This window comes from Thalassophryne amazonica, chromosome 6 (genome assembly GCF_902500255.1).
Source record: "Thalassophryne amazonica chromosome 6, fThaAma1.1, whole genome shotgun sequence".
In the NCBI taxonomy this organism is placed as follows: domain Eukaryota; kingdom Metazoa; phylum Chordata; class Actinopteri; order Batrachoidiformes; family Batrachoididae; genus Thalassophryne; species Thalassophryne amazonica.
Window position 1 is genome coordinate 103,250,250 of NC_047108.1, and position 117,133 is coordinate 103,367,382.

Here is a 117,133-nt window from a genome sequence, read left to right on the forward strand (position 1 = left end):
AGCTGTGACTTATACGGCACGTCAGTCAGTCAGTCAGTCGGTCAGTCAGTCAGTCAGCCAGCCTAAAGTCTGTCTGCTGACTCCACATTGACATGAAGTATATCCACCCTGTCCTGCTGACTTGTCCAGCATGTGTCTTCAGTTTAGTTATTAACCTGGAACTTCCCACTAGCTGGCCAGCAGTACAGCTAGGCGGGACCATCTTTGACTGCCAATTTTTTTTCTTTCTTTCTTTCTTTTTTTTTGTGGATCTTGCAGGTCATTTCCACAGAAATACAAGTCATGATCAGGAAATTCCAGATTGTGATGGGAAACAGTTTTTTCCAAGTGTGACGCTGCATTCTACCAAGTCTGAGTCACCACACACACACACACACACACACACACACACACACACACACACACACACACACACACACACACACACACACACACACACCACACACACACACACACACACACACACACAAACACAATACAATGGAGGTTTGACAGGCGGAAGAGTAACTACACATTCAGAAGTGCCCAGTGCTGTCTTGGCCTGAATGTGCAATACTAAGGGTCCTATCTTCAACTCAAAGTAGCACACAGTGACTTTATAAATAGACAAACCCTTCATGACATCCCCTGTGAGTTTTCACGCAGGATCGTGGCTCAGCAGTTAGCACTCTTGCCTCACAGCAAGAAAGCCTGAGGTTCAATTCCACCCATGCCCAGTTACTTTCTGTGTGGAGTTTGCATGTTCTCCCTGTATTTGTATGAGCTGAGCATCAAAAACATGCAATTCAAAAATGACAATCATGGTTGAGTCCACAAAAGCTAAAGTTTTCTCCTACTGGGGATCTTGAACTAGGCTTGTAGGCAGCCCATCCTTAAAACAGCTTCAACTGATGAGTTACCAAAAAATCCCTCCATACAGCTATCATGACGGTGAAGATGGAGAAACTAGCTATGGAGACAAAAAAAAAAAAGGTTGGTTTGTTTGTTTTCTTTGGAACCAGGGTGTTATTTGTACTTTCTGCCCAGTAGAATTGCGGTTTTTATGTCAAGTGCCCAATGCCATGTCATATACATTGCAAGTAGGAATGTGCTCACCTGGGTGCCCATGGGTGTATTGGGCTAAAAATCAGGTGTAGGTTGGCACAGTTGAGATATATTGGTATAGGCTGGCAGCAGAATGACCCTAGCCTAGCAAAAACCTAGCCTCAAGTGTGCATTTATGATACTGAAAGGGCTCAGTACTCAGACGGGCCTTACACATGCTTATCTACGTGAGACGAAATTGAAGAAAACCATTAAACAAAATAAATGTAAAGACTCATAGAAAAATAGAAAACTTCACCTTTCTACTTCGCTGCTACACCTCAGGCAGCTTTGGTGGCCTCTGCCTGCTGGTTAACTCACAGGAAAACTTCTCGCAAAGACCTTTGTGCCTGGTGCATACAGTAAAGGGAATGACAGATAGCACACTGTTTTTTTTTTTCCGTCCAATGAGCATGTGCCATGTCTGTCCCTTGGGTCTTGGATATCAACCACCCAGGCAGGGAACTGGTTCATCCCCTCTTCTCAAATGTAGCCATCTATCTACTGATCTGCTGCAACTAGAAGAAACATGGTCCTTCCCTTTTTTGGTTTCTAGTTGTTGAGATCCTCAGAATTGAAATGAGAAATGGTCACTACAGTTTTTTTTTCCTTACTGTACATGACATGCAGATCTATGAGGAGTTTGGAAACTCTTATCAATACCCAACATACAAAAGCATTTCCTTTTGATATTACCTCACCATAAGTTCATACACAGGTTTTCTTGAGATTATCTCTTGACAGAAACATGTTTTCTGTTCGATTACTGAAATATAGCAAAGGGGTCATTTCAACAGGTCAAAGGTCAAACAAAGTTTTTTTTTTTTAAATCATTTTCTAAACAATGTTCAGTTAAAGCAAACATAAACTTGGGGCTGCTGAGTAATTTAAGACCAGAATCTGTTCTGTCGATCTATTATGGATCTGATGACCCCCAAGTGAAAAAGGGGAGAAGATGAAAGAAATGACTAATCTGCTCTCTAAACACATTGAGAATTGAGTAGTGGATGAAATTTTATGTTTTTGATTGCTCCGTGGCAGCGTTTCAGTTTCTGACAAAGTGTTCCATTAGAGCCAATAGATAATTGCAAATTTCAAAATTAAGACAACTAGTGGTTACTGACATATTACATAACACCTACGTAGATGTTGTGTGTTGGGGGGGGGGGGGGGGGGGTGTGGCTGGACATTTTGGTGTTCTTTTCTTTTCTTTGCTCTCCAGGTGGTATGCAAACTGATTTATTGTCTGTGGAGAAGGTGCTGGCAGAAGAGTCCTTCACCCTCATCAACATGATGTGCAGCACCTGTGGATGGTGCTCACATGCAACCTTAAAGACTTTCAGCTGAAGCAGATAATGAGATGGCGTTCTGCATTTAAGTCATGTGTGATTCAAGCAGAATTGCCGGGAACTCGACCTTGTGATGTTCGTTTGTGAGACGCTGAGGACCGCGCCTGGGTTTGACACATCGTGCCTGTGAAGGAGGAAGGGTGAGGGACACATGCTGTCAGCACACATCAGAGGTGATTGATTATCTGAATAATTGTTAACAGTAACTTGGTATTTTGTTACGCAGTATATTTGAACTTTGATGAGAGTTATGCAGCTCGCTTCTCACTGCCGTGGCATGCGGACTGATGATCCTCCACCTGTTGTGGGAAGCTGCTCATTTACATAAAGCTTGAATTCGGACCTGAATGTGTTACTGATAGTGTGTGCCTTTTGAAGGATATTAGTTGTAGCTGCTGACTTACCTCACCTTTTCTATCCTTCGCAGAGTCGGTTTGTCGTGTCCACCTGGGGGGTGTTTGGCGGTGAACGTGGGTCCAGAAGCAACGGGCTTCGATCCTTTTGGGCGCTGGAGAGCGTGCCGTCCTTCACTCCGCCAGACCGACGCAGTTTTTGTTTGTACACTTTGTTATGCACCAAAGGGGGAAAAATAAATTGTTTTGTTATTGGAACCGCTTTCTGGTTGTTTTAGTGCTGGGTTCCGTCAGACGCAGGTCCGCTCCTCAACCCGCGTCGACACATAACACGTAGACATTCAGGCCATCGCAGATTATCTACAAATTTTACTCTGGCTGGTTTTAAAATTTTTAAATTGGTATAAAATTGGCCTATAAAATTGTTCATGGACTTGCACCTCCCTATCTGGCTGACCTGGTAAAGCCCTACGTACTGACTTGGGCCCTGCATTCACAGGGTGCAGGACTTTGTTCCCAGGGTGAATAAGAAGTTTGCCAGTCACAGAGTTTTCTCCTACCGTGCCCCAGCTCTGTGGAATGATCTCCCAGCACATATACAGCAGTTGGATACTGTGGAGAGTTTTAAATCAAGTTTAAAGACCCATTTGTTTTCCTTGTTTTATGATTAGTTATATTGTGTTATGATGTGTTTTTAATTCTTGTGCTCTTTTATGGTTTTGTCTTTTTATTGGCGCTATAGAAATTAATAAATTTGATTTGTTTTTAGCACATTAACAAATTAGCTGTGCCATTTTTTCTCTCTTGCTTGCTGGTTGTCCATCATATACAGTCACTGAAATAGGAGCTGAACTACCAATATGTAGATCTTGGTTTGATTGCTGGTCACACCACCTGTGTGTATGTGTGTGTTTGGGTGAGATATTTCATCTTAACTGTCCCAGTCCACCCAGCTGTAAATGGGTACTAGTCTTGGGTGGGATTCTAACTTTTGATGGACTGATGTCCAGTTCAGGGATGGTTGTAGAATCTTATCCACTTCACACTGCGATATCTGGGGGGATGCACACATACTAATGTGCCGCAGGGCCTAAATAGAACTTACTAATTAATAATTATTACTGACTATATTATTATGCAGCCAGTCTGCTCTGTGCAAGCCTGAACCTGTCAGATCTTAAAAGCTAAGCTGAGTTGGTCCTGTTAGTACTTGAATGGGTGACATCTTAGGAAGACTAGGGTCTGTGTCTGTTCCTCCAGGTAAAACTGGAGTTGCTTCAGGAAAGGCATCCAGCATAAAACTGATGCCAAATCCCGTTGCAGGTCTGTACTGGATCTGATGTAGCAACCCCGAATGGACAACAACAACTGAGTATAATATTACGTAGGCGGTGGGTGGCATTTTAAAAAAAAATTGACAGTGGACCAACTGACATAGTTGCCTGTTCATAACATTGGTTCCATGTTCCATACATAGCTCTCTACCAGGCTTTGTGCAAAGTGTCACAAGACAAGTAAACCTTTGTGACAGATTGTGGCAGGAATATGAGGAGAGAGGATGACGCACTCTACCTGATGGTAAATTTCATAGTTTAATGAAAATGCAGTTGTGCTGTTCTCTAATCTTTAAGTTCAAGGGAGAAGTACTCAAACAACATTCATGGCCTGTGTCTTGTTCATATATACATGCAGGGAAGGATCTTTGATGTCAGCTGTGAAATATGGCCTTTCTACCAGCAATGTTAAAGCATTTATAGGTGATTTATGGGACATTATCATAATTTAAATTTCACAAATAGATTTTATTAACATGTGGATGACATTTTTTTGTTCAATGTCTGCACATGTGGAAAAGGGAAAAGAAGACATAGAGAGAAGCTGCAGATCTGCTGGTGTCAAATACACGTCATTTACATAAATGAATGTGAATAATCTTGATGATCAGATTTCAGCAGAGAATGAAATTTTGCACGAAGGGCTGCAGTGTGGATGCAGTTTGATTTCATTAAAAAGGGGATATGTTCTATATTTTCAACAGATTATCAAAGGCCACGAGACGTTTGAAAAACAGATAATAAAATTTGTAGCAAAAAAAAAAAAATCGCTACAGACACTGCTCTGGTGGATTGTGACGTACGTATGTCACGTAAGTATAGCTTTTGTGTGAAGCAGCAGAATGTCGACATGCCTCACAGAACTGTTTGACTTCAGACTGTTCAGCAAGAAACCCCAAATGTATGTTGATCTAAAAGGTAGATTAAAAAATAATTTTCACAATACAATCCATCTAATTTGAATATTGGCCTGTACTGCTCATGAATATAATTGCAGCCAGGCTTGTTTTCTTTTGTGGTTCAAATGGAAAAGCACAGTGTTGTTGCTCTCGTTAAATTGGCGTCACTCTTTCTTTTGGTTACGGCTGTAGAGGCATTTGCTTGTGAGTAGTTCCTCTTCCTTTTCCTGCCCTCCCTCCGGCTGTTGTTGTGGACAAACTGTCGTACACAGTCGTCGGTGATATATAGTGCTTTGACTGTCATAAGTTCATGCATGTAGGTCATAGCGTAAATACTGAGAGATTGGAGCTGGTCCTTCCCCTGTTAGTGTGCTTCAAAGCTCCCGCATCCTTCCTCTAGCTGCACACTTATGACGTTGACGCAGACATGTCCACATGTAAACAAAGCTGGTTGTCTCACCACAGATGTCACCATTGAGGTGTTTTGGTTATTTATATTTGGTTGTTTTCCTCATAGCAACTGTGGAAAATAAAACACGTGTGTGTGCGTGTGTGTGTGTATGTATGTATGTATGTATATATGTGTGTATATATATATATATATATATATATATGTGTATATATATATATATATATATATATATATATATATATATATATATATATATATACACACACACACACACGTGTGTGTGTGTGTGTGTGTGTGTGTGTTACCTTTTGGGAATTAGGTGAAAGGTTCTTACCTTTCACCTTTATGGTGAACGTGAGGATGGTCACATAGCTAAGCTGGTGTGGGTGTTGAATGTTTTCACGGCTGCCACTACCACAACACTCCCTAGAGATTGTTTCCTGTTGAGTAATCTGCACAGGTCACAGCCTACACGTCACATCATCACTGTACAGAGATTGTATTCACAATTTCGTCAGAGTACAGGAGAGATTAAGATTTCAATTTTCAATTTATTTTCATTTATACAGTAGTGTTCAGAATAATAGTAGTGCTATGTGACTAAAAAGATTAATCCAGGTTTTGAGTATATTTCTTATTATTACATGGGAAACAAGGTACCAGTAGATTCAGTAGATTCTCACAAATCCAACAAGACCAAGCATTCATGATATGCACACTCTTAAGGCTATGAAATTGGGCTATTAGTAAAAAAAAAGTAGAAAAGGGGGCGTTCACAATAATAGTAGTGTGGCATTCAGTCAGTGAGTTCGTCAATTTTGTGGAACAAACAGGTGTGAATCAGGTGTCCCCTATTTAAGGATGAAGCCAGCACCTGTTGAACATGCTTTTCTCTTTGAAAGCCTGAGGAAAATGGGATGTTCAAGACATTGTTTAGAAGAACAGTGTAGTTTGATTAAAAAGTTGATTGGAGAGGGAAAAACTTATGAAAGGCTCACCCACTGATCAGCTCCAGGATGACCAAAGACAGTCTGGAGTTACCTGTAAGTGCTGTGACAGTCAGGAGTCGCCTGTGTGAAGCTAATTTATTTGCAAGAATCCCCTGCAAAGTCCCTCTGTTAAATAAAAGACATGCAGAAGAGGTGACAATTTGCCAAAGAACACATCAACTGGCCTAAAGAGAAATGGAGGAATATTTTGTGGACTGATGAGAGTAAAATTGTTCTTTTTTGGTCCAAGGGCCACAGACAGTTTGTAAGATGACCCCCAAACTCTGAATTCAAGCCACAGTTCACAGTGAAAACAGTGAAGCATGGTGGTGCAAGCATCATGATATGGGCATGTTTCTCCTACTATGGTGTTGGGCCTATATATTGCATACCAGGTATCATGGATCAGTTTGGATATGTCAAAATACTTGAAGAGGTCATGTTGTCTTATGCTGAAGAGGACATGCCCTTGAAATGGGTGTTTCAACAAGACAATGACCCCAAGCACACTAGTAAATGAGCAAAATCTTGGTTCCAAACCAACAAAATTAATGCCTCGCAGATGTGAAGAAATCATGAAAAACTGTGGTTATACAACTAAATACTAGTTTAGTGATTCACAGGATTGCTAAAAAAGCAGTTTGAACATAATAGTTTTGAGTTTGTAGCATCAACAGCAGATGCTACTATTATTGTGAACACCCCCTTTTCTATTTTTTTTTTACTAATAGCCCAATTTCATAGCCTTAAGAGTGTGCATATCATGAATGCTTGGTCTTGTTGGATTTGTGAGAATCTACTGAATCTACTGGTACCTTGTTTCCCATGTAACAATAAGAAATATACTCAAAATGTTGGGAAAGTGTAGGAACACGGACCCACAACAGGGGGCGCAAATGAACGGACAATGGAGTAAGTCAAAATAACAAGCTTTACTGTTGTGAATGTGCACAACGAATACAACCAATCACAGCAATGGACAACAGTCAATTCACAAAAGTGTCGTGTGGGCAGGCTCGAAGATAGGAGACGCCTCTCCAAGGTAAGACCGGAACCACACGGCTTCCTCCGCCACAGGACCCCGGGAATACTGGAGCCGCCAAGTCCCGAACTCCCAGGTGGCCACTGCCTCCGCGTGTCGGACCTGGTACTGCTGGCGCGGAACAAAGGACAGTTAGATGGGGGCGCGTTTGCACCCAGGACTCCGCACAGCAGGGAAGGTTACCCTCCACCTCTCGTTGGAACAGTAATCCACAAACTAAGCACAAATCCAAAAAGATACACTCCGTAGCTTCGATACGTTACCTCTCTGGTAGAAACGATATCTCGGCAATGAGGTGGAGGTGCCGTCCTGCTGATATACCCCACAGATGATTGCCGTCAGCTGTCTCAGGTGATGGGTGACAGCTGTCACCGTAGCTGCTCACGTGAGGCGGCGGCGCCCTCTGGTGCCTGGAGCCCGCACTCCAGGCAGGGCGCCCTCTGGTGGTGGTGGGCCAGCAGTACCTCCTCTTCAGTGGCCCACACAACAGGACCCCCCCCTCAACGGGCGCCTCCTGGCGCCCGACCGGGCTTGCCCGGGTGGCAACGGTAGAAGTCGGCCAGGAGGGCCGGGTCCAGGATGAAGCTCTTCTTCACCCAGGAGCGTTCTTCGGGACCGTACCCCTCCCAGTCCACCAGATATTGAAAGCCCCGGCCCATCCGTCGGACGTCCAACAACCGGCGCACTGTCCAAGCCGGCTCGCCATCGATGATCCGGGCAGGAGGTGGTGCCGGACCGGGTGTACAGAGGGGCGAGGTGTGATGGGGCTTGAGCTTTGACACATGAAATACTGGATGGATCCGCAGTGAGGCTGGAAGCCGAAGCCTCACTGCGGCGGGATTGATGACCTTGAGAATTTTAAACGGTCCTATGTATCTGTCCTGCAGTTTAGGGGAGGCCACTTGTAGCGGGATGTCCTTTGTGGACAACCACACTTCCTGCCCGGGGCGATACGTAGGGGCCGGGGTCCGCCGCCGGTCTGCATGGGTCTTCGCCCTCATCCGGGCCTTCAACAAAGCAGAACGGGCGGCACGCCACACCCGACGGCACTTCCGCAGGTGGACCTGGACCGAGGGCACACCGACCTCTCCCTCAACCACCGGGAACAATGGGGGCTGATACCCCAAACACACTTCAAAGGGGGAGAGGCCGGTGGCTGATGACACTTGACTGTTGTGGGCGTACTCGATCCAGGCCAGATGAGTACTCCAGGCCGCGGGTGCGCGGCTGTCACACAACGCAGTGTTTGCTCCATTTCTTGATTGGCCCGCTCTGCTTGCCCGTTGGTCTGGGGGTGATACCCGGACGAGAGACTGACCGTGGCCCCCAGTTCCCGGCAAAAGCTCCTCCAGACATGCGAGGAGAATGGGGACCGCGATCGGAGGACGATGTCTGATGGTATCCCATGCAGGCGGACGACATGGTGGACCAGGAGGTCCGCTGTCTCCTGGGCCGTTGGGAGCTTCGGGAGGGCCACGAAGTGGGCCGCCTTGGAGAATCGGTCCACTATCGTGAGGATCACGGTGTTTCCCTGGGACGGCGGGAGGCCCGTGACAAAATCCAGGCCGATGTGGGACCAGGGGCGATGAGGCACGGGCAGCGGCTGTAGCAGTCCCGGAGCCTTGCGATGGTCGGCCTTGCCCCTGGCGCAGGTGGTACAGGGCTGGATATAGTCCCGGACGTCGGCCTCCAGGGACGCCCACCAGAAGCGCTGCCGGACAACTGCCACGGTTCTTCGCACCCCTGGATGACAGGAGAGCTTAGAGCCGTGACAGAAGTCCAGAACTGCAGCCCTTGCCTCTGGTGGGACGTAAAGTCTGTTCTTTGGCCCAGTCCCGGGGTCCGGGCTTCGTGCCAGGGCCTCCCGGACGGTTCTCTCTACGTCCCAGGTGAGGGTGGCCACGATAGTGGACTCCGGGATGATGGGTTCCGGTGGATCCGACAACTCCGCTTTGACCTTGTCTTCGTGTACCTGGGACAAGGCATCCGATTTCTGGTTCTTGGTCCCGGGCCGGTAGGTGATGCGGAAGTCAAAACGGCCGAAGAACAGTGACCAGCGGGCTTGCCTGGGATTCAGCCGCTTGGCGGTCCTGATATACTCCAGGTTCCGGTGGTCAGTGAAAACCGTGAATGGCACGGACGTTCCCTCCAACAGGTGTCTCCGCTCTTCAAGAGCCTCTTTCACCGCAAGGAGTTCTCGGTTGCCGACGTCATAGTTCCGTTCAGCCGGGGTCAACCTGCGGGAAAAATAGGCACACGGACGAAGGACCTTATCGGTCCTTCCCACTCTGGGACAGCACAGCTCCTATCCCTGAGTCCGAGGCGTCCACTTCAACCACTAACTGGCGACTAGGATCGGGCTGCACCAGAACGGGTGCAGACGAGAAGCGCCGTTTCAACTCCTTGAACGCGGCCTCGCAACGATCCGACCAGGTGAAGGGGACTTTTGGTCAGGTCAGGGCTGTCAGGGGGCTAACAACCTGACTGTAGCCCTTAATGAACCTCCTGTAGAAATTCGCAAAGCCGAGGAACTGTTGCAGCTTCCTACGGCTTGTGGGTTGGGGCCAGTCTCTCACCGCTGCAACCTTGGCCGGATCAGGTGCGACGGAGTTGGGGGAGATGATGAACCCCAGGAAGGACAAAGAGGTGCGGTGAAACTCACACTTCTCGCCCTTAACAAACAGCCGGTTCTCCAATAACCGCTGCAGGACCTGACATACATGCGGACATGAGTCTCAGGATCCGGAGGAAAAGATGAGTATATCGTCTAGATATACGAAGACGAACCGGTGCAGGAAGTCCCGCAATACGTCGTTAACCAAGGCTTGGAATGTCGCGGGGGCGTTTGTGAGGCCGAACGGCATGACCAGGTACTCAAAGTGACCTAAGGGGGTGTTGAATGCCGTCTTCCACTCGTCTCCCTTCCGGATCCGAACCAGATGATACGCGTTTCTAAGATCAAGCTTGGTTAAAAATCTTGGCTCCATGCAGGGGCGTGAACAACCGAATCCAACAGGGGTAACGGGTATCGGTTGCGAAACCGTGATTTCGTTCAGCCCCCTATAATCGATGCATGGACGAAATCCGCCATCTTTTTACCCACAAAAAAGAAACCTGCGCCCATCGGGGAGGTGGAATTTCGGATCAACCCGGCAGCTAACGAGTCCCGGATGTAGGTCTCCATTGATTCGCGCTCAGGCCGTGAGAGGTTGTACAGTCTACTGGACGGGAACCCACTGCCTGGAACCAAATCGATGGCACAATCGTACGGACGGTGGGGGGGGAGTGTGAGCGCCAGATCCTTGCTGAACACGTCGACAAGGTCGTGGTACTCCACCGGCACCGTCCCCAGATTGGGCGGGACTCTGACCTCCTCCTTAGCTTGGGAGCCGGGAGGAACCGAGGAACCTAGACACACCCGATGGCAGGTCTCGCTCCACTGAACCACTACCCCGGACGGCCAATCAATCCGGGGATTGTGCTTCAACATCCAGGGAAAGCCTAAAACCACACGGGAAGTGGCCTGAGTCACAAAAAACTCGATCACCTCCCGGTGGTTTCCTGACACCACCAGCGTTACAGGTGGTGTCTTATGTGTGATCGGAGGGAGCAGGGAGCCATCTAGCGCTCGAACCTGCACAGGCGAGGTAAGCGCCACCAGAGGGAGCCCTATCTCCCTGGCCCATCTGCAGTCCAACAGATTCCCCTCAGAGCCCGTGTCCACCAGTGCTGGGGCCTTCAGGGTTAAATCCTCATACAGGATCGTGACTGGGAGTCGTGTAGCAATGTGGGTGTGTCCCACGTGAATGTCTCGACCCACCCCTAGCCCAGTCTCTAGGGGCGGGCGTTGGTGTTGTAACCGCTCGGGGCAGTCTCTCACATGGTGCTCTAGTGCACCACAAACAAAACAAGCTCCATGGGCCCGTCTCCTCTGTGCAGCTGGTGCCCTAAATGTTGCCCTACTCGTGTCCATAGCTTCGTCAGTAGGGGGAGCTGTGGCCTCACGGAGCGCAGGGGCCGTGGAGCGTGGGGAAGGCGGAGCGCGGTCGGAACCGGAAGGGAGAGGGACGGCGCGTGCCCGGCCACGCCCTTCGTCTCGTTCCCGCCGACGTTCTTCTAACCGGTTGTCCAACCGTATGACAAGATCGATAAGCCCGTCTAAATCCCGCGGTTCGTCCTTAGCCACCAGGTGCTCCTTGAGAACCAAAGACAGTCCGTTTACAAAGGCGGCGCGGAGGGCAGCGTTATTCCAGCCGGATCTCGCAGCCGCGATGCGGAAGTCGACTGCATAAACAGCTGCGCTCCGGCGCCCCTGTCTCATTGACAGTAGCACGGTTGAAGCGGGTCTCGCCCCTATTAGGGTGATCGAACACGGTTCTGAGCCCCCTCACAAACCCATCGTATGTCAGAAGGAGCCGTGAATTCTGCTCCCAGAGCGCTGTAGCCCAAGCGCGTGCCTCACTGCGAAGCAGGTTTATGACATAAGCTACTTTACTAGCATCGGTCGCGTACATAACGGGACGCTGTGCGAAGACGAGCGAACACTGCATCAGAAAATCCGCGCACGTCTCCACACAGCCTCCGTACGGCTCTGGAGGGCTTATGTATGCTTCCGGGGAAGGAGGGAGAGGTCGTTGAACAACCAGTGGAACGTCAACGTTACGCACAGGATCTACGGGAGTGAGAGCCGCAGCGGCGCCCGGAGGGCGCGCTTCCACCTGCGCGGCGAGAGCCTCCACCCTGCGGTTCAGGAGGACGTTCTGCTCGGTCATGAAATCCAACCGAGTCGTGAAAGCGGTGAGGATCCGCTGCAACTCACCGATAACCCCTCCCGCGGACGCCTGCGCGTCCTGTTCTTCCATTGGCCGTTCAACAGCCGGTTGACGCCCCTCGGGATCCATGACGCTGGCCGAGATATCCTGTTGGGAAAGTGTAGGAACACGGACCCACAACAGGGGGCGCAAATGAACGGACAATGGAGTAAGTCAAAATAACAAGCTTTACTGTTGTGAATGTGCACAACGAATACAACCAATCACAGCAATGGACAACAGTCAATTCACAAAAGTGTCGTGTGGGCAGGCTCGAAGATAGGAGACGCCTCTCCAAGGTAAGACCGGAACCACACGGCTTCCTCCGCCACAGGACCCCGGGAATACTGGAGCCGCCAAGTCCCGAACTCCCAGGTGGCCACTGCCTCCGCGTGTCGGACCTGGTACTGCTGGCGAGGAACAAAGGACAGTTAGATGGGGGCGCGTTTGCACCCAGGACTCCGAACAGCAGGGAAGTTACCTCCACCTCTCGTTGGAACAGTAATCCACAAACTAAGCACAAATCCAAAAACATACACTCCGTAGCTTCGATACGTTACCTCTCTGGTAGAAACGATATCTCGGCAATGAGGTGGAGGTGCCGTCCTGCTGATATACCCCACAGATGATTGCCGTCAGCTGTCTCAGGTGATGGGTGACAGCTGTCACCGTAGCTGCTCACGTGAGGCGGCGGCGCCCTCTGGTGCCTGGAGCCCGCACTCCAGGCAGGGCGCCCTCTGGTGGTGGTGGGCCAGCAGTACCTCCTCTTCAGCAGCCCACACAACACAAAACCTGGATTAATCTTTTTACTCACATAGCACTACTATTATTCACACTACTGTATAGCGCCAAATCACAACAGAGTTGCCTCAAGGCGCTTCACACAAGTAAGGTCTAACCTTACTAATCCCCAGAGCAGCAGTGGTAAGGAAAAACTCCCTCTGAGGAAGAAACCTCAAGCAGACCAGACTCAAAGGGGTGACCCTCTGCTTGGGCCATGCTACAGACATAGATTACAGAACAATTCACAAAACAAATATACAGGAAATGCTGTTCGTGCACAGGACAGGAGGGTTCGCCAGCACAAATACTCCCATCTCTGGATCGAGCTGCACCTTAAACAGAGAGAAAAACAGAATCAGGCATCAGAAAGACAAGAAATACTGTATAATTTTTCAGCATTAAACAACAAGAAAAACAGAAGAAATACTAAGGTGATCGCCAGCCACTAGTCTTAAGCTTAACTAAAAGACCCAGAATTTGGGTCAAGACATCTCAGTGATTTAACTGCAACGGCTCGTGTTGATTCTCTCGCCCAGTGACCTCATCACGCCGTTGGTTTTAAACACATAACAGTCATCAGTGACAGTACTCAATGCCATCTGCACTGTGAAGATTGTTGTTGCCCTTCACCCCTTTGTAAAAAGGGGTGAAGGGCAACACATGTTTGTGTGGGTTCCCTTCAGGTGCTGCGCCTTCCTCCCACTTCCAAAGATGTGCAGGTTGAACTTTCTGCTTCCTGGCTGCAGCATTTTGAACCAATTGGAGACCTCTAATGCTGGACTGCGGTAAACCAGAAAATAGAACTTTGCAGTAGTCCAGTCTAGAAGAAACAAATGCATGAATCAGAATCTCTGCATCAGCCATAAACAGGATGGGACGACTCTTCACTTTGTTTCACAGGTGGAAGAAAGCAGTCCTCATAATATCTCTAATGTGTAGGTCTGTCAGGGTGGGTCCTCTACCCTATTGTCATCTGCCTCCCCGGATTTGATCCTTTTGGTTGCCTTTTTGATCATTTTGTATTATGTTTTCTCTGGTTGCGTTTATTATGTATCGTTGGCGTTTTATCAACTTGTATTCTTTTTGTTTTTGGTATTGTTTTCTGTGATCATTTGTTCACGTCATTCCATTGTTTTGCTGTAGGTTCTGGTTTTGTTTCTGTTCTTTCTTTATTTTCTGTGATGTTATTAGTTATACTTCAGCCACGTTCTGTTCTACTTCTAATCGGTTCTATCTTCTTTCATGTGTCTGTGATGTCAGATTCGGATTTGGTTCTAGTGGTGTTTATAGTCTTATTATTCTTGTACTCTTTTTAGGTCTGTCACTCCTAGTGTTGCCCTTTATCTTGCTTACGTTTCCTTTTGTTGGTCTGTGGGCACGTTATACTTTCACCACTGGTTTTCATTCACTGACCCATCTTGCTTTTGATCTGTTTTGTTTTCACTCACTCTCTCTCTCTTGCTTCTCATCCTGTCTCTTTGCTTCACCAGACCACACCTCCTTCCAGAACCCTCGTGCACCTTGATACTTCAATCAATCAATCAATTTTTTTATATAGCGCCAAATCACAACAAACAGTTGCCCCAAGGCGCTTTATATTGTAAGGCAAGGCCATACAATAATTATGTAAAACCCCAACGGTCAAAACGACCCCCTGTGAGCAAGCACTTGGCTACAGTGGGAAGGAAAAACTCCCTTTTAACAGGAAGAAACCTCCAACAGAACCAGGCTCAGGGAGGGGCAGTCTTCTGCTGGGACTGGTTGGGGCTGAGGGAGAGAACCAGGAAAAAGACATGCTGTGGAGGGGAGCAGAGATCGATCACTAATGATTAAATGCAGAGTGGTGCATACAGAGCAAAAAGAGAAAGAAACAGTGCATCATGGGAACCCCCCAGCAGTCTACGTCTATAGCAGCATAACTAAGGGATGGTTCAGGGTCACCTGATCCAGCCCTAACTATAAGCTTTAGCAAAAAGGAAAGTTTTAAGCCTAATCTTAAAAGTAGAGAGGGTGTCTGTCTCCCTGATCTGAATTGGGAGCTGGTTCCACAGGAGAGGAGCCTGAAAGCTGAAGGCTCTGCCTCCCATTCTACTCTTACAAACCCTAGGAACTACAAGTAAGCCTGCAGTCTGAGAGCGAAGCGCTCTATTGGGGTGATATGGTACTACGAGGTCCCTAAGATAAGATGGGACCTGATTATTCAAAACCTTATAAGTAAGAAGAAGAATTTTAAATTCTATTCTAGAATTAACAGGAAGCCAATGAAGAGAGGCCAATATGGGTGAGATATGCTCTCTCCTTCTAGTCCCCGTCAGTACTCTAGCTGCAGCATTTTGAATTAACTGAAGGCTTTTTAGGGAACTTTTAGGACAACCTGATAATAATGAATTACAATAGTCCAGCCTAGAGGAAATAAATGCATGAATTAGTTTTTCAGCATCACTCTGAGACAAGACCTTTCTGATTTTAGAGATATTGCGTAAATGCAAAAAAGCAGTCCTACATATTTGTTTAATATGCGCTTTGAATGACATATCCTGATCAAAAATGACTCCAAGATTTCTCACAGTATTACTAGAGGTCAGGGTAATGCCATCCAGAGTAAGGATCTGGTTAGACACCATGTTTCTAAGATTTGTGGGGCCAAGTACAATAACTTCAGTTTTATCTGAGTTTAAAAGCAGGAAATTAGAGGTCATCCATGTCTTTATGTCTGTAAGACAATCCTGCAGTTTAGCTAATTGGTGTGTGTCCTCTGGCTTCATGGATAGATAAAGCTGGGTATCATCTGCGTAACAATGAAAATTTAAGCAATACCGTCTAATAATACTGCCTAAGGGAAGCATGTATAAAGTGAATAAAATTGGTCCTAGCACAGAACCTTGTGGAACTCCATAATTAACTTTAGTCTGTGAAGAAGATTCCCCATTTACATGAACAAATTGTAATCTATTAGACAAATATGATTCAAACCACCGCAGCGCAGTGCCTTTAATACCTATGGCATGCTCTAATCTCTGTAATAAAATTTTATGGTCAACAGTATCAAAAGCAGCACTGAGGTCTAACAGAACAAGCACAGAGATGAGTCCACTGTCCGAGGCCATAAGAAGATCATTTGTAACCTTCACTAATGCTGTTTCTGTACTATGATGAATTCTAAAACCTGACTGAAACGCTTCAAATAGACCATTCCTCTGCAGATGATCAGTTAGCTGTTTTACAACTACCCTTTCAAGAATTTTTGAGAGAAAAGGAAGGTTGGAGATTGGCCTATAATTAGCTAAGATAGCTGGGTCAAGTGATGGCTTTTTAAGTAATGGTTTAATTACTGCCACCTTAAAAGCCTGTGGTACATAGCCAACTAACAAAGATAGATTGATCATATTTAAGATCGAAGCATTAAATAATGGTAGGGCTTCCTTGAGCAGCCTGGTAGGAATGGGGTCTAATAAACATGTTGATGGTTTGGATGAAGTAACTAATGAAAATAACTCAGACAGAACAATCGGAGAGAAAGAGTCTAACCAAATACCGGCATCACTGAAAGCAGCCAAAGATAACGATACGTCTTTGGGATGGTTATGAGTAATTTTTTCTCTAATAGTTAAAATTTTGTTAGCAAAGAAAGTCATGAAGTCATTACTAGTTAAAGTTAATGGAATACTCAGCTCAATAGAGCTCTGACTCTTTGTCAGCCTGGCTACAGTGCTGAAAAGAAACCTGGGGTTGTTCTTATTTTCTTCAATTAGTGATGAGTAGTAAGATGTCCTAGCTTTACGGAGGGCTTTTTTTATAGAGCAACAGACTCTTTTTCCAGGCTAAGTGAAGATCTTCTAAATTAATGAGACGCCATTTCCTCTCCAACTTACGGGTTATCTGCTTTAAGCTACGAGTTTGTGAGTTATACCACGGAGTCAGGCACTTCTGATTTAAAGCTCTCTTTTTTAGAGGAGCTACAGCATCCAAAGTTGTCTTCAATGAGGATGTAAAACTATTGACGAGATACTCTATCTCACTTACAGAGTTTAGGTAGCTACTCTGCACTGTGTTGGTATATGGCATTAGAGAACATAAAGAAGGAATCATATCCTTAAACCTAGTTACAGCGCTTTCTGAAAGACTTCTAGTGTAATGAAACTTATTCCCCACTGCTGGGTAGTCCATCAGAGTAAATGTAAATGTTATTAAGAAATGATCAGACAGAAGGGAGTTTTCAGGGAATACTGTTAAGTCTTCTATTTCCATACCATAAGTCAGAACAAGATCTAAGATATGATTAAAGTGGTGGGTGGACTCATTTACTTTTTGAGCAAAGCCAATAGAGTCTAATAATAGATTAAATGCAGTGTTGAGGCTGTCATTCTCAGCATTTGTGTGGATGTTAAAATCGCCCACTATAATTATCTTATCTGAGCTAAGCACTAAGTCAGACAAAAGGGCTGAAAATTCACAGAGAAACTCACAGTAACGACCAGGTGGACGATAGATAATAACAAATAAAACTAGTTTTTGGGACTTCCAATTTGGATGGACAAGACTAAGAGTCAAGCTTTCAAATGAATTAAAGCTCTGTCTGGGTTTTTGATTAATTAATAAGCTGGAATGGAAGATTGCTGCTAATCCTCCGCCCCGGCCCGTGCTACGAGCATTCTGACAGTTAGTGTGACTTGGGGGTGTTGACTCATTTAAACTAACATATTCATCCTGCTGTAACCAGGTTTCTGTAAGGCAGAATAAATCAATATGTTGATCAATTATTATATCATTTACCAACAGGGACTTAGAAGAGAGAGACCTAATGTTTAATAGACCACATTTAACTGTTTTAGTCTGTGGTGCAGTTGAAGGTGCTATATTATTTTTTCTTTTTGAATTTTTATGCTTAAATAGATTTTTGCTGGTTATTGGTAGTCTGGGAGCAGGCACCGTCTCTACGGGGATGGGGTAATGAGGGGATGGCAGGGGGAGAGAAGCTGCAGAGAGGTGTGTAAGACTACAACTCTGCTTCCTGGTCCCAATAGTTAGGGCTGGATCAGGTGACCCTGAACCATCCCTTAGTTATGCTGCTATAGACGTAGACTGCTGGGGGGTTCCCATGATGCACTGTTTCTTTTTCTTTTTGCTCTGTATGCACCACTCTGCATTTAATCATTAGTGATCGATCTCTGCTCCCCTCCACAGCATGTCTTTTTCCTGGTTCTCTCCCTCAGCCCCAACCAGTCCCAGCAGAAGACTGCCCCTCCCTGAGCCTGGTTCTGCTGGAGGTTTCTTCCTGTTAAAAGGGAGTTTTTCCTTCCCACTGTAGCCAAGTGCTTGCTCACAGGGGGTCGTTTTGACCGTTGGGGTTTTACATAATTATTGTATGGCCTTGCCTTACAATATAAAGCGCCTTGGGGCAACTGTTTGTTGTGATTTGGCGCTATATAAAAAAATTGATTGATTGATTGAACCCTGGATAGTCACGGTTTGGAGGATTTAAGAAAATTGGCCAGATTTCTAGAAATGAGAGCTGCTCCATCCAAAGTGGGATGGATGCCGTCTCTCCTAACAAGACCAGGTTTTCCCCAGAAGCTTTGCCAATTATCTATGAAGCCCACCTCATTTTTTGGACACCACTCAGACAGCCAGCAATTCAAGGAGAACATGCGGCTAAACATGTCACTCCCGGTCTGATTGGGGAGGGGCCCAGAGAAAACTACAGAGTCCGACATTGTTTTTGCAAAGTTACACACCGATTTAATGTTAATTTTAGTGACCTCCGATTGGCGTAACCGGGTGTCATTACTGCCGACGTGAATTACAATCTTACCAAATTTACGCTTAGCCTTAGCCAGCAGTTTCAAATTTCCTTCAATGTCGCCTGCTCTGGCCCCCGGAAGACAATTGACTATGGTTGCTGGTGTCGCTAACTTCACATTTCGCAAAACAGAGTCGCCAATAACCAGAGTTTGATCCTGAGTGGGGAAAAACGGTTAGAGATGTGAACGGGTTGGCGGTGTACACGGGGCTTCTGTTTAGGGCTACGCTTCCTCCTCACAGTCACCCAGTCAGCCTGCTTTCCCGGCTGCTCGGGATATGCCAGGGGGTAACTAACGGCGGCTAAGCTACCTTGGTCCGCACCGACTACAGGGGCCTGGCTAGCTGTAGAATTTTCCACGGTGCGGAGCCGAGTCTCCAATTCGCCCAGCCTGGCCTCCAAAGCTACGAATAAGCTACACTTATTACAAGTACCATTACTGCTAAAGGAGGCCGAGGAATAACTAAACATTTCACACCCAGAGCAGAAAAGTGCGGGAGAGACAGGAGAAGCCGCCATGCTAAATCGGCTAAGAGCTAGTAGCTACGCTAAGCTAGCGCATTCCTAAAAACACGCAAAGTGAATAATGTGTAAATAATTTAGAGGTGATTCAGCAGAAGGAGTGCTTTAGTTAAGGCACGTAAAGATTACACTGGGAAACAAATCGTAATCTAGATAACTAGATCAATCTAACTGCGCAGATTAAACAGCTAACAGATACAGAAAAACACCGCTGTGCTCCGGAACAGGAAGTGATACAATACAGCAGTGAGAGCCAACCACCAGTAGAGGCAAACAAGAGGGGATGTAACATGACTTCACCTGTTATTTAAGCTCTCACTTCCCTCACTGCGGTGCCAGCTCGTTGATCTTTGTATCTTCGTTCCAGCCCCGATCTTGTCTTGTTTATCTCAGTGTTTTTTGACCTCGTTCTGTTTCTCCAGATTTTGCCTTCTGTCTCTGACTCTGAAATTGTGTCTCACTGTGCCTTTGACCTCAGCCTGTTCCTGACCACGTATTTTTGCCTTGCCCTCATCTGTATCTTTGCTATGCGGCCTGCCTTTCTGTGTACTGGACCCTGGACTGTCTGTGAGATAAAGATTATTATTACATCTTACGCATCATCTGAGAGTTTGCATTTGTGTCCACCCACTTTCTGTGCCATGCGACCACGTATCTTGACAAGGTCAAAGGACAGCATGGGATCAAAAATCACCCCAAGGTTCCTCACTTTGTCCGTGTGATGTATGACACACAAGCCTAGGCTAAGCATTAGCTGGTCAAACTGATGCAGATGTTTTGCTGGACCAAGAACCATCATTTCGGCTTGTCCGAGTTTAAAAGAAAGAAATTGCTGGACATCCAGATTTTCATTGATGAAGGCAATCCTCTAAGGAGTTTATGTGTATGAGATTACCATCAGTTATCTGCATGTACAACTGAATGTCATCAGCATAGCAATGAAAAGTAATCCCATAAAGCCACAGTATGTGCCCAAGGGGTACTATATAAAGGGAGAAAAGCAGGGGGCCCAAGATGAACCCCTGTGGAACCCCATATTTCATGTCACCAATGTTAGAGGTAGTGTTATTGTACAGGACACAATGAGAGCGACAAATTAGGTAAAATGTCAATCATGCAAGGACATTCCCAGTTTCTCTGTTTTTCTTGTTGTTTAATGCTGGCAAATTATACAGTATTTTTTTGTCTTTCTGATGCCTGATTCTGTTTTTTCTCTCTGTTTAAGGTGTAGTTCCATCCAGAGATGGGAGTTGTATTCGTGTTGGCGATCCTCCTGTCCTGTGCGCCAATAGCATTTCTTGTATATTCGTCCGTGAATTGTTCTGTAATTTATGTTTGTAGCATGGCCCAAGCAGAGGGTCACCCCTTTGAGTCTGGTCTGCTTGAGGTTTCTTCCTTACCACTGTTGCTCTGGGGGTTGGTAAGGTTAGACCTTACCTGTGTGAAGCGCTTTGAGGCAACTCTGTTGTGATTTGGCAGTATATAAATGAAAATAAATTGAAATTGAAAATCCCAAAATAATTTTCCAGGCTATCATGTAAAATACAGTGATGCACCATATCAAACCATATCAAAAAAGATCTAATAGCACCTAAACCGTAGTGGTGTCTAAATCCATTGCAAGCAGAATATCCTTTACCACTTTAGTGAGAGTTGTCTCTGTAGGAGGATATGTATGTTCTAAATGCAGACTGCAGTGGCTCAAAGAGATTATTCTTATATATAAGGTAGTCCATGAGCTGCTGTGAAACTACTTTTTGCAGAATTTTGGATCAAAATGATAGGTTTGATATCGGCCTATAATTTTTCAATAGACTGGAGTCAAGATTAGATTTCTTAAGTAATGATTTAATCGCTGCAGATTTGAAACATTGAGGAACAGATCCTGAGGTTACTGACAGATTAATAATTTCCAACACAGTAGGCCCAAGAGTGGGCCACAGGTCCTTAAACAATTGTGTTGGTATAGGGTCAAACAGACAGATTGTGCTTTTAGCAGAAATTACAAGCTTTGTCAGCATACCCAGTGATAAAATACCAAATTTGGTAATTCTAGATGATGTATGATAGCATCCACCACAATAACAGGGTGTAGTGGCCGGACTAAGTCATGCTGAGATATATTTAACCTAATGTCATCTGTTTTCTTCTCGACGTAATCTAAGAAATCTTGGCGATTTGTCCGTGAATAAGTGTTGCCACTGTGTAGAACAGGAATTTTGAATTATTTTTTGGTTTTGTTTTAATGAAATCAGAGTAGTAAGCCCGCTTTGTAGCTAGCAGTGAATTCTTATAAGACAACATTGCGCCATGTGAGGTGGAATACTTCTAATTTTGAACTACGCCATTTCCGTTTTAGACCTCTAGACTTATGCTTGAGGCATGTAAGTAATGCGAGTGTGTTTTAGGGGTGCGTAGTTTTAATGTAGGTGGAGCAGTCATGTCGAACATGGTTGTGAGCGCTGAGTTTAAACTGTCGACAAAATTATCTACTGAGTGGCCATGTACTGTAATTACTCACGGTTCTTTAAGTAAGTTACTGCCCCTTACAAAGAACCAAATCGATATATTCCTCATTTTGAATTTATTGAAGGTCACGTTGAAAACCAGGCCTGGGTCTTCACAGACGGCATCCATCTTGTGAAAGACCACAAAAATGGCTCGCACACCACTTTTGTACAATGTGGGCGTTACAGTGGGTGCGGTTTAGTCTATATGTTACTGGCTCTCACAGATAGGGGGAGCCCTCCCTGTATCTGAAACTTGCAGATGCATGATGGAAGTGAAACTTAACTCATGTTTAAACTTTAAACCAGATCTCAGATAACAAAAGCAAATACTTGAACACTAACATAAAATAAGGAATCAGCACAGATATTATCTAACTGTCATTTTCCAAAAGTGACACTAAGCTATCAGGCAGTCTGGCTGCAAGTTCAGTTGTAGTTGAGTAGTTGATATGTCTCCATGAAGATAAATAAGTTTCTCATTCCAGTGAACAAGGCAACAAGACTGTAAATTTAATAAGTGAGTGATCTGAGACCACTGATGTAAAAGGCACAATGTCAATATTTGTGACAGCAATACCGCGCACGAGGACCAAATCCAGGGTATTTCCACTAATGTGTGTCGAACCCTGAATGCATTGCTGGAATCCTAATGCATCCATAATGTCCATAAATGATTTACAGAGGGGGTCAGAAAGCTTGTTTACATGAATGTTGAAGTCACCAACAATGACATCAGTGTGTGAGTGTGATTGTGTGAATGGATGAATGTGAGGCAGAATTGTAAAGCACTTTGAGCTTCTGATGCAGATGGAAAAGTGCTATAAATATGCAGTCCATTTACCATTTACTATCAGAACGTTACCAGCACAGGTTGCCAAATTAGAGATAAACTCAACAAATTCATCTAAGAATCCAGAGTATGGGCCCGGGGGCCTATATACAGTGACAAAATAACATGGTTGATTTTTATTCTTCTGATCTTGGCTATACATAGTATTCTGGGCAGAGCAGAGAGTGAAATGTTCATACGAATTATATTTTAGACCCCCAAGAGCCACTAAGCTAAACACAGATTTATGAATTGGAGCAACACCTCCGCCTTGCCTTGTATCACGACGGATGTGACAAAATGTGCACGCAGGTGGGCAGGCTTCATTTAATGGGAATAGAATAGAATAGAGCCTTTATTGTCATTGCACATATATATACTCAACAGAAATATAAACGCAACACTTTTGGTTTTGCTCCCATTTTGTATGAGATGAACTCAAAGATCTAAAACTTTTTCCACGTACACAATATCACCATTTCCCTCAAATATTGTTCACAAACCAGTCGAAATCTGTGATAGTGAGCACTTCTCCTTTGCTGAGATAATCCATCCCACCTCACAAGTGTGCCATATCAAGATGCTGATTAGACACCATGATTAGTGCACAGGTGTGCCTTAGACTGCCCACAATTAAAGGCCACTCTGAAAGGTGCAGTTTTGTTTTACTCGGGGGGAATACCAGTCAGTATCTGGTGTGACCACCATATGCCTCATGCAGTGCAACACATCTCCTTCGCATCATCTGTGAAGAGAACACCTCTCCAACGTGCCAAACGCCAGCGAATGTGAGCATTTGCCCACTCAAGTCGGTTACGACGAGGAACTGGAGTCAGGTCGAGACCCCGATGAGGACGACGAGCATGCAGATGAGCTTCCCTGAGACGGTTTCTGACAGTTTGTGCAGAAATTCTTTGGTTATGCAAACCGATTGTTTCAGCAGCTGTCCGAGTGGCTGGTCTCAGACGATCTTGGAGGTGAACATGCTGGATGTGGAGGTCCTGGGCTGGTGTGGTTACACGTGGTCTGCGGTTGTGAAGCTGGTTGGATGTACTGCCAAATTCTCTGAAACGCCTTTGGAGATGGCTTATGGTAGAGAAATGAACATTCAATACACGAGCAACAGCTCTGGTTGACATTCCTGCTGTCAGCATGCCAATTGCACGCTCCCTCAAATCTTGCGACATCTGTGGCATTGTGCTGTGTGATAAAACTGCTCCTTTCAGAGTGGCCTTTTATTGTGGACAGTCTAAGGCACACCTGTGCACTAATCATGGTGTCTAATCAGCATCTTGATATGGCACACCTGTGAGGTGGGATGGATTATCTCAGCAAAGGAGAAGTGCTCACTATCACAGATTTAGACTGGTTTGTGAACAATATTTGAGGGAAATGGTGATATTGTGTATGTGGAAAAAGTTTTAGATCTTTGAGTTCATCTCATACAAAATGGGAGCAAAACCAAAAGTGTTGCGTTTATATTTCTGTTGAGTATATATATGTGCAATGACAAGTTGAGTATACATACAACAAAATTTGTCCTCTGCATTTAACCCATCCTAATTACAGTTAGACACAATCCAACCACTAGGAGCAGTAGGCAGCCACAATCTGGCACCCGGGGACCAACTCCAGATGTAGATGCTGCCTTGATCAGGGGCAGAGAAGGAGCAAACCCTAAATAAGTATGTTTTTCATTTTTCATTAATTTCAGGGGAGGACAGCAGTAGGTTTAATCCAGGTTTCACATAAGCCAATCGTATCTAGGTGGTGTTCCAATTAGATCATTTATCAACAGTGATTTTGAGGACAGTGACCTTATGTTAACGAGACCCAAACTAAGGACCTCAGTGGAGGTTACATTTGGACTATTGGGATTTTGGGGGTGGTTCCAGATTAATATATGTAAAATGCCTAAAATTAGATTTGGGTCTATGAAGTTCCACGAAGGCAGCAGACACAGAATATCTGATGTCGCAGGCACAGCCAGTGCGGCATCCTAAATTTACTCTTTTCCAATGTAGTAATGAGAAGTAAGTTTGCAAAAAGTGTACTTTTTCTGATGCCATCACAAAATGGCATGAAACAGGGTTGGGATATGTTACAGTGAAAAATGCTTACATTTTTGTGTAATACTATAAACAAGGGAAAATGACTTGGTCCTTCTCTAAAATTAACATACAGGTGGGTTTAGGTTTACGTTGTGGATTTTTTTTCTTCCCATGTGTGCTGGATGGGGCTACCAACACTGTCTGATCCAAATGCAGCTGGGATTGGAATAAATACGGGAGGAAATTGGATGGTCGCAGACTATGAGGAGGAGGTGTTGCTGAAGAAGGTGCTCAGATGGTTCATCTCAGGAAGCTGTGGTGGATGATTGATGCTCCCATGCTTGTTGACACAGAAAGCGTCTGACTTCTGAGTCCGCCATCTGAATAGCAATGCATCAGAGGTTTCTGTAACTCTTATGTTAAAGGGAATAACGGGACATGAAATGAAGCAATCAGGTTTATTTTCCATTACACCTAAAATATGCTCATGACCAAGTGACTAAATTCACTCCCCTTGCACCCAGCGCCTTATTTTACCCTCAGATTATGTGCCACGTAAATGTTGACATGGAGGGCAGGGTGGTGCAAAACGCTTGTAACCTTGCTTTCAAAACAGAAGGTTCTTGGTTCAAGATCACCACTGCCGAGTTTCCATGTATATCTGGAGTTGCACCAGAAAGGTTATCTGGTGTAAAAAAACCCCAAAAAACAAACAAAATAAACTTGGCCCAAATCAACAACAACACTTATCCAAAAAAAAAGAGAAGCCAAAAGAAATGATATAAATAACAATGTGGACATACACTTGTGCTATGAGGGGTGATTGAAAAGTTTTGAGCCTAACCAAGAATAAACTACAGCTGAATTAATGTAATGGTTTATTTTTCAACACAATCCCCATATAAGTCCACACAATTTTTCCAGCATTGCTGCAGTGCCTTAATACTGTTCTCAAAGAAGGTCTTATCCAGGAGCTCAAGGAAGTCATCCACTGCAGATATGACATCATCAGTATTATAGTGAGTTCCAGCAAGATGCCTTTTCATGTTTGGAAACTGATGGAATTCTGAAAGAGCCAAATCAGAGGAATAAGGTGGTTGCAGAACAAGTTTGGAGAACATTCATGAAAGGCAGCTATCGCAATGTATGGACGGAAGTATTGTCCTGGTCAAACAGAACACCTCGTCAGAGCATTCCAGGATGCCTCTGCTTCATTTTCTCTCGCAGTTGTCACAAAAAGGAGGCATAATAGGCCTCAATGATGGTCTTTCCCTTCTGGAGATAGTCCACCAATATGATGCCCTCAGCATCCCTGAAGACATAGGCCAAGACCTTTCTAGAAGATGAGATGGCTATGGTTTTCTTCAGTGGGGGAGAACCCATGTTTCCATTGCTTTGCCTTTTGTTTGGACTCTGGTTTGAAGTGATGGTCCCAGGTCTTGTTCATGGTCATGAATGATCACATGAAGTTATCTGGATATGCCTTAAAAAGCCAAAGATTCTGTTACGGTTCAGACGAGCGTGGAGGACGAACCCAAAAGCAGGGAGCAGAAAATGGACGTTAGAAAATGGATTTATTTACAATGGATTATATACAGAGGAAAAATGATATGCAGGGGCATAGTCTAACTGGGTGGAGACGGGCCCGCACGGCGGTGGAACCAGGGGATCTACAGTTCTGGCAACTTCGGTTCAGGTGTGGAGGATTCGGAGCCAGGTGGACGCCACAAGCTGTCGACGAGGCTGGGGAAGAGACACAGATGGGTGAGTGCTGAGCCAGTCACTTCCAGAAGTGGTTCACACAGTCAATCAGTGATAACTTATCACAGCTGGTCCAGATAAGCAGGCAGTTAGAATGATTCAGTTCAGCTTCTTCTAGTAGTTCTTTATCAGGAAAGGTTCACAGTTCAGTTTGTATGATTATTCCAGGCAGAGTTCAGTGTGCAGCAGCTCAGATGAGCAAAAGGAGAGCAAACACTTAACTTGGCTGATGTGGAGCATGGGAGCTCCGTAACAGGTGGCAGATGAGTCTTGGTAGCAACAGGTTGCGTCAGAGATAAGCTGCGGCTCTTTCAGGCTGGTGTGTGGAAACACAGACAGAGAAAAATATTCAAGCATGAGCAAAATGACCAGTCTTACCATGGAAGGTTTGCAGAGTTTCTGGCGAAGATGAAATGAGGAGCCAGGGTTCATATGCTGATGCTGATTATATGGGAATCAGGTGTGTCGATCAGCCTGCGGCGCACCACCTGTGCAGGAGAGGGAGAGAGGAGCAGCAGCAGGACAGAACAGGCAGCCCACAACAGATTCTCCCTGGACATCTGAAACCTCGCGTGTTTCTAATCAGCTGTGAGAAGCCTTGAGGCCTATTGTGCTGAAGGTTCTGTCATCCCCAGTTCTTCTGTCGAATCGAATGAACTCTCTCCTGGGAAATGCCTGCAGAACTGGCTATATGATGGACACATACACTTCTGTCAGCGAGGACCATATCATGGATCTTCTGGATCATATCGGTTGAGATGGCAGTTCTGAATCTTCCTGATCTTGCTCAGCAAGATCAGGAAGATTCAAAGATGGAGCAAGTCTTGCTCCATCTTTGATGATGATTCTGCCCCTCTTGAATTTGGCTGACCAGTGTTCAACTGTAGCACAAGACGGTACGTCCTCCCTAATATCATTACCATGTCCTCAGGGATCTCCTTCGGAGACATTCCCTTTTTTTGTAACATAATGAATCACAGCATGCCCACCAGCTTTGTCCATTTTACCAGCAACGCCATGATGAAGCCTCACAGGACATGTTCTGGCATGTCCAGGCGCATCCACAATTTCTTGGATAATCACTCGATGGAAAAACCACCGACAGCTGTCTGAACGCCATCTCAAAGCCGTCCTGTGAGACCAAAAAGGAGGTGGTTTTGTCTCGCTCCAGTAGCGAATCCATCGTGACGTGCGAAGCCTCCGCTCGGCTTTCCATGACAAAATCCCTTCTTAAAAGTGAAATCTGCCGGAAAATGGTTGATGTCCAGCTCTTGTGATAACCAGAGAAATTGCACACGATGGTCACGGATCCATACAGCCATCCGTTTAGAAATGAAATGGTCACTCAGCCTGACGATGGCGACTTCGGAGCGCGGCGCACCACCAGTCGCTCTGGGCCGTCCTTAAAGCGACAGTAACACTCCGTAATCTCTTTGAAGCCCATAAAATTTTCACCAAAAACCATCTGAATTTCTCGAATGGTGTCCACTTTGATGTCCCTCACAGTTTATTAAAAAATTTTGATCGACTGATTCGTGCAGCCATCACAGAATGAACTGGAATGAATTTGTGCTGCCGTGACGAAAATGAGGCGCTTTTCGTCACAATATCACGAACCAATAGATTAATGTATATTTCGTGTTGCTGAATGACGACTTGCCGTGAGACCAGGTTGCAAATAATTATGAAGACGGGGGGAGACTAACATGCTGATGTCAACCAAACTGGGTGAAAGGATGTGGAACTGATGATTCACATGGTCTTGTTCCACATTTTGGTTACTGATCAGGGGTGACAATCTTGAATCTACTTGTATGTGTGTGTATAACCTACAATACAAAAACTGAACGATAATATTAATAACATTTAAAAATTGATTAGCAATCGCTAACTCTGGAATGGTTGTAACTATAATTTCAGTTCTTTGCAGATTTTATTTCATTAAAATATGTTGTTTATCCTTCATCATATGAATGAATGAACAGTTTATATTTAACAGAGTATAGAGAGTCAATTCACAGTTTATGATGGTTGCACATTTCAAAGTTGTGTTTCTTAGAGGTGTTCAGTAGATTGCAGGGAAAAATGTCACTTCCATAATTTATCCAGTTTTAAGACCTGATTGTGTAAATCAAACTCGTCTTAACCGCACATTGTGTCAGTGAGCCTGGTAATCTAGGAAAGTTTCAGATGAGAGGATGAGGAACAGTGGAATGAGCTAAACTTTCAGTATTGACACAAATTTTAAACGCTGGCACCGTGATGGATTCATTTGGTTATCTTCATTTTCACCAAGAACACAATACAAGAAAAGACTGAGGTTTTTTTTTTTTGAGAAGCCTCAAATGAGAAATGATCTGATGACTTTATGTTTACAATTATTGTTTGTCCAAACAAAGTGATACGTCTGTATTCATATGTGTGTTGATTCTTACATTTACTTTGACTTATATTTTATTGCAGTGTGTCAGAATCAGAATTGAATTTATTGCCAAGTAAGTTCTCACATACAAAGAATTTGATCTGGTGTTATTGGTGCATAAACAACAATAATAAAAAGAAAAGAAAAAATGTCCTGACCTGTCCCCAATAGAGAATGTGTGGGGAAATTTGAAAGGGAAAATGCATCAACAACAGCCCTGCATATTACACACTGTAAAAGGCATGTTTGCAAAAAGAATATGACAAATTAACATCTGACACACTTCATCAATTGGTATCCTCAGTGTCATAACATCTTTTCAGTTTTGTGAGAAGGAATTACATTTCAAAGTGGTAAAGTGGTACTTTACTGTCTCAGCTTTTTTGAATAGAATAGACTAGAATGCCTTTTATTGTCATTATACAATGTACAATGAGATTAAAAGCCAACTCCAAAATTAGTGCAGGCAAGTAAGAAGAAAAGCAGCAATATCAAATAATAAGTATCAAAAATATACGATGTAAACATTAAGGTAAGGTGCATGGTCCTGGATGGTATGTACATTGCAGAATAAGTATGTTATTATATACATTGTTAAAAATTATAAATATTGCACATTATGGAATGGAATGTTGCACATTATCGTTGGTGCATGCGGGAATTCATGATGGTTACCGCTTTGGGAAAGAAACTGTTTTTGTGTCTGTTTGTTCTGGTCTTAATACACCTGTAGCGCTTCCCTGAGGGCATCAGGTCAAACAGTTCAAAGCCAGGGTGGTAGCTGTCTTTAGTGATGTTTAGGGCTCTGCTAAGGCAGCGGGAGCTGTAAATGTCCATCAGGGAGGGGAGAGGGCAGCCAATGATCTTTTGGGCTGTCTTTACGACTCTCTGGAGCCTCTCCCTGTCTGCAGCAGTAAAGCTGCCGTACCATACTGTGATGCAGTATGTCAGCAGGCTCTGGATGGATGCTCGACAGAAGGTCAGCAGCAGGCTGGAGTCTAGCTTGTGCTTCCTGAGGACTCTCAGGAAGTGTAGCCGCTGCTGAGCCTTCTTGGTGACTGCTGTGATGTTCACAGACCAGGAGATATCATCGGAGATTAGGACGCCGAGAAACTTGAAGGTGTGAACCCTCTCCACACGCTCGCCATTGATGAAAAGGGGGGGTGGAGGTGGGTCGATGCTGTGCTTCCTGTAGTCAATGATGATTTCCTTGGTTTTCTTAGTGTTCAGTGAGAGGTTATTCTCTGAACACCAGGCTGCCAGCTTCAGGACCTCCTCTATAAGCTGTCTCATCACCCTTAGAGATGAGTCCGACCACGGTGGTGTCATCAGCAATCTTGACGACCAGGTTGGTTTGGTGGGCTGAACTGCAGTCGTAGGTGTAGAGGCAGTATAGGAGGGGGCTCAGCACACAGCCCTGTGGGGAGCCGATGCTCAGCGTGCGGGTGCAGGAGAGGTGGGGGCCAAGTCTCACAGTCTGGGGCCGGTTGGTCAGAAAGTCCTTGATCCAGGCACATGTGGGAGGGGGGAGGCCGAGAATGGCCAGTTTTGTAGTGAGAATGTCCGGGATTATTGTATTGAAGGCTGAACTGTAATCCACAAAGAGCATCCGAATATAGCTCTGCTGCTGCTCCAGGTGGCTCAGCAGAGTGGAGAGGTACGGCGATGGCATCCTCCGTGGATCTGTTCACACGGTATGCGAACTGGTGAGGGTCAAAGTCTGGAGGAAGATAGACCTTGATGTGCTGGAGAACTAGTCTGTCTTTGGAATGTGTTTGATACCTTAAACACGGAAATGGATTAACAAATGAAAAGTATTTGACCAGAAAAAAAAACATGAAATATCTTGGCTTCATACTGTATGGAGTGAAATAAAAGTCAAAATAAATGTAAATATAACAGAGATTTTTTTTATTTTTATTTTTTTATTGTATTATCCATACCGTTCCATCTTTTTCTGATTTGGGATGATAAATATTGGTTGTCTAACTCTATATTTTCAACGTTAGTGTTATGTGTCGGACGCAGCCCGGAGAACCGACCAGTGTTTGAAGGACCCAGTATGAAATAAGCAGAGCACGGTACAAAGGATAACAGAGTTTAATAAACATAACAGTGATGTGATAAATATAAAAGTGCGCGGTCTGGCGTGGTGGATTGCGGTGCGCTCCCAGCAGCGCTAACGGTCCGGAGCCAGAACCAGTTCGGACCCAAGGACCCCGCCGACACCCCCCAGGTGGCCGCGACAAACCGAGTCTGTGAATGAAGAAATCATCTTGTGAGTCCACACTCAACACACAGAGAGAACGCTCAAAGGTGTACAAACAGCAAACACTTCCTGGCTTAATTACTAATCAGCTTCCCACCCTGCAGGCATGGAACATCCTGTTCACAAACTCACTGCAGTGGAAGCTAATTAAAACGACTAACATAACAGCTCAATATAACAAGGTGTGAGGGACACCACATTTACTGACTGTATAAATGTTAGTCACAAAATCTAACGTACCTCAGGAAGTGTGCTGACGAGCGTGAGACCTCACCCCCTCCTCTTTCACAGACCATGCACCAAACCTGGACGTTCTCTGCATCCACTGATGATGAGATGGCTCTAGAGACGACGATCTCACCCGTCTGGTCACAAGGTCGAGTCTCTGGCAAACACACACTGTGTACTCCAGACTTAAATGCCACCATGTTCCAATCCATGTAGATGCACCACAGCTGTGAGTCCTGACGAGCCGCAGGTGATCAGGGTGAGGTCCTGATAACTCAGCCACACAGCCACTCAGTCCCAAATGCGCACCACCTGGAAGGAAAACCAAAAGACAGAAACAGAAGACCAACAAAAGCCAGCCAGGCACGCCAGCCACAACAGTTAGAGGTGATATAATAAACTATCATATTCCTGTATCATGCCATCTAACACAATAACAATTTTTTGTAGAAATATTCTGTTATGTTCTGCAAGGTTTAATTTACATATTAATCAACAGATTAACTGAAAGAACACTTGTATTGTAACACTTGTGTACTTAAACTTACACCTGCTGGTCATGAGTCTTCACAGACTGAATGAATGAATGAATTTATTTTTTTGACACACAGAATAACAACACAGTCTGTGAAGACTCATGACCAGCAGGTCCAAACAAAGTGTTTCGACCCTTTTATGAGTTTTGTTTTGACCAGTCAAAACAAAACTCATAAAAAGAACAACGTACAATGAACCTGTGTGGCTGAAAGGGTGAAGGCAGAAGCAAAGCTTGTAAATACCCTCCGCTTATACCATAAAAATAAAGAATGTATACATATAAAAATATATATACTCATAACAACAATACAACATAAATGTGCATAAACAATACAACTCAGTTGGTGCACCAGAATTTCAAAACAGAACCAAACAAGCAACAGTGGACAAACCCAAGCAAAACAACAAAATGGTAAACCTAATTCTTCAAATAATAACAGGTAATTATATTATTTTTGTAAAGCCTTTTAAAGCCAACTAAGGTACCAAGTAATTTAATATTATCAGGACAATTATTCCAAATATTAACACCTTTAATGGAAACACAATGACTTTTTACAGTAGTTTGGATCTTTAGTTTCTCAAATAATAATGTTGTAAAACAAACGTGTCACACATCTGTCTGTTTGGATAATTAAACCACTATTCATTTTGCAAGATGCAGGATGACCTGGTGTTGCACAAGAACTGGGCAGTGCTGCTTTTGCTGCATACTGGCCAAAAGTCACTTCTGCATGTCAGTTTGCGTTTTCACAGTCATCTACAGTAAAATAGCAGAAGTGAACAAAGATGTTGAAATCTTGGTTCACCTCAAGACAGATCATTTTCTGCTTAGTTTACCGTAGCTCAGGCAGTACGCATTCCCGTTACCACCCATGTTCCGGATATCCGGTGTCCCTTTCGCTTTGATGAGGAACTCTAATAATTGGATTAAGCAAACAAAATCACACTTAAAATGGCAATACTTAAGAGCAGAACTGTGTTTGATCTTACATTACATTATCAACATGTGTGGCAATGATGCATTAATATAATAATACTAATATCTTATGTTTGACTTCAAACTGTAGTTATTTGTGACTGAATTTTTTAAAGAATTAAAATTGAATCCTAATTACCTTCTAGGTAACAATGGACAACAATTTGTTATTTCAAAAGGTTTGTTGATTTCAAGCTGAAAACAAAAATAATTTTACATTTGTTGCACTCTGTTGGAATTTGGAGAAACAAAACAAATTTATTGACTTTACTCACATTTAGTATTTATATTAGTTCAGATTAATCATTGTTTTAGGCAGACATTTAATACTGTTGCCTGAAATAACATGCATCCAAACAGAATCGATAAATGTGTGCAACTTCTATAGTCTGTCTGTTAGCATCTAACCTGATGAAACCAGATGCATTCCATGATAGCTGCACAACAGTTTGATCTTCTTTTTGGCACACATGATAACAGGTTATAGCTTGCACACTGCCTGCATGACGCGTGTGTCTCACGTGCAGTGCTAGTAGCATCATGACTGTGGCAGGTCATGTAAAGTATCACAGTGGTGCCTACTTTTCACTCATGAGGTAAACGTTGACATCATAATGGCAACATTAAACACCATTTGCTGTTGTAACATTGTCCAGATGAAAAAATGTGGAATAATAAATAAGATGGGAATGTTTATTGCTTAGTGTCTTAATTCTATTTGAATGTAATTTAATTTATTTTACTTTTCATTAACTAGTGATATTGTTGGGGTTTTGTGTGTTTTTGGTTTGTGAAGCACTTTGTTGTTAAAATGCTATATAATAAAATAATAGTAGTTATTTATTACTGTTAATTATTTTTTTAAAACAGAGAGAGGCATGGGAGGAAGTCGCCTCAGCTGATTCAGATGACAAGTCTGTATATTTATAACATGTTCCAATTAACATGTAGTTTCAGGGACTGTCAGCAGACCATAAGTAAGCTGTGCCCAGTTAAGAAGAAGAAGAAAAAAAGATTAGTGCACTGTAAAATCCCTTCCAAAAATGGTTCCTAAAGATAATGTGGGGGGAAGACATTACAAAAGATAAACGGGCTGACTGTAGCAGGGCCACAACAGAAATGTTTCTGAGACACACACACACACAGGAGCCGCAATAGTTCAGCAACGCATCTGCGACACATATGCACGCAATGACACAGGCAGGTAGTAGTCTAGGACCTAGCTTATAGACATGTACGCACATCATAGGAGTGGATGACTCAACTGTTCTAGACTAATATGACGCCAGTGAACAACTTGGGATATGTGCCAAAATGTCTATCCGGGATGAACAGCCTGAAAATGACCACGCCCTTTTCATCCCCAGTGTTACTTCAAATACAGCTTTATTTTCTAAACCTCAGCAGCTATAGATTTTCCAAGGTATTCAAAATGTTGAATGCAAGAAACAAGTTTTGTTTTGTATTGTTCACTTTAAATCAATATTCCATTGACAACAGTATGACTGAAAATAAAATTTCATTGTATTTGGCAAATGTTTGTTTTCCTTCGATGTACGGTAATAAGTTGACCCACTTATTTTAGCCATTTTCTCTTAAAATATCAAAACTGAAATTTTACACTTTTCTATGACTCTTCCAAACATGTGCTGGTCATTCTTAACATTGAAACGGCGTGGTCATTTTCAGGCTGTTTGAGATTTTGGCACATACCCCAAGATGTTCATTGGGGTCATATTAGTCTAGAACAGTTGAGTTGTCCTGTCCTAAACAATGTGCATTCATGTTTCAGGTAGGTCCTCTATTATAGTCTGGAGCACACACCTTGATCTGAACCTTCAGATTTGCTGGCAGTCCAACTCTTTACCATTGGGATACTTTGTCTGCAGAGTGGACAGCTTAGTGGAATAGGTGTTGGGTTACAAATATGTAGATCTGGGTTTGATTCCCAGATTTTAATGTGTATCGGCCTTACTTTAATCATATTAAGAGTTCATTGCAATATGAAGGGAATAACAAAAGGAGTTATTTATAAAACAGTGATAGGACAATTTTAAGGTTATGTTCATGATCAACAGCACAAAATCCATGAAGTAAACTCAAAAGTGTTACAGCAGGAGAAGGTAAAGAAAGAAAGAAAGAAAAAAAAAAACTTCCAGTATAATCAAGTAGTTTAATGAGTGATTTGTGTTCTATTTTGGTTTGAGCTCCATTTTGCTTCAAATCATCTCAGACACAGTTTCAGTTGGCACAAAAATTATAAAATATAGTGTTATCAGAAAGTTGAAATGGAAGCTAAGAGCTGCGTCTGTGACATAGATTATGAATTGTTTGTCTGTGCAAAAATTTTCAACTACAAGGTTTTATTAACACAAACTAAAACATTTATTTATCCTATCGTTGTTTTGTGCTTTTTTCTAGTTTGTTAACAACAGTCATGGCAACATTGTATTTGTTGTGACTGAAATATGTAAAATGCAGTGAAACCAAAAGTAAAGTCTTGGTTCTTTTGTTTTTATAAGTGAAACACAACTGTATTAATAGACTGTGATACTCATGATGGAAAGTTGCAGCAAACATGTTGGATATCTAATGCCACGATACCAAACTAAACAACCCAGAGAACATGCAGAAACAAGCACTGTTGAAAATGTTGTTTAAAGTTAATTTAAGAAATATTTGGTGGGGGGAAAAAAAAGCGTAAGTCAACAATTGCCAAAAAACCCAGATACATGATTCACAGGTCAGAAATATTCTTCTGTGTCTGAGCGGCTACAGGGTGGACACTGGAGCTGCCCATGTGTGTGTGTGTGCGTGTGTTTGCACTGCTTTATCAGAGGAGTTTTTAAGAGGCCATCTGACCTGCAAAGGGCCTGTGATGCAACACGGACTTTACGGACAGACTCTGCCCACTGATGGTAATATCTGGAAAGGAGGCGGTGCTAAATGTTCACAAAAAGAGACCATCCTTTGTGGGAATTTCCCTCTTCCCTCTCAGCATTAACAAACCAAGGCAGGGCAAGACTTTGTGGGGCTCCTTTAGGAAACAAGTGGTCATCCAAGAAAAAATGCTTAGAATGTTTGAAATGCTGACACTGACAGCTCCTAGAGAGGCAAGAACTCTGCTGTAAGCTGCTCTGTCGCAACAATGGACTTCTCTGGGTTAAAATGTTAAAAAAACAGCAGGGATTATTTAATTTAATGATTTTTAATACAATATTATAAGCGGTTCCACACAGGTGGCAGCGGTGGTCAGTGACAGCATTGAAATTTGATTTGAGATTCCATACACATGTGATATAATGTTATATTTTAGCCTGATGTTGTGTTGTCTGAGAGCTACACAGTCAAGTCAGTGTGTGTGTGTCCGTGTGCACAATGTGACGCACAGGTTACAGAGTATTAAGCTGCATTCACATGTTGACGTCACATTTGTTGAATGAATGAATGAATTTATTCAGCACACACAGTCCAAAACAACAAAAAACTTACAATGAAGAAAGAAAATGGATTAACAATGCATCCGTGTGCCTGAAAGGGTATAGGCAGAAGCAAAGCTTATTAACGCCCACCACTTTAACCAAACATAAAATTATCTAGTCCAAAAGGAGTGGGGGGAAGTAAAAACCCATCTATTCCCACTCCCATTTTCAACCAATCAATCAATCAATCAATCAATTTTTTTATATAGCGCCAAATCACAACAAACAGTTGCCCCAAGGCGCTTTATATTGTAAGGCAAGGCCATACAATAATTATGTAAAACCCCAACAGTCAAAACGACCCCCTGTGAGCAAGCACTTGGCTACAGTGGGAAGGAAAAACTCCCTTTTAACAGGAAGAAACCTCCAGCAGAACCAGGCTCAGGGAGGGGCAGTCTTCTGCTGGGACTGGTTGGGGCTGAGGGAGAGAACCAGGAAAAAGACATGCTGTGGAGGGGGCAGAGATCGATCACTAATGATTAAATGCAGAGTGGTGCATACAGAGCAAAAAGAGAAAGAAACAGTGCATCATGGGAACCCCCCCAGCAGTCTACGTCTATAGCAGCATAACTAAGGGATGGTTCAGGGTCACCTGATCCAGCCCTAACTATAAGCTTTAGCAAAAAGGAAAGTTTTAAGCCTAATCTTAAAAGTAGAGAGGGTGTCTGTCTCCCTGATCTGAATTGGGAGCTGGTTCCACAGGAGAGGAGCCTGAAAGCTGAAGGCTCTGTCTCCCATTCTACTCTTACAAACCCTAGGAACTACAAGTAAGCCTGCAGTCTGAGAGCGAAGCGCTCTATTGGGGTGATATGGTACTACGAGGTCCCTAAGATAAGATGGGACCTGATTATTCAAACCTTATAAGTAAGAAGAAGAATTTTAAATTCTATTCTAGAATTAACAGGAAGCCAATGAAGAGAGGCCAATATGGGTGAGATATGCTCTCTCCTTCTAGTCCCCGTCAGTACTCTAGCTGCAGCATTTTGAATTAACTGAAGGCTTTTTAGGGAACTTTTAGGACAACCTGATAATAATGAATTACAATAGTCCAGCCTAGAGGAAATAAATGCATGAATTAGTTTTTCAGCATCACTCTGAGACAAGACCTTTCTGATTTTAGAGATATTGCGTAAATGCAAAAAAGCAGTCCTACATATTTGTTTAATATGCGCTTTGAATGACATATCCTGATCAAAAATGACTCCAAGATTTCTCACAGTATTACTAGAGGTCAGGGTAATGCCATCCACAGTAAGGATCTGGTTAGACACCATGTTTCTAAGATTTGTGGGGCCAAGTACAATAACTTCAGTTTTATCTGAGTTTAAAAGCAGGAAATTAGAGGTCATCCATGTCTTTATGTCTGTAAGACAATCCTGCAGTTTAGCTAATTGGTGTGTGTCCTCTGGCTTCATGGATAGATAAAGCTGGGTATCATCTGCGTAACAATGAAAATTTAAGCAATACCGTCTAATAATACTGCCTAAGGGAAGCATGTATAAAGTGAATAAAATTGGTCCTAGCACAGAACCTTGTGGAACTCCATAATTAACTTTAGTCTGTGAAGAAGATTCCCCATTTACATGAACAAATTGTAATCTATTAGACAAATATGATTCAAACCACCGCAGCGCAGTGCCTTTAATACCTATGGCATGCTGTAATCTCTGTAATAAAATTTTATGGTCAACAGTATCAAAAGCAGCACTGAGGTCTAACAGAACAAGCACAGAGATGAGTCCACTGTCCGAGGCCATAAGAAGATCATTTGTAACCTTCACTAATGCTGTTTCTGTACTATGATGAATTCTAAAACCTGACTGAAACTCTTCAAATAGACCATTCCTCTGCAGATGATCAGTTAGCTGTTTTACAACTACCCTTTCAAGAATTTTTGAGAGAAAAGGAAGGTTGGAGATTGGCTTATAATTAGCTAAGATAGCTGGGTCAAGTGATGGCTTTTTAAGTAATGGTTTAATTACTGCCACCTTAAAAGCCTGTGGTACATAGCCAACTAACAAAGATAGACTGATCATATTTAAGATCGAAGCATTAAATAATGGTAGGGCTTCCTTGAGCAGCCTGGTAGGAATGGGGTCTAATAAACATGTTGATGGTTTGGATGAAGTAACTAATGAAAATAACTCAGACAGAACAATCGGAGAGAAAGAGTCTAACCAAATACCGGCATCACTGAAAGCAGCCAAAGATAACGATACGTCTTTGGGATGGTTATGAGTAATTTTTTCTCTAATAGTTAAAATTTTGTTAGCAAAGAAAGTCATGAAGTCATTACTAGTTAAAGTTAATGGAATACTCAGCTCAGTAGAGCTCTGACTCTTTGTCAGCCTGGCTACAGTGCTGAAAAGAAACCTGGGGTTGTTCTTATTTTCTTCAATTAGTGATGAGTAGAAAGATGTCCTAGCTTTACGGAGGGCTTTTTTATAGAGCAACAGACTCTTTTTCCAGGCTAAGTGAAGATCTTCTAAATTAGTGAGACGCCATTTCCTCTCCAACTTACGGGTTATCTGCTTTAAGCTACAAGTTTGTGAGTTATACCACGGAGTCAGGCACTTCTGATTTAAAGCTCTCTTTTTTAGAGGAGCTACAGCATCCAAAGTTGTCTTCAATGAGGATGTAAAACTATTGACGAGATACTCTATCTCACTTACAGAGTTTAGTTAGCTACTCTGCACTGTGTTGGTATATGGCATTAGAGAACATAAAGAAGGAATCATATCCTTAAACCTAGTTACAGTGCTTTCTGAAAGACTTCTAGTGTAATGAAACTTATTCCCCACTGCTGGGTAGTCCATCAGAGTAAATGTAAATGTTATTAAGAAATGATCAGACAGAAGGGAGTTTTCAGGGAAAACTGTTAAGTCTTCTATTTCCATACCATAAGTCAGAACAAGATCTAAGATATGATTAAAGTGGTGGGTGGACTCATTTACTTTTTGAGCAAAGCCAATAGAGTCTAATAATAGATTAAATGCAGTGTTGAGGCTGTCATTCTCAGCATCTGTGTGGATGTTAAAATCGCCCACTATAATTATCTTATCTGAGCTAAGCACTAAGTCAGACAAAAGGTCTGAAAATTCACAGAGAAACTCACAGTAACGACCAGGTGGACGATAGATAATAACAAATAAAACTGGTTTTTGGGACTTCCAATTTGGATGGACAAGACTAAGAGTCAAGCTTTCAAATGAATTAAAGCTCTGTCTGGGTTTTTGATTAATTAATAAGCTGGAATGGAAGATTGCTGCTAATCCTCCGCCCCGGCCCGTGCTACGAGCATTCTGACAGTTAGTGTGACTCGGGGGTGTTGACTCATTTAAACTAACATATTCATCCTGCTGTAACCAGGTTTCTGTAAGGCAGAATAAATCAATATGTTGATCAATTATTATATCATTTACCAACAGGGACTTAGAAGAGAGAGACCTAATGTTTAATAGACCACATTTAACTGTTTAGTCTGTGGTGCAGTTGAAGGTGCTATATTATTTTTTCTTTTTGAATTTTTATGCTTAATAGATTTTTACTGGTTATTGGTGGTCTGGGAGCAGGCACCGTCTCTACGGGATGGGTAATGAGGGGATGGCAGGGGGAGAGAAGCTGCAGAGAGGTGTGTAAGACTACAACTCTGCTTCCTGGTCCCAACCCTGGATAGTCACGGTTTGGAGGATTTAAGAAAATTGGCCAGATTTCTAGAAATGAGAGCTGCTCCATCCAAAGTGGGATGGATGCCGTCTCTCCTAACAAGACCAGGTTTTCCCCAGAAGCTTTGCCAATTATCTATGAAGCCCACCTCATTTTTTGGACACCACTCAGACAGCCAGCAATTCAAGGAGAACATGTGGCTAAACATGTCACTCCCGGTCTGATTGGGGAGGGGCCCAGAGAAAACTACAGAGTCCGACATTGTTTTTGCAAAGTTACACACCGATTTAATGTTAATTTTAGTGACCTCCGATTGGCGTAACCGGGTGTCATTACTGCCGACGTGAATTACAATCTTACCAAATTTACGCTTAGCCTTAGCCAGCAGTTTCAAATTTCGTTCAATGTCGCCTGCTCTGGCCCCCGGAAGACAATTGACTATGGTTGCTGGTGTCGCTAACTTCACATTTCTCAAAACAGAGTCGCCAATAACCAGAGTTTGATCCTCGGCGGGTGTGTCGTCGAGTGGGGAAAAACGGTTAGAGATGTGAACGGGTTGGCGGTGTACACAGGGCTTCTGTTTAGGGCTACGCTTCCTCCTCACAGTCACCCAGTCAGCCTGCTTTCCTGGCTGCTCGGGATCTGCCAGGGGGTAACTAACGGCGGCTAAGCTACCTTGGTAGCTACCACTTCAAACTCTTTAGCTTAAAGGACACAATCCAAATGCTACCAAACAAATTTACATGTACAATTGGCACCACACAAAACTCACCTTTCAGCAGATACATATCTTGAAAACATCATGTCTTTATATTGATCGCCTTGGGGCAACTGTTTGTTGTGATTTGGCGCTATATAAAAAATTGAAATTGAATTGAATTGAATCTTTAAACTGATTGATATTTGGACATCGTTTGAGTTCCTCCGTCAGATTATTCCATATTCTAGGGCCACACATGGAGACAGAAACCTTTCCTGGTCGTCCGAGTGCCAGCAATTTTAAAATGATAAAAGCCCTGTAAATTATATTTTCCCTCTCTCATTCAGTAAAAAAATCTTGAATTCTAAAGAGCACTTGTTTATTTTTCACTTTGTACATTAATTGAACAGTCTTGAACAAAATCATATTGTGAAGTTTTAATATTTGAGATTTAATGAACAACGGGTTGGTGTGGTCATGATAACCTGTATTATGTATTGTTCTTAATGCTCTTTTTTGTAGAATGAAGTTGCACTGTAGTTTTATAATTGTTGCCCCAAACTTCAGCACAGTAAGTCAGGTAGGGTGCAACCAATGAACAATACAAAGTATGTAGTGCTCTGCAATCAAGAACGTGCTTTGCTTTATTTAATACTGCAATACTCTTTGATACCTTCTTTTGAACATGTTGAATATGAGCTTTCCAATTAATTTTTTTCATCAATAATGACACCTAAAAACTTATTTTCTTTGACACGTTCTATGCTTACCCCTTGTATATTTAACTGTATTTGTATGTATTTTTATAATTTCCCAATAACATTAATTTAGTTTTTGACAAATTTAATGATAATTTGTTAATATCAAACCATTTCTTAACTTCATCATTTCAGTTCCTAAATCAGATAACAACTGTTGCAGATTTTCTCCTGAGCAAAACAGGTTTGTGTCATCAGCAAAGAGAACTGCTTTAAACAGATTTGAAACTTTACATAAGTCGTTGATGTATAAAATAAATCATTTTGGTCCCAGCACAGAACCCTGTGGAAGCCCACAAATTATGTCCAGACATGAAGAACAGTAGTCCCCGAGTTTAACAAACTGCTTCCAGTTTTGTAAGTAACTATTAATCCAACTCAGAGCCACCCCTCTGATCCCATACAGTTCCATCTTATGAAATAATATATTGTGATCAATTGTGTCAAAAGCCTTTCTTAGGTCAATAAATAAACCTAATACTATTTCCCTTTGGTCCACATGTTTATTGATCTCTTCTACTGAATCGAGCAATGCCAGTGCAGTGGACCTTCTCGCTCTACAACTGTTATAGCAGGATTACTGCTGTCTGCAGCAGGAGATGATGATGCAAATTGTGTTTTTTGTGTGTTCAAGAGACAGAAAATAATTTACCGTATTTCCTCGATTAAACGCCTGACCTTGAAAAGGGGCCTGCCTCATATAACGGCTGGGTCAAAACTTTGTCTAAAAAAATAAATGCCTGCCTTAAATAAGTGCCAGGCCTGATTTATACTTCTGCAGCTTCACAACTCTGTGGCCAGGCAATGATGTCAACATGGGCATGACCCTTTCAACGTTCTCTGGTGCATTGGTGTAATTTACCATGGGAAAAGTAGGGGCGCAACATGGAGAACAAGGAAGGACTTTCTTTCCACCTGCACCGCAACTGTTCCTGGTATATATTCAGCCTACGGTTCCTGGTAGGTCCCCCCCCCCCTTTTTTTTTTTATCTATCAATTTGTCCCTCCATGAGCTCCCCTTCTTTTCTGCAAAATGTTCCTCTGTTTGATCCATGATTGAAATGTAATGGGCGTGTGCACTGCAAAAACTTTTAAAATATGACAGGAGGAGAGGAAGGAGTGAAAACGTAAAAGTGACAAATCACAGCCCTTGCGGTCTCTGTCGTTTCGATGTTTGGGAGCTGCACATCAGGCTACGGTGAGGGTTTGCAGGGACACAGAGGACTCTTATCTAAAGCTGTTGTCTTTGGTCCACTGCACCCAGGGATATGTGTGGAACTTAAGGAAGCAAGCAGCACTTTGTTAATAATCACCAGCCTTGAGTAAAGGCCTGCCTCATTTAGGTGCCGGTCTGAGCACGGTTTGAAAAGAATACACACCCGGGCATTTAATCAAGGAAATACAGTAGTTAATAGAAAGATTAAGACAACATTTCCAAATTGACAAATCACAAATACAAACACTTGCATCAATTCTAGAACAGTTACATAAAAAAAAAACAAAAAAAACAAAAGACCACAATTATAACCTGCACACATGCAACTTTTTAATTTGATAACACGTCTGCTGCAAATTCACGCAACACACACAACAAGACAGACGCACCGCAAACAGCCAGAACATGACAAAAACAACAAAAAGATGTTCTGCCCGGCAGAGTTTTATGATGGATCCGTTATTGCATTGCAAATATAATCAGAAAATAATAAAATGTGTAAATATAGCTTTCTTAAACATAAAATTAGCAATAAAGTAAATAAACTTACTCAGCTCTGCTGACCAAGTAGAGATAAAGATAACAAAGTAACGAGATGTACTGAATGAATCGTCGGGCAGTAATGCATGTGTATGTGTGTTCGTGCGTGTCCTTTGTAGAGGACAACTATTCATCCTGCTCCCCTTCATCCATCTCCTCTTTTCTTGCCTGTTTTAAACTCCCAACTGCTGATGAAATATTTTATTTCTTTGTAAAACCCAACACTTTACCTGACAGGGGGACCTTCTGGTAAAAGCCTGCCTACCTCCCCTTTCCACTTTCATAATTGATTTTATACATTCCTTTCTTACATCTATCCTGGTTCCTTTGTCCCTCAGAACAGCTGCAGTAGCTCCAGTGTATATATGAAACCTGGTTCAATATTCCAGGTCATTTTTGACCAATCTCAAATATAACATTTCTTTTAAGAATTCCAATCAATTCTAAATTCAGTTTGTTTATAACAGCACCAAATTACAACATAAATTAACTGAAGTAAGTAAGTGCATTTGGTTTAGGTGCAGAAGGTTCCCGGTTCAAACCTCACACCCGCCACATTTCTCCATGTAATGTGGAGTTGCATCAGAAAGGGCATCCAGCGTAAAAATGAACATGCAGATCCACCTTGGATTTGCTCGTGACCCTGAGTAAAAACAAGGGAGCAGCAGAAGGGATTTACTAGTAAGGTCTAGAACTTACTCACCCCATGAGCAAACACATTACTGGCAGTGGTAAGGAAAACTCCCTTGGTGTTTTTGATTATATGAAGAAGAAGAAGGAAAAAAAGCCTTCAAAATACCATACAGTTGTATGGTATTTTTGTTGTTGCTCAGGTTTATGTTCACCTTTCTGACAGTAATAATTTGTTCATGTTTATCCGTCCCTCCCACAGTTTTGGTCAACATGACCAATGATCTGTAGAATCCAGCTGATTATGTGCTCTTAACCCAGTCTCTTTGATACCATCCTTATTGACAGAGAACACACTGGAACCTCTTTTTCCGAGTTCAGTTAATATGTCTCAGGCTACAACTTTGTCCAACACAAAAACTTCAGATCACAGCACTCCTCAGTTACTACCGGTGAGTGACCCTCAAGGTTCTGTACTGGGCCTTCTCTTATTTATTATTTACCAATTCCCCTTAGCTATATTATAAGGATATATTTGCATATCATACCCAGGTCTAATTATCTACCAAGCCAAATTCCACTCTGCCACAATCTTCCTGTTTTGATTGTTTGCTTGAAATTAAATGCGGTGAGAAATGGGGGAAGTCCTGATTTGATGACTGCTCTGGCATTGATGGGATCACTGATCTGCTCATAGTTTGTTTAATTGGGACTTTGGTTGGCATGTAGTAGATGTCCTTTCAGCATCTGTCTGTGCAAACACTGGGCTATTCAGGTTGCACAGCTTTGTTTGGTCTGGTTGGTTTGGAAATTTGTTTGTTTGGTCTGCTTGAGGTTTCTTCCTATAATCAAAAAACAACTCACAGAGTTTACCATTAGCACTATTACCACTGTTGTTGCTTATGGCATGGGTAAGGTTTAGGCTTACTCTTGGGGTGACTTATGATGTATTTTGGTGCTGTGTGAATAAAGTCAATTGAAATCTTATTTTCTTAAAACTTTCTAAAACTCAATAGTGATACAAACTGAAGTTCTCCTCTTAGGTACTAAATACCCTCTTGCCAAATCTGAAAGTATCTCTGTGACTATTGACAATTTCACATCCTTCTCCCACTCAGGTTAAGAGTCTGTTATCCCTGATGGCACATTATGGCACACATCAAAACTATCACTCAGTCTGCAAACTGTCCACCAGCATAACATCATTCCTCTCCACCTAAATGTCCTGATTACATCTGATAATAATGAGCATAATTCTGTACTCTGTAGTCTTTCTCTCACACTATTGAGTAAAGTTTCTGTGTAGGCTCTCAGTTGTCCAGGTGGTTTCCATAGTAGAGAAGCTTGAATCTTCGACTGGACTGGGTTGCTTGATGCGAGGACGTTTCGCTTCAAATCGCAGAAGCTTCCTCAGCTAAAATTCTTGCTCTGGTAGTCGGACTTCTGTCTGACTCTTGTCGAGAAGAACAAACAGAAGCCACAAAAGCTGGAGTTTTAAACGTAACCAAACAATGAACAAAGAGAACAAAGAGACCAGATAGACAGGAGACGGAGACAAGAAGAAGAGGAGTGTCTCTCCTTTATTTAGCAGGAATAGGGGAAAAACTACAGAGGATCTTCAGACAGCACAAAAACCCACTTTACCTGTTAACACCTTGAGACAGAAATTAGTTCACCCTAAGGACAGGATCCCTAGTTACAAACAGAGCAATGTAGTCTATTCTATCAGATGTCAGGAAAACTGAAACAAACACTACATAGGTGAGACTAAGCAACCTTTACACAAAAGGCTATACCAGCACTGCAGAGAGGGCGCCAGTAGACCTCAGTCTGCATTTCATCTCCACCTTAAAGACACTAACCACACGTTTGAGGACAAGGAAGTTAAAATCTTAGCCAGAGAGAAGAAATGGTTTGAGAGAGGGGTGAAAGAGGCATTCTATGTGAAACAGTTGAAACCCAGCCTTAACTGGGGAGGGGGTCGGAGACACGCTTTGTCCCCTGTTTACAATGGGGTACTCAGATCAAAGCCGTTTCAGTCTTTTGTTCATGGTAATGAGTCATTCACGCCATCAGGAGAGGTGTCAGTCCCATCGTTAGGAGGGACAGCTACCCTGTCATTAGGAGGGTGCTAACTAGAGCACAATAGGTGCTAATTAAAGCAATTGTTTAGTCACTAACCAATAGCAGTCTGCCTCTCGGTAGGAAGCGTCTAGTTAGGTTTAAAACTCCAGCTTTTGTGGCTTCTGTTTGTTCTTCTTGACAAGAGTCAGACAGAAATCCAACTACCAGAGCAAGAATTTTAGCTGAGGAAGCTTCTGCGATTTGAAGCGAAATGTGCTCGTGTCAAGCAACCCAGTCCAGTCAAAGATTCAAGCTTCTCTAGATCATCTCCAGAACCCTTTTCATTGAGTTTTCAACAACCACATTGGCAGTGGAACATGTAAAGCATTCTACAGATAAATAAAGTTCTACAGCTTAAAATCATAGCAATAAGTGTGCAGTGTGTAGACTGTCATCTGTCTATAAAGCAAGAAACATCTGTGTGTGGGTATGCAGCGCGCATGTCTCTCTCACTGTTTGTCAGAGTGTCCTCAGCTTTCGGATATGGCTTGTGTTTGGCACATGAAAATTTTGGGGATTAATTTTCAAAACCTTTATTCTGACATTAAATTGTTCTTTTAACATCGTAACATTAGTACTTCCAAGATGGCGCCCTCTGTGGCGTCTCATAACTATAAGCTAACTCTGACCAAGAACTGCAACCTCAGTGTCAGGGTAACGTGAGAAAACAGACTGCAGGACAATGACTTTTGAGAATAGCAGTCAGTTAAACATGTTCTTTTCACGTTTGTTTGCAAATAATATCAAGTGTTGGCTCGCTGATGTTACTGGTACCAAAGTTAAACAACATCAGATAGTTCATGTTGCTCACACCATTTCACAATAAAATGTTCAATGCCAGCATCCCATCAAATGCGTTTACTGTGAAAGGCATGCTGTAAGTGTTCCTTGCGATTGAGTTTAACTTGTCAACACTGAGGAGACAGCTAAAATGTGTTTTTTGCTAAAAATGACGAATTTCCCACAATTTCTACAAAGTTTCAGTCAGTACATAAGCTGAATAAAATCTATTTGCTGTGAGTTCAAGTTTAAATAAACTGTGTTCGGGACATTGCGGGTACTGAGGATTTGCTGTTTTACATATTATAAATGTTCGCATAATTTTGTCTGAATCTCTTCCAATAACCTGTTTAACAGGAATCCTTTTATTTTCATATAATTGATAATAAAACAGATTTTTGAAAACGATATGAAATACTACATTCAAATAATATAATGTAACATATCAATCAAAACATAGACCCAACTTACATAAAAAGTGTTTATTATCAATTTTACATGTCGATCAAATATCTTTAATTTGTGCCAAGTGGCTTTTGAATGTTTGTATTGGATCAAAATTTATATTATTTATACCTCAAATCTTAGAACGTAAGTCACTGGCTCACATGTGGCTCAAATATCCACACATTTCACAACAAACCTAAGTGTCCCTGACTGACATTATCAATAAGTATTGTATTCACATCATGTTTGTACTTCATGTACAGTGACAGTGTTTATTCCTTCCTATATCTCTCTGTGTATGACTATGGTGGATGAATGTCAATCTTTTTCTTAAAATAATTGTATTTGGAAGTCTTGTTGTATCTCAATGGCAGCTGGTCTTAACAAATGTACACTTTGTCTGTTAAAACTATGTAACAGTAAGTACACCACTTTGTACATCCCACCTTCAAACACAGCCTCATACGACCGTCCATGAAAACTCTACTTAAGCTCCCAATTTGTATGGGATTCCTCCCATTACAAGCCCAGAAGAGTTGTAAGAAGTGAAAAGATTTAAAATGAACAGTGACGGGAAGAAAGTCAACATGTGCTTCTGTTTGAAGATGATTGTATTGTCCAGCAATCAGCAAAGTCTTCATTGGGTATTTGAGCTATAGTGTGACTTTATAACCAGCCCCCACTTCAGTGTTATAATGTCAGACGTTCAACCATATTTACCTGGTGACAGTAATGCACCTAGACGTCTACCATCTGCCAATAAACCCAACAGAAGAAATTGTGGTTGTGGTAGTAGAAGTTGTAATGGGATACTGGATGAGTTGGACTATCAATATAGACGGAATTCCAGGTTTGTACACCAGGCTCCATGTCAGTGTTCTTGCACACTTCACCTGCATTGTCCCAGAAGTCCATCCAGCTGTAAATAAGTACCAGCCTATGAGGGGCTTGGAGTATTGGTATAGGATAATCTATAGGCATCATTAGGGCCTACAGTATATAGGACTTAGAGTGCTTTTATACTTGTTAGCTCAGAGGCATAGGAGTTGAACTGACAACCTAAAGACCAGGGCTCAGTTAAAGGTATGATGACTTCAGACGACCTGCCTGTGCCTTTGAGACAGACACTGACATGTTGTCATTTGCTTCTGCTGTAGATGATGTTGGTAAGATGATGACCTGTGATGGACTAGCTTCCCGTCCAAGAGAAGTCTTAAACTCTCATCCACTTCATGGTACAGGAACCCAGAGTTATGCATGGGTCTGCAGGGGGTCTCATGAGGCATAGTCAGGATTAGTCTCTACTATGCCACTATTTCTGTACTGTTAATTCATTAAAGAGTTTTTGTTTGTTCTAGTAAACCTTAAAAGGTTTGTTCATTTGAAATTGGTGTCTTGGTGGTTCCAATTTAAAGACTTAATTCTGTTCAAGTTGTTCTCATGGTCAATCCAACTGAGCCAAATGCTTTTCTTTACTTTAATATTTTAATGTGTCAGGTTTACTTGAAATAAAGTAATAGTAAGTGAAGTAATCTTTAATTTAAATGATATTATTTGGAGTTAAAGTTTGCCCATTGATGTCAAGGCACACTGACATAGCTGTGACATTAGAATTTACAAAGACAATGTGTACGCCAAATTAGCTGTCAGAAATAATGGAAATATTCTGAATATCAATTTATGATAGAGTATGAAGAAATAAACACTCAACAAAATAAATAGCTTGTGTGTTACTGTTAAAACCGAACTCCATTTAACTAATCTGAGCATTAAGTTAATTCTTTATTGATGTATCGTTATCCTCTATTGTCTCTGTGGAGTAATTCATTTTGCTGTAAACTTATAATTGCATTTTTGTTCATCTGAAATGGATTCTTACTTTAAAAAAAATCCTGCTTTTGTGAATAAAAAAAAAATGTTTTTTTTTTTTGGTAAATACTTTACAAATTTGTAACTTAGTTTTTTAGAAAAACACTAAACACACACACACACACACACACACACACACACACACACACACATACGTATACAGAACCTCTAGGGGATTAAATAATTTATACAGTACTGTATGAATAGTGATTTGACCCACGGTGACTCCATAATAATAATAATAATAATAATAATAATAATAATAAGTCACTATGTCACAAGGTTAAGCCCTGCCCATTTTACTTGTGTGACAACTCATTAAGACACCTATGATAATTCCTATTACTGGGCATGTGCATGTTTTCAAGGTTCAAGGTATACAACATTTCCTTTCTACAATGTTATATCAAATATTGAAACTTCTACTGCTGTGTCACCATCTGCCCCCCTCCCCCACACATTTTACAAAAAAAAAAAAAAAAAAAAAGTCTATTTTGAGAAATCCTAGCAGCCGGTCTGCTCTGTGTTAGCCTGATCCCGTCAGATCTCAGAAGCTAAGCAGTGCGGCATCTGGTTAGTACTTGGATGGGAGACCTCTTTGGAACACCAGCTGTTGTGTGTGTTTCTCCAGGTGACACTGGAGTTGCGTCAGGAAGGGCATCCGGCGTAAAGTTGTGCCAAGTGCCAATGCGGATCTATCCACTGTGGCGACCTCGAACAAAAACGGGAGCAGCCGAATAGACAACACCTTTTGAGAAATCCTGCTAACAAACCAAAACTCCAACAGATGAGGGTGACACCATGATCTCTCTCATGAAAATAGTATCTGTTTGCTCTGATTCAAAATCGCCCAACACCATCATACACCCAGCACGGGCTCACTTTTTTTTTCGTGACACGGTTTTTATATTTTGCTATTTATAATCTTCCCCTTCTCCTAACTCTAACCATAACAATAGCGTAAGTGTGTACCCTCCTGAAACGCTAACCACGACACCTCCAGATCCCCCAGTTCACCCCACATTTTGTGCCCCCGTCACAAAATGAATTCATACCCATTACGAAAAACAGCCCATTTTTGTTTCCCCATCATGAACCCATAGATTAATGTACTTTTCATAACCCAGTTGGGTTGCATACAACACTCAGGCCACCCCATGTGTAAAAACTAGAGCCACCCCTGCACTTAATGCTGAGCCGCAGTTAAAATTGTTGTGATGCACAAAGAACAATGTCTCATTGACTTGTGGGTGTAGCATTCTTCAAGTGATGATGCGTTGGAGAGGGAGGATATTGCACAACAGCTTAAAGCTAAACTGTTCATCACTGGAAATGTTGAGAAATCCAGTGTATTTAAAATGTCAGCTCTCACAAAGCAGCATAACACTACTTTATGTAGAGAATGTAGCAGGACCATTCTGTGACCATCCAGTACATGTGGCCGTACTGGAAAAACGAGGCGTTTTTTTTTCTTTTTACCTCTGAAGTTGTTAAACCGACCCCACCCTGAACTGTCATGGATCACCTACAGATCAATGTGTCTCATGCTCCTGTCTTTATCTCCTCTGAGCTTTGCTTGCTCATGTGACAGATAACGTCTCCTGCAGTGCACACACAAACACACACACAGTGAAATGTGGACTGAGGCCTTGTGAATTCAACTGCAGCCGATTGTCGACTTATCTATCAACATCTGCATCGTCACTCCCATCTTCTACTTCTCCATTTTTCTGAAGATTGTCTCCCCTACCCCACACTTTTTTTTTTTTAAAGATGGGATTATCTGGTCTGCTTCCACGTCCTTGCTGTTTGGAGTGTGACCTGAAGTGGTGTGAGGCTGGTTGCTGATTAATTCTCAGTGCGACCTTGAACCCCTGTGTGGGCCAGTGGACCCTGCACACTATTGACAAAGCTGTGTGCTAAAGATAAAACATTTTGTGCTGCATGCACTTTGTTTTCTGCTGCTGTCAGCTGTATCATTTTCAGTATTTATTTATTTTAGCTCTTATAAATCACATTTTTGGTCCAAATCAATTGAGACACAGATTTGCTCAAAATACAAAAGTATTAAAGAGTTCACCGATAACATGTGTGCACATTTCTTGCTTCTTTTCCTCCCATATGAACAAAGTGATTTTGATTAACCAAATTATTAATCCACCATAAAAAAAAGGATTGGATTTAAATTTTTTCCTTTCTAATTGAGAAACTACAATAAAATTGTTATTTGGGCACATTCTGATATTGAAGCCATGTTTCTTTATTCATTGCACTGTTTTTAACTGAAATGCAAAAATGCCCCCTTTTGTGGATGTTATTCAAACATTCTTAATTTATATCACTGTAAAAAAGATAATATGTAGTCTGTTGTGCTGCCAGAATAAATTGCAAAGATATTGATCTTTTAATAGGAGTATTGATTTAAAAAAAGGAAAATTCCACAGCATGTCGCTGCATCTGTGTGTTTTGTTGGATGCATAAACTGCATTTTGTTGGCACATTATTCCACCAATTTTATATCTGCAAATATAAAGTTGAATGTTCAGACTGTTGAAGATCTGAAGAAAGCAAATCAGTCCTGCAAGTCTGTGCCTCTAAACCATCTGAGAAATGACAGAAAAGAAGAAATAACGAATAAAAAATGTTTAAACAAAGTATAAATCTTTTTAATTCAATAAAATATCAAGTACATTTAAAGCATTTCACCATTTAATATTAAATAATTAGACTTATTTCATTCGTTGCCAATACTATTACAAAGAGTTGCATCATTTCACTGCAGCACAACTCTTCCCTTGACAACCATTGCTCCAGATAGAGAAAACTCTAGAAATTCACAGAAAACCTGCACAGAAATACTGCATATGCACACACACACGCGCGCGCGCGCACGCACAAATAAATTGACATCTGAGAATAAAGCAAGGTGACATGTGGCGGATCGCGAAGGATTGCGCAATCCGTGCACCCACTTCAGTCCTATTCCGAGCATCTTTGTAAACCGGTGCGGTCACCTGTCCATTCGTACCGTTTTCAACAGCTGGAACCTCAAAAGTCCAGCAGTGATTCGGGGCCAGTTCGGGATTCTAACACTGTCCGGTGGCGGAGAGCAGGTTGCGCAGAGTGGCCAGCTCTCTGGACAGCTGCTCCACGCGCTTCTGTAAACGATCGTTCTCCGCAGTCAGTTCCAGCACTTTGTGCTGCGTCTCCAAGTTGCGCATTTTGGCTTTATCTCTGCTCTTCCTCACGGCCAGGTTGTTCCTCTCCCGCCTCAGTCTGTACTCCTCGCTGTCCTTGTCCAGGCGTTTCTTGGATTTGCCGCTGGACATTTTGGCGCTGTTGTACGACGGCGACCTGCTTTTACCTGAGGGCGCAGGTGTGCCGGGCGGGCTGGAGCAAGTCGAGGACGCGGTGGAGATGTTTCCGAGGCTGCCGCTGGGAGGGGACTGGTAGTGAAGGTACCTCATGTCGAAGCCGGAGGAGCCGTTGTCCATCTTTGGGTCCTCCTGGCTGTCGTCTCTGTCTGCGGATCTGTAGCGGCTCCCTGCCAGTTCGTGGCTGAGCACACTGTCCACACGCGTGTCCTGCAGCTCGCTGTAGCCCAGCGCGTACGGCTCCCTCGGGTCCCTCAAGTTGTTGCACTGACTCGACTCCAGCCCGTTGAGCAACGTGTAGTTTTTGCAGTTCTGCAAAGCTGCAACTCTCTTGATCTTGCTGTCCGCGGTTAAGTCGGAGAAGGCGTCCGCTTGGTGCTGCTGGTGCGGCGCCGCCAGTTGCGCGCAGTGCAGCGCAGAGTCCAAGTACAGGCTGAAGTCGATGGCTCTCTCCCGGTCCTCAATGCCCAGCTCCGTCATCGAGTCGCCGAGCTTCCAGTGTGCGCCGCCGCCGCTGACGGGACTGATAATGCTGTCTCGACCGTGGAAAGCAAAGCTGCCCTCGTCGTAGAATCCGGCCACTTCCATGGATCTTAACACCCGCCGGATTGCAGGATCGTGGGGGAGGGCTGAGGTCAGGCGCCCAGAATGCCTTTTTGGTTCTGCTGTCACTTTGCGAGTTTAAATCCCACTGCGTAAAAGATGGCAACACTCAAGTGAGATCAGTCTGCGGTGATCACGGACTGTGAGAGGAATTGAGAAGTCTTCCTGTCTCGTGGGGTGTTTTTATCACAAACCAGACATGGGCGGGGTAGTGTAGTGGCGCAGGTGCGTGACGCACGAACAGCCGGCGGACAACCTGTGCTTCTCATTAGGACTTGTCGCAGTTACACTTTTTTTTTTTTTGGTCGGAAATGGTTAAAAAAAAGAAAGAAACAAACTTTGGAGAGACAGTGTGTGGTACTTGTGAGATTTAAAAATGACTTTGGGAGTCAAAAACTTGCAAACTTTGGTGTTTTGTTGTGTGGGCCGCCAGAAGAGGAGGTACTGCTGGCCCACCACCAGAGGGCGCCCTGCCTGAAGTGCGGGCTTCAGGCACGGGAGGGCGCTGCCGCCACGGACACAGCCGGGGGTGACAGCTGTCACTCATTATCTCCTGACAGCTGTCACCCATCTACACTTCATCATCTCACTCCATAAAACCCGGACGTCATCTCCACCTCATTGCCGAGATATTGTCGACCTGTTAAGGTAACATTCTCAGCCTTGAGCTGTGCCGTACTGACTTTTAGTGAACTCGTTTTTGCAGCTGTTTTCCTGCGGAGTGTTTATCTGGAGATTGGCGTGACCGGCGACAGCTTCGCTTCACACCTCTACCAGATAAGTGTTAAGACAGGAGCTGCACGAGTGTGTGTTAGAGGTGGAGGTGGACTCTCCATCATTGTTGTTACTGGGTGTGCACACACCCATGTCTTATTGTCTCTGCTCCCTGCCAGCCGTACCAGATCCGACATTCGGAGACGGTGGCCTCCTGGGGACTCGGGACTTGGCGGCTCCAGTATTCTCCGGGTTCGGTGGCGGAGGAAATCGTGTGGTTCCGGTTCTTCTCAGGACAGACGTCTTCTATCCTCGAGCCTGCCCACACGTCACCCTTGTGATTGACTGTTTGCAAAATTTCACATTCCTCTGGGTTGTGCTCATTCACAACACTAAAGTGTTCATATTCGACTCTTTCATTGTCCGTTCATTTACGCCCCCTGTTGTGGGTCCGTGTCACTACACTTTCCCAACATGTTTCGCATTTATTTATGATCATTCATTTATGAAAAGAACTTCAACAGCTAAAAATTAGACCGGGGTACAATTAAATGAATAACCACACAAACCTTAAAGGAGTGCCAAAGTTGTGTGGACTGACTTTTATACACAATTTTGGAGTTTCATTTTAAAAGTCCCCACAATTCTATTTTTTTTTTAATCACCGACTATAAGCAAAGTGTGGACCAGAAACAGCTTGCTTTAGACTTCTGTGACATATGTCACAGAAGTCCATATGATGTCCTGCGTGTGAAGTGAGAATTGCCCCAAGAGCCAGATTGTGGTTTGTGTGACACACACCCACTCAATCCTGGTCAAGTGTATGATTGATGTTGCCAGATATGATTATTATAAGCAACTTAGTTTGTGGATTTTTTTTTTTTTGCTTCTTTTCTTCACTGAATGAATGAACAAACTGCCAGCTGTCAAACATCACACAGTGTAATAACACCATTAGTGGAGATGTTTTTCTATGTCATTGCAAAGCTGCACAAATATAGTGCTGACTGCTTGAAATGTATTAATTCATGAACTGCATTTATATAGCGCTATTCCATCTGCATCAGACGCTCAAAGCGCTTTACACATCAAATGCCTCACGTACACCCCAATATGAGGCTGCTGCCATGCAAGGTGTCCACTACACACCAGGAGCAACTAGGGGATTAAGGACCTTGCCCAAGGGCCCGTAGTGATTTTTCAGTCAGGCTGGGATTTGAACCGAGGATCCTCTGGTCTGAAGTTCAACGCTTAATCACTAAACCATCACCTCCCCAGATAAACAAGTTTTAATGATACTTTGTGGAGAAGTGGTCCATGGTCCAAAGATATGTGTAACGGAGGCCAGCAGGTGTCGCTGTGCAGATGTAGTTAGCAAACCTCACTCCCAACAACTCAAAAGGATTCTCTGGTCACAAGGCCAGAGCCCTGGGTTTTAGCCTTCTGGTTAGAGAGTCCGACTCCCATGCCGGAGCTCGCGGGTTCGCGTCCCAAGGGGAGCGAATGGGCGGAGTCATAACAACACAACGCAGAGCGCAGCTGCTACATATGTATGTGTGTGTATATATATATATATATATATATATAAATTCTGACTTTTTGAAGTGCACTTGTGGGGTGCCCCAGGGCTCAGTCCTTGGGCGTTTTTTATTTTGGTTCTTTTATTACCTCCGCCAAGGAGGTTATGTTTTCGGTCGCGTTTGTCTGTCTGTTTGTCAGCAGGATAACTCAAAAGGTTTTGAACGGATTTTGATGAAATTTTGTGGAGTGGTTGGAAATGACAAGAGGAACAAGTGATTAAATGTTAGTGGTGATCCGGATCATGATCCAGATCCAGGAATTTTTTAAAGGATTCTTCACCATTGCGGGATAGGGGGAATTTTGACATTCTAGTTTCTAACTCCACAAAAACAAGGCAGAAAGGCTTGAAAAAAATTAGGGTGTAACATAGTCAAATGTTCTATCAAACAACAAAGTTTGGTGATGATCGGATCCGGATTCCGGATCTGGTGATCCAGAATATGCAAAAATATAGGGAAAATGGAAAATGTGTCAGTGTGAGGTGACAAATGAAGCTAGAGATGCACAACTAACACCAAATTGTAGCTGAATCTGTACTGATTCAGTAAGGTGTCATCAGATTTGATGTAGCTTCAAATGTTATGGAGCTAGATCCAGAAGAAAACCGTTTTTATACAATAACTTTTGAACTAATAAAGTAAATAAACATAAGTGATTCCAAGTTCTAGTGGTATGTTTTCATGGTCAAGGATGTCAAATATAAAGGAAAGAAAAGTGTATGTATCATAGTTTTGGTTGTAACACTGAATTGTTGAATAGATCACTGTGACAAGGAGGGAATCTCTTTAGGGTCAGTGACCCTATGGCCTTGTTTAGAGAAGTGTTTCATAAATGTTAAATTCATATATTTGCAGTTTAATTGAATAATAAATTGAATTTTGTATCTTATTTGTTTTTGTCTATAAGCACATGCAATATCAATATCAGTGCTCAGATGACAGTAGCTTCTGGGAAAGGTGCAAGTTGCAATAAACTGTGATGCCAAGCGCTAAGGATACATGCTATCCAGTCACAGCAGATGAAACTTTTTTTTACTACTGAGCAAACATCATTGTTAGACTTTTTTAGGTTCAATGAGTCCACGGCGTGTAATGTTATGGCGTCAGTGACCCCATGGCCTTGGCGGAGGTTTGCACTCTCTGAGTGCTTATAGTGTATTAATGACATATGTTTGGTTTCTAAGTTTGAGAGTTGCATTTTATTTGCTGATGACACGACTGTGTTTTGTAGTGGGGATCATTTGGGAAAGGTTCTGGACATGATGGAAAGGGACCTACAGAAGTTCAATGAATGGTTTGATTTAAATAAATTATTGCTTCATTTTGGTAAAACAAAGTGCATCATATCTGGAAATAAACCCAGGAATTTAAGTAGAAATTTACTAGTACACGATATTGAAATTGAACTTGTAAATTAAACTAAATTTCTTGGGGTTTTCACTGACGATAAATTGAGTTGGAAAACATAAATTATGTTAAATCAAAATGTCAAAAGCCATTGCCATTTTGTTTAAAGCACGACTTCCTCCCCAACACTCATTACTTACCTTATATCATTCATTACTTGTTCCGTACATGATGTATTGTATTGAAGTTTGGGGAACCACCTACAAAACTAATACAAATCCTGTATTTTTACTACAAAAGAAAGTCATAAGAATTATAAATAATAAACCATATTGTGGGCCAACAAATCCATTGTTTATCTGTTTACACATTTTACAATTTTGGGACCTGATTGATTATAGCATAATACAAATTATGTTTCAAGTAAAAAATAAACTTTTACCACAACATGTCCGGGACCTGTTCAAAATGAGGGACTCCAGTTATAATTTGCGAGGAACATTATTATTTCAACAATCAAAGATTTGAGCTACTGTAAAAAGTTATTGTTTCGGTTAAAGGTGTTAATATTTGGAATTTGTGCCCAGATAACGTAAAATCACTTGGTTGGCTTTAAAAGGCTCTACAAAATCATCTAATTACTTATGGTGTGACGAATTAGGTTTATTGATTTTGTTTTGTTTTTTTATGCACAGTGCACTGCTGTTTGCATGTTTGTTTTGAAATTTTAGTTCAGTGATTAATTTATATTTTGTATTAGTTATCATATGTTTATATTTATATACTTATGTATACATTTGTACTTTTTTGGTTAAGGTGTGTGTGTGTGTGTGGGGGGGGGGGGGGGGGTATAATCTTTTGCTTCTGCCTACACCCTTTCGGGCACGAGTGCATTGTTGGATTGTTTTCTTTGTGAGTTTATTTTGTTATTTTTTGGTCTGTGTGTGCTGAATAAATTCATTCATAAAGATAAGTGGTTTGAACCAAAATTTAGTGCTAATGATCAAAGATCTGTCATTAGACATCAAATATCAGGATTAGGGGTCAAAGTTCAATAATCTGGATCAAAGAGTAGTGATCAGGAACAATGATCAGTTAACAGATTCAAATATCAGAGAAACGAGAGATCCGAGTTAACAGCCAGGGCCATGATCAAAGAAAAACAGCAGTGGCCTTTGTGACCACCAAAGCTCAGCTTTGAAAATGAAAGAAAGTGATGAACAAGCTCATTTCATCATAGCTACTTGTAGCTACAGCTGTTCCGAATTTCCATCATGGATGTGATGCAAAGGTTATTCTGTGCAACAATCCCAGATATGTCCAGCAGGTGGCAGACTGGTATATGGCTTATTACATTAGTAGTAAAAGTAAGAAAGACCCTTCGGCTGCTCCCTTGTTTGTACTCGGGGTCGCCACAGCAAATCTGAGGTAGATCTGCATGTTGAATTGGCACAGGTTTTACGCCGGATGCCCTTCCTGACGCAACTCCACTTAACATGGAGAAATGTGGCCGGGGTGGGATTTGAACCGGGAACCTGCCGCACCGAAACCAAGTGCACTAACCACTTCACCACCACCCCTGCCGCTTATTACATTAGTAAAACCAACGTTTTTATAATTGATCAGGAACATCAATGTTCAGCAAATTTTAATCAGTTTATTTTCATTATATGCCCTTTAAATTTGGAGACATACAAGTTTCTAGCCTTTACGATTTTTGACTTATTGTGTTCAGAACCTGGGGATGAACATGCGTATTTATCTGAGTTCCTCCTCACTGCATTTTACAAGGTATATGTTGTAACTTTTCTAAAGTTGAGAGAGGTGTGAAGACACAAACCTCAGTAAGGACAACCTTCCATTTTTAGGAAACCTTGTGTCAAATATTAGCTATAATAATCTTTTAATAAAAGATGTCATATAAACGTGTAATAAAACGCAGTGAGATGTCTTTTTACTGATAGTGCATTTGACGACGCCCCCTAAAGGCAAATCTCGGCAGCTTGACTAATGGAAAAAATCCACACAGGGGTCATATTTTGCTATTTTATGATCTGAAGGTTCTCCAATTTGTGCAAAAACTGTTTTAAATCTTATGACTACTGACTGCCCCCTTGTGGTGATCCGAAAAATGTGCATTGATTAAAGATGGCCTGAAATGACCTTTGATGCCTTCGCAGCAGAAAAGTAGGCCAGGGTGGGCCAGAGAAAGCAGCTGTTTAAAAAAACAAACAAACAAACAAAAAAAAAACAGGACAAACGATAAGAAATGCTGGCTACAGACTTCAACACGCCTTCTGATAAACTCAAACCCGAGTTCCATAAGACGTCTTTTTATCTCTTGCTGATGTATACGCACGCAATCTCTCCAAATCCCATCCATGGACACACACACACACACACACACACACACACACACACACACACACACACACACACACACACACACACACACACACACACACACACACACACACACACACACACATAATGCACAATTAATCAAAAGTTACTGAGTGAAATTATTCATTCATTATATCAAGTTTTAGTCCCTGTGTATAAACTGACATTCTCTCTTTCTCTCTCTTTAATTTTCCAACCACCAGAATCATAAATTGTCTACATAATCACATTTTATCTGTGAATGATGGGAATTAATAAATGTGCTTAAGAATACTTAGTTTGATTCATTCAATGAATGTGCTAGATTTTTTTAAAATCATTTCTGTCATCTTAGAAAAAATCCATATTTTAAATAAAATAAGTCTAAAATTTTTAAATTATCAGTCAGTTCATTTGCAATTCTTCACAGACACACACTGTTTACGTAAGTCAACATTGTATAAGAGGGTAGGCATGTTTTAATTTTTTTTTTTTAACAGACCAGTAGCTTCACATAATTTGACAGATAAGGTCACCTTTGCTAGATCGCCATCTACTGGACATCCAGGAAATGGTCGAGAGCGGATGGGTGAGGTCAGGAAATACGTGTTGCCTTTTCCCGTCCGTCGATTGGTTGTTGAGTACATGAACTCGCACATCATTGGCTGAAAAATGTTACGCTATTTGTGGTCTGAGAAAGTGACAATGTCATTGGCTCCCTGAGAGAGAGGAGGCTTTATTGAAGCGTCAGACTTTTTTTTGTGTGTGCCAAATGTGTTAAAAATAGGGTTCATGGTCAAAGTTTCAAGTCTTCGTTCGGGCCATCTACTGGTCGAAATACTGTACTGCAGAAAACTTTGAGTTCGTTTCTGATGAGAATCATTTATATTTATTTATATTAATATTCAACTTTTGTGGAAAAAAAAACATGTTTATCTTTTAAAGCTTGTTTCACTTTTTAAAAAATATTCTTCTGTGTCTGCACAACATGGTCAAAAGCCAATTTGCTAATAAAATGTGATTCCAGCAAAGGACCAATGTTTGAACAGAACTGGCCCACTTCCAGAAGTTCATGTAAGCCCCACATTGAAATTCCCAGCATATGTATGACTTCCAGAAGTGCAAAGCTCTTCCAGCAGGTCTGAGTGGTCTAATGGAGAAAGGTGACAATAACACACGACTGGTGCCATGCACTCAGAGCCAGTTTGTTTTTTTTAGTGATAATATGGATTAGGGCTTCCAGTGTAGAGTGGCGCTCCACCTTCTGCAACCAAACCCTTCTCATGATGTTACATGAGTCTGGTGGTTGCGTGAATTTGCAAAGGTAAAGTCATATTGGAAGTATTGTTCAAATTTTGAGAATTTTTCTGCTTGTTAGAGAGATTAAATCCTAACCCTTACCCTAAAATTAACCATAAACAATTTAAGAGAAAAGTGATTTGCAAGGTTGCTCGGCAGCTGAGACATCAACCTGGAGCCTCATGAGCGCCGTTCAGAAAGTGGTGGACACCTTTTGGATGCACAAACCCAATTAGGTCCACCTTCCAATATTATGCAGAACATATTGCCAAACCATTTTCATTCGCCATCTTGTGAAAGGAATTGTTACAGACTTTGGTGTGTATGCATTTGTTTTTCAGTGACAAATGATTATTGTGATTGAAATACAGTTCTCTTTTAGTAACTAAACATTAAGTATTTCGATAACTGTGCTGTCTCTTAGGGATTGAAATTGAACATTTAACGCTATGGTTGCTTTAAACTTTCAGTTGTCTCTGTTATCACCCTGACTGTGGCATTATGATTCTGATTCAGTAGCCAGTTGACTGGGTGACTGTCTGTACACCTCCCAAACGTTTGTGGTGTAAACACACCATTTTGTTTGCATTGTGTAACTTCATTCAGTTCCTTGACAAGATGGTGGCCAGAGCTAATGACTGTCAGCTCCAGTCTTTTTACATGTACTTAGGTGAACCACCCACCCCAAGAAACGATGTGTTGAAATGAAAAATATGAACCAAAATCCCAGTATGATGTAAGCAGAACATGCTTAAATGCACCTGTGACTTTGGGACAAAGTCAAAAATGGTGGGGAGATATGTAGCGGGATGAAGGTCCCGGGTCCTGATTGAAAAGACGTTCCCGCTAGCTTGGTTGTAACGGGGAATTCCCCTTTGGCTGACCTGGTAGAGGAATGGTCTTTAGTGCGAGCTGATTGGGGTTCGATCCCACCGCCGTCCCGGCCACAAAGGTCCTGCAGTCACAATCTGGCGTCATGAACTGGATGTGGGTAGTCACAGAACATGCTTAAATGCACCTGTGACTTTGGGACAAAGTCAAAAATGGTGGGGAGATATGTAGCGGGATGAAGGTCCCGGGTCCTGATTGAAAAGATGTTCCCGCTAGCTTGGTTGTAACGGGGAATTCCCCTTTGGCTGACCTGGTAGAGGAATGGTCTTTAGTGCGAGCTGATTGGGGTTCGATCCCACCGCCGTCCCGGCCACAAAGGTCCTGCAGTCACAATCTGGCGTCATGAACTGGATGTGGGTAGTCACAGAACATGCTTAAATGCACCTGTGACTTTGGGACATAGTCAAAAATGGTGGGGAGATATGTAGCGGGATGAAGGTCCCGGGTCCTGATTGAAAAGATGTTCCCGCTAGCTTGGTTGTAACGGGGAATTCCCCTTTGGCTGACCTGGTAGAGGAATGGTCTTTAGTGCGAGCTGATTGGGGTTCGATCCCACCGCCGTCCCGGCCACAAAGGTCCTGCAGTCACAATCTGGCGTCATGAACTGGATGTGGGTAGTCACAGAACATGCTTAAATGCACCTGTGACTTTGGGACATAGTCAAAAATGGTGGGGAGATATGTAGCGGGATGAAGGTCCCGGGTCCTGATTGAAAAGATGTTCCCGCTAGCTTGGTTGTAACAGGGAATTCCCCTTTGGCTGACCTGGTAGAGGAATGGTCTTTAGTGCGAGCTGATTGGGGTTCGATCCCACCGCCGTCCCAGCCACAAAGGTCCTGCGGTCACATGTGGATACACATATACTCATGTATGTATACACATATGTATATAACAAGTTATTTCTGATTTTATTTTTTTAAAAGATGTTGCTCACAGTGATCTACTTTCTGTTTAAATTATTATTTTTTTTCTTGGCATATTGGACTTTGTGTTACTGAGAAGTGCTTTACCTTTCCATGGTTGAGTGCTCCTCAAACAATACTGGATGTAGTTATTGCCATGTTTAATTTGACTAGGCTACAACAATAAGCAACATAAAGTGCTTTGGTAACGAGTGAGTGTTCCTGATTAAAACCCAGGAGAACCCACATCTTCAACCATTTGAAGACTTCTTGTGGTATCTGAAGGAGTATTTCAATATAAACCACCAGCAACATACGACAATGTACCTTCAAAAACTCACAAAAATCTGACAAACTTAACAAAACAAAACTCGTCCGTTTAAAGACGGACAACCTGCCTTCTATCACGTAGTTGATGAACCAAAGTGTCGGTACGCCAGAGCTTCAGTGGAAGTGGAGCTCGACACATGCTTCGAAGCTGCGGTATCGGACGCAGCATCACCACTGAGCAGCAGAGAGATTAGGGGCTGGGCTCAACGGCGGAGAAATGGCGAGAATGGTGACTGAGGACGGCTGTGAAGTAGAAACACCGAGCCCAGCGCCACAGGGACCGGGTCGGAGCGCGGTCAGGTGTGGCCCACAACACGCCGGCGCCCGAGAACTGGCCAGTTTATACTCGCCAGGTGAGTCGAACCGCTGAGCGGGTCGTTGGTCCGTCTGTGGCATCATGGTTGTGTAGTTTACCCAAACTACTCAAAACAAATCACGCTGAGCGACACTGGTCCTTGTTCCAGAGCTTACTGACTGCTCTTCCGGCATGTTTTTCTGTCCCACTCTGTGATTACACAATCATGTGAGAATGGCTGGTTTTGTCTTTTGCTGACTGTTTTGACGTTTTCAGACTGATGTTAGCGGAATCCACTGGTTCGACTCGGAACGGTCAACTGTGATGATGGCGTGACCTTTTAGAACATTAACAGCTGTTAGAAATTAAATAACGAGGCATCAAAACAAACCTGGACATGAAACATTTGAGCAGTGAACTGTAAAATAATGAAGCTTTGACAACATGGGCCCTGATTAACTAAGCAAGTAACATAGAAAAAGTACTGCATGAGCTCTGAAATGTTAGGTTTTGATAGGTACAGGTGGGGACCAGTGCCGCCGCTCCTGTTTTGGGTCATGTTGTAGAGGTGGGTGATACCGGGAATTTTGGTATTGATCCGATACCAAGTAAATACAGGCCCAGTATCACAGATAGATACTTTTTCATATTTAAACTGCATAGATCCAAAGGATCCAAAAGACCTAGAATAGAATTTCACCAGACATTGTACATGACAACAGAATACTTTATCACAATCAACATTTTTGTAGTATCGATCTTTTTACACGAGGATCGTTCAATATCAATACCAGCGTTGGTATCAGTATTAGGATAAATCCACCCACCTCTATCATGTTGGCACAATGCACAGTGACCCAAAAAAAAAAAAAAAGCAAAGTAGCTGTTGATATGTTCATTCATTCACCTTCTACCGCTTAGTCCAATTAAGGGTCGCGGAGGGCTGGAGCCTATCCCAGCAGCCATAGAGCGCGAGGCGGGGTACACCCAGGACAGGACGCCAGTCTGTCGCAGGGCCACAAACAAACACAGACACACACACACCTATGGACAATTTAAAGATTCCAATCCACCTAACCTGCGTGTCTTTGGAAGTGGGAGGAAACCGGAGCACCCAGAGGAAACCCACGCAAACACGGGGATAACATGCAAACTCCACACAGAAAGACCACAGGAATTGAACCCACAACCTTCTCGCTGTGAGGCAACAGTGCTAACCACTAAGCCACCATGCTGCCCCTGTTGATATGTTATTGTACGCAAATCACCAATTGTTATCAGGGCACCCATTGTCATTTAAACTATCCAAGTCACAGTTAGTGCACAACCCTAATCCTATGTTTTGTGTTTGAAATTCATCAGTTGCCTCCTGTACAGCTTCAATGCCACAATGTCGCTCTGTATTTTGTGGTGATCAGTGATTTCTTACTGTATGCTGTAGGAAGTATTCAGCCAATTCCTACGACATCCAATGACAAACCGCTGTGATTATCATGACATAAAGAAGGACATTGTGGTGTCAAAGCTAACAGGAGGCAGCTGATGAACTTAAATCTAAAAATGTATTGTTAGGATTGTCCATGAAATGTGACCTTGGGTAGTTTTAAATAACATTGGGTGCTGTACTAATAGCAATTCACTGTTTGCGTATGTACCACATACATACCACATTACAATATCAGTGGCCTATAAAATAAAGCTGGACTGCCTTATGTTGGTTGTGAAGCCTTGTTGCAAATCACAGTGTCCTGGAGGCCACTAATGACGCTTTTCCAACTACTTCCAGCGTGCCCAACTAGTCAGTCGTGGGCAACCAGTCAATTGCAGGCTGAGTTCCAGTGGATTGCATGAAGAGGGGAAAAAAAAAAATCTCACATGGTTCTTTCTGTCTGCTCAGGGTTGAAAGGGTGCGAGGAGATACAGTAGAGCACGAGGGCATGCTACAATGGCGGGAGCTAAAGAAAATCGAAAACTGATCATTTTTGTTCAGAATGGGAGGAGGATTATTTTTTCGTTTATTCAAATGCCAAATCCATTTGTGTTATCTGCAATGCTGATGTGGCTTTACCAAAGAAAGGGAATTGGCAGCGGCATTTCAAGGCGACCCACAACAGCTACAATGCAAACTTCCTGGCTAAATCACCTCTGCGTGCCTAACACGTCCAAGACGGTATTATTAATGTTCAGACTTTATCTGTGTGCCAGAAAATTGTGTTATTATATTGGTGCACAATAAATTGTGGCTACGTTATGGCTTTCAATATGGCTTGGTAGATCTTGATACAGCAGGGGTGTTCAACTTGTTCCAGAAAGGACTGAGTGGGTGCAGGTTTTCTTTGCATCCACCCACTCCACCAGGTGATTTCACTGATTAACATCACTTTGAGCAGATGGAATGAATTAATCAGTGAATTCACCTGGTGGAGTGGGTGGTTGCAAAGAAAACGTGCACCCACTCGGCCCTTTCTGGAACAAGTTGAATACCCCTGCGACACAGTCTCAACTTTAAAAGTAGATCTTGTTTCAGACTGATGTTGGCAGAATCCACTGGTTCGACTCAGAACAGTCAACTGCAATGATGGCATGACCTTTTAGAACATTAACAGCTGTTAGAAATTAAATAACGAGGCATCAAAACAAACCTGGACATGAAACATTTGAGCAGTGAACTGTAAAATAATGAAGCTTTGACAACATGGGCCCAGACATTCCTATTGATTAACGGGGCAACTAACAGAAAAGGTTGGCGCCCCTGCACTACATTGTAAGAGCAGAACTCAGCTCTCCTTAACTCTACTTGCATTTGGTACCAGGTGCTTCCATCGTAGTACCTCTGACTTGTCATAACGATGCCGTGTGAAACTACCTTGTCATCTTCAACACGACACACAAAGGAAGAACGCAGCACACACTAACCAGTGAATATTTTAGCTTTTTTGCTAAAGTACAGTACAAGCAGCACTACTTGCCCAACAATATTTTAAAAACTGAGTTTGTTCCGGATAACTTTTTTGACGCAGTGACAGTGACCATTTTCTCAGAGCAATCACTAATTTGCAGCGTTTTCACATTGCCTGCTGGTGGTTATCGCCTCAGTTCGTTTGGAACTGCAGCAGAGGTGATACCAAAAAAACAGAACCAGAAACTGGCTTTGGCTACTAAAAAGGCAGGTGGAATTGAGTTGAGGAGGTGCCATGCAGTGGAAACATGCCATACGGTTCATCCGGAAAGTATTCATAGCGCTTCACTTTTTCCACATTTTATGTTACAACCTTATTCCACAATGGATGAAATAAATTTTTTTCCTCAAAATTCTACACACAATACCCCATAATGAAAATGGGAAAAAAGTTTGTTTTTTTTACATTTTTGTAACTTTATTTAAAAAATCTAAGTAATCACATGTACACAAGTATTCACACCCTTTGCCATGAAGCTCAAAATTGAGCTCACGTACATCGTGTTTCCATTGATCATCTTTGAGCTGTTTCTAGAGCTTATTGGCTCTCCGATACTTTATATTAGGGTTGTGGAGATTAATCAGTAGGAATCAGTATCTAGATACAAACATGCACGATGTGAGTGTATCGATTCATTCAGTGTGCATTGATTCAGTTGATGGATGTAATCATGATGGATCAGTCGCTACGTGATTGCATCCTTTTTTTGTGTGTGTGTGTGTTGTTTTTTTTGTCCGACGCACATTGAATGCACCATGGACGGAAGCCTGAAAGCATATTTCTACCGCAACAAATCTATTTCGAAATTGAGGCCTGCGACAACAGCGCAAGCAGTTGTAGGAGATTTTTGATGCACCTAAAACATTTAAATCAGGCATTTGGAATTATTTTGGCTGTTTTTTAAAAAGATGGGAAACTTGACAAGACGCAGGTCATTTGAAAAGAATGCTGTGGCTGCCGCTGTGCTCCCTAACTTGGCAAAACTGGTAAGAAATTATCTCAAATTACTGTTGCCAAGGTGGTCCTCTGTCAATGAGTGACTCACTTTAAATCACTCCTTGAGAGTGATGTTTTACTGTTTACTGTAACAGTGTGATCAAACAGGTTCCAAATATGAGGGAACCAGTTCTTGTTTCTTAATGTTGAATCTGGTAAATTTGCTGCTTATAAGGAATAAAACTAATTCTCTGCATCTAGTAGAATCAGAAGAAGAAGAATACTATAGTACCATACTGAATTGCAGCTTCTTATTTTCTATTTAAAATTTGGTATAATTTCATCGTGTTGAATTGCATTGTATCGCACCAAATGACATTGTATCTCATGAGGAATTGAATCGGCATCAAAAACATATCAAATCAGGAATGGGGTAAATCGTATCAAATCATATCATCATGTATCGTATCGCTGGCAGTGTATCGAATCGTTGTCAGTGATGAGATTCACGTGGCTACTTTGTCATTACATCAACACATTTGTGCGTTTAATGCTGCTTATATATATATATATACACACACAAAAGCCGTCATAGTGAGTGTATTGCTGATCTCTGTTTTTACAGTGTATCCGGAAAGGACTCACAGCGCTTACCTTTTTCCACATTTTGTTGTGTTGCAGACTTATTCCAAAATGGAGTAAATTCATTTTCCCCCCTCAAAATTCTACTCACAACACCCCATAATGACAACATGAAAAAAAAATTTTTTTTGAAATATTTGCAAATTTATTAAAAATAAAAACTAAGAAATCACATATATAACACTATTCACAGTCTTTGCTCAGTTCTTTGTTGATGCACCTTTGGCAGCAATTACAGCCTCAGATCTTGAATATGATACCACTAGCTTAGCACACACCTATCTTTGAGCAGTTTTGTCCATTCCTCTTTGCAGCACCTCTCAAGCTCCATCAGGTTGGCTGGGGAGCATCGGTGTACAGCCATTTTCTGACCCCTTCAGTGTAGCAAAATTAAATATAATTAATAGTATTAACAGTTAATATGCCTCACACTGGAGCACCATTAAATGTAGCGAACATTAAATATATTTATGTCCCTTCATAAAATGTAAGGAATTTAAGTAATATTTTTATTATTGGGTGGCCTCATGTGGCACACCAAAATTAAATGTAATTAATATAAAATATTATTAATATCTTGTCCCATGGGGTATCAAAATATGCAATTAGTATTATTGTTAATATTATTGACATTCAAAGCACCTTCTATGAGCGCACAATAAAAAGGGGCACCTCCTCTGTATTTTTGATACGTAGCAAATAAAGTTAGTATTAATCAGTCTCTGATCTGAAAGTCGTAAGTTTCCAATACGATTGCTCAAACATCTGTCTTCAACTGAACACAAGAAAACTACTGGCATAATATTTACACATTTCTTTACATATATAGGGATAAACACAGGTGACTGACATTTTGAGAATATTAATAATGATTCATAGTTTTGTTATGGAGAGAATCTGTTAATAATGAGACATAAAATGGAATGAAACAGAAGGACAAGGGACTAAATATGAATTTAATAAGAATGAACCTGATTGAAATTTAACAGTGAATTTTGGGTTCCCAAATTATTGTTGTTGTTGTTATTCTTAGTTAAAAAAATAACAAACTAATAGTCACTTTGCATCATTTCGCAACAAAGCCTGTCAGAACACTTGGCTGGTACTCTTATCTGGGTCTGTTGGATCGGATGTGGTTCAGGTCTGGTCTGATTTGCTGATGGGCTTTTGTGGCCTTTCAATGCTGCGTTAAGGTAAAGCTGCACTTTGGCCTCATTATTTGGTTTCAGTGCCTAAATTCTCTGATAGATGGCTTGTCGGCTACAATAATAATCATAATACCTGTTATCAGCGTCCAAACATTAATGTATTCAAGTCTGACTTAACCTTATTCTTTCCTTTCACCATTTAAGATTTGTCTCTTTTGGTACAAATTTAAAATGACCGTCTGAAGTTGAACACAGAAAGTGAACAGCCTTTTGCTCATTATACATATACGTATCTATGCAGCAAGGCTTTGGGAACAATCTGAATGTTAGTAAGGTTTGACAGAGATGACGAGCATAATTTTTGTTCTTGCCAAAGGATATGCATTAAGTTTGTATAGTGGACAGGAATTTCAGGTCAAGTAGCTCAGAAAAGGCATTATGAGTAAAGTACAGAGGAATGTTACCTGACTTTTTTTTTTTTTTGTCCCATTAGCAAAGTCATACTTATGCTGACAGGTTCATGTACTGTGAACTGGATTCACTTCAGAACTGACAACCTTTTCAGAAAATCATATTTCTGAATCACTTGGTACATTCATTAGTCAGTGGTGACGTGTACCGCACAAACAGTTTCTCATGCATGCCAATGTTTTTTTTGTTGTTGTTTTTTTTTGAAGGCAAAAGATGTCAAGAATGGATAAGTGTCATCCTCTGCTTCTCTCTTATGGCCTTCAATTCCATTTACCTCCTTGCCAATTTTCATCTGGTACATTTGTGGTCCATCCTTTTTGGCATTGGTAAGTAAGTTACAGTGCCCTCCAAAAATATTGGAACACTTGTCTTTTTACACACTTTAATTTGTTTGTCATTTCAAATACAAAAAATAAAAACTTCTAAGACACCGGTCAACATGATTTTTCTTGCATGGCGTTTTTCAATGGATTTTGGGTAATTTGGGGGTGCTGAATCTGAATATGGTGTTAGTTTTTGCCAATCACATCACCTTTTTGAGATATGAAAACATAATTCTTGTATCAAGTGTTTAAGCAAAAGCAGCCGTCTCGCACACCTCTTCAGCATCACAAATGATATTATGGCTCTTGTTCACATTTCGTGAACCTGGTTTAACAAGTTGTGCTTTTGAAGCTGCTTTTGTGCATGATTAGTGGCGTCAAACTCGTGAGTGAATGAGCAACTTTTGCGTAATCCATCAATAAGGAACATGCAGATTGCAAAAAAAATTAAAGTCCATGCAAGAAAAAACTTTTATGTTGTCCAGTGAAATTATCTGCCTTAAACTCAAACTGAAAGCAAATCACTTGATATAAATGAATTAAAATTATGAACCCCAAGATGATGTGTTGCATAAGTAACAGAACGCTTTGGTATAATACCTGTAAATAATCAGTTTTTATTGCCAGTTTTCTTCCGACAAGTCGGGATGGATCAGTGTTGTATAGTAACGAAGTAAAAATACTTCACTACTGTACTTAAGTATGTTTTGGGAGACTTTGTACTTTACTTGAGTTTTTTAAATTCAGCTTACTTTCACTTTTACTTCACTACATTTCTGACAGCATGTCTTTTTCCTGGTTCTCTCCCTCAGCCCCAACCAGTCCCAGCAGAAGACTGCCCCTCCCTGAGCCTGGTTCTGCTGGAGGTTTCTTCCTGTTAAAAGGGAGTTTTTCCTTCCCACTGTCGCCAAGTGCTTGCTCACAGGGGGTCGTTTTGACCGTTGGGGTTTTTACGTAATTATTGTATGGCCTTGCCTTACAATATAAAGCGCCTTGGGGCAACTGTTTGTTGTGATTTGGCGCTATATAAATACAAATTGATTGACCTTAATTGCATACTTCTACTCCGATACATTTTCTATGCGCCATGCCGTTACTCGTTACAAAAAAAACACACACACGAAAAAAGTCGTGTTTTCACCCAGAGACACCACTGATTACTAGTGACTGCAACAAAGTCAGGCCGATTTGTCATGAGGCATGTCCGGAAGGCTTTTTTGCAGTTGCGCACTTGGGGGATGTTTGTCAGGAAAATGATAATTTCTCTACATTGATTACAGACCCTGCAGTGGGTCTGTAATCAACTTTTCTGCAGCGCGGCTTTGCTTTGAACCTTGAACCAATCAAAGCAGTGATTCGCAGGTCGAAGCAGTGCTTCAATCTATGATTCGTGGGTTTGTTTATTTCGCTTTATCCTAATTTTTCCCTGCTAAAACCCTGAAGAGCATATGTCTGCGAGTAATATTTTTATGTTAAACTGACCTGTTATGGTCTTCTGAAACAGTTGATAGATGTATTTTATAACTTATAAACGGGATAGATGCTAACGTGTTAGCATGTCTATGACGTTTTCAATGTTAAAGTTAGCATTAAGCTGTTCGCATGAGCACGTTTGTGTTGATTTGTTTTCTGTATAAATAATGGCTCAGCGTTCGTTGTCGTAAAAGAGTGAAATTGTAATTTTTTTTATTTATTTTTATTCATATATTATAGCAGTGACAATAATAGTCTACATAATAGACAATAATAGTCAATAACTAATAATGTTACAATACAATTTTAGAGAAAGAGACAAAAAGAACCTAATGAAACAAAACACAACAGAAAAGATAAAACCATGTAACAATGAGAATAAATAAATACATATAGAAATAAATAACTGTTTCCTGTGAACACCTAGTGAGTAGCCTACTCTCGTTTAGGTTTTGAAACCTTGTTTCTGAAGTGTTTTTGTGTGATGTGCATAATTTTCAGTATTTTGACTAATACTACCAGTCATTTACAAGCCTAGTAACATAAAAAAAAAATCAGTCCGTTTTTGATCATTAACATTTACTTGTACTTTTACTTTCAATACTTGAGTACATTTAGTTGTACATTACTTGTCATACTTAATTACAAGAAATACTAGATACTTTAAGACTTTTACTTGAGTAGCATTTCAATCAGTGACTTGAACTACCAAGTCATTTTTTAATGGGTATCTGTACTTTTACTTAAGTGTGATTTTTCCGGTACTTTATACAACACTGGGATGGATACATGAACATTTCCTCTATACCACTTCATAATGAAGCTGAATAACTTCTTCTTTGTCTTTCGGCTGTTCCAGTTAGGGGTCACCACAGCAGATCAATCATTTCCATCTCACCCTGTTCTCTGTACCTTCCTCTGTCACACCAACCACCTGCATGTCCTCCCTCAGCACGTCCATAAACCTCCTCTTTGGCCTCCCTCTTCTCCTGCCTGGTGGCTCCATCCTCAGCATCCTTCTCCCTATATACCCTGGGTCCCTCCTCTGCACATGTCCAAACCATCTCAATCTCGCCTCTCTGACTTTGTCTCCAAACCGTCCCACCTGAGCTGTCCCTCTGATTTGTTAATTCCTAATCTTGTCCATTCTCGTAACTCCCAAAGAGAATCTCAACATCTTCAGCTCTGCCACCTCCAGCTCTGCCTCCTGTCTTTTTGTTAGTGCCACCGTCTCTAAGCCGTACAACATAGCTGGTCTCACTACTGTCTTGTAAACTTTCCCCTTCACTCTTGCTGATATTCTTCAGTCACAAATTTCTCCTGCCACCTTTCTCCACCCACTCCACCCTGCCTGCACTCTCTTCTTCACCTCTCTACCACACTCTCCATTACTTTGAACAGTTGACCCCAAATATTTAAATTCATCTACTTTCACCACTTCTACTCCTTGTAACTGCACTATTCCACTGGGCTCCCTCTCATTCACACACATGTACTCGGTCTTGCTTCTACTGACTTTCATTCCTCTTCTCTCCAAAGCATATCTCCACCTCTCCAGACTAGACTCAACATGCTACTCTCTACTCTCACTACAGATCACAATGTCATCTGCAAACATCATAGTCCATGGGGACTCCTGTCTGATCTCATCCGTCAACCTGTCCATAACCACTGCAAACAAGAAAGGACTCAGAGCTGATCCTTGGTGTAATCCCACCTCCACCTTGAATGAGTCTGTCATTCCGACTGCGCATTTCACCGCTGTCACACTATTCAATCAATCAATCAATCAATTTTATTTATATAGCGCCAAATCACAACAAACAGTTGCCCCAAGGCACTTTATATTGTAAGGCAAAGCCATACAGTAATTACGGAAAAACCCCAACGGTCAAAACGACCCCCTGTGAGCAAGCACTTGGCGACAGTGGGAAGGAAAAACTCCCTTTTAACAGGAAGAAACCTCCAGCAGAACCAGGCTCAGGGAGGGGCAGTCTTCTGCTGGGACTGGTTGGGGCTGAGGGAGAGAACCAGGAAAAAGACATGCTGTGGAGGGGAGCAGAGATCAATCACTAATGATTAAATGCAGAGTGGTGCATACAGAGCAAAAAGAGAAAGAAACACTCAGTGCATCATGGGAACCCCCCAGCAGTCTATGTCTGTAGCAGCATAACTAATGGATGGTTCAGGGTCACCTGATCCAGCCCTAATTATAAGCTTTAGCAAAAGGAAAGTTTTAAGCCTAATCTTAAAAGTAGAGAGGGCGTCTGTCTCCCTGATCCGAATTGGGAGCTGGTTCCAGAGGAGAGGAGCCTGAAAGCTGAAGGTTCTGCCTCCCATTCTACTCTTACAAACCCTAGGAACTACAAGTAAGCCTGCAGTCTGAGAGCGAAGTGCTCTGTTGGGGTGATATGGTACTATGAGGTCCCTAAGATAAGATGGGACCTGATTATTCTGTTGTGTGGGCTGCTGAAGAGGAGGTACTGCTGGCCCACCACCACCAGAGGGCGCCCTGCCTGGAGTGCGGGCTCCAGGCACCAGAGGGCGCCGCCGCCGTACGAGAGCAGTCAGGGTGACAGCTGTCACCCATTACTGGACACAGCTGACTCCACTGAGCCCGGGGGTATATCATCAGGACGGCGTCTCCACCTCAGTGCCGAGATATCGCCTTAAGACTGAGGTAACGTTCTCTGCATTCATATTCTGAATAACCAGCTAAAACTTGTTAAACCTTTTCAGGACTGCTGACTACTGATAGCTAAATTGCTTGGATAAGTACTCACCTTCCTGTTATATATTGACAAGAGGTGGAGGCGGCTCTTCCCCTCTCCGTTACTGGGTGCTGTCGCATCCACACCTGTGTGTTGTTGCTCTCTCCCGCCAGCAGTACCGGATCCGACGAGCGGAGGCAGTGGCCACCTGGGAATTCGGGACTTGGCGGTTCCAGTATTTCCAGGGTTCGGTGGCAGAGGAGATCTGGGTGGTTCCGGTTCGACTGAGACGGACGTCTCCTACCTTCGAGCCTGCCCACACGACACCAGCGGATTCGACCCCAAATTGTTAATTGTTGTATTCGTTGTGCTCGTTTCACAACAGTAAAACTTGTTATTCACCTTTCTCCATTGTCCGTTCATTACGCCCCCTGTTGTGGGTCCGTGTACCTACACTTTCACAACATATTCAAAACCTTATAAGTAAGAAGAAGAATTTTAAATTCTATTCTAGAATTAACACGAAGCCAATGAAGAGAGGCCAATATGGGTGAGATATGCTCTCTCCTTCTAGTCCCTGTCAGTACTCTAGCTGCAGCATTTAGAATTAACTGAAGGCTTTTTAGGGAACTTTTAGGACAACCTGATAATAATGAATTACAATAGTCCAGCCTAGAGGAAATAAATGCATGAATTAGTTTTTCAGTATCACTCTGAGACAAGACCCTTCTAATTTTAGAGATATTGCGCAAATGCAAAAAAAGCAGTCCTACATATTTGTTTAATATGCGCATTGAATGACATATCCTGATCAAAATGACTCCAAGATTTCTCACAGTATTACTAGAGGTTAGGGTAATGCCATCCAGAGTAAGGATCTAGTTAGACACCATGTTTCTAAGATTTGTGGGGCCAAGTACAATAACTTCAGTTTTATCTGAGTTTTATCTATTCTTGTACATGTCCTGCACTACCCTAACATACTTCTCTGCCACTCCAGACTTCCTCATACAATACCACAGCTCTTCTCTTGGCACCCTGTCATAAGCTTTTTCTAAGTCCACAAACACACAAAGTAACTCTTTCTGGCCTTCTCTGTACTTCTCCAACAGTATTCTCAGAGCAAACATTGCATCTTTCTCGGCATGAAACCATATTGCTGCTCACAGATCTTCACCTGTTTTCTAAGCCTAGCTTCTACTACTCTTTCCCATAATTTCATGCTGTGGCTGATCAACTTTATGCCTCTGTAGTTACTGCAGCTCTGCACATCACCCTTGTTCTTGAAAATAGGAACCAGCACACTTCATCTCCACTCCTCAGGCATCCTCTCACTTTCCAAGATTTTATTAAACAATCTGGTTAGAAACTCTACTGCCATCTCTCCTAGACATTTCCATGCCTCCGTTGGAATGTCATCTGGACCAACATGCCTTTCCACTCTTCATCCTCTTCATAGCAGCCCTCACTTCTTCCTTACTAATCTCTTGTACTTCCTGATTTACTCTCACCACATTATCCAGCCTTTTCTCTCGCTCATTTTCTTCATTCATCAGATCTTTAAAATATTCCCTCCACCTTCTCAGCACACACTCCTCACTTGTCAGCACATTACCATGTTCATCTTTTACCACCCTAACCTGCTGCACATCCTTTCCTGCTCTGTCCCTTTGTCTGGCCAATCAATACAAGTCCTTTTCTCCTTCCTTACTATTTAACTTCTTGTACAGCTCGCAATATCCCTTTTCCTTCACTTTTGCCACTTCTTTTTTTGCCTTACGCCGCATCTCCTTGTACTCCTGTCTACTTTCTTCATCTCTCTGACTATCCCAAAACTTTTTCGCCAACCTCTTTCTTCTTATGCTTTCCTGGACCTCTTCATTCCACCACCAAGTCTCCTTGTCTTCCTTCCACTGTCCAGATGTCATAAATACAAAACATTCTCCAATCACAGCCAGAGAAACCTGTAACTTCTTCTTTGTTGTCTGGGTGTCTTGGTGGCTTTCTTCATTCTTCTCCTTGTTGCGCATTCACTCAGGTTTTGAGAACTATCTACTCCATACAGATTTACCATAGAGTGGCATACTGTTTGTATTTCTTCATAATTTATGTAAATAAAGTCCAGGATATATCCAGTGACTTGGAAATGTTCATGTATCCATCCCCTGACTTGTCTGAAGAAAACTGGCTATAATAAAAGATTATTAACCGAGCAAGCGAGGTTAATAATTCGTTTATTATATATGGCTAGTGTGTGTGTGTATGTATGTGTGTATGTGTATATATATATATATATATATATATATATATATATATATATATATATATATATATATATATATATAAAATATACAACAGTTTATCAGCAAAGAAAATGGTCAAAGCATATGTCTAGGAAATAAATTTATGGCTGGATAGAAAGCTGAAAGGTTGAAGTTTTTCATACCATGTCAATATTGGTCCTGCATTTTGACAGTCTAGCATAAAGTCGCTGCACCTGTTTGACACTCTTGGTCTGGTGCCAAAACTCAATAATTTTTGTTTGCTGTAGTATGGTTAATCTTGGCATTTTCCTGAGTCTTGCTTGGCATCAACATAAACTTCAGGGTCTCTGCAAGTAAAAAGAAACACAAGTGATTAAGTTTGTAGCATTTAAAGGTCAAACTGAGTGTTTTAATGTTGTATATTTTTTTGGGGACACCCTATACACACACACACACAACCCCAAGTCCAATGAAGTTGGGACGTTGTGTAAAATGTAAATAAAAACAGAATACAATGATTTGCAAATCCTCTTCAACCTATATTCAATTGAATACACCAAAAAGACAAGATATTTAATGTTCAAACTGGTAAACTTTATTGTTTTTGTGCAAATATTTGCTCATTTTGAAATCGATGCCTGCAACACGTTTCAGAAAGCTGAGACAGTGGTATGTTTACCACTGTGTTACATCAACTTTCCTTCTAACAACACTCAATAAGCGTTTGGGAACTGAGGACACTAATTGTTGAAGCTTTGTAGGTGGAATTCTTTCCCATTCTTGCTTGACGTACGACTTCAGTTGTTCAACAATCTGGGATCTCACTTGTTGTATTTTGTACTTCATAATGCGCCACACATTTTCAATGGGCGACAGGTCTTGACTGCAGCCAGGCCAGTCTAGTACCCGCATTCTTTTACTGTGAAGCCACGCTGTTGTAACACGTGCAGAATGTGGCTTGGCATTGTCTTGCTCAAATAAGCAGGGACGTCCCTGAAAAAGACATTGCTTGGATGGCAGCATGTGTTGCTCCAAAACCTGGATTTACCTTTCAGCATTAATGGTGCCATCACAGATGTATACGTTGCCAATGCCATGGGCACTAACACAGCCCCGTACCATCACAGATGCTGGCTTTTAAACTTTGCGCTGGTAACAATCTCCAAAAACAATTTGAAATGTGGACTTATCAGACCACAGCACACTTTTCCACTTTGTGTTTGTCCATTTCAAATGAGCTTGGGCCCAGAGAAGGTGGCGGTGTTTCTGGATGTTGTTGATGAATGGCTTTCGCTTTGCATGGTAGTTTTAACTTGCCCTTGTAGATGTAGCGACGAACTGTGTTAACTGACAGTGGTTTTCTGAAGTCTTCCTGAGACCACGCAGTAGGATCCTTTACACAATGATATCGGTTTTGAATGCAGCTCCGTCTGAAGGATCGACGGTCACGGGCATTCAGTGTTGGTTTTCGACCTTGCCGCTTACGTGTAGAAAATTCTCCAGATTCTCTGAATCTTCTGATTATATTATGGACTGTAGATGATGGAATCCCTAAATTCCTTGCAATTGAACGTTGAGAAACACTGTTCATAAACTGTTGGACTATTTTTTTCCATGCAATTGTTCACAAAGTGGTGATCCTCATCCCTTCTTTGCTTGTGAATGGCTGAGCCTTTTGGGGATGTTCCTTTTATACCCACTCATGACACTCACCTGTTTCAATTAACCTGTTCACCTGTGGAATGTTACAAACAGGTGTTCTTTGAGCATTCATCAACTTTCCCAGTCTTTTGTTGCCCCTGTCCCAGCATTTTTGAAATGTGTTGCAGGCATCCATTTCAAAATGAGCAAATATTTGCACAAAAACAATCAAGTCTATCAGTTTGAACATTAAATGTCTTTATGGTGTATTCAATTGAATATAGGTTGAAGAGGATTTGCAAATCATTGTATTCTGTTTTTATTTACATTTCACACAATGTCCTAACTTGATTGGAATTGGGGTTTTATATGTACAGTAGTGTTCAGAATAATAGTAGTGCTATGTGACTAAAAATTAATCCAGGTTTTGAGTATATTTCTTATTGTTACATGGGGAAACAAGGTACCAGTAGATTCAGTAGAGTCTCACAAATCCAACAAGACCAAGCATTCATGATATGCACACTCTTAAGGCTATGAAATTGGGCTATTAGTAAAAAAAAAAAGTAGAAAAGGGGGTGTTCACAATAATAGTAGCATCTGCTGTTGACCCTACAAACTCAAAACTATTATGTTCAAACTGCTTTTTAGCAATCTTATCAGTCCACAAAATATTTCTCCATTTCTCTTTAGGCCAGTTGATGTGCTCTTTGGCAAATTGTAACCTCTTCTGCACATGTCTTTTATTTAACAGAGGGACTTTGCAGGGGATTCTTGCAAATAAATTAGCTTCACACAGGCATCTTCTGTCACAGCACTTACAGGTAACTCCAGACTGTCTTTGATCATCCTGGAGCTGATCAGTGGGTGACCCTTTGCCATTCTGGTTATTCTTCTATCCATTTTGATGGTTGTTTTCCATTTTCTTCCATGCGTCTCTGGTTTTTTTGTCCATTTTAAAGCATTGGAGATCATTGTAGATGAACAGCCTATAATTTTTTGCACCTGCGTATAAGTTTTCCCTTCTCCAATCAACTTTTTAATCAAACTACGCTGTTCTTCTGAACAATGTCTTGAACGCATGTTCAACAGGTGCTGGCTTCATCCATAATAGGGGACACCTGATTCACACCTGTTTGTTCCACAAAATTGATGAACTCACTGACTGAATGCCACACTGCTATTATTGTGAACACCCCCTTTTCTACTTTTTTTACTAATAGCCCAATTTCATAGCCTTAAGAGTGTGCATACCATGAATGCTTGGTCTTGTTGGATTTGTGAAACTCTACTGAATCTGCTGGTACCTTGTTTCCCATGTAACAATAAGAAATATACTCAAAACCTGGATTAATCTTTTTAGTCACATAGCACTACTATTATTCTGAACACTACTGTATAAACACAGAAACTTACAGCATTGCCCAAATATGAAAGCATTTGCTTCACCTCCGTGAGGCACTTTCTAACAGATGGTCCGGTCGTTAGCTGGTAAACCTTCAATCTGTATGTTTTTTTTTTTTTTCCGATGCTGTTTAGATATTTATGGAGTATGTTTGTGTCTGACTTGGTTTTTCTAATCGTGTTTTTAGCTTTCTTGTTTGTAACAAATCTGATCCAGACCATTTGTCAGGTTAACCTGTCTGATATGGGAAAATATCAGACCGGAAATCAGCCAATCAGAGTGCGAGTAGTGTTGCAGCCATATAATAAAACTGTGATGTAATGTGCAGAGGGTGCCACACAGAGCCAAAGGTCAAGTTTGAACAGCTTCTGGACATAGTGGAGAAAGAACTGGAAAAATTTAAGGTTTGGTTTGACGCTAATAAGTTGTCACTCAACCTTGGGAAAACTAAATGTATTATATTTGGAAATAAACAGGCACCCAAATGTAAAAATTTACTATAAACAATAAGGAAATTGAGTTAGTAACAGAGAATAAATTTTTAGGTGTTATAATTGATAATAAACTTAGCTGGAAACCACATATAAATTATGTGAAATCAAAATTGTCAAAAACTATAGCCATTTTGTATAAAGCCAAAGACCTACTGCCGCAAGAAGGGTTACTTACTTTATATCATTCTCTGATGGTACCATATATGACATATTGTGTTGAGTCATGGGGAAACAACTACAAATCAAATACCAATCCAATATTCCTTTTGCAAAAACGAGCCATACGAATCATCTGCAATAAACAATATCGTGAACCAACTCATTCTCTGTGTCTTTAAATTTATTAAAATTCATTGATTTGGTCGATTACATTACAATTCAAACTTTATTTCGAGCGAAAAACCAAGCCTTACCGAGACATGTCCAGAGTCTGTTCCGATTGAGGGAATCCAGATATAGTTTAAGAGGTTGTGCAATTTTTATGAAACCACCAGTAAGAACAAATGTAAAGGGTTTTTGTGTGTCTGTGGTTGGGGTGAGGAAATGGAACAAATGTTCAACAGAGGTTAGAATGAGTAGTACCTTAGTGAGATTTAAGAAACTACTCAAAAAGAACATTATGTCTAAGTATCATAAAGAAGCAAATATAATTTGATTTATATGGAATGTTCAATTTATAAGTGGGACTTATTGTATATTTGAATGTGTGGGTATGTATATGCGTATGTAGATATATAGATATGGGTAGGTGTATATGTATATAAGTGACTGTGTATATGTATGTATATATTTATGTTTGTAAAGTATATACGTATGTATATAGGTATATGTGGCACAGCCCAAGCAGAGGGTCTGCTTGAGGTTTCTTCCTTATAGGGAGTTTTTCCTCACCACAGTTGCCTAGTGCTTGCTCTGGGGGTTGGTAAGGTTAGTCCTTACTGGCATAAAGTGCCTTGATTTGACTTTCTTATGATCTGGTACTATATAAATATAATTATAAGTGAATAGTATATTGATGTGTTTGTCTGTGTGTCGACATGTAGTAGTGAATTTATATTTATGTAAAAATGACTGATTAGAATTGTTGGACTTGTACTAGCAGGGGTGGGCGCTAATAAGCTTTGCTTCAGCCCACACCCTTTCGGACTCACTAGTTTTGTCTGTGTTTGTTTGTGGAATTGTTCATTTTTTTCTATTTGAATATTTTGTGTGCCGAATTAAAAAACTTTGTCACTTTGTCAAAAAAAAAAAAAAGTTTAGCCAGTCACAATACACTTGGTCGTGTAAACAAGCCATCTCAAGTCGTCTTTCTTCTGTTTTTTTCACAGTTTTTTCCGCTAATACACCATGCCAGAGACTTGTTGTGCAGTTCACTGTCATAACAGAAGTGGACAGGAGAATGTGAATTTCTACATGATTCCAGTGGACACGGAGCTTTTGCCCAACAATCCCACAGCAATGAACATAAAGCTCAATAACGTTAATGAGGAACTTTACCACTAAGGGTAGGGTTAGAAATAGTAAAAAAAAAAAACTGTCATGAAACTGTTACTGTTTTCATTATGGAAGCCACGACAGGACCACAAAAAAAGAAGTAAGACTCGGCTTAGTTTTCCTCCACAATCCCACAGCAGTGTACACAAAATTCAATAAAGTTAATCACAAACATTATCACTAAGGGTGGGGTTAGAAATAGTAAAATTAAAGTGTCATGAAATTGTTTCGTTATGGAAGCAGGGGTGGTGGCCAAGTGGTTAATGCGCTTGGTTTCAGTGCAGAAGGTTCCGGGTTCAAATCCCACCCCTGCCACTTTTCTCCATCTAATGTGGAGTTGCGTCAGTAAGGGCATCCGGCGTAAACCATGTGCCAATTCAACATGCAGATCCACCTTGGATTTGCTGTGGTGACCCCGAATTCAAACAAGGGAGCAGCCGAAGGGACTTACTTACGGAAGCTGCGACGGGACCACGAAGAAAAGTGGGACTTGGCTGAGTTTTGGTCCACAATCCGACAGCAGTGTAAACAAAATTCAATAAAGTTAATGACAAACATTATCACTAAATACTATTATAAATATGTAAGTCTACAATCCTCAATTAACTTATTAAGCCTTGAGTGTACTTCCACGTGTGGTGATAACAGTGTCGCTCCAGGTGCAGTCATCAAAGAAAACAACACACCCGGTGCTGTGTGCAAGTGCCCAAAACAGCAATTTTCTCCTTGTACCGCTGTAATTCAGTACCAGAAATATGCCTGGTATGTTCGGTTACTCCACTATCAGGTTCAGACATGATGAGTTCATCTCTAAGCTTGTCCCACACTTTGCAGTACTTGCATTGTTTCTCCTGTAAATAATCCTGGAAGCACTGCGCATGACCGCCAACATGGCGATAGGAAGTGGCTGGGTCACGTGACTGCAAGGGGTCTATATCAAAGTGTTGAGATTTGCTTTCAGTTTGCGTTTAAGGAAGATAATTTTCAAAATTTTAATTTTTTGTATTTGAAATGGAATAAACAGAATGTGTGACATACCAAGTGTTCCAATACATTTGGAGGGCACTGTAGTATTGAAAATCAAATGGATAGAGGTAGTTTCATGTTGAATAATTCATTTTCATGCTGGTTACCCCTCTCCTCCCCCATGTTAAACTCCTTTTCAGTGGCAGGAATATTCACTGCTGACTTTGCATCAGGACTTGTTCACTGGGCAGCTGATACGTGGGGATCAGTAGACTTACCCATCTTTGGAAAGGTAGATTTTCCATGAACCAATCACTGGTTTTTCAAGGGTTTAGTCTCAGAACTGGAGTAAACAGTGTGCACACTAACCTCTTTAGTATTACACAAAAAGTAGCCTTTGAAGAGAGCACTCTATTGCATTTCCATCTTGCATTTGTTGTTTGTCACTGTACCATTTGAACTGATGTCTCTTTCAGGCCTTTATACGGCCGTTTAGAGAACACCACATCGATCCCACAGCCATTACACGCCATGACTTCATTGAAACCAACGGTGACAACTGCATGGTGACCCTTGTCCCGCTGGCAAACATGGCCTACAACTTCCTCACACTTTCCCCTGGTAAGTTTCTCAACAAATCAAGTCTTAAATTTTAAATCAGAAGTAATCATACAAAATAAATAATTTGTTTCTTACTCTCTTATCTGGTTTCTGTGTTTTGTAATTGCAGCAGAGATTTACCATATCTACCCCTGGTACTGCTACCTGTTTGCACTAGGAATCTTTGTGACCCTTACCAATCAGATTCACAAGTGGTCACACACATACTTTGGCCTCCCTCGCTGGGTTGTGTTCTTGCAGGACTGCCACATTATACTTCCCCGCAAGCACCACCGAATCCATCACGTCTCCCCACATGAGACGTACTTCTGCATCACTACTGGTTTGTATAGTCTATTGCAAAAACCACCAATTACTTCTCTGACTATTTGACAGATTTATGATGAATTGTTTAGGATTCTGTGGTTTGTTTGAAGGTGGTCTAAATGTCATTTTAAACATCATTATAGCAGCCAACAACTATTTTTAATGTAAACTTTTAGTGGCTTAAAGGTGTCCTTTGCAGAGAATGAAACAACACTCCTGTCGTGCTCTGAGCTCCTCCGTCCTGTTCACTTTCTCGGTCTGGCTGCACATGCTCATTTAATGCATGAAACTTCTGTGTGTGCACATTTGGTGTATGTGAGCTCTACCCTGTAAAAACCACTGCCCCTCAATACATTTATAAAGCGACAGAAGTTCCCACTACTTGGAGAGTAGTTGTTGATTTTTTTTATTTTTCAAAATGGGGGACATAAGCGACTTTCAAAGACATGTATTACAACCTCATTTCCAATGAAGTTGGGACGGTGTGTAAAATGTAAATAAAAACAATACAATGATTTGCAAATCTCTTCAACCTATATTCAGTTAAATACAACACAAAGACAAGATATTTAATGTTCAAACTGATAGAGTTTATTGTTTTTGCGCAAATATTTGCTCCTTTTGAAATGGATGCCTGCAACACGTTGCTGGCATCCACAGCTGGGACAGTGGTATGTTTACCACTGTGTTACATCACCTTTCCTTCTAGCAACACTCAATAAGCGTCTGGGAACTGAGGACACTAATTGTTGAAGCTTTGTAGGTGAAATTCTTTAACATTTTTGCTTGATGTACCACTTCAGCTGTTCAACAGTCCAGGGTCTCTGTTGTCATATTTTGGACTTCATAATGCGCCACACATTTTCAATGGGCGCCAGGTCTGGACTGCAGGCAGGCCAGTCTAGTACCCGCACTTTTTTACTACGAAGCCACGCTGTTGTAACATGTGCAGAATATGACTTGGCATTGTCTTGCTGAAATAAGCAGGGACGTCCCTTGAAAAAGATGTCAGTTTTTAATGCCACCTGAGGGTTCGAAGGTCATGGGCATTCAATGTTTGTTTTCGGCCTTGCCGCTTACGTGTAGAAAGTTCTCCCTAGGTTCTCTGAATCTTCTGATTGTATTATGGACTGTAGATGATGGAATCCCTAAATTCCTTGCAATTGAACGTCGAGAAACATTGTTGTTAAACTGTTGGACTATTTTTTCATGCAGTTGTTCACAAAGTGGTGATCCTCACCCCATCTTTGCCTGTTAACGGCTGAGCCTTTTGGGGATGCTCCTTTTATACCCAATCATGAGTGACCTCAGTTCCCAAACACTTATTGAGTGTTGTTAGAAGGAAAGGTGATGTCACACAGTAGTAAACATACCACTGTCCCAGCTTTTTTTAAACGTGTTGCAGGCATCCATTTCAAAATGAGCAAATATTTGCACAAAAACAATAAGGTTTATCAGTTTGAACATTAAATATCTTGTCTTTGTGGCGTATTCAACTGACTATAGGTTGAAGAGGACTTGCAAATCATTGTATTCTTTTTTTAATTTACATTTTACACAATGTGCCAACTTCATTGGAATTGGGGTTGTAAAAAATAAATCACATTTTGGAGGCTAAAAGTCCATCTGAAGAACAAGGTTGGACTAGAATTTACATAAGTCTGGTTTTTCCCCATATAGAGTGCTGTATGTCCCATTGTGCTCAATGCAAAGGGGGTTGTAAACCCTCATCTGCTTCACGCTTTGGAATCTGTGGATCAGTATTGATGCCAGTGGGCCTGTATTGGACCTACTTCTTTTACGATAGTTACCTGAATGGTAAAATTCCAGTAGCCAGTAAGGTTAACCTTCCAGCTGTTGGAATGTTCCATGATGCATGTCCAAATGTCCTCACTCCACTTAATGTTACAAACTGGATTTGACCTGACTACTTTATGTACAGCCATGACGCATGCCCAAAAGTCATCATTTGCGTGCAGTCTAAACTCATAAAACCAAGTCCTTCATATCTGTCTGGGACAAACCTTGGTGCCATGGAACATTCCAACACAACTTAAGGAAACAGTATATTTTGCAGCACTTTAGCAAAAAAAACAAAAAAAAAATAAAAAAAAATCAAAACATACTGTGTTAAACATGTGGGTGGACAACATGTCAGAGGTTTATGCTGCATGATTGGCATTTTGTTTTTAACTGAAGTACTGCTTGGGTTTTCTTTCATCTTTCAGCGTGCTCAAAAGCCTCACAAAGCACTTCCTGTGGTTTGCTGGTGAATGATGTTCATGCTCTTGATGTCCCAGTGTTTAATAGTTGCAGGTGTAAAACAAGAGTCTGAATATTTTATGATTCATTTACAGCATGTACATAATTGTTTTTGAAACAAATGGTGGCAACAGCTAGTGTTTGACAGGTAAAAATGGAAACTTGTTACCCTGGCAGGTTTTTCATTGAGTGTTGTGTTTGCAGGGTGGCTAAACTACCCTCTGGAGAAAATTGGCTTCTGGCGTTCCCTGGAGGATCTCATCCAGGGAGTGACGGGGGAGAAGCCCAGGGCAGATGACCTGAAATGGGCTCAAATTGTCAACTAACACTGCAAACTAACAGCGCCCTACCTCAGAAGACAGTCGGCCTGTCCGGTCTTCTCTTCCCCTTGTTTGCCTCACTTAAAACTGGTATCCATAGGCAGAAAACCTAACAGTTTCTGATACCATAAGCTTTAAATCTTGCACATTTGTCTGTTTTTCAAAAGAGGTGGAATTTTTCATTACTTACAGTGGAGATTGTCATTTCATATTGATGTCTCCTCAACTCCTTGACAAGCCCAGCATTACCTACCACAACTCATCTTTTTTTGATTTTACCCCCTGAGGCGACATACTAGGGGGGTATTGGTGAGATATTCTGGTCAGACACGTATCTTGAAATCACTTTCAAAAGGAGATTTGGAGGTTTTCATCTTTTTAAGTAAATTCAAACCACCCCCAGCAAATTACTTGAAATGACAAAAAATTACTCTTTCTTTCTTTTTTTCTCTTCTTTTTTCTCTTTAAATTCTCCAAGGCTACAGCTGCTCATTTGGAGAGGTTACTAAATACAAGTTGTTTATTGCTGTTTTATCTACTCTGACATTGAGTGGAGCATCAGCCTTTGCATCTTCTTATCAAGGGCCTTCAGGGGAGAAAAAAAACCTCACAGTTGACTTAACCAGTGGTCAGTCAAGGGTGAGGGTAATGTAGGATTTTTGGAGTCTACAAATGTTGATAGCTGAAGAACAAATTGGGTTTTTATTGTTACATTGTTTATGTTTATGTTTTGTCCTTGTGATTTGGATTTCTATTTGCATAGTAGAGAAGCTTTAATCTTCGACTGGACTGGGTTGCTTGACGCGAGGACATTTCACTTCAAATCGCAGAAGCTTCCTCAGCTAAAATTCTTGCTCTGGTAGTCTGACTTCTGTCTTGACCCTTGTAGAGAGTCATTTCATATAATCACCATTTCATATAATCCGTCACAAATATACTGAACAAAAATATAAATGTAACTTTTCTGTTTTTGCTCTCTTGTAGAGAAGACTCTCTACAAGAGTCGAAACAGAAGTCAGACTACCAGAGCAAGAATTTTAGCTGAGGAAGCTTCTGCGATTTGAAGCGAAACGTCCTTGCATCAAGCAACCCACCCCAGTCGAAGATTCAAGCTTCTCTACTATGGAAACCACCTGGACAACTGAGAGCCTACACAGAAACATTTCTATTTGCACATGTTTGAACTGTATAATGAAAGGTGATGACAAGATGTGCTCAAAAATGATATCTAAACCAGCATTCATTGCTGGTCACATATTTGCCAATCTCGCACAGTGACTTTAGTTACAACAGAAGTTTCAATGTAACTTGAAATTGGCATATTCTTCACAAATGGTATACTAAGTTACAAATCTGAAATTTTAAGAAGGCATGTTTAAAAACTTTCAAACCCAATGGAGCCCCCAAATGGACATGTGACAAATTTATTAAGCACACCATAGAATTACTAAGATCCACTATTTTCAGTTGTTATTTCACCATTTCATATAATCTGTCACAAATATACTGAACAAAAATATAAATGTAACTTTTCTGTTTTTGCTCTCATTTTTCATGAGCTGAAATCGAAAATCTAAAACATTTTCTATATATACAAAAGACATATTTCTCTCAAATATTGTTTACAAATCTGTTAGTGAGCACTTCTCCTTTGCCGAGATAATCCATCCCACCTCACAGGTGTGGCATATTAAAAGGCTGATTAGACAGCATGATTATTGCACAGGTGTGCCTTAGGCTGGCCACAATAAAAGGCCACTCTGAAATGTTCAGTTTTATCGCACAGCACAATGCCACAGATGTCGCAAGTTCTGAGGGAGCATGAAATCGGCATGCTGACTGCAGGAATGTCCACCAGAGCTCTTGCTTGTGAAATGAATGTTCATTTCTCTACCATAAGCTGTCTCCGAAGGGGTTTCAGAGAATTTGTCATTTAATCCAATCGGCCTCACAAATGCAGACCACATGTAACCACACCAGCCCACGACCTCCACAGACAGCATGTTCACCTCCAAGATCGTCTGAGACCAGCCATCTGGACAGCTGCTGCAACAATCGGTTTGCAGAACCAAAGCATGTCTACACAAACTATCAGAAACTGTCTCAGTGAAGCTCATCGACAAACTCGTCATCCTCATCGGGGTCTTGACTTGACTACAGTTCATTGTTGTAATTGACGAGTGGGCAAATGCTTACATTCGATGGCATCTGGCTGCTGATCAACTCGATGTGAAGGAGATGTGCTGCAATGCATCAGGCAAATGGTGGTCACACCAGATACTGACTGGTTTTCTGACACACACCCCTCCCCAATAAAAGCAAAACATTTCAGAGTGGCCTTTTATTGTGGCCAGCCTAAGGCACACCTGTGCAATAATCATGTCTAATCAGCATCTTCATATGCCACACCTGTGAGGTGGGATGGATTATCTCAGCAAAGGAAAAGTGCTCACTAACACAGATTTGTGAGCCATATTTGAGAGAAATAGGTCTTTTGTGTGTATAGAAAATGTTTTAGATCTTTGAGTTCAGCTCGTGAAAAATGGGAGCAAAAACAAAAGTGTTATGTTTATATTTTTGTCCAGTGTAGGTATCTAACAATGTATTGAAGTATTGCTAGAACCTGTTACTGAACATAGTTAACACTGATGTCTTATTTATCGCCGTTTAGGGGTCAAAGTTGTTTTCTGTGATGTTTGGACTTATTAAAAAGGCTGTCAAACCTGTCCTCATTACAAATTTTTGTAAAAGAAGTTCATCATGCTGTCCCAGATCTGCAACCAGAAAATGTCTGTTGCATGTAATTATTCATATCTTTATTGATTTATCAATCTATTTTTTTATTTATGTTTTGTTCATGTCTCTTTTGGGGTTCCATCCAGTGTAAACAAAGCTTGACAACATAGCTGTCAGAACTTGCAGAGCAGACATTAAAGTGGCGAAGCTGACATTCTAGTGTAAAAGCTCTTGCATACTTCATGAGGCAGCTGTTGCTCTAAAGAGTTAAAATCCACCACATTCAGCATCAAAGGGAAAGAGTGCTCCTGAGGAAAAACACATTTTTCCAACACTTTTGTAGCTGTGCTATTCTTGTCTGTTAAGTGATTACCTGTGCAGCGACTTCAGTAAAGACATTTTTTCTTCAGCTGATGAACACGAGCCAAAACCAATAATAATAATAATAATAATAAAAAAAGCATCACATGAATCAGAAAATGCCAAACGTTGTCAGTAATCTAATGTGATCCTTTTTCTGTGAAGCCTGGCTGTTTTGGCCTAATCCTGGAGTGTTGAGTATACATGGAGTAGTTTTTCCTGATGTTGCACAAGAGACGGGCTGTCTGATGAACTCTGCATGGCCTTAATTCTGCATTTTCTCGCTGCGTTCTAACCACAGTGTCCACAGTCGCAGCATATATTAAGTGTCTTTGGTGGTAGTACAAATTTAAACAATGAGTGATAATCATTTTTCTGCTCGGTGTGAGCATGCACTCCTTTTGACAGAAAAATTCACATTGAAATTTTTGTAATTTCAGATCAGTGTAGGTGCTAAGCCATAAAAAAATTTGAGTTATACATTATTGAGCATTCCTATGTAGTTTCTTTTTTGTGTCCTCAGTGCAGGTTTTTTTTTTTTTTTTTTTTAAATGACTCCTTGGAAACAAATTTTGCTTTTGCTTTCAGAAAAGAGATGCATTTTTGTCTTACTGCCTTACATACTGCTGTCTATTTGCAGCACCTCTGGTGTTGCAGTTTAATGTTTGTGATTTGTGTTCTAGAATTAATTACATGTAGAAACTCTGTGATGTGCCAACTTGATGCAATGTTGTTTTCATAGCTCACAATTATTTTCCAGTGTGTGAGAAATTATTACTTTTAGAGCTCAGCATTCCCCCTGTAGTTTATTTTTTTCCACTGAGTACTGTCTTGTTAACTTTGACAAATGAGAAGTCGGTGTTGCAAGGGCTTCAGTGAACGCTGCTGGGCAAGGATTTTCTTTACTTGATAAAATTACTGTAAGTAATTAATTGGCTAAAACATTTTTTTTTACAACCCCAATTCCATTGAAGTTGCTATGTTGTGTAAAATGTAAATAAAAACAGAATACAATGATTTGCAAATCCTCTTCAACCTATACGCAGTTGAATACACCAGAAAGACAAGATATTTAATGTTCAAACTGATAAACTTTGTTGTTTTTGTGCAAATATTTGTTCATTTTGAAATGGATGCCTACAACACATTTCAAAAAAGTTGGGACAGGGCAACAAAAGACTGGGAAAGCTGATGGATGCTCAAAGAACACCTGTTTGGAAACGGGTGAGTGTCATGATTGGGTATAAAAGGAGCATCCCCAAAAGGCTCAGCTGTTCACAAGCGAAGATGGGGTTAGGATCACCACTTTGTGAACAACTGCATGAAAAATAGTCCACCAGTTTAAGGACAATGTGTCTCAATGTTCAATTGCAAGGAATTAGGGATTCCTTCATCTACAGTCCATAATATAATCAGAAGATTCAGAGAATCTGGAGAACTTTTTCCATGTAAGCGGCAAGGCTGAAAACCAACATTGAATGCCTGTGACCTTCGATCCCTCAGGCGGCACTGCATTAAAAACTGACATCATTGTGTAAAGGATCTTACTGCGTGGGCTCAGGAACACTTCAGAAACCATCGTCAGTTAACATAGTTTTCGCTACATCTACAAGTGCAAGTTAAAACTCTACAATGCAAAGCGAAAGCCATACATCAACAACATCCAGAAACGCTGCCGCCTTCTCTGGGCCCAAGCTCATTTGAAATGGACAGATGCAAAATGGAAAAGTGTGCTGTGGTCTGATGAGTCGACATTTCAAATTGTTTTTGGAAATCATGGATGTCGTGTCCTCTGGACAAAAGAGGAAAGAGACCATCCAGATTGTTACCAGCGCAAAGTTCAAAAGCCAGCATCTGTGATGGTATGGGGGTGTGTTAGTGCCCATGGCATGGTGCATGGGCAACTTACACATCTGTGATGGCACCATCAATGCTGAAAGGTAAATCCAGGTTTTGGAGCAACAAATGCTGCCATCTAAGCAACGTCTTTTTCAGGGACGTCCCTGCTTATTTCAGCAAGACAATGCCAGGCCACATTCTGCACATGTTACAACAACGTGGTTTCATAGTAAAAGAGTTGAACAACTGAAGTCGTACAACAAGCAAGAATGGGAGAGAATTCCACCAACAAAGCTTCAACAATTAGTGTCCTCATTTCCCAAATGCTTATTGAGTGTTGTTAGAAGGAAAGTTGATGTAACACAGTGGTAAACATACCACTGTCCCAGCTTTTTTGAAATGTGTTGCAGGCATCCATTTCAAAATGAGCAGATATTTGCACAAAAGTCTATCAGTTTGAACATTAAATATCTTGTCTTTGTGGTGTATTCAATTGAATATAGGTTGAAGAGGATTTGCAAATAATTGTATTGTTACTATTTACGTTTTTCACAACGTCCCAACTTCATTGGAATTGGGGTTGTCATCATGTATTCATCAGTAATTTGTGAGTATATTTACAGAGAAATAAGCAAAGAAATAAGCCTTTAAACTTAACTCTAAAATAGTTTCAAAATACTTAATATTTTTTATATACCACAAATGGTCAATTTTGAATTGAGCTGTAAATTTTTTATGCAAATTGCGCTTGACTGTGCTCGTAAGAAATGTAGAGTTCATCAAAGTACAAAGGAACCTGCCCCCTTCAGCAGTTGACTGTAGAGAAAGTACAGTAGTGACAAACTCTGTGCATACTTCACATTTATAGTGGAAAAATGACATAAGTGTAAGAAATATATTTTTGAGTGGCCCTTAATACACCTGCTCTTCCAATATACATTTTTGCAACATGGCAGAACCAGAGCTCAACTTTTAGCTGCTTGTAAACCTGCATGAAGGAACTTAATTTTACTAATTATTAAGATGTCAGAGTTGTGAGACTTCATGCATGCATAAAGCATGTTGGCTTGTGCAAGCAATACTGAGTCACCAGCTTTCCTTTGAGTTTGTGTAAAGCAGCCACTGAGCAGAAAAGACTTTGCTGCCGGTGGAAAATATATTATTACTATTTTATTGTTTCAAAATAGTTATATAGCTTGACCAAATGGTCCCACATTTGAATTATCATAACATTCTCTCCATTCCAAAATAATAATTAAAAAAAAAAAAATCCTGGCAAAGGTATACAGGTTTAAATTGGAGAAGTTGTCCGTTTTTACTCAGTAGGGTTTGCCAGGGTAAAGGATTAATTGTTAAGCTTTTAATGTTTATAGATAAAGTAGATATTTTAATGATAGTTTATTTTTAAGCAAAAATTGCTTTTTATACTGTGTAATATTCCACTTTTGAATCTGTGATATTTGATTATATAAAACGGTTCATAATAGGTCAGCAGGAGAATTACACACCAGATTGCTTCATGTTTAGAATATTGAGTTTTTTGTGTATCTGGTGGTGTAATATATATATATGTGTGTGTGTACTGGTAAATCAAACACATTTTGTGTTTTTTGCATCAAATGTCTGCAAGAACTCTGCTTTTATAATTCATTTGACATCAGTGTTAGGTAAAACTGTGTGTGTGCTGCTAAATGCGGACACATGCAAACTCAAAGGAATATGTTCTCAGTAGGTATTTTGGAACTAAATTTCTTCTTGTGGTTGTATATGAGCGATGGCAGTTTCTATATCATTTTGTGTTCATTGTAATACTGCAGCCTAAGACAATGGCAAAGATAGTTGTTGGAAATACTAGAAATAAGTCAAATATTTTGTTGATCGATGAAACAATCTAAAATAGATGGTGTGTGCAGAAGGAAAGTGGTACCACAGATGTGGTACCACTTCAGGTCTTGCTATAATTCCTGAATGTCATATTGGTGATTCTGTTTTGCAGTATAAATATGACATTATCTTCTATTCCAAATGACTTAAAAATTGTGGTTACAGTTTGACATGAAATTGTGATTTAAAGTATTTTTTTTCCCCATTTGTGAAGATGGTGCCATTATTGACTTCTTGTCAACTATTTCCATCAGATACTGTTGGTCCCAGAGGCCCTGTAATTTTATTTCTAAAGGTGTTACTGTGACTATAGCACATTGAACTTAATTTGGCCTATTGTTATTGCTGTTATTTGTAGTTACGGCAATGTTGGTTTTTCTGCTAAGAGACAATAGACTTTCACTGGATCAGAAACGCGTTTGAGAAATTGTGGCTAAATCAACATTTTTTCAATAGAAATGGTTTGTGAGAAAAGTGGATTGTTGTTAGTATGTTTGACAATTTGGAAATCCTTTGTTTTTAAAATGATCCTTGACATTTTTTTTTTTTTTTTTATTGACTTGCCTTATTCCAGATATAGTTGCGTAATGTTGCCAGCAATACGAGAAACCATTTTCTTGACTGATTTATAAATTAACTCTGTGTCTCTCATCTGCTGAGGTGGATTTTGTAGTTGGTTGTTTATTGATGGTGAAGGAGTTTTTGATATCTGAATAATGCCTTGATGCCTTTTTGTTGTCTTCTCTTTGGAAGACTTACAATATATAATATTGTATTTATAAATAAACTAAATAAAGAGTTGCTCAATGCTACCATTTTTTTTTCTTGTTACCTGAGCCCATCAAAATATGACCATCGAGTATTGCGAAGGCTTTGCATCTGAGCGTCTGTCTGTCTCTGTGCTCAGCATTACTGCCAGGGTCTTCAAATTCACGTGGAACATTCAGACCTTGGACAAGATCAAAGGTGACCTTGACCTATTTTAAGAGGTCAAAAGGTCACATTTGGTTTCCTGTTTTTATGCTATGAAACATGCAAATCTTTTTTTTTGGGGGGGGGGGGGGGTGACAGCCAATCAGAGTAGAGAGGCACCATGAAGTCACCAGCTGGTCTCTTCATGGCTGCTACGAGGGTAGGCTGAAAAGTTCTAAGGCTCACCAAGAAGGAGAAATGCCATTTCAATAAAACTTGGCATGCATCAAGTTCAACTCTTCTGATGACTCTGTCATTTTCTTCCAGGTTGTGAGGTAGTTTGTGGTTCATAGCCAAGGTTGAAAGTTCATGGTAGAGGGAAATGGCAAAAACGGACAAAATCTGGCATCGCAGTGTGATTAAGTACCTGCATATGAAGGGGTTAAAGCCCAAGGACCTTCATGCGGATATGGTTGCTACATTAGGGGATGAAGCTCCCTCTATAGCTACAGTGCAGAAGTGGGCAGCTGAATTTAAGAGGGGCAGAGAGAGCCTTGAAGACGACCCAAGGTCTGGGCAGCCTGCAACAGCCACAACCCAGAAAAACATTGACCTTGTTCATGAAATGGTGATGGACGACACACGATCGATGATTAATGAGCTAGCAGATGCTGTGGGAATATCCCGTGAGAGAATTGAACACATTCTGCATGAAGAACTTGGAATGTCAAAGATGTCAGCTCGGTGGGTGCCACGTCTTCTGACGCCTGATCAGAAACGCACCAGGCTAGTCATGTCGAAGGCAAACTTGGCACAATTTGAAGAGGATCCAGCCAATTACATGGCACATTTTCTTACGCAGGATGGGTGTTGGGTTCACCACTTTGAACCAGAGACAAAAAAACAATCAATGCAGTGGAAACACCCAAGGTCACCACCTCCAAAGAAGGCCAAGGTCGTTTCGTCTGTGGAGAAGGTCATAGTTTCAGTTTTCTGGGATGCCAAGGGCATTGTGTAAGTGGACTATCTTGAAAAGGGACAAACCATAAATGGACAGTACTATTCTAACCTACTGAGACAGTTACGCGAGACTATCAAAAAGAAGCGACCAGGAAAGCTGACGAAAGGGGTGCTGTTCCATCAAGACAATGCCCCAGCTCACAAGTCAACATTGGCCATGGCCACTATCCACGAGTGTGGATTCGAACTGGTAGATCACCCACCATACTCCCCTGACTTGGCACCCTCTGACTTTCATCTGTTCCCAAACCTGAAAAAAAACTTGGCTGGGAAGCACTATCGGAGCAATGATGAAGTGATGGCTGCCGTTGAGGACTATTTTGACTCTCAAGATGAAAGCTTCTATGCCAAGGGAATCGAAGCACTCAAGCACCGCTGAAAGAAGTGTGTGGAGTTACAGGGAGACTATGTAGAAAAATAACTCTGAATTTGTTCAATTTGACAACTGCGTCATAGTCAGCCTTAGAACTTTTCAATCTGCTCCAAAACCACTGTGTTTCTGTGCAAAAAAAAAAAAAAATCTTTGTCATATATAAAGGCTAATGACAAACATAGTGGAGCAGATAACTGTAACAAATGTTCATTTCTGGAAAAAAGCGCCAAAATTGGAACACATAATCCTCAAACATTACTCTTTTGAAAAAACTGAGTATTCACTTGAATTTTCAGTAGGCGGCCAGGTAGGGGTCAATTGAAGAATTACACAGGGGTCAAAATTTAAAAATGCTCCAATCATATTGAAAGCTATACCACATTATTTGTCTGATCACAGCGATACCAAAAAGGTATAGTTTGGACTATCTATGACTGAATGTTATGGAGTTATGGGGTAAAAACAAGAATGGTGACAAAGGTCAATTTCAGTTTGTACAGGTTAGAAGTTAAAGTTGCTCCAATTTTGGTAAAAAGTGGTGCAAATTATTGGTTGAACTAATAGGATTAATAAATGAAATAGTTTTGACTGTGTTGAATGCTTGGTCTGCAAGGTAAAGGTAATGTCGACGTCCATTGGATTCTATGACATGTGACATATGTTGCCCTGTAACATGATAACTAAGCATGCCACGTAGTGAAACTATTCCTTTTTAAAACCCTATTAACTCAACCAATAATTTGCATCACATTTTACAATATTTAGAGCAACTTTAACATCTGACCCCTGTACAAACTAATGCTGACCTTTGTTACCATTCTTGCTGTTTTTACCCCATAACTCTATAACATTCAGTCATAGATAGTCCAAACTATACCTTTTTGGTATCGTTGTGATCAGACAAATAATGTGGTATAGCTTTCAATATGATTGAAACATTTTTAAATTTTGACCCCTGTGTAATTCTTCAATTGACCCCTACCTGGCCGCCTACTGAAAATGCAAGTGGATACTCAGTTTTTTCAAAAGAGTAATGTCTAAGGAATATTTGTGCCAACTTTGGTGCTTGTTTCCAGATTTGAAGGATTCCTCTGTAAATATTCTGTTATCTGCTGCACTAACATTTCTTTAACTGAAAATGCTGTTTTTGTAACCTAATAACACCTCAAGTGATCTACAAGACATCTTGTGTCATCGTGAATGTGCATCACATGCAGTAAAAGGCAATGAAAAAATGAATGCATATAAAAAAGCAAAGTATGTACAAAACCGTGAATATTTCAGTGGCAGTGGTTACTGCACATAAATATTGCGCTCATTTCAAGTAAGACATGTGACCTGGCTATTTGGTTCTAGTGGGATTCAAAGCTCTAACAGCAGTTGGATAGAAACTGTTTTTCAATCTATTTGTACTTGTTTTAATGCCCCTGTACAGTCTGCCTGACAGCAGAAGTTCAAACACAGTGGTCAGGGTGAGGTGAGTCCTTTAGGATGGTGTTGGCTCTCCTGAGACAGTAAGACCCGTGAAGGTCCCTCAATGTGGGTAAAGGGCACCCAATGATCTTTGACATTTTGGTAACCCTCTGGAACTCTTTCCTGTTTGCCACCATGCAGCTGGCAAACCACAAACAGAAGCAGCATGTGAGGATGCTCTCCATGGTGGAGTGATAAAAAGACACAAGCAAATTCTGGTTTATGTTATTTTTTCTGAGGATTCTCAGAAAGTGGAGTTTTTGCTATGCCTTCTTTACCAAGTGTGTGGTGTTCCTGTCCCAGATCAGTTTCTCCTCTATGTGAACTCCCAGCAAACGGAAGTCTCTGAGCCTTTCCACACAGGCCCTCCAATGATAAATGGGCTGAATGTCTGTTTTGTTTCTCCTGAAGTCTGATTAGCTCCTTGGTTTTGGATGTGTTCAGGAGCTGGTTATTTTCTCTACACCACACCATCAGCTGTTGCACCTCGTCCCAGTAAGTGGACTCATCTCCTCCAGTGATACAGCCTCCCACTGTGGTGTCATCTGCATACTTTATGAAGGTGTTGCTGGTGTGGATATGGGTGCTGTTAGAGGTGTAGAGGGTGAAGAGCAGCAGGCTTGGCATGCAGCCTGGAGGGGAACCGGTGCTGAGTGTGAGAGCTATGGATATGTGGGGCCAGTCCTGACTCTCAGTCAGCAATCTGACAGAAAGTCCTTAATCCAAAAATGTGGAATGAGGTAGACCAAGGTTCAGCAGTTTCCTCACGAGGCCATGGTTGGAGGATGACCTCTACTCTTCTCTAAAGCTCATGTGTGCACACATGCACACCCTCCTGCAGAAGCTGTTAACACATAAATAAAATATTATTTATGATTGATTGACTGAGTTTATTCTGCAACATCAATACAAACATACAGAGGTGAATGTATCAATGAAACACGAATAACACTAACACATAAACACTTATTTCCATTGTGGTTCTTGTGAAATTATCACGTGACAAAGTACAGGGGCCTGATTGAACATGTACTAATTATAAATAAGACAATAGGATCTTAATTATTAATGTAAGTAACAATAAATGTATAATTATGTGTATATATATATATATATATATATATATATATTTTTTTTTTTTTTTTGTAATTTTCAATTGTTTAACTGGTATCCCAGTGCAAAGTGCAAATTATATAGTTTGCACTTTGCACTGGGATAACAATTAAACAACTGAAAATTGGAAAGAAGACAATGCTGATACTGGCCGATGGTATTTTAGCATTGCGTTATATATATTTTGCTTCTCACTGTTGACATGCACAAATATAGTTTTCCATGTGTTTTGATGTATATTCATAATGATTTAAAAAGTCTGTTGCCCCAATTATACCTCACAAATAAAAATTTGGGGATTATATAGGAATTGCCCTGTCCATTTGGCCGTTGAGGAGTCTGAAGCACAACTGCTTCTCATCTGGATGGGGTATTTCAATTAATCTTTACACAAGGGTTGTACATTATATGAAGATGTTCACGAAGGAAAGTAATTTGGGTCTGATCTCGTCAACAAGAGTTAATTGGAGTTTTGCATTTAATTTCGGCATATTACTGTATGATACCTTCTAAATGCGACTCCCCCAAAGCCTTTTTATGGATTACACTAAAACTTCACACAATGTGAAGATTTACATCTTCAAGTGGAAATGACTGATCTTTAGTTATTTCTTAAATGCAAGCTATCCTGGATTTACAAGTCAAGTCAAGTCCAGGATTACGCGCTTTTGTTGCGCGTTGCTGCCACCCACCTACACCACGGAACCACCTTGGGTCTTGAATGGCAACACCCAGGCAGACATCTGGTCCATTCCCAAGTCTCTAAAGCAACCATCTGTCTGCTGCAGCCAGCTGAAATGTGGGCATCCCCTTGGAATTCTCCAGCTACCAGGGTCCTCAACACTCAGGCACCTGCGGGTTTTGATCTTGCATTGAGCTCTTGCTTGCCTCTACTGGTGGTTGGCTCTCACTGCGGTATTGTATCACTTCCTGTTCCGGAGCACAGCGGTGTTTTTCTGTATCTGTTAGCTGTTTAATCTGCGCAGTTACATTGATCTAGTTACCTAGATAACGATTTGTTTCCCAGTGTAATCTTCACGTGCCTTAACTAAAGCACTCCCTCTGCTGAATCACCTCTAAATTATTTACACATTATTCACTTTGCGTGTTTTTAGGAATCCGCTAGCTTAGCGTAGCTACTAGCTCTTAGCCGGTTTAGCATGGCGGCTTCTCCTGTACTTTTCTGCTCTGGGTGTGAAATGTTTAGTTATTCCTCGGCCTCCTTTAGCAGTAACGGTACTTGTAATAAGTGTAGCTTATTCGTAGCTTTGGAGGCCAGGCTGGGCGAATTGGAGACTCGGCTCCGCACCGTGGAAAATTCTACAGCTAGCCAGGCCCCTGTAGTCGGTGCGGACCAAGGTAGCTTAGCCGCCGTTAGTTCCCCTCTGGCAGATCCCGAGCAGTCGGGAAAGCAGGCTGACTGGGTGACTGTGAGGAGGAAGCGTAGCCCTAAACAGAAGCCCCGTGTACACCGTCAACCCGTTCACATCTCTAACCGTTTTTCCCCACTCGACGACACACCCGCCGAGGATCAAACTTTGGTTATTGGCGACTCTGTTTTGAGAAATGCGAAGTTAGCGACACCAGCAACCAGTCAATTGTCTTCCGGGGGCCAGAGCAGGCGACATTGAAGGAAATTTGGAACTGCTGGCTAAGGCTAAGCGTAAATTTGGTAAGATTGTAATTCACGTCGGCAGTAATGACACCCGGTTACGCCAATCGGAGGTCACTAAAATTAACATTAAATCGGTGTGTAACTTTGCAAAAACAATGTCGGACTCTGTAGTTTTCTCTGGGCCCCTCCCCAATCAGACCGGGAGTGACATGTTTAGCCGCATGTTCTCCTTGAATTGCTGGCTGTCTGAGTGGTGTCCAAAAAATGAGGTGGGCTTCATAGATAATTGGCAAAGCTTCTGGGGAAAACCTGGTCTTGTTAGGAGAGACGGCATCCATCCCACTTTGGATGGAGCAGCTCTCATTTCTAGAAATCTGGCCAATTTTCTTAAATCCTTCAAACCGTGACTATCCAGGGTTGGGACCAGGAAGCAGAGTTGTAGTCTTACACACCTCTCTGCAGCTTCTCTCCCCCTGCCATCCCCTCATTACCCCATCCCCGTAGAGACGGTGCCTGCTCCCAGACCACCAATAACCAGTAAAAATCTATTTAAGCATAAAAATTCAAAAAGAAAAAATAATATAGCACCTTCAACTGCACCACAGACTAAAACAGTTAAATGTGGTCTATTAAACATTAGGTCTCTCTCTTCTAAGTCCCTGTTGGTAAATGATATAATAATTGATCAACATATTGATTTATTCTGCCTTACAGAAACCTGGTTACAGCAGGATGAATATGTTAGTTTAAATGAGTCAACACCCCCGAGTCACACTAACTGCCAGAATGCTCGTAGCACGGGCCGAGGCGGAGGATTAGCAGCAATCTTCCATTCCAGCTTATGAATTAATCAAAAACCCAGACAGAGCTTTAATTCATTTGAAAGCTTGACTCTTAGTCTTGTCCATCCAAATTGGAAATCCCAAAAACCAGTTTTATTTGTTATTATCTATCATCCACCTGGTCGTTACTGTGAGTTTCTCTGTGAATTTTCAGACCTTTTGTCTGACTTAGTGCTTAGCTCAGATAAGATAATTATAGTGGGCGATTTTAACATCCACACAGATGCTGAGAATGACAGCCTCAACACTGCATTTAATCTATTATTAGACTCTATTGGCTTTGCTCAAAATGTAAATGAGTCCACCCACCACTTTAATCATATCTTAGATCTTGTTCTGACTTATGGTATGGAAATTGAAGACTTAACAGTATTCCCTGAAAACTCCCTTCTGTCTGATCATTTCTTAATAACATTTACATTTACTCTGATGGACTACCCAGCAGTGGGGAATAAGTTTCATTACACTAGAAGTCTTTCAGAAAGCGCTGTAACTAGGTTTAAGGATATGATTCCTTCTTTATGTTCTCTAATGCCATATACCAACACAGTGTAGAGTAGCTACCTAAACTCTGTAAGTGAGATAGAGTATCTCATCAATAGTTTTACATCCTCATTGAAGACAACTTTGGATGCTGTAGCTCCTCTGAAAAAGAGAGCTTTAAATCAGAAGTACCTGACTCCGTGGTATAACTCACAAACTCGCAGCTTAAAGCAGATAACCCGTAAGTTGGAGAGGAAATGGCGTCTCACTAATTTAGAAGATCTTCATTTAGCCTGGAAAAAGTCTGTTGCTCTATAAAAAAGCCCTCCGTAAAGCTAGGACATCTTACTACTCATCACTAATTGAAGAAAATAAGAACAACCCCAGGTTTCTTTTCAGCACTGTAGCCAGGCTGACAAAGAGTCAGAGCTCTATTGAGCTGAGTATTTCATTAACTTTAACTAGTAATGACTTCATGACTTTCTTTGCTAATAAAATTTAAACTATTAGAGAAAAAATTACTCATAACCATCCCAAAGACGTATCGTTATCTTTGGCTGCTTTCAGTGATGCCAGTATTTGGTTAGACTCTTTCTCTCAGATTGTTCTGAGTTGTTTTCATTAGTTACTTCATCCAAACCATCAACATGTCTATTAGACCCCATTCCTACCAGGCTGCTCAAGGAAGCCATACCATTATTTAATGCTTCGATCTTAAATATGATCAATCTATCTTTATTAGTTGGCTATGTACCACAAGCTTTTAAGGTGGCAGTAATTAAACCATTACTTAAAAAGCCATCACTTGACCCAGCTATCTTAGCTAATTATAGGCCAATCTCCAACCTTCCTTTTCTCTCAAAAATTCTTGAAAGGGTAGTTGTAAAACAGCTAACTGATCATCTGCAGAGGAATGGTCTATTTGAAGAGTTTCAGTCAGGTTTTAGAATTCATCATAGTACAGAAACAGCATTAGTGAAGGTTACAAATGATCTTCTTATGGCCTCAGACAGTGGACTCATCTCTGTGCTTGTTCTGTTAGACCTCAGTGCTGCTTTTGATACTGTTGACCATAAAATTTTATTACAGAGATTAGAGCATGCCATAGGTATTAAAGGCACTGCGCTGCGGTGGTTTGAATCATATTTATCTAATAGATTACAATTTGTTCATGTAAATGGGGAATCTTCTTCACAGACTAAGGTTAATTATGGAGTTCCACAAGGTTCTGTGCTAGGACCAATTTTATTCACTTTATACACGCTTCCCTTAGGCAGTATTATTAGACGGCATTGCTTAAATTTTCATTGTTACGCAGATGATACCCAGCTTTATCTATCCATGAAGCCAGAGGACACACACCAATTAGCTAAACTGCAGGATTGTCTTACAGACATAAAGACATGGATGACCTCTAATTTCCTGCTTTTAAACTCAGATAAAACTGAAGTTATTGTACTTGGCCCCACAAATCTTAGAAACATGGTGTCTAACCAGATCCTTACTCTGGATGGCATTACCCTGACCTCTAGTAATACTATGAGAAATCTTGGAGTCATTTTTGATCAGGATATGTCATTCAAAGCGCATATTAAACAAATATGTAGGACTGCTTTTTTGCATTTATGCAATATCTCTAAAATTAGAAAGGTCTTGTCTCAGAGTGATGCTGAAAAACTAATTCATGCATTTATTTCCTCTAGGCTGGACTATTGTAATTCATTATTATCAGGTTGTCCTAAAAGTTCCCTGAAAAGCCTTCAGTTAATTCAAAATGCTGCAGCTAGAGTACTAACGGGGACTAGAAGGAGAGAGCATATCTCACTCATATTGGCCTCTCTTCATTGGCTTCCTGTTAATTCTAGAATAGAATTTAAAATTCTTCTTCTTACTTATAAGGTTTTGAATAATCAGGTCCCATCTTATCTTAGGGACCTTGTAGTACCATATCACCCCAATAGAGCGCTTCGCTCTCAGACTGCAGGCTTACTTGTAGTTCCTAGGGTTTGTAAGAGTAGAATGGGAGGCAGAGCCTTCAGCTTTCAGGCTCCTCTCCTGTGGAACCAGCTCCAAATTCGGATCAGGGAGACAGACACCCTCTCTACTTTTAAGATTAGGCTTAAAACTTTCCTTTTTGCTAAAGCTTATAGTTAGGGCTGGATCAGGTGACCCTGAACCATCCCTTAGTTATGCTGCTATAGACTTAGACTGCTGGGGGGTTCCCATGATGCACTGAGTGTTTCTTTCTCTTTTTGCTCTGTATGCACCACTCTGCATTTAATCATTAGTGATTGATCTCTGCTCCCCTCCACAGCATGTCTTTTTCCCTCAGCCCCAACCAGTCCCAGCAGAAGACTGCCCCTCCCTGGGCCTGGTTCTGCTGGAGGTTTCTTCCTGTTAAAGGGGAGTTTTTCCTTCCCACTGTAGCCAAGTGCTTGCTCACAGGGGGTTGTTTTGACCGTTGGGGTTTTACGTAATTATTGTATGGCCTTGCCTTACAATATAAAGCGCCTTGGGGCAACTGTTTGTTGTGATTTGGCGCTATATAAATAAAATTGATTGAAATTGATGCTGGATCATGCACTGAGAAATGTGCCACATGGCCAAAATGTTGAAGTTGGTGTTCCCTCACAATACAAGTGATGCTCCTCATTTTAGTCTCTCTAATTGAACACTCATCTGATACAGTTTCTTTCCAGCAGTACCCATGAATCTTCCGAAGAGACCAAGTATCAGAGACATCCAGCCATCACCTCAGGTCACTGGTTAGCATCAACGTCTCTCAACCATACAGCCAAACAGGTAGCACCAGGACCTTAACATAGGGAGGGGTGTTATTTCAAAAAATTTGGAAATCTATAAATGTTTGCATGGAATATGGAAATATACACGGAATAAACCATAGCAGGATAAATTTGGGATCATTTGGTTCCAAAAACCCATATGGACGGAGCCAGTGAAGATATCGGGTTCAAAAATCGCCAAAAATATTGATGAAACTGTCATATCTTGAGAACCGCTGCACCTAGAGACTTGAAATTTGGCTCCAATGTTGCTTGACCCCAAGTTTATATTCAACTTCTATAGTAACAATAAGCCTATCTGGTGTTTTTCAAAGAGTAATTAACAAAAAAACTAATTTCAGTACTATCAATTGTAACAAACAAAATCTATGTAGTTTTTATTTCAGGAACATCAGTTGAGTAGAATCATCACATGTAAAGAATGACATGGCCACAATGAACTAATTATAAGCAACAGAGTGGTTTTCTACGTCAACATCACATATACAACACACGCGTTACTTGAAATTTTCAAACGCTCTGTCCATATGGGTTTTTGGAACCAAATAACCCAAAAATTATACTGTTATGGTTTATTCCATGTATATTTCCATATTCCATGCAAAAAGTTATATAAAAAATTTTGAAATAACACCCCTCCCCACTTAAAGACTTGAACCTTCATTCTCCTGCAAAGATAGTGGCATCACCAAACACCTCTGTTTACTGTAGCAACCTCATGACTCCATAAGCTCTTCCCAGGTGCATCTCCATCTCAAAGGCTGAGGACCCAGACACAAATGTCACTGCCAAGATAAATATCTCTACAAGTTCAACACTTTCACCATATTCAGATACACCTTCGATGGTTGAGCCCAGGAAGTCGTTAAAAGCCTGAATCTCTGTCTTCATCCAGGACAATCGCAAACCCAGAGACATTCAGATTCTTCACTCACCTTCTCAAATGCTGCAATCAGATTATCCATTGATTCTGCAAAGATCATAGCATCATCCACAAAATCAATGTCAGTAAACCTTTCCTCACCAACAACAACACAAGTCACTGCTTTCCACAACCCTACCCAACACCCAGTCCATGCAAATCAGTGTTGAAGCCAGACGACATCGCAGACTAATACCAGTTCTCACTGGGAGAAACTCAAGAGGCTCTGCCTCTAACTCCATACAGCACTAACGGTATCTCTGTATATAGCTGGCTATGATGTCCAGCAACTTCTTGGGGATCCCACAAATTAGGCTGCAAAGAAGCACTGCCAATATTCACACTGCATTCTATGAGCAGGACTAGAATGCAGTTGATGGTTGACTTCTTGGGCATGAACCCGCACTGTTCCGGTTGCTGATCAGCAAGTAGCTGGAACTGAATCCTACTAAGAATAATCCTTGCGAGCACTTCCCCGGCACAGAGAGCAGTGATTGCCCTGTAGTTGTTACAATCCATATGATGTATCCACTATTTTATCTAAATTTTTGCTGTGCAAGTTGGCAGTTTTTACATATGCAAGAGGTGCAAGTTTCCAGTTTATTATAAAAATAATGATACAAGTTTGTTTTAATATTAGCTTCCAGAGATAACAGTGTGGTTTGTGCTGACTGTAAGAAATTACACCTATAATAAAGCAAACACATATTTTTATACTTGATGTGAATATCGTGAATCATTTAAGACAGACACGGTAAATATCGCATCGCGTTTGAAACAACAAAGGAAGAGTTTTATACTCGTGCACGCAGGACGGGTTTAACGTGCGTGCGTGCGCGCGCGCTCCCGCTGTGCAGCGACAAGATGGACGTTGGTTCAGGTAAATGATTGTGAGAAATAAATCGTCTTAAAGGCTGCCGTCATGTAATCAGCTTAGTGAGGACTTGGTGTAGGACGTGTAACGTGTCATAATGACATAATGTGTTTTCCGGACGTTTGGTGACTGTAAAATAACGCGCAACCAGGACGTTGATGTGAATGAATAGGAAGCTAAGCTAACTAGTGTTAGCTGCGAGACGCAGTGTGACTTCGGACAAATGCCGGGTTTGTGTCGTTTAGCAGTCCCGTTTTAAACGAAATTGTGCACTATTAACTAATGTAAGAAAGTTGTCTGGTTTAAGTTAGTGCAGTAACAAACTTAATTATCTTGTGACGCTGTTGAATTACTGTGTTGCCGCTAACTATGCTTATTGCTAATGCTTATTTTTATCTGGATGTGCAGCAGTTTCTCATTGAATGTAAACGTTATGCGTCAACGTTTAATTTTCACACCTTGCTAGGTGTTTGCTCTTTTCTGTGGCATCCACTTGGTTACGAGATTTTTCTGCATGTCATAAAAGGTATGTTTATATGGACTCTAATAGTCAAATCTGGGAGCATGCGCTGTTGCTGTGCTTTGCCGCATCCACTACACCGTGGAACCGCCTTTTGGCCTGGACGGCAACCACTCAGGCAGACAACTGGCCCATCCCCGCATTTCTAAAATAACTATTTACCTGCTGCAGCCAGGTGAAGCATGGGTGTCTCCTTGGCATTTTCCAACCGGTAGGGTCTTCAAGACTGAGGCATCTGCGTGCTGGATCATGCAGAGAAATGCATCACATGGCCAAAATGTCAAAACTTGACACGCCCTCACAATGCAAGTGACACTCCTCATCTTAGTGTCCCTTAGTACTCGCTCATTTGATACAAAGTCATTCCAGCAGTACACAAGGATCTTCTTAAGAGACATGGTACCAAAGACATTTCAGTTGTCGCTGTAGGTCACTGATTAGTCTCACAACCATAGGTCAGGTAGCATCAGGACTCTAAAGACTTGGACCTTCGTTCTACCATCTTGTCCTCTCTCCAGAATGTCCCTGTTGATGGACATTTTACTTGTTTTGCACTTTACTCCACTCACTCAGTACTTCCTGTACTTTGAATGATGTTCTTGCTAAGTTGGAACCACAAAAGGTTTTAGACTTTTTATCACATTGGCTCTTAATCTTATGTAGTTTTATCTATGTAATTTAGCTATTTGCTTGCTTGTTATTCTTTATTTGTCTTTTTTGCCATGAAATAGCCATACATGCTGATTATAGCATTAATTTACAATCTTTCTACTTCTAATTTACAATCTTCTACTATTACGACTCCCCCATGCCAGTGCAATTTATAATGAAAAGGGACTACCTGATATTGAGCCTCTCTTTTGTTTGTACTCTGATTCACGGCTTTGCTACATATGGGGAGGTGATGGCTAAGTGATTAAAGCGGTGGCTTTTGACCAGAGGATCATTTGTTCAAATCCTCGTCGGAATGGAAAATCACTAAGGGCCCTTGGACAAGGCCCTTAATCCAATAGTCGTTCCTGGTGTGCACTTATGGACCTTGCATGGCAACACCCTGACATGGGTCTGTGTGAATGTGAGACATCACTGTAAAATGCTTTCTGCATGAAACCGCTATATTTAATTTAACTGTTATGTAACTAGGTTAGTCCCATTGAGATTGAGTTCTCTTTTACAAGGGAGACCTGGACAATTATCAAGTCTCAAATCCAGCTAACCTGCATGTTTTTAGAAGTGGGAGGAAGCCAGAGCACCTGGCGGGAACCTGTTGTGATTTGGCGCTATATAAATGAAAATAAATTGGAAAAAAAAAATTGAAATTGAAACCCAGGCAAACACAGGTAGAACATGCAAACTCCGCACGGAAGGACCCAGGTGTGAATCGATCCCTTGACCTTTTTGCTGTGAGACACCAGTACTAACCCCAAAGCCACCGTGCTGCTCCTATATAAATGCAGTCTGTTACCATGACACAACAGTGCAAAGCCACTTACCAGACTTGGGTGTGTGATACATTTATACAATGCACAGATTGACTAAACCATGTATTTGATGTTTTCATCTAATCAGACAAATACTACAATATAGGCTAACTTAGTGGGAAAACACAAACATGTGTGGCTAATATATATATATATATATATATATATATATATATATATATATATATATATATATATATATATATATATTAGAATGAAGGAATGTGAGAACCTAATAGTTTGTTTGTTCATTCATTTTCTGTACCCACTTACTCCAGTCAAGGGTCATGGGGGGCCGGAGCCTATCTCAGCAGTCAGCAGGGTACACCCTGTACAAGATGCTAGATTATTGCAGGGCCACATATGGACAGACAAGCTCCAATTTACCTAACCTGCACATCTTGGAAGTGGGAGGAAACTTGAGCACCTGGAGGGAACCCATGGAAACATGGGGAGAACATGCAAATTCCACACAGAAAGAACCAGGTGGAAAGCAATCCCACAACTGGCAGCACGGTTGCTTAGTGGTTAGCACTGGTGCTTCACAGCAAGAAGGTCGTGGGATCGATCCCCGGCCTTTCTGTGTGGAGTTTGCATGTTCTGCTTGTGTCTGCGTGCGTTTCCTCCGGGCATTCCGGTTTCCTCACACAATCAAAAATATGCATATTTTGTGTCGGCTCCTTTGTCTGCCCCTGATCAAGGCAGTGTCTACATCTGGAATTGGTCCCCGGGTGCCGGACCGTGGCTGCCCACTGCTCCTAGTGGTTAGATTGTGTCTAACAGTAATTAGGATGGGTTAAATGCAGAGGACAGATTTTGTTGTATGTATATATGTGCAGTCACAATAAAGGCTCTATTCTATAACCTTACTGTGAGGCAATAGTGCTAACCACTATTCCACCATGTCACCCCCTAATAGTTCATGTTTCAGAAATTTTTATCAAGATGTTAATGTAATGTTTTGTTTCCTAAATTAAAATTATACTCCTGTAGTTCATTTATTTGTAGGAGACAATTCAGTTCAGTTTATTTAATTTATATAGCACCAGATCACAACAAAGCTGTCTCAAGGTGCGTCACACAAGTAAGGTCTAACCTGACTAACCACTAGAGCAAGCACACAGGCGACAGTGGTAAGGAACCCCCCCCGCCCGATATGCAGGTGTGCAGGCTATCAAGTATTAACAGGAACCTGAATGAGCTAATCAGCTTGTGGCAGAACAGGGAGAGATGGAAACTGTGTAGGTTAGTGGTACTTGAGGACAGGTGTTGCAGACCGAACGGTCCGCCCCTAAAAATCGGTCCGCCTTATGCATCAGCACATGCATCATTTCGGACCACAGCAGCACGCCTGAGATGGAGTCTCTTCACCCAAAGAAATCAAATGGATGAATGGGATTATTAACCTTTAGATGATAAAGATAAAATCTCTTAAATCATTCTAAAGTCAGTTTTAAGCAGAAACGAGGCTGTTTTAAGCTTCAGATATGTCGCTGAGATAGATGACTGGAGTGCAGTTTGAAGCAGAAACGAGGTGTTAATCCGTGAATCACGTCATGAACCGTGTCATCGGGGGACCGATTATTTTTTTTTATTTTTTATTTTTTTTTTTTTTAGGGGGGCCGTTCGGTCGGCAACACCGGATTTGACAACCACTGCTCTAGTCCATTCCAGTATTAAAAACAAACAAATGTGTTGCAGTGTTGACTTTGCTTTCAAAACACTAACAATCATTTGACTCAAGTAACCACACCACAGTGTTAGGGGGGAAAAAAAACAAACATGAAAAGTGACATTTCAGCTACAGTTTGCTGGAAGGCATATGTAGACTCGAGCTTAGATTTGATGCCTTTTATTGTATGAAATTCCTTCTCCGTCAACTCCACCATGAAGAAGTGAGTGATGGTGCAACAGACAAAGTTGCCTATTAACAGTTTCTCAAGTTACAGCCGCAGAAGGCTGTAACTCCTTCAGACTTGTCATGGGTGTCATGGTTGCTTCCCTCACAAGTCTCCTTGTATGTTTAATAATACCACAATATCTGTGGACGTGTAATAGGTTGTCAGGCAGAAATTCTCAAAATTGTCAGCATTGTGTAAAAGCCCACACTTTATCTTGGAAGTATACAACTGTCAACATAATTTCAGTCTCCCTGCAAGTTAAATGTGGAATGTTGTTCGTTAACAGGCGTGAGAGTTCCTCGCAATTTCCGGCTGCTAGAAGAACTAGAAGAAGGGCAGAAAGGTGTGGGTGATGGAACAGTGAGCTGGGGTCTTGAGGATGACGAGGATATGACTTTAACACAATGGCGAGGGGTGATCCTCGGCCCTCCCAGGGTGAGTGGTGCAGTTTTTTTTTTTTTTTTTTTTTCCAACCACTCATTGCAGACAGATGGATCCTAATAATCTATTAATAGTCAGAATGATTGAGAATCTTAAATGCTTCTAAACTCGTCAGAATGAAATGGGTGGATATGATCAGAAGTCTGGTTTGCTCAGTCAATCTTCTTATAACCTGTCAAACAGGAAGATAATAGTGGCTGTTAGCCATGTAAACACTGGATCAGATTCTTTCCACAGGTGGAATATTCACATGAGGGAAAAGACAAAAGAGATTAAAAAAAGAAATGTTCGCTTGATTTGATGGCCAGAAATGAAGCAAACAAGTTGCTGTTCTGCAGTGTGCATGCAGCACCAGCCTCAGCAGAAGTAAAAAGCACACAGTGATGTGGTGTGATTCTGCTGTCCTCTTTAAGGTCAGAATCTCTCCTGGTGCATTTTGATTAGTGAAAATAGAATAGCACAAGTCCATTGTTAAAATAAAATGGCTGGAGGGGAGGTGGATGGACAACAGCATCTGTTTTGTGCACATGTCAAAATTACAAATCCAGGGCCCGTTTTCATAAAGCAATCTAATCTTTTTTTAGTCGACTAATCTTTTGATGTTTCAGGGCTCAAAATAGTACGTGCATGTGCTAGTTGGTGCACGTATTTTTATACTGCACTTGCACTGGTGCAAGTAACTTTATCCATGTTTTATCAACTATAAGCACCAGTAAAATGAACCAATAAAGGAATAAATAAGGAAAAAACAATTTCCAGTGTGTTGTCTTTGTCTTCCCTGCGTTTTATGACTCAGACACACAGAGCGAGTTGCTGTGCTCAATTTGTTGTTTGCACGCGCACATGTAAACAAAGAAAAGAAAAAAAAAAACTGGCTGGCTGCAGTTCCTCTCTCTCTCTCTCTTCCTCTCCCCCTCAAACCCTGTCATCATTGTGTTATAAACCAGTCACCATTTGTTTTTATTATACATCTGTGTAGTTAATAAAATTATCTTCATGGACGATTTGCGCGCACGTGAAAAACAAATGTGGTTGTCGCTGCAGTTCCTTTACGGAACCCGGGAGAGGTCACTTAAAGTGATATATATATATTTTTTTTTTTTTTTGTGGCCATGATCATTTGTGCGCACGTTTTCCTTTAATTGAGCCCACGAATTAATAAAACGTGCTCTCAAATAAGACGTGTGCACGTTTTCCTGGCTGTGATAATTCGTGCACATGTTTTCCTTTTAATTGAGCCCTCGAATTAATAAAACGTGCGCATGTTTTTCTTTAATTCAAAATGAAGTAAATTGTCATCCTCACGACGCTTCGACCTCAGCATCCTTTTTAATGTGCTTAAACTCCAGATGATGCCATGCTGGGCAGGTGGAGCTCTCTGTATGTCCTTGTGCGCCCAAACCATGATGATACACTCTGACCAGATCCATTTCTAATGGGGAAATGTATTACACTGTCTCCTGGTTTGTTGACTAATAGTCAACATTTATGTGCCAAGACAATATTGAGTGCACGTTTTTCAAATTGTGGCCACGTTTAAGTAGATCGTGCCCTTGTTTTACTCAAACGATGCTTAAAAACGAGCTCACAATATAATAAAACGAGCGCACAATATAATAAAACGTGCGCACATTTTCTCCACATGCTAAACATTTTGCGATGACACTTCCATGGCTCTGTAGTTCCTTGCTGTCTCTCCTCTGAAACTCTGTCATAATTGTGTTATAAACCAGTCACCATTTGTTTTATTATACATTTGTGTATAATAAGAAGACTTGAAACTTCAACTAGAATTAGCCAGAAGGTACATCTGAGATGTAAGCCTAGATTTGATGTTTTGGTAAAAGAAAACCCTCTTCTGTCCCACTTTATCATGAAGCTGTATAACCGGGGATACAAAATGCAAAACATGCACTATGCACAATTTCTCCAATCACAGCAACAGAAGCCTGTAACTTCTTCTGGGTTGTCTAGATATCTTGGTGGCGTTCCTCACTCTTCTCCTTCTTGCACAGTCACTCAGTTTTTGAGAACTGTCTACTCCACACAGATTTACCATAGAGTGCCATGCTATTTGTATTTCTTCATAACAGATGTAAATAAAGTTCACGACATATTTAGTGACTTGTCTGAAGAAAACTGGCAATTAAACTGACTATTTACAGGTATTATACCAAAGGGGCTGATTACTTATGCACCCATTATCTTGGCTTTTATATTTTTTACTTAATTTCTATCAATTTGTAGAGATTTACTTTCAGTTTGAGTCTAAGGAAGATAATTTTTGAGTTTTTTATATTCAGAAGCCTGTTTTACTTTTTGTATCTGAAATGCCATAAATAAATTAAAATGGGTGAAATACCAAGGGGCTGAAAACTTTTGCAAGCCACTGTATGTAGTAAACAGGAGCTTCCAGCAGTAAGCAGGGCGCACAAAGACAGAAATGCTGACTCATTGTTTGAGTTTGTGGTCGCCTTTGACGTTACCAGAAGCGATCATGGTGTTAAAACTCCAAATCAGCTTGTTAGTAGTTGCAAGTGTACCGAAGACAGTACTGAAAGTTATCAGTTAGCTGTAGCTTCTGATAACTTTTTGGGTGGTTTATCAGTTTAGCTTCAGAAAAGATAACTTTTTGGTTAGCTGTGCCCACCACTGCAGTAATGTTTCCTGTGGTATCATGATGCAGATTAATAAATAAATTGACACATTCAATATGAAGTCAGTGAGATGGGATGCAGTTGTGTTGCACTGTGAGATTTGGGCCGTCTTGGACTGTAAATTAAAACAACAAAAAAAAAAAAAAACAACTCAAACACCACACATAGTTGTCTCTTATTTTTTAGGCAGCATGCAAAATTACACACTTGATATCCAACAAAGTAACCTCAGTGTTCCTAAGTGAAAACCTTCTCTGAAATTTCCGGGCCAGTGGCCCCCTGCTTTTGTCTGATGACACATGGTACCAGGAAATGTCATATGCACTGTCATTGACACGTCTCAGTCATCAACATCCTCAGTGCAGTCAAGTTAAACTTTGACATTTTAGCTTACCTTATGAAACTAAGTGCTTTTGTTCCCCTTTTTCTGCCTTCACAGACAAATTATGAAAACAGGATGTACAGTCTGAAGGTTGAATGTGGGCCCGGTTACCCAGACACACCACCATGTGTTAGATTTGTGACAAAGATAAACTTGAATGGCGTCCACAACTCCAGCGGTTTGGTATGTAAATCTTCCTACCCAAAATTTCAAACTTTTGTTGCCTGCAGTGGTTTTTACATGGATAATTGTGTTAATATGGTTTGTGTACGATGTTCATAAATATATTTTGAGAATGAGGTCTATATTTGGCTAATGTTTTGCTTGTAAAGTCCAGCTAAAGTATGTCCAGGACCCATTGATATCCTTTTGTGGAGAATGTTTCAACCAAATTCATGTCTGTTCATGTCTGTATAAGACTGATCAATTCACACAAACAAGATCCTGTTCTAAGTGCTGAGAGTTGGTGTACAGAGAATAATGTATTTGTCCAGTCTTCATCTGATTGATTGATTTATTTTGGATTCCTACTGGTAGTTCAGTGTAGTGTAGTGTCGTGGAGTGTGGCTGACAGAGTGGGGTGGGTGCAGTTTTCGTGCCTACCTGAACAATGTGATCTGAGATCGGTTGTAGTTATGATGTGAGAACACAGGAAATATGTTGATGGCACACCAACATATTCTTGGAATGGTAGTAGCCAGTGCTTATTAAATTTAATGTTTGTGAATTGTGGGTTCTTTCAAAGGCAGCATGGTAGATTAGTGGTTAGCACGGTTGCCCCACAGCAAGAAGGTCATGGGATCGATTCCCACCTGTGGTCTTTCAGTGTTGAATTTGCATGTTCTCTTCTTGTTTATGTGGGTTCCCTGCAGGTGCTCCAGGTTCCTCCCACATCCAAAGACATGCAGGTTATTTGAATGGGAAACTTTAAATTGTCCGTAGGTGTGTGTTTGTGTGAATGTGTTTATTTGTCTATATGTGACCTTGTGACAGGCTGGCGTCCTGTCCAGGGTGCACCCCGCCTCACGCCCTATGACTGCTGGGATAGGCATCAACCCCTGTGACCCATGATTGGAGTAAGGGGTTGAAGATGAGTGAGTGAAAATTCTTTGGAAGGTCTCCCAGATGCTTCTTCATAGCTCCAGGTCATTGTAGGAGTCCTTCTCTTCAGTTCCTTTTACTCTGTGATGGATGTTCAAAGCTTCCCCCCAACTGTACTGTCATTGGTACATTACACATGACCACTCAAAATTGGATTTTTACCATATCTAGATTGTATCTACCTTAATTTTATTATTTATTTATTTTGCAATCTGGACAGCGAAAAACCACGAGATCTGATTTTTCCAAAGCAGATTCAAATTGCATATTAAGGTGGTTTGAAATGCAATTCAAATCACATTTTTGTAAATCAGTTTTAATTTGAATGTCATGGTCACTCAAATAGGATTTCAAAGTGTCCTCTGCGTCACTCGCACTGTGACACGAACAACAATAATGTAGTTCCTGAGAGACGGAAGTTGATTTGAGGCGCCATACCTGTGGGGGGGGGGGAGTAAAACAGTCCAAAAACAACAGAGTATGGTGGCACAACTGGGTATTCTCCTCCATTTCTGTCACTTCCTTGTATTTGAAAGAGAGTTGGCCCCGCTGCTCCACCTAACCATTTCAGACAGAAACACGCACAGGTCACTGTCATCCATGTTTTTCCTGGGTGTAGCCTGATTCCATAGCTATCAAAATGGATAAGAGTATGTTAGTGTAGATGCACAGATCAGATTTGGTCACTTGCTTTGTATGAAGTGGACAGTCAAATAGGGGAATCAGATTTGAATCAGATTTGCAATAAATCCAATTTGAACTGGCAGTGTAAACAAGGCTATAATGCCTTCATCCACATTACAGTGGCTACACTGGTTGAAATGTCTTTTGCTCTTTAACATTCTGCAGACTAGCTGCATAGACTAATATATACATCACCAGCATTCAGGTACAACTCACTTTATATCGGAGAGGGAGGACAGCACTTACCTTTTTTTTTTTTTTTTTTGTCTTGTTTTGTTTGTTTGTTTTTGGAAGAAAAAAAAAACACTGTCATGCCATTACCACCACTTTAGTCAATCACGCTACAACATTTTATACAAGCATCATTTTTGCTGTTAATGCAGACTGATAGCTAGCATATTCTGAATTTACCTCTTTTGGGAGTAACATTTTGAAAAAAATTAATGTGGAAGAAACCCAAATTGCAGAGATATAGACTTTCTCTGGATTAGTGTTAACATGGCCTCACTTCACCTGGGAGTAGATCTGTCCAATATCCTTGTTCTCTGAAGGCTGTAGTGTGGATGGAGAAAATGACCATTGTAAAACTTGTTTCATAATCAGGTTTAACAGCAGTTAACTCAGCTTCCTTCCTTGACAGCAAATCAATTTTTGATCATGTGTAATATTATGGTGTGTGTGTGCGCAGCCTGAAAAAAATTCTCCTGTTTGTTGGGGGGTGGGGTGGAGCAGGGGTTGTTGGTTGCTGAGATGCATGTAGAGTATTTTACTGTGTTATCAAATCTGTCCTGCAGGTTGATTTTCAAGCGGTGTCGGCACTGGCAAAGTGGCAGAACTCCTACAGTATTCGAATGGTGCTACAGGAGCTGAGAAGGCTGATGACCTTCAAAGAAAATATGAAGCTTCCTCAACCACCTGAGGGGCAAATCTACAACAACTGAGCCCATGCTGCTTCTTCCTTCAGCTCCCCCCCCAAAAAAAAAAATTATTCTGTTTGCTTTCATCCCACCCTCTTTCCATGTGACATCACAAATCAGTCTACAGCAACAGTGGCAGATACTTGCATACACACCCACACACTGAGTGTCCATTAATTATTTCCAGGCTGTCCCCCCGGTGTTCTCCACCACCGGAGTTTTGGGTGGACTCTATGTTATGAGGTAGGCGGAGTCTTAATTCCACATGTGATCATTTGAATACTGTACATCTTACTAATCTTTTATTTGTTAAAAATGCAGATTGTACAATAACATAAATAATCTTATGAGTGTTCCTTTTGTGTGTTGCCTTTTTGTAACATGGAAAACAGCTACTTTAAATTGTGCATAGTCCCGTGACTGTGTGGGAGCTGTTGGATGTAGTTTCCAAGGTTTACATATGAAACCCTGACTGATGTCTTATTTAAGTTCAGTTTTTAAGTATGTGCGTCTCCAGTATGTCAATTATTTTTTTTTTTTTTTTTTTTTTAAGTGTGCTTATGTTATGGGCTTGCAGAAAATAACCTTTATTTTTAGTTTTTGTGTTAGACATGAATGTGATAAGCTTATCAAGGTGCAGCTGTCACACTTGGTCTTTTCTACCACTGCTAAGTCCATATTGTTTTATTAAAAAAAACAAAAGTCCAAAGTGAAGACTGTAGTTATACCACTATATTTGACATTAGTATGCATAGTAGCATCATTTGCATATATCTACTGTCGGTCTTGCAGAAATTTCTCTTGGTCAGTGCTTGAAATCAGTTACCTCATTAAGTCCTGTGTAAAGTCAACAAGGATATTTGTACTGCTGTTTTTCTTTCTGCACTATAAACCTTAAATCATGCCTTTCCATGTGTCCTCTTAGATCCTTACGTGTTGGTGCTAATGTGTCCTGGTCAAACAATTATGCACAAAATGGTGATGAAAGTTTTGCAGAATCGTTTTGTGCATGTTTTCCCATTTCAACTAGTGATTCTTGTTGCAGGTTAGCACCACTCCTGAGTCTGCAATTACACTTGACATCCGACTGGATTAACGACAGTTACACATGCTGGTGCAGCATCTCTGCAAAGTCTGTGCAGGTTGTGTTCAAAATAAGTGTTTTGAAAAAAGTGAGTAAAGTGCAAAAGCCTTGATTTGTTTTTTTTTTTTTTGCATTGGGAACACAGTACATTCTATTCCACATCAAAACAGGAAAAATTTATTACTTTACAAAAAGTGAAGAAAAAGGAATACTAGGCTGTTCAAAAAAATAGTGTCTGCATTTTTCCTTCTGTGGCAAAACACCCTTATAGGTGGCCCTTACTTAAGGATGAAGGCAGCAAATGTACATGCTGGTTGTGCATTTCTGTGTGAAAGTCAGTAAAATGGGTCATTCTAGAAATTGTTCAGAAGAACTGTACGTTGATTAAAAAGTTGATTGGAGCAGGGAAAACATATAAAGAAGTGCACAAAATGATAAAATGATCTCAAATGCTTTAAAATGGCAACTGAAACCAGAAAGACGTGGAAGAAAATGGAAAACCCCCATTCAGATGGACTGAAGAACAGCCAGAATGGCAAAGACTCAGCCAATGATCAGCTTCAGGGTGATCAAAGAATGTCTAAAGTTACCTGTGAGTACTGTAACAATTAGAAGATGCCTAATCTATGGGCAAGAAGCCCCTCAAAGTCCCACTATTGAAAAACTGTGTTTTTGAGGTTACAATTTACCAAACAACATATTGATTGGCGCAAATAGAAACAATGCTACATTTTGTGGACTGATGAAAGGAATACTGTTCTTTTTGGGTCTAGGGGCTACAAACAGTTTCTCAGAACTGAATTCAAGCCACAGTACACTGAAGACAGTGAAGGGCGGTGGAGCAAGCATTATGATATGTGGATGTTTCTCATACTGTGGTGTCGGGCAGATTTATCACATACCAGGGATTATGGATCAGTTTGAATATATCAGAATACTTGAAGAGGTCATGCACTTGAAATTGGTGTTTCAACAAGACAAGCCCAAACAAACCAGCAAGTGAGCAGCATCTTGGTTCCAGACCAAAAAGATTAAAGTTATGGAGTGGCCAGCCCAAACCTGGACCTTAATCCAGTAGAAAACCTGTGGTGTGACATACAGTAGTGTTCAGAATAATAGTAGTGCTATGTGACTAAAAAGATTAATCCAGGTTTTGAGTATATTTCTTATTACATGAGAAACAAGGTACCAGTAGATTCTCACAAATCCAACAAGACCAAGCATTCATGATATGCACACTCTTAAGGCTATGAAATTGGGCTATTAGTAAAAAAAAAAAAAGTAGAAAAGGGGGTGTTCACAATAATAGTGTGGCATTCAGTCAATTTGTCAATTTTGTAGAACAAACAGGTGTGAATCAGGTGTCCCCTATTTAAGGATGAAGCCA

The 117,133-nt window shown here is 41.3% G+C and overlaps 2 protein-coding genes across 3 annotated transcripts; one reads left to right on the top strand and one right to left on the bottom strand.

Annotated features, from left to right (window-relative positions):
- Positions 1 to 51,819: 51,819 nt before the first annotated feature.
- On the bottom strand, positions 51,820 to 53,314 carry cebpb (CCAAT enhancer binding protein beta). Its single transcript, XM_034173043.1, has one exon. The coding sequence runs from the start codon at positions 53,135 to 53,137 to the stop codon at positions 52,262 to 52,264; it is 876 nt and encodes a 291-aa protein (XP_034028934.1). The 5' UTR covers positions 53,138 to 53,314; the 3' UTR covers positions 51,820 to 52,261.
- Positions 53,315 to 62,790: 9,476 nt separating this feature from the next.
- Positions 62,791 to 115,572, top strand: tmem189 (transmembrane protein 189). Of its 2 annotated transcripts, XM_034173045.1 has the most exons (8): positions 62,791 to 62,949; positions 69,255 to 69,374; positions 82,020 to 82,111; positions 82,296 to 82,440; positions 82,550 to 82,762; positions 108,767 to 108,915; positions 112,018 to 112,143; positions 114,540 to 115,572. In XM_034173045.1, exons 1-8 carry the CDS (start codon positions 62,814 to 62,816, stop codon positions 114,684 to 114,686), a joined length of 1,128 nt encoding a protein of 375 aa, XP_034028936.1. In that variant the 5' UTR covers positions 62,791 to 62,813; the 3' UTR covers positions 114,687 to 115,572. The 2 variants fall into 2 exon arrangements, with proteins under 2 accessions (XP_034028936.1, XP_034028935.1); XM_034173044.1 differs by lacking the exons at positions 62,791 to 62,949; positions 69,255 to 69,374; positions 82,020 to 82,111; positions 82,296 to 82,440; positions 82,550 to 82,762 and adding an exon at positions 104,787 to 104,808.
- Positions 115,573 to 117,133: the final 1,561 nt, after the last annotated feature.

Coding starts and splice junctions, on each gene's coding strand:
- cebpb (XM_034173043.1), bottom strand. CDS start 53,137: ATGGAAGTGGCCGGATTCTACGACGAGGGCAGCTTTGCTTTCCACGGT.
- tmem189 (XM_034173045.1), top strand. CDS start 62,814: ATGGCGAGAATGGTGACTGAGGACGGCTGTGAAGTAGAAACACCGAGC. Junction 82,112..82,295: donor ACTTACCCATCTTTGGAAAG/GTAGATTTTCCA, acceptor TGTCTCTTTCAG/GCCTTTATACGGCCGTTTAG. Junction 108,916..112,017: donor TGATCCTCGGCCCTCCCAGG/GTGAGTGGTGCA, acceptor CTGCCTTCACAG/ACAAATTATGAAAACAGGAT.